The 144,179-nt window shown below is 43.4% G+C and overlaps 1 protein-coding gene and 1 long non-coding RNA gene across 8 annotated transcripts; one reads left to right on the plus strand and one right to left on the minus strand.

Moving 5' to 3' along the window:
* Positions 1-2,221: 2,221 nt before the first annotated feature.
* On the minus strand, positions 2,222-115,407 carry MAP7D1 (MAP7 domain containing 1). Of its 7 annotated transcripts, none has more exons than XM_073562746.1 (19): positions 115,304-115,407; positions 114,656-114,776; positions 48,462-48,872; positions 43,123-43,191; positions 34,003-34,166; positions 32,680-32,794; positions 32,144-32,254; positions 30,465-30,587; positions 30,231-30,370; positions 29,050-29,183; positions 28,665-28,972; positions 28,353-28,575; positions 11,538-11,730; positions 8,408-8,512; positions 5,749-5,793; positions 5,557-5,620; positions 5,377-5,476; positions 4,557-4,774; positions 2,222-2,750 (listed from the first exon to the last, which is right to left on the minus strand). In XM_073562746.1, the coding sequence occupies exons 2-19, from the start codon at positions 114,684-114,686 to the stop codon at positions 2,740-2,742; spliced, it is 2,565 nt and encodes an 854-aa protein (XP_073418847.1). In that variant the 5' UTR covers positions 114,687-114,776; positions 115,304-115,407; the 3' UTR covers positions 2,222-2,739. The 7 variants fall into 7 exon arrangements, with proteins under 7 accessions (XP_073418847.1, XP_073418852.1, XP_073418832.1 ...); XM_073562751.1 differs by adding an exon at positions 103,960-104,050 and having other exon boundaries at positions 30,483-30,587; positions 114,656-115,328; XM_073562731.1 differs by adding an exon at positions 103,960-104,050 and having other exon boundaries at positions 114,656-115,328.
* LOC141075663 (uncharacterized) lies at positions 115,384-117,515 on the plus strand. The gene is made up of 2 exons (XR_012227316.1): positions 115,384-116,428; positions 116,595-117,515. It is a non-coding gene; the product is annotated as an uncharacterized lncRNA (long non-coding RNA).
* The last annotated feature ends 26,664 nt before the right edge of the window (positions 117,516-144,179 follow it).

Consider the following 144,179-nt stretch of genomic DNA (forward strand, 5'->3'; position numbering starts at 1 on the left):
ATGAAATACTAAAAAGGGAATGTATAACAGGTTCTAAAATGCTGCTGAAATAAATGAAGCCCTCAGAAACTACAGGCTATCCCTAGCCTCCTAACGGATGCACTATGATAAGACGTACAGATGGAAAGAGGACCAGTAAAGGTCTATATCTGCAGAGGTCAGTCTTTGGGGCCAGTGTGCAGCACACAGTATGCAAGAAACAAGTTGCAAAAGGGAAGTAATGGTTTGTAAGATAACATGGAATAGTCACAAGCACACCTTACACACCACCACGGACCCCAGTATCAGAAGAAATACCGTACAAAATAAGGTAGACATGATAAGCAAATGATATCCTAGATGTTTAAACATTAGCGTTGTACATTCCTAAGGAATTGAAACAGCTCAAACTTGATATTAAACTATACTGGAACACTATAGAAACAGATAATGGGTAATATAACCTAATAACCTATAATCAACATTTGAACAGAGGCACTAACATTTCCTGGCCATGTATCCAAAATGTCAATGTTTTGTTCATTGAACCACTTGTCACTTTTGCCTTGTGACATGATGCTCCATTATGCTGGAAAAGGCATTGTTAATCAGCACATTCCCAGATCGTTGGAAATAATTGCTCTTGAATGATGTTGTGATACTATTCTTTATTTGTGGCATTTTTTTCTTTGGCAAAATTGTGAGCAAGCCGACTCCTTGGCATGAGAAGCAACCCCACACATGAATGGTTTCAGGATGCTTTACAGTTGGCATGACACAAACTCATGATGGTGCCCATCTTTTCTTCTCCGGACAATCATTCTCCTTGATGTCATAAACCATCTGAAGGGTGCTTCCATAGACAAAATAACTTTGCTGGAAGTATGAGGATTGGACTGCAGAGTTTACTGGGGTCATTATTGTTGATGAAGCCCCTTCAAACTGTATGGAACATCTGGAAGAATGATGGCCCGGAGAAGAAAAGGTGAGCACTTCAATGAGTACTGTGTCATTTGTAATGGTCAGTACTGGTTTAAAATAATAAATGTTTTGGGTCACTATCATGCTGGAAGACTCAGCCAGGGACCCATTTTCAATGCTCATACTGAGGGAAGGAGCTTACTGGCTAAAATCTCACAATACATAACTACATCCATCCTTCCTTCAATACGGTGAAGTCATCCTGTCTCCTTTGCAGAAAAGCACTCCAAAGTTGGATGCTTCCCCCACCATGCTTCACGGTTGGGATGGTGTTCTTGGGGTTGTACTCATCCTACTTCTTCCTCCAAACACGGTGAGTGGAGTAGATGCCAAAAAGTTCTATTTTGGTCTCATCTGACCACATGAACTTCTCCCATGCCTCATCTGGATCATCCAGATGGTCATTAGTGAACTTCAAACAGGACTGGACATGTGCTGACATGAGCAGGTGTGTGCCCTGCAGGATTTTAATCCATAACAACGTAGTGTGTTACTAATGGTAATATTTCAAACTGTGTTCCCAGCTCTCTTCAGGCCAATTGTAATTCTGGGCCAATTCCTGACCTTTCTCAGAGTCATCCTTAGCTTCACGAGGCAAGACCTTGCATGGAGCCCAGAACGAGGAAGATTGACAGTCATCTTGCGTTTCTTACATTTTCTAATAATTGTGCCTTCTCACAGTTATCTTCTCACCACACTGCTTGCCTATTGCCCCGTAGCCCATACCAGCCTTGTGCGGGTCTACAATTTTGTCCCTAGTGTCCTTAGACAGCTCATATTGACATTGATTGCAGCATTTAGGGGGTTAAAGCGCAGGGAGCAGTGAGGGCACTGCTCCTGGCAGTGAGAGCAGGATGTCAGCTATCAGATTTGCTCAACTCCTGGCGGCGATAGCACGTTCACAGGGCCTGTGCAAGCAAATTCCCCAGGATGTATCCTTACATCCAAGGTCAGGCAGTTCTTCTCAGCCTGGATGTATGAATACATTGAAAGTCATGAATGGGTTAAAGCTGGTTAGCAGAGGAGAAGGATTATTTCCGTGTGAACAATCCATGTAAAATATTAGGTTCTGTCCATACATTGACTTCCCAAGTCCATTCCAAAAATATAGGGGAGGTAACAGAGGTACATTCATAATCAGAGACAAGCATATAAAATAATAGATAAACAATACCCTAACTTACCACTTCAGTATAAAAAGCTAAGTTCTAACAAAAATTAACTTCAAGTTCCTACAAAGAGGCAAGCAATAATTCACAACTGTGGATGTAACACTGTGAGGTTTTATTTACAGAATTCACATACATCATTGTACCCAGCAGTCTCTTCTTATTAAATAGCTAAATAATTAGGAACACCAACAAGCTCATTCCGACATTTTCAACCATGGCCGGGAGATATTCCACTTTAATCATTTTATTCTTTTTATGTTTCTTCTTGTCTTGTGAGTTAAACCTTGTCAGTCTTGTTTTAATATAAGGTGCATGTTAAAAGGAAAAAAAAAAAAAAAAAAAAAAAAAACACAAAAATTGTAATACCACTAAGTGTCCAGTATTTGTCAAAAGTAGATAGATTGTGGCACTGGTAATGTCTCCTAGTTGTAACTATCATCATTGTAGTTAACATATTCCTTTTGGCTCCTTCAGATCATAGAGCCACCAGCAGTAGAAATGCAAACAGCAGAAAGACTAAAACATAATGACTTTTTGTCCCAACGTTTCTGCTAGTTTCCCAAGGTCCTTTCAGCCAATAGGAACTCCGTCATAATGTTGAAAACGGTTACAGGACTTCTGCAAAATAAAAAAAGACACAGAAAATTGAAGGGGTTTTCTAAGATCTTGAAATATTTGGCCAATGGGGGAAAAATCCCCAGCTGATAGAGTCCCCAGCTGTTCCAGGGCCACCACTGATAGTTGGTGGCATCATTGCTGCAGCAGAGTAAATAAAAAAAGGCAGGAAACGCTGGTGCTGGATCTGCAGGGGGATTTATCTGGTGAGGTGGTCTTTTAATTTTACATGATTATTTTTCCCTCTGACCCAATTTCTCTAAACTAAGGAAATCTTTTTAAAGAAGGCCTGTCGCCTCTCCTTACATGTATAATTTAGTCATTGAGTAAATGCTTATGTTCTTCATAAAATACAAATACTAGAGCTTTTCTTGTTATCCTCAATTTTTCCTATTCATAATTAATGAATAAATTGACAATTGGATGCTACTAGTGATGAGAGAGTATACTCGTTGCTCGGGTGTCCTCCAAGTATTTTGGCGTACTCGGAGATTCAGTTTTTGTGGTCTCAGTTGCATGATTTATGGCTGCTGGACAGCCTGAATACATATGAGGAATGCCTGTTAGTTAGGGAATGCCCACGTGTATTCAGGCTGGTCAGCAGCCACAAATCATGCAGCTGAGACGACAGAAACTAAATCTCAGAGCACGCCAAAATACTCGGGAGATCACCTGAGCATGCTGGGGGAAACCCGAGCAACAAGTATACTCGCTCATCACTACATGCTACCATTCCCCCGTGTCAAAGGGATGCGTTCGTACACAGTCTACACTGATTGGACAGTATCAGGGCTTGCTCACACTAAGGTAGAACACGGCTGAGTGCTATCCGAAATTTTATGGAATAGCCCTTGGCCCAGTGTTATACTATGGGTCATGGCAAATTAGCGATTTTATCTCGTGCAGATTCCACATGCTAAGAGTGGCTCTGCAAATCGGACCATGTACAGCTATTCAAGTTTATGGGTGTGAGTAAAACATCAGACTGTCATCCCAGTGCAGTCCAATGCACGCACAGAGACAATGGAGAAAGTCAATTCTCCATCTTCTCCACACCTGTACTGTAATGTGCCCATGCAAGAGAATCAGATCACAGGAAGATGATACTAGGCTTAAACTGTGACAGAGTTTAAGTAGAGTGTCATTAGCATAATTGTCCCGATTGTCTCACAAGATAGAAGCTACACCAGTGTGGTCAAGTCCTCACAGTGTCAGGGAATAGAGACACACGTACCCAAGTGGTAACAACCAGTTGTCACTTTATTCCTAATTTTCAAAAAGGAAAAACAGAAGAATGGCACAATGCCAAGTTTTGGGAAAAGATAGTCTAAAATTATGAATATGTAGGGATTAGAATCCTACATCTTTATTGTAAATCATATGACATGAAAAGATAATCTTGGTTGCACAAAGTAAGGAGTTTCCACACTACGCCTATTGGCCAGAGTAAGGCATACGTTCATAAAACAGAAAATGAAAAGTTTCTACGAGCCATCTGTATTGCTAATGGTGCATAAAATGCACATGCAACTATATATTGTCATTTGCAAAAATATAGTTGAGTATAAATTTTTTCTTCAAGAAAATAAATACAAATTATGCTTTAACTAAAAGGCCATAAATAATGAACAAAAATAAACTGGAGCACAACTTACACAATCAAAGGAGTTGACAGCAGTGATTTGCTGGTGAATTGAACAGGGATTATGTTTCTATTCATTCCTATTACTAGCTGTAAGATGTGACTGGTGTATTACACTGCTACAATCGGACTGACCTGCACAAGAACACTAAATGCGAGAGCCTTACCAGTTATCTGAGGCGGCTGGACAGGTGACTTTTTTATGAAAGCATCTTTGCCTCCAAAAGCAATTATTGGCTCTGCCGGAGGAATCATTTTGTCTCCATTGGAACTGCTAATTTCGGACAACGTTATCACTTCCTCAAAGGCAGGGGATGATTCTTTAGAGGAGAATCCATTTTCCTGTCTGGATGTTTGCACCCCATTCACTATGTGTTCAGGTACCCTAAATAAAATACTGAAAGTATTAGCCTGCATGGTAAGGTCATGTGTATATGTATATACATCAGCAGTCACCTAAAGGTTGGGTACTGGTATTGGCTTGGATTCCTTCCGCACCTATATGAGATACATGTACAGCAAGACAGTTCCTGAAACAGAAGTTCCTCTCCAATCACACCCTCTATGGTATTTTTTTTTTTTTTTTTTTACTATTAGTAGCCAAGGACCAGGCACCTTTACTGACATGTTTTTTTTTTTCATCAGATCAAGTGGCCTAACATAACATGTGCATAAATAAATGTCAAATAAACAGTCAGCGGCACTGTGTTCCGTTCGGTAAGTTGTTGTAAATGCCACATTCCAGAGAAATCGATAACTGTTAAAACCTATGGGTGGGACATAGATCTCCAAGAGAATCTTCCTCCAGAACTTATTGTACTTGAAAGTGGGCATTACCAGAGTGAGACATATAGATCAGGAGAGCAGACTGTCAGTCATTACATGTCATGCCATTTAGGTGAGCTGATGAGCTGTTTGATGTAGCCAATGTAGATCATACATAATCAGAAGCGTGGAGGATATACAGGTGGCCAACTCTGCACTTACCCCTGAGTCAAATCAGCTCCTGCCATTTTGTCCTGTATCCTAACAACTTTCTTCTCTGGAAGTTCAATCTTCATGATTACTTCCGAGGATTCTGCTTCATCTGAAAACAACATTTTAGTTCCATTTGGTCATAAAAAACAAAGAATATATGTTAACCTTGATAGGCTCTTAATGACTTACCTTTGCTGTGAAGAGATTCTTGTTTGGTTTCCTTCCCATTCATTGCTTGTTTATCATCCTTTTTCTGCAAGTAGCCACAAGTTTACATTAAAAACCCTTAAGGCTACTAAATGGTTGCATTTTGTGTATTTTTCTTCTCTAACAGTACATAATCCAATAGCCTGTTAGATACCAAACATGAGAAGTACTTACTTGAGCATCTGATTTCCGTGTCCTTTTCATTATTTCTTCAAGACGCTGAAAGAGGCAAGGATCAGGAATGAATATTTGTAGTACGACTTACAAAAAGCAAAAACGCCCAGCATTACAATTGAGAAATTATTGGTGACAATTTGAGGTACCCCTTAAATTTGTATTGCTAGCAGAAGGCATTTTAAATATTCACACTCAACTATTCAATTAACATTTTGCTTCTAATGTTTTTCTATACATTATACCAATCTAAATATGTTTGGTATCCACGAACTTGTAATGACCTGGAGAATCATAATGGCAGGTCGGTTTTAGAATTTGGTGAACATGGTAAAAATAAATCCAAAGAACAGTTGTGGGACTGCACTTTTTTCCAAATTTTACCACACTTGGAATTTTCCCCGTTTTCGAGTACTCGTTATGGTAAAACCAATGGTGCCATTCAAAAAGTACAAGTCTCGCAAAAAACAAGCCCTCACATGGCCATATTGATAGAAAAATAAAAAGTTCTGGCTCTGAGAAGAAGGGGAGGGGAAAAAAAACAAAAACAAAAAGGGCTGCAGTGTGAAGTTAAAAAGGCATAAAAAAATGCATGCAACAATGTGTCATAAAAGTGCATGTTTTATGCAGCGCATTTCCTGACAACAATGATTTTTCTGCTGCAAATACTCAGTGTGCACGTAGCCTAAGGATACCAGACTAGACCTTTTTCTCCTCTCTGCACCAAAGTTGAAATGTAATCCTAATTAAAGTAAGAATGATCAACATCAGAATATAAAACAGGTAATAAAAAAATTATTTAACGCCTTCATGACATATGAAGTAAACTTACGACATATGTCGTGTCCCTGCCTTTGATGTGGTGGTCGCCTGCCGAATGGGAGATGGTGCTTTCAGTTATACATAGCACTGCCAATGTACTGGTATGTATAGCACAAGTGATCCGATGATCTTAGCTTCAAGTCCCCTAAGGGGACTATTAAATACAGTAAATGGTGAAGAAAAGTGTAAAAATTTGCCGCGTTAAAAATGAAAAATTACAAAACAATTACAACTAACAAGAAAAGAAAAAAATAGATATATGGTATTGCTGCAGTCGTAAAAGTCCTATCAAAATATAAAATAAATTAAAATGATCGGTAAACCGTGTAACGAGAAGAAAAGTTAGACTACCGAAATTATGATTTTTCTTGGCTGCCACAACATTGCAATAAAATGCAATAAGAAGCAATCAAAACATTGTATCCACCTCAAAATGGTATCAGTAAAAACGTCAACTCAAGGCACAAACAAAAAGCCATCACACGGCCAAATATCTCGAATAATGAAAAGGTTATGGGTCTCAGAAAACGGTGACAAATGTATAGCTTTTTTTTTTTTTTTTTTTTAAACAAATGTACACATTATTTCAACCACTATATGTAACCACTGACTTTATTTTGCGGCTTATAAGTCACACCGGATTATAGGACTCAGCCCAAATTTTGGGGATGAAAATAGGAAAACTTTTTCTTTTTTTTTAATACAAAATGGTGGTGCGTCTTGCAATCCATTTTTACAGTAGCTTACCTGGGTGGGGGCTGAGGCGGTGAAACGGGGTCCCAGGTGGCAGCAGGAGATGCTGTGAGCCCCAGGCTGGTAGGAGGTGGTGTTCGGCAGAGATAGGAGTGGGGTAATACTGAGGGTCCAAGGCTGGCAGGAGGGGTTGTTCAGATGTGCGGGGGACTCTGCCAACATTTTGTGAAAGCCCGGAGCCCCAGCACTTTCACTGGGCAATTGAGATTGCGGTAACAGAGACCTCGGCAGATGAACAATCGTGATGAGAGGTCAATCTGCACATGCACCGCCTCCCACAGCCATTTTCCCTAGAGTCCACAACATTGGAAAGCATGGAAAGTGCGGGAGGCTCTGGCCTTTCACAAGATGTTAGCGGAGCCCCAGCACCGCCGAACACTGCCCCACTCCTGCTGCCTCCGGAAGTTTCCCGCAGCAGAGATCCCGCTCAACCGCAGCTGGATAGTTACATTCGGATCATGAGACGCACTTCAAATCACCCCCCAAATTTGTTGGGAAAAAAAAAAAAAAAAAAAAAAAAGTGCGTCTTTTAATCTGAAAAATATGGTGTGTTTATATCTACACACTATACATATTTGGTATTTGCGTACTTGTAATGACCTGGAAATTCATACTGCCAAGCCACTTTTACCATATAGTGAACATGGTAACTAAAAACCTCAAAACAATTGAGGAATTGAACTTTATTTGCAATTTCAACAAACTTTAAATTATTTTCTTGTTTTCCAGTACACTATGTGGTAGAATCAATGGTGCCATTCAAAGATGCAACTCGTCCGGAAAAAAACAAGCCCTCACACGCCCATATTGACAGAAAAATATACGAATTTATGGCCCTCGGGAAAAAAAGAACGGAAAAATACAAAAAAAAAAAAAAAAAAAAAAAGAAGAAACGGAAAATCACCATGTCATGAAAGGATTAATAAAGTGTTATGGCATTTTTATGAAACACAGATTTCAATAAATAGGTGCATAGGCGCAGAGGTTTCACATTCGCAAGTTTATTGGTTTTGGGTCTACCTGTCAAGCTTATAAAAAAAAATAAAAAATTATATATCTGTAAACCAAAAGCATTGGTTGGTACCTTCTTCCTCTCCAGACGCTCCTGCTCTTCCCTCTGAAAGTGCTGTTCTCTCTCCAGTCTCTGTTTCTCTGCTTCTTCACGAGCTTTGGCTTCTGCTTCTTCTTTCTGCAAAATGTTTCAAAAGGTAAATATACTGAAAGAGGATTCTGTAACACAACCTGCCCAGGAGAGGAGACAAAAAGCTTCTCTATACCATCAGTGCACCACCTTGATAAACACAGAAACTACACATGCTCAAACAATAGAAATGTAAAACCTGCCGAAGGTTAAATGAAACATGTGACAGGGTGTCACTATCCTAAGCGGAGTGCACTTTCATACTTTCATGGGCATATACATTATTTCTTATGCACTAGTTTGATACAGATTCATTTGGCTTTAGTGCGTTGTATCCTGCCAACATCTGAATCTGCTGTTATCAGACAATGTTAATGCATATATGATGGCATAGGTCCCGTTACACACAACGATGTCCCAGCGATCCCACCAACGATCCGACATGGATGGGATCGCTGGGACATAGTTATACAGACTCACCAGCGATCCGGACCAGCGAGCAAGCTGGTATCTAGGGTAAACAGCGGGTATCCAAGAGCCGCGCGGCTCTTAGTTTATCCTAGATACCAGCGTGCTGCGTCGCTGATCGTTGGTCTTCCGCTGTCACACGCAGCGGCGATGCATGCTGGCCAGCGGGAGACCAATGATCAAAAAATGGCCCAGGACGATCCTGCACGATCAGCAATACCCGGCGGGGGGGCGGGCGGATGCTGATGGATGCCACACACAGCGATCTCGCTGTATGTGACGGGGCCCTTAATAATGTTCTGATTGGGATTATCCAACATTTTCTTACACTGCAGGTTATAGCCCATTGATGCATATTATATGCAGGCTTTATTACCTGCAACTACTTTCTAAGACAACCAGAATAGCTGCCAATACCATACATCTATCAGTCCTATCGATAGAAAGCAAATAAACGCTAAAGGGAATCATTCAGAGAGACAATGTGGCATCCTAGTCACCAAGATAGAGGGACATACCTGCTTGGCATCTGCAATAAATTACTTAATAAGAGTATCTGTTAAATTTTCATTTCACAAATCAATAGTACACACATGAAAAGAAGCAACTTTGTAATATATCTTATCTAAGACATCCATTTTTTTCTCCTGGATTGGTGAATCATTCTTAAAATTCAAAAATCATGGTTAAAGTCTATATCCAGTGAAGACAGATTGTTACATTAGGAAATGGCAGTTGGAAACAGGAAGAGGGAGGGGGGAGAGGAGAGAGGAAGAGGGAGGGGGGGGAGGAGAGAGGAGAGAGGAGAGAGGAAGAGGGAGGGGGGGGAGGAGAGAGGAGAGAGGAGAGAGGAAGAGGGAGGGGGGGGAGGAGAGAGGAAGAGGGGGGAGAGAGGAGAGAGGAAGAGGGGGGAGAGAGGAGAGAGGAAGAGGGGGGAGAGAGGAGAGAGGAAGAGGGGGGGAGAGAGGAGAGAGGAAGAGGGGGGGAGGAGAGAGGAAGAGGGGGGGAGAGAGGAGAGAGGAAGAGGGGGGGAGGAGAGAGGAAGAGGGGGGGAGGAGAGAGGAAGAGGGGGGGAGGAGAGAGGAAGAGGGGGGGAGGAGAGAGGAAGAGGGGGGGAGGAGAGAGGAAGAGGGGGGGAGGAGAGAGGAAGAGGGGGGGAGGAGAGAGGAAGAGGGGGGGAGGAGAGAGGAAGAGGGGGGGAGGAGAGAGGAAGAGGGGGGGAGGAGAGAGGAAGAGGGGGGGAGGAGAGAGGAAGAGGGGGGGAGGAGAGAGGAAGAGGGGGGGAGGAGAGAGGAAGAGGGGGGGAGGAGAGAGGAAGAGGGGGGGAGGAGAGAGGAAGAGGGGGGAGGAGAGAGGAAGAGGGGGGAGGAGAGAGGAAGAGGGGGGAGGAGAGAGGAAGAGGGGGGAGGAGAGAGGAAGAGGGGGGGAGGAGAGAGGAAGAGGGGGGGAGGAGAGAGGAAGAGGGGGGGAGGAGAGAGGAAGAGGAGAGAGGAAGAGGAGAGAGGAAGAGGAGAGAGGAAGAGGAGAGAGAGAGGAAGAGGGAGGGGGGGAGAGAGGAAGAGGGAGGGGGGGGGAGAGGAAGAAAGAGGGGGGGAGAGAGGAAGAGGGGGGGAGAGAGGAAGAGGGGGGGAGAGAGGAAGAGGGAGGGGGGAGAGAGAGGAAGAGGGAGGGGGGAGAGAGAGGAAGAGGGAGGGGGGAGAGAGAGGAAGAGGGAGGGGGGAGAGAGAGGAAGAGGGAGGGGGGAGAGAGAGGAAGAGGGAGGGGGGAGAGAGAGGAAGAGGGAGGGGGGGAGAGAGAGGAAGAGGGAGGGGGGGAGAGAGAGGAAGAGGGAGGGGGGGAGAGAGAGGAAGAGGGAGGGGGGGAGAGAGAGGAAGAGGGAGGGGGGGAGAGAGAGGAAGAGGGAGGGGGGGAGAGAGAGGAAGAGGGAGGGGGGGAGAGAGAGGAAGAGGGAGGGGGGAAGAGAAGAAGAGGGAGAAAGGTCCTCTCGAAGAGATCTATAGAACAGAAGTCAGCAGCCCCATACATTCCTTAGTGGCCAGTGCAGAGTACAGCATTTTATATTCCAGTCACCCATACACCTCTCATATTGATGATATTCAAGTGAATGAGTGATAAAGTGCAGCACTCAGCCGTGGCTTATAAGGAATCTATGGGGTTGCTGAGTTCCAATGGCTACTGGAGCAGATTTCAGCTAAATAGTGGGGGTGCTGGGTGCGGTTCACCAAAAACGCATAATGATGACTCATTCTCGATAGGTCATAAATGCTTTGGTCCTGGACAACCCCTTTAACTGGTTAAAATCAAACATGTAATAGTTTGCATGGAAAATGCACATTCAAAATTAATCTGTAATCCTCTGAGCCATGTTGCGTACAAAATTGAGAAAAGCATAGCGACCGATAACTTAAAAGGGAATTTTCACCAGATTTTTGCATTGTGTGATATGTTATGGATGTTTATATCACCAGAGAACAGAATTTCTGTGTCAATAACTCCTCTGCCCCCAAAGGATTCAGCAAAATAGTTACCTACATTTAACCATTTAGCACAAGAATATTCTTTAACCTCCTTTTATACATTATTGTAAATGTTTCTTGTCTCTCACTTGTTTCTGTAGTCTCTCAGTCTCCTCTTGCTCAGCTCTGGCTTTTTCTTCTGCAGCCTTCCTCTGTTCTTCCTCTTCCTGTTGACGTCTCTTTTCCTCCTCTTGTCTCTTCTGCTCCTCCAGTCGCTGGGCCTCGGCCTCTCTCTGGAGTCTTTCCTCAGCCTCCCGAATTGCTCGCTCTTCTCTTTCTCGTCTATAGTTGACAAAATTTGAGGGCTTAAGAGCAACCATGCTACTACAGAAAATACGTAACAAATAACGGTAGACAGATCTAAAACATGAAATACAATCGTTTCTATACGTAAGAAGCAGTGAGCCTCAAGTTTCCAGATCATCTATGATTTAGAGTTGTCACAGAGGTCCTCAAACCTACATTATCCCCTTGATCACCGCTAATATGTCTTTTTACTGACCTGAGATATAAGAGAATATCATCCCCACACAGGTGACGATCCAGCAGCTGTCGACTGTACACTATAGCTGACAACTAGCCGCATCAGCCACGATCAGCGTTGTCACCGTCCATATCTGTTTAACTCCTTAGATGCTGCTCTCAAGTGACTACATCAAGTAAATGGTTAACAGAGTGTGGGGGCTTCCGCTATAAACCCCATTGACAACCTGATATCTTTCTCAGGTGGTCCTCATGCGTGACATGGCAATTCACGGCCAAATAATGGCACTAGAGAATGCCGGCTATAGCGACCTATTCAGTTAGCGACATTTACATGGTAAAAATACATTTTTTCATTCCTGTCATGTCAGTTTGCATTAATTCCTGAAAATCACCTGAATGGTAAATAAACTACCTGACAGCGGTTTTCAATACGTTGAAGGGTGCTCTTTATAAAATGATATAACTTTTGGGGCTTTTCCAATATATAGGACCTCTAAAGTCAATTCAAACCTGGATACGCCCCTAAAAAAATAAATTTTGTAAATTTCATTTTACAAATGGTGCTGATATAAAGCCAACATGAGGGAAATGTTATTTATTAATGTTTTTCTGTGGTATGACTATCTGGATTATAGGGATAATCATTCAAAGTTTCAAAACTGCAAATTTTTTTACATTTTTGTCAAATTTCTGATATTTTTTATCAATAAACACAAAACCTATCAACCAAAATTTATCATTATCATAAATTATAATGTGCCACGTAAAAACAGTCTCAAAATCACTGGGATGTGTTGAAGCGACTGAGTTATTACCACATAAAGTGATACTGATTAGATTTAGAAAGTTTGGCCAGGTTGTTAAGGGGTTATTACTTTCCAGTGACGCTGGAAGCCCATGGTGTACCAGGAAGATTCAGAAGTCATACACAGGTGGTCAAAATTGTTGGTACCCCTCGTTTAATGACAGAAAAACCCACAATGGTCACAGAAATAACATGAAGCTGACAAAAGCAATAATGAATCAAAAATCTGTGAAAATGAACAAATGAAAGTCAGACATTGCTTTTCAACCATGCTTCCACAGAATTTAAAAAAAATATAATCAATGAAATAGGCCTAGACAGAAATGATGGTACCCTTGAAAATAGTGTGACAAAAGGGACATGTTAAATCGCGGCGTCGCCACTAATTAGCATCACAGGTGCCTACAATCTTGGAATCAGTGAGTGGGCCTGTATAGAGGGCTACAGATACTGACTGTGCTGTTTGGTGACATGGTGTGTATCACACTCAACATGAACCAGAGGAAGCGACGGAAATAGTTGTCTCAGGAGATTAGAAAGAAAATTATAGACAAACATGTTAAACATAAAAGTTATAAGACCATCTCCAAACAGCTTGATGTTCCTGTGATTACAGTTACATATATTATTCAGAAATTTAAGCTACATGGGACTGTAGCCAACCTCCCTGGACGTGGCCATAGGAGGAAAATTGATGACAAATCAAAGACAGATAATACGAATGGTAACAAAAGAGCCCAGAAAAACTTCTAAACGGATTAAAGGTGAACTTCAAGCTCAAGGAACATCAGTGTCAGATCGCACCATCCGTCGTTGTATGAGCCAAAGTGGACTTCATGGGAGATGACCAAAGAGGACATCATTGCTGAAAAAAAAAAATCAAAGCCAGACTGAAATTTGTCAAACTACATGTTGGCAAGCCACAAAGCTTCTGGGAGAATGTCCTATGGACAGATGAGACAAAACTGGAACTTTTTGGCAAGGCACATCAGCTCTATGTTCACAGAAGGAAAAATAAAGCATATCAAGAAAAGAACACTGTCCCTACTGTGAAACATGGAGGAGGCTCTGTTATGCTCTGGGGCTACTTTGCTGCATCTGGCACAGGATGTCTAGAATCTGTGCAGGGTACCATGAAATCTCAAGACTATCAAGGAATTCTAGAGAGAAATGTGCTGCCCAGTGTCAGAAAGCTTGGTCTCAGTCGCAGGTCATGGGTCTTGCAACAGGATAATAACCCAAAACATAGAGCTAAAAACATCCAAGAATGGCTAAGAGGAAAACATTGGACTATTCTGAAGCCTTCTATGAGCCCTGACCTAAATCCTATTGAGCATCTTTGGAAAGAGCTGAAACATGCCGTCTGGAAAAGGCAGCCTTCAAACGACAACTGGAGCAATTTGTTCTTGAGGAGTGGGCCAAAATACCTGTTGAGAGGTGCAGAATCATAGAATCATAGAATCGTAGAGTTGGAAGGGACCTCCTGGGCCATCTGGTCCAACCCCTGCTCAAAGCAGGATTCGCTAAATCCTCCCAGTCAGATGTCTGTCCAGCCTCTGTTTGAAGACTTCCATTAAAGGAGAACTCACCACTTCTCGTGGCAGCCTGTTCCACTCATTGATCACTCTAACTGTCAAAAAGTTTTTTCTAATATCTAATCTGTGTCTCCTCCCATTCAGTTTCATCCCATTGCTTCTAGTCTTTCCTTGTGCAAATGAGAATAAAGTTGATCCTTCTACAATGTGACAGCCCTTTAGATATTTGTAGACAGCTATTAAGTCTCCTCTGTCTTCTCTTTTGCAAACTAAACATTCCCAAATCCTGCAACCTTTCCTCATAAGACAGGGTTTGCAGACCGGTCACCATTCTGGTCGCTCTTTTCTGAACTTGCTCCAGTTTGTTGATGTCTTTTTTAAAATGTGGTGCCCAAAACTGGACACAATATTCCAGATGAGGTCTGACCAAAGAGGAGTAGAGGGAAATAATGACTTCACGTGATCTAGACTGTATGCTTCTGTTAATACATCCAGCGTCGGACTGGAACACCTTGGGCCCACCAGAGAAAATCATTCTTGGGGCCCACTATGTAGCTGCATAGAGTTAAATACCAGACCACCAATTATGCGGTAAAACACGCTAATATCCGGGTATAAGGTTGTACATGTCTTAATTATGTAGCAGGAGTTGGGGTAGCCCCCTCATAGAATATAAAGCAGCCCCCTCACATAGTATAATGCAGCCATCTCATAGAATATAAGGCAGCCATCTCATAGAATATAATACTGCCCCCCTCATAGGGAATAATGCACCCCTCATAGGGTATAATGCACCCCCTCATAGGGTATAATACTGCCCCCCTCATAGGGTATAATACTGCCCCCCTCATAGGGAATAATGCACCCCCTCATAGGGAATAATGCACCCCCTCATAGGGAATAATGCACCCCCTCATAGGGAATAATGCACCCCCTCATAGGGTATAATGCTGCCCCCTCATAGGGTATAATACTGCCCCCCTCATAGGGTATAATACTGCCCCCCTCATAGGGAATAATGCACCCCCTCATAGGGTATAATGCTGCCTCCTCATAGGGTATAATACTGCCCCCTCATAGGGTATAATACTGCCCCCCTCATAGGGTATAATACTGCCCCCCTCATAGGGAATAATGCACCCCCTCATAGGGTATAATGCTGCCCCCCTCATAGGGTATAATGCTGCCCTCCTCATAGGGTATAATGCTGCCTCCTCATAGGGTATAATAATGCCCCCCTCATAGGGTATAATAATGCCCCCCTCATAGGGTATAATAATGCCCCCCTCATAGGGTATAATAATGCCCCCCTCATAGGGAATAATGCTGCCTCCTCATAGGGTATAATGCTATATAGATATATAGATATAGAGTTAGATAGATATAGATAGAAAGATAGATGTAGAAATAGATAGATATAGAGATAGAAAGTAGATAATGGATAGATATAGATAGAAAGATTCATAGAGATAGATAGAGATAGATAGAGATAGATAGAGATAGATAGAGATAGATAGAGATAGATAGAGATAGAAAGATAGATATAGAAAGAAATATAGATAGATCGATATAGAGATAGATAGAAAATAGATAATGGATAGATAGATATAGAGATAGATGGCTATAGATACAAAGATATAGGGATAGATAGATAATAGATAGAGATAGATAATAGATAGAGATATACAGATATAATAATAATAATAATAATAATAATAATAATAATAATAATAATAATAATAATAATATAGACATATATAGATAGATATAGAGATAAATATATATAGATAGATGGCTATAAATAAAAATAGATATAGAGATATATAGAGATAGATAGATATAGAGATAATAGATATAGAGATAGATATAGAGATAGATATAGAGATAGATATAGAGATAATAGCTATATATAGAGATATGTATAGAGATAGATAGATATAGAGTTAGAAAGATAGATATAGAGAGATATAGAGATAGATAGAGATAGATGGATAGATAGATATAGATAATAGAGATAATAGATAGATATAATAGATAGATATAGAGATAGATATAGAGATAGATGGATAGATCAATAGATAGATAGATAAAGAGCGAGAGATAGAGATTGATAGATAATGAGATATAGAGATATAGTGTTAGAAAGATAGATATGGATATAGAGAACAGATATAGAGATAGATAGATATAGAGATAATATATAGATAGATAGATATAGAGATAATATATAGATAGCTATAGAGAGAGATATAGAGAGAAACAGATATATATATATATATATAGAGATAGATATAGAAATAGATAGGTAGATAGATATAGAGATAATAGATATAGAGATAGAGAGAGCGGTAGATAGAGAGATAGATATAGAGAGATAGATACAGAGATCGATAAATAGAGAGATAGATATAGATAATAGATAGAGATAGATATATAAAGATAGATAATAAATATAGAGATAGGTAGATATAGATAATAGAGATAGCTAGATAGATAGACATAATAGATAGATATAGATAGATATAGATAGAAAGATAGATGTAGAGATAGAAAGATAGATATAGAGATAGAGCGATAGATAGAGATAGATATAGATAATAGATAGAGATAAATAGATAGATAGAGAAAGATAGATAGATATAGAGATAGATATAGAGATAGAAAGATAGATAGATATACAGAGAGATAGATAGAGATAGAGATAATAGATATAGAGATAGATATATATAGAGAGATAGATACAGAGAAAAGATATAGAGATAAATAGATAAAGATAGATAGATATATAGATATAGAGATATAGAGATAGAAAGACAGATAAAGAGAGAGAGCGATAGATAGATATACAGAGAGATAGATATAGAGATAGATAGAGATATATAGATAGATAGCTATAGAGATAGATATAGAGAGAAATAGAGATAGATTTATAGATATAGATAGATATAGAGATAGAGCGATAGATAGCGAGATATATAGATATAGAGATAGATAGATACAGAGAAAAGATATAGAGATAGATAACGGATAGATAAATAGATAGATAGGTATAGAGATAGATAGATATAGATATTAGATAGAGATATATATAGATAAAGATAGATAGATATAGATGGTAGCTAGATAGATAATAAATATAGAGATAATAGATATAGAGATAGATAGATATAGAGATAGAAAGATAGATATAAAGATAGATATAGATATAGATAGATATAGATAATAGATAGAGATAGATATAGAAATAGATAGAGATAGATATAGAAATAGATAGATATAGATAATAGATAGAGATAGATATAGATAATAGATAGAGATAGAAAGATAGATATAAGAGAGATAGAGAGAGAGATATATAGAGAAATAGAGATAGATAGATAGAGAGAGCGAGAGATATAAAAAAAAAAAACCAAAACACGATACTCACCTCTCCTCCTCGCTCCCACGCTGATCCCGGCCTCAGTGTCAGGAGCTGTCCCCTCTGCCAGACACACAGCGGGTGCGCGATGTAGTGACGTCATCGCGCACTGGCTGTGAGTCAGGAGCAGAGAGGACTGAGGGCGGCGCCGGCCCTGATTTACAGCTTACTGGGCTGGGGGCGGGGCCTCTGGGGGTGGAGACCTGAAATGAGATTCACTGCTTCGCAGTGAATATTCATTTCTCTTTAGCAGCGGGGACAGGGGCTCCTGCCTCCTGACACCCGCTGCTGCTCCGCTGGCAGGGGCCCCCATAGCAGCTGCATGGTGTGCGACACACCACTGGCTGGGGGCCCCTGGAGCAGCGGGGGCCCTAGGCAACTGCTGGCCCTGTATGCCAGCAGGTGCCAGGGCCCACCGGAGAATCCTCCGGTTCCCCGGTGGGCCAGTCCGACGCTGAATACATCCTAGAATTGCATTTGCCTTTTTTGCTGCTTCATCACACTGTTGACTCATATTCAGTCTGTGATCTATTAGTATACCCAAGTCTTTTTCACATGTGCTGTCACTTAGCCCTATTCCTCCCATTCTATATATGCTTTTTCATTTTTATTGCCCAGATGTAGTACTTTGCATTTCTCACTGTTAAAAACCATTCTGTTAGTTGCTGCCCACTTCTCCAGTTTATTTAAATCTTTTTGAATCCTCTCTCTCTTCTCTAGTATTAGCTATCCCTCCTAGCTTTGTGTCATCAGCAAATTTAATCAGTTTACCCTCAATTCCTTCATCTAAATCGTTGATAAAGATGTTGAACAATACAGGGCCGAGGACAGAGCCCTGTGGTACCCCACTTGAGACATTCTTCCTACTGGATGTGCAGCCATTTACGACCACTCTTTGTGTCCGATCACTAAGCCAGTTATGAATCCACCTAACAGTTGCCTTGTCCATTCCATACTTTGTCATTTTTTCAATAAGGATTGTATGAGAGACTTTGTCAAATGCTTTGCTGAAGTCAAGATATACTATATCTACAGCATTTCCTTGATCCACCCAATCAGTGATACCGTCATAGAAGGAAATTAGGTTAGTCTGACATGACTTATTAGTTACAAACCCATGCTGACTCTGTTTAATCACTTCATTCTTATCCAGGTATTGACATACATGTTGTTTAATAATTTGTTCAAAGATCTTTCCTGGTATAGAAGTCAGACTCACCGGCCTATAGTTGCCTGGGTCCACCTTCTTCCCCTTTTTGAAGATAGGAACAACATTTGCTCTTCTCCAGTCTTCTGGCACTTCTCCTGTTCTCCAAGAATTTTCAAAGATTATGGAGAGGGGTTCAAAAATTTCTTCTGCTATCTCCTTCAGTACTCTGGGGTGTAATTCATCTGGACCTGGAGACTTGAATTTATTTAGGTTAGCTAAGTGTTTCCTCACTATCTTTCTGTTTATAGATATCCTGGATTCTTCTATTCCCTTAATAGGACAGTGAAGAATAGTTGATGTTACATTTCTTTTCTGAGAGAAAACAGATGCAAAATAGGAATTTAAAAGTTCGGCCTTCTCAACATTCTGTCTTACCATTTCATCCTTTTCATCCTGTAAAAATCCTACAGCATCTTTGAATTTTCTTTTACTTTTGACATATCCCCAAAATCCTTTACTATTGCTTTTGACATCTCTTGCAAGCCTCAATTCATTGTCAGCTTTAGATAATCTGATTTGTGCCCTGCAGGTTCTGCAGACAGCATTATATTCTTCTTTAGATATGCCTCCCTCTTTCCATTTTATAAACATTTTTTTCTTCCTTTTTAGTCTCATTGACAGTTACAAGAATTGTTTGATTGCAGTGATTGCCTCAAAAGGTTGTGCAACAAAATATTAACTTAAGGGTACCATCATTTCTGTCCCGTCCTATTTCATGAGTTTTAATTTTTTTTTAAATTCTATGGAAGCATGGTTGAAAAGCAATATCTGACTTTCATTCGTTCATTTTCATAGATTTTTGATTAATTATTACTTTTGTCAGATTCGAGTTATTTCTGTGACCATTGTGGGTTTTTCTGTCAGTAAACGAGGGGTACCAACAATTTTGACGGTGTGTATCTATAGGAATGCTTTCCAAAAGAAATAGAGCACATCACGCCAAACGTTTTAAACAAGGACCTTTTTGAGTGTGACGGAAAGGAACTGACCATAGTCAGAACTATACTATGACTATATGTCATATGTATGGAGACTTTTGTACGATCTTGGAGAATATTGCACGTTTTGCTTATTTAAATGCATGGTCCACTATTTTGCTCCATTTTGTAATACAAACTGCCTGGTGGAAAGATAGCCATCCATGTGTGGAGAATGACTGAAAGCGCTGTAAATGTGTCCCGTTGGAGTTCCTCTTTAATAGGCTCTACTGATTACACAGGAAAGACGGACACTGCCAGGTTTTAAAACTTTAACAGAAATACAGACTAGTGAATAGATTCAACAATGAATGACAAGAACGTGTAAACATTTAGCAAAAGGCCTAATAACAATAAAGCTTCTGTGCAGAGATATTCTACAATACATTATTAGGTTTCCCCTTTCTACACAAAAAAATTAAAAATAACTTGCAGGGACATGAAAACAAACATAAACATAGACATAGGTCATCATGAATTGCTGAGGGGTTTTAAATCTCCATTCTGATTGCAGGTCCGGAAACAGGAGCTCAAAGAATTTGTAAAAGCAAAGGGCACAATGAAATCACGTCATATACCAAGACTGCATATGCAGTAAACATTTCCTGCTTTTAGAGAAAGGTTTCTTATCACGTCATACTAATAAATTGCTCTTTTCATACAGCTTTTTCCGATACTAAACATTTTATGATGCTTAGAGCTCTGTAATCCCTAGAATATTTCCATTTACTATACACAGTACATGCAGTAGTACCATTACTCAACATTAAACTTGAGTCCTGTTCTCCCTCATGCCGACAGCTATCTAGATCTTTCTCGAATATGTTTTCAAGTGGTAATGATAGATATGACGTCAGGATATAAAAAGAAACAAACTGCATTGTTAATTAATCAAGCAATTAAACTATATTAGATCATGTAACACTGCGGTTGATAGACTCGTTGCTTTTTTAACCTACGGTATACAAGTAAAACTTCACTAAATTTGGAGCTTCGCTGTAAGTGCATTGTTTCTGTCACCAGATCTAACAGTATCATTTCTATATGGCATGAAATAAGTTGCCTAGCCCTGTTGAGGATGGTGTACTTAGTTTGCAAATCCATCCCAGAATGACTATAATCCTTTCTGAACACTCAGCATTTTACGAGTACAGCCATTCACTGTAATCAGGCTGTAATCCATATCTCCAACCCAGGGACGACGTCACCACCTGGGCAAGCGCCAGAGCCCTGAGCAAACAAAGATGCCCAATCGCCGTCGGGGACACCAGCACCCTATGGGGCCCCTGCTTTAAACTGTTTGCAATCCTTACCGCTCCTCGTTCCCCGCAGGTCCTGTCTCTTCTGCGTCTTATGACTCAGTGACATCTCAGAGCAGAGGACACAATGACATCACTACAGCGTGCCCTCTTGTCCTGACATCTCAGTGCAGAGAGGCAGAAGAGACAGGGTCTGTGGCTAGTGAGAAATACTGAGTATTTGACTATTTATTTTTTTTAAATATATGGAGCATTATACGGGGCCCACACTGTGCAGCGCATCATTATACGGGGCCCACACTGTGCAGCGCATCATTATACGGGGCCCACACTGTGCAGAGCATCATTATACGGGGCCCACACTGTGCAGAGCATCATTATACGGGGCCCACACTGTGCAGAGCATCATTATACGGGGCCCACACTGTGCAGAGCATCATTATACGGGGCCCACACTGTGCAGAGCATCATTATACGGGGCCCACACTGTGCAGAGCATCATTATACGGGGCCCACACTGTGCAGAGCATCATTATACGGGGCCCACACTGTGCAGAGCATCATTATACGGGGCCCACACTGTGCAGCGCATCATTATACGGGGCCCACACTGTGCAGAGCATCATTATACGGGGCCCACACTGTGCAGAGCATCATTATACGGGGCCCACACTGTGCAGAGCATCATTATACGGGGCCCACACTGTGCAGAGCATCATTATACGGGGCCCACACTGTGCAGAGCATCATTATACGGGGCCCACACTGTGCAGAGCATCATTATACGGGGCCCACACTGTGCAGAGCATCATTATACGGGGCCCACACTGTGCAGAGCATCATTATACGGGGCCCACACTGTGCAGAGCATCATTATACGGGGCCCACACTGTGCAGAGCATCATTATACGGGGCCCACACTGTGCAGAGCATCATTATACGGGGCCCACACTGTACAGAGCATCATTATACGGGGTCCACACTGTGCAGAGCATCATTATACGGGGCCCACACTGTGCAGAGCATCATTATACGGGGCCCACACTGTGCAGAGCATCATTATACGGGGCCCACACTGTACAGAGCATCATTATACGGGGCCCACACTGTGCAGAGCATCATTATACGGGGCCCACACTGTGCAGAGCATCATTATACGGGGCCCACACTGTGCAGAGCATCATTATACGGGGCCCACACTGTGCAGAGCATCATTATACGGGGCCCACACTGTGCAGAGCATCATTATACGGGGCCCACACTGTGCAGAGCATCATTATACGGGGCCCACACTGTGCAGAGCATCATTATACGGGGCCCACACTGTGCAGAGCATCATTATACGGGGCCCACACTGTGCAGAGCATCATTATACGGGGCCCACACTGTGCAGAGCATCATTATACGGGGTCCACACTGTGCAGAGCATCATTATACGGGGCCCACACTGTGCAGAGCATCATTATACGGGGCCCACACTGTGCAGAGCATCATTATACGGGGCCCACACTGTGCAGAGCATCATTATACGGGGCCCACACTGTGCAGAGCATCATTATACGGGGCCCACACTGTGCAGAGCATCATTATACGGGGCCCACACTGTGCAGAGCATCATTATACGGGGCCCACACTGTGCAGAGCATCATTATACGGGGCCCACACTGTGCAGAGCATCATTATACGGGGCCCACACTGTGCAGAGCATCATTATACGGGGCCCACACTGTGCAGAGCATCATTATACGGGGCCCACACTGTGCTGAGCATCATTATACGGGGCCCACACTGTGCTGAGCATCATTATACGGGGCCCATACTGTGCTGAGCATCATTATACGGGGCCCATACTGTGCAGAGCATCATTATACGGGGCCCATACTGTGCTGAGCATCATTATACGGGGCCCATACTGTGCTGAGCATCATTATATGGGGCCCATACTGTGCTGACCATCATTACATGGGGCCCATACTGTGCAGAGCCTCATTACATGGGGCCCATACTGTACAGAGCCTCATTACATGGGGCCCATACTGTGCAGAGCATCATTATATGGGGTCATTATTGTGCTGAGCATCATTATATGGGGCCCATACTATACAGAGCCTCATTACATGGGCCCATACTGTACAGGGCATCATTATATGGGGCCCATACTGTACAGAGCATCATAATATTGGGGTCCACACTGTACAGAGCATCATTATATGGGGTCAACACTGTACAGGGCATCATAATATTGGGTTCCATACTGTATGGTGCTCATTCTGTATGGTGCATATGGGCATTCTGTATAGAGCATTATATGGGAGTAACAGCAAAGATAGATACAGCATGGAGTAATACATCCTAATTTTTATTAATAATTATTAAAACCAAGGTACAAACAATTCAATAAATACCTTTGGTATAAATAGCCTTATCCTACAAGCGGATGTTGATATGCTGCTCTTCTGTATAGAGCATTATATGGTGTCCATTATTCTGTACTTGCAGCGGCATGCTATTCCATCCGGTTTGTGTTTAGTTGGACCATCATTTATTTTTCAACAGGACAATGACCTCAAACCCACCTCCAGGCTGTGTAAGGGCTATTTGACCAAGAAGGAGAGTGATGGGGTGCTATGCCAGATGACCTGGCCTCCACAGTCACCAGACCTGAACCCAATCGAGATGGTTATGGGTTCCATTATTCTGTACAGCGCATTATACGGGGTCCATTATTCTGTACTGAACATTATTTTGGGGTCCATTATTCTGTATGGAGCATTATACAGGGTCCATTATTCTGTACGGAGCCTTATATGGGATCCATTATTCTGTACGGAACATTATTTTGGCATCCATTCTGTATGGAGCATTATATGGAATCCATTATTCTGATGGAGCATTATATGGGGTCCATTATTCTGTATGGAGCATTATACGGGGTCCACTATTCTGTAAGGAGCATTATACGGGGGGGGGGGGGGTGGCTGCGGTGACATGGGGTCCCAGGGTCGCTACTGGAGGAGGTAGTAGTGGGGTGATGCTGCAGGCTGGGATGAGTGGATGTTACGATGTGTGGCGCGTCGTAGGTGTCTGGTGCTGCTGCCCGGGGCTGCGGGTGCCCAGTGGGGTTCGGCGCTGCTGCCCGATGCTGCTTCGGGTGTGTCTCCGGTGCTGCCAGGGCTCTGCCGACATTTTGTGAAAGTCCAGAGCCCCAGCAGTTCCATGGTTTCCTGTGCGGTGGACTCCAGGTAAATGGCACCAAGATGAAGAGATGAGATTTCAGCGTTGAAACCTGGCAGCACCTGAGACACAACCGCAGCAGCACCAGGCACCCGCAACAGTACCGTATACCCCCGAAGCACCACCAGACACCCCCCCTCATCCCAGTCTGGGGCCTGCAGCAACAGTACCGGAAAAAGTGCGTCTTATAATCCGAAAAATAAGGTACTTATTTTCCACCATAATTTGCAAAATAAATCTTGCCAAACCAGACAAGGTGATTTTCTCAATGTGTTTTCTCATTTTGACTCTCATAGTTGTGGTCTAACTATGATGTTAATTACAGGCCTCTCATCTTTTTAAGTGGGAGAACTTGCACAATTGGTGGCTGTCTAAATACTTTTTTTCCCCAACTGTATATCAGGTCCATTATTCTGTATGGAACAATATATAGGGCTCAATCTGTATGGAGCACTATATGGGGCTCATTATGCTGTATGGAGCAATATATGGGGCTCATACTGTATAGAGCAATATATGGGGCTCAATTATAATGTATGGAGCAATATATGGGGCTCATTATACTGTATAGAGCAATATATGGGGCTCAATTATACTGTATAGAGCAATATGTGAGGCTCATTAAACTGTATAGAAGACTATGTGTTACCCGTAATACACTGTGGAGAAATATACTGTCCGGTCTAAAAAGAAAAAAACTTTTGAATTCCCCCAGGCAGGGCTGTGGAGTCGGAGCTTATTTTGGTGGAGTCGGAGTTGGAGTCGGCATAAAATGGACCGACTCCTAAAATATATAATAAATTGGGTACAGTAGTTCAGTGCAGAATGTGCTGAATATTTTTTCATAGGAATTTTGGAAAGTTATGAAATGTCCTATAAATGACTGTTCTATTCCTGATGTAAGGCTACATTCTCACACAGCGTTTTTCCTGCGTTTTTTGAGGATACGTTTTTCAGTTGCAAAAGCAGATCTGCTTTTTAAAAACCGCATCACCTGAAAGGTTTTTGAGCTCATAGCTAATGTTTTCAATAGCAAAAGCAGATTAGAAATCTGCTCTATATATCCATATCTGTCTATCCATATCATATCTGTACCAAAAAGAATGAAAGCCGGATAGCACACAGACTAACACTCCTTTTTTTTTTTTTAGCACCAGTCAGGTACACCTCACAGCTGCCCAAAAGGACGCCCAGGACAGGCATTGTTCGTCTTCAGTTACACATCAACATCAATTGATAGTTGGAATACATATACTGCATTCATCACCACATCTTCTTAAGGTGCAGGCTTTATTTTCAAGTGCAGGTGCGTGCAGTATGAGGTTCTGCAGCAGCTGAGGTGTGCAGCATGAAATTCTGCTGAACAGTATGAGGTTCTGACACCCCCCCCCCAAGGTTTGATCCTGGCTACGCCCATAGTGTGAATGTAGCTTGAGGATCCAGGCTTTATCTTAGCCGAGATAAGTCATAGTGTGTGTGTTATATATATATATATATATATATATATATATATATATATATATACACACACACACACACACACATACATACACACACATACAGTATATATATGTCTGAGGAGTCCAAATTTGAGATCTTTGGTTCCAACCACCATGTCTTTGTGCGACGCAGAAAAGGTGAACGGATGGACTCCACATGCCTGGTTCCCACCGTGAAGCATGGAGGAGGTGGTGTGATGGTGTGGGGGTGCTTTGCTGGTAACACTGTTGGGGATTTATTCAAAACTGAAGGCATACTGAACCAGCATGGCTACCACAGCAACTTGCAGCGGCATGCTATTCCATCCGGTTTGTGTTTAGTTGGACCATCATTTATTTTTCAACAGGACAATGACCTCAAACCCACCTCCAGGCTGTGTAAGGGCTATTTGACCAAGAAGGAGAGTGATGGGGTGCTATGCCAGATGACCTGGCCTCCACAGTCACCAGACCTGAACCCAATCGAGATGGTTTGGGGTGAGCTGGACCGCAAAGTAAAGGCAAAAGGGCCAACAAGTGCTAAGCATCTCTGGGAACTTCTTCAAGACTGTGGGAAGACCATTTCCAGTGACTACCTCTTGAAGCTCATCAAGAGAATGCCAAGAGTGTGCAAAGCAGTAATCAAAGCAAAAGGTGGCTACTTTGAAGAACCTAGAATATAAGACATATTTTCAGTTGTCTCACACTTTTTTGTTAATTATATAATTCCACATGTGTTAATTCATAGTTTTGATGCCTTCAGAGTGAATCTACAATTTTCATAGTCATGAAAATAAAGAAAACTCTTTGAATGAGGTGTGTCCAAACTTTTGATCTGTACTATATATATATGTAATCGATATTACATAGTGTATGACATTTACAATTTATTACAGTTTTTTGTGTTCTAAAGTTGTATTCCAATAAATAGATAATGTTCTATCTAAATATCTTGATTATTGGATCATAGAAATGACTAAATGTCTGATGTTCACATTGTACTACAATAAATTTTTCACTTAAATATAAGCAATATATGTTGGAGTCGTGGAGTCGGTGTAAGGGAAATTGAGGAGTCGGAGTCGCAGGTTTGGCTTACCAACTCCACAGCCCTGCCCCCAGGGCGCACACAGTGCACTGCGAGGATTTGCCAGTTTCTGAGCTATTGTAAAATTTACACTAAATATCATTCATGTAATGTAAGATGTTAAATCTTTCGTATTCCACTATACCTATATTTCTCTGCCGTATCTGTGCATCATATATCATGGTATCTGGAGCCTGTCCTGCTCCAAGCACCTAGTTTGATTGCAAAGTTCTTTTCACAGTCGTCCTCCCTGACCCCGAAATCTTGCTCATGCTCAGTAGAAGCTGCACTCTCCAAAGAACTGCAGTGAGATGGAGCCAGTCTTACCCTGCTGCAGTCTCAGTTGGTATTAAGTTTCTAACACCATCTGCTGCAAGAACTAAGTTCACCAAGGGTAATACCACATATGTGAATATCTATGATACAACATGGTAGATTTTCCCAGACTTTAGGAAGGTCTTGGTTGTCATTCACAGCGCTGGGAGGTGATGAGGGATGGTGGGGAAACTTGTGGGAATGGCAGAGAAGGGAGATGAAATGCAATATTGATGAAGTAAAAGCCTGCTGCAACAACAGTAAAAGCCTGCTGCAACAACCCCTTAACTTGATTTAGATATTTGCCGGGAAACAGAAATAAACTTAAAAAAAACAAAACAAAAAAAAACAATGAAGTTTAGAAACATTGCGCAGTGAGTAGTGTTTAAGAAGCTTGACATTGTGGTGACATTAGATGGGCATGGTTATTCTACTGACAGATCCAATTTTAGAACAAAACAACCTTAAATTACCCATACATTAGTGGATATAAGCTGTCTAATATAATCAAGATAAATTGCTGTTTCTGGAACAGCGATACATATGCAACAATAATTCTGTAAAGGGGTGTGAATGTTACTTGCTAATTTAGAGAGTGTAGCAGAAATGTTGTGAATCAATTCACAGGTCCAGCCATCTGTGGCCATCGAACAGGAGCCTTACAAAGCTCCTCTTATCTGCCCGCAACTAACGTCCTACTTTTGATTAGTAAGACTAGCACCACAGTGGATGTGCGTCACACGCTGCAACAATGACGTCGTGCCAGGATAGCTAATATAAAGAGGAGCCAGGGATGCCCTTAGTAAAAACGTGGCTTGCAGAGCTCCCATCCGGTGTCAACAGATTGCAACGTGGACTCTGAACCAGCCCTGCAAATCGATATGCACCATCTCTAGTATGTAGTAATGTAATGCCATGTTCCTACTTGCAGGATCCAACATATTCATGTATAAATTTAAAGATTGCCTTGAAGTGCCTATTTGACGCTTTTTTATCATAAAAATGCCAATTGTTGCTCTGTACATCGCATACCACACTTGTCACAAAGTAGTCACTGGCTGTTCCCCAACCCCCAAAAGCCATATGTTTAAAGTTTTCACCTTTCTTGTTCTTCTCTCTCCCTCCTCTCCTGCTCCTCCTTCTCTCTTTGCTCCCTTGCCTGCCGTCTCTTCTCTGCAAGTAGACGGGCAGCCTCCTCTTTATCAGTTGTGCCCGCCATTGGCTTGCTTGGAGAGGGAGCTGGGGAAGACACATTCACTGTAGCAGAAATAGGCATGACGGCTTGTGCAGGAGTAGCAGCACTTGAAACTGTAGCTGAATTGTCTGGAATATAAAAAGGTACTGTTTTAATAAAATATTTACAGAGAGACACAATTAAGATGATGGTAGACATCCAGCTGCCAGATACAAACCTATATTTGGTGTGAAGCTAGAAGAGGCACTTTCTGGTGGTTCCTGGGGTTTTGTTGATTCCTCCAGTTGAGGTGCAGGGGATGGCTGTCTCTCTTTGTCAACATAGTGTTCTGCTTTCTTCTCTTTGACCTTTCCTGGCGTCTTCTCTTCCTTTAGTTTATCTGTCTTCGCTTTAGACTTGGGTGTCACCTGAGCACCCTTTGGGGAAGGTGGTTTTGGGGTTAGTGGTGCAGATGGACTTGGAAAAGGTGAAGCTGGCCGCCTGGTAGGGGTAGATGGCGAGGACGGGCGATTTTTAGACTTCAAACTGCAGAAATGGAAAGAAACCATTACAAACTGATTCCAAAGTAGACAAAAAAATGTGCCTTCTTTAGTAAGACTGACCTTTTGTCAGGTGTGGAGGATACGCGGCTTTTAGTTGCAGGAAGCGACTGGCGTTTTTTCAGGATACGTTCCCTACCTAAAGCACTTCTTTCACGTTCATTTTCTCTATCTTTCTCCTTCTTTTCTTTCTTTTTCTAAGGATTACAAGAGATTATTAATTAATCTGGCATATTTATAGCAAAGATGTTTTAAATCACTCCCATTTCTACAGCATGTAACATATTAAAGGCAAATAACTTCCTAGAAACTCAATGTGTTGATTTATGGTCTGATAACATATTTAATAGCTACTAGGCTTGTACTTTTAACTTAAAGGGAACCTGTCAGCAGGATTGTGCACAGTAACCTACACACAGTGTTATACTGATTGCAATGATGCCTTGGTTGATGAAATCAGTCTTGTGGTGGTGGTGTAATCTCTATTCTCAGTTTTGAGTTAATGAAATGCTCACGATTCCTGTGTGTGTGGGGGTCTTTATGTGGTGCTCTGCTTAGGTATTCATTTGTATGGCTTCTGACAGGTCACTGATCTCTCACTGACCTGCACCCTAGTTTACATAATGAATATTATATATACATACTGAGAAAAAAAAAAAAAAAAAAAAAAAAAAACACAGACAAAAAAAAACCCCCTCTTCTCCAGGCAGGTGCAGGCCGAGGCACCAGCGCTGCAGCATAATCCCATGTGTACTGTGCTTATAAATATTGTGGTTGAGGTTACCCTGATATATATATAAAAAAAAAATCCATTTGAAAATGGCGCCCAACACGACGATGCAGTAGCAGCTACCAATGCATATTGAAGTGATATGCTGCAGCGCAGGTGCCACCGCCGGCACTTGCCTGAAGAAGGTTTTTTGTTTTTTTTCCCTCAGTATGTACATGTAAACTAGGGGGCAAGTCAGTGAGGGATCAGTGACCTGTCAGAAGCCATGCACATGAATACCTAACCAGAGCTCCACATGAAGACCCCCCACAGCCATTCCCCGAAGCACAAGCATATCATTAACGCAAAACTGAACATAAAGATTACACTACAACCACAAGACGGATTTCATCAACAAAAGTATCATTTTAATCAGTATAACTACACCAACCTGAGACAGACTGTAGGTTACTGTGCACAATCCAGCTGACAGGTTCTCTTTAAATGAAGCCTCCAACATGTAAAGGCTACTTACTGGGGATGAATCATTCCTTTTCCTTGGCGTTACATCAGGACTGCCGGCTGTGGTCCTACGACGCTCTGAGCAGCGATGCTTTTGATTACTACATGGTGTAAGTGGACTTGCAGAGGCAGAACGGGGACATACATGGGCACCTGGTAAAGATATAAAAGTTATGAAAGTAAGAACACCAGAGAAAGAGGACTGAAGCGCAGTTTACCTACAGAAACACACTACTCAAACTCTTACTCAATTCTCTGCTGTTACCAGGGAGTGTTGCAGCACTGCGGCTTCGTGCTAGGAAGGACAAGGTGGGTGTCATCAGGCGGTCAACAATACTGCTCTCCCATGGGCTCAGCTGCAAGCTCCTGTCTGCCAAGAGATAAGCAGGTCAACACACCAAATAAATGACAGAAAGCAATTGTGAATAGGTAACAGGCACTAATGAATAGGTAGTGAAAATAAAAATACTAAATGTTATGAATATATTAAAAAATATTTCCATTATACAAAAAACGCTCACAGTTGAGAAAATGTGGATCAAATATGATTTAGTTCCCTATGTTTACCTATATCTGGCATTAGAAGCCATTCTGGAGCACAGGTAGAGATTTAAAATAGTAACTGTGCTGAAATTCTGGCTCAATTTGTGCCAAGAAACTGGGGTACATATCTTTTATTATGTGTTTAGTTATTTTTTTTAGGTCCTTTTAGACAGTTAAAAAAAGGAGTAAAATTGCATCACGTTTGTACAAAATATTATTCTAAACGTTATTCAATCAAGAGGTTATGTAAAGAAAAGTGTCCAACATTGCTATCAAGATGCGCCAAATCAACAATGTACATGCATAGATAGTACAGGAGGACAAGTGCTTTATGGCAGCCTAATAGATTGGCCGTTAACTGACAGTGAAATGTCAGATTATTACGGTCTCCAGAAAGTGATGGGAATATGACCCCTTCCCTCAGCAAATAACAGATAAGCTACATACAGTGTATTACCTGTGTGTATAGCGTGTGTAGTATGCATTATCTAGCCCTCCAGCAGGACAATAGCTCCTACCTTCTAATGTTAATATGTTACTGCTAATCCTGTCACAGTCTATACGGCAAAGCTAACAAATGATAAGTAGAAAACAGGAAACATTAGCTTTGTTCTCACTCTAGTGGCCAATTTGAAAACAAATATTTAAAGATGTTGGCTATATTCAATTCCCTTTAACATAGGCTACATGATATAGAAAATGTATACCTACTGCGAATGACAAAACGTATTCCTTTGTAACCAATATTTTTGGAGAACTGTAGTGACAAAGCTTAATGTTTCCTAGCACTTGACCACTCAGGTTTTATGGCATGACACGCTATAGTCACAGTGAAAAGATGATGTAGTCATGAATTGTGTCTTTCACTTGTATGAACATATCAATAGTTGGATAACATTGCTGCAGTTTTTCCACTTCAAGAGTTCAGATCCGCGGTAAGTCTAGTCGGATATTTACAAAAGAAAGGACAGGCCAGCAACTTCACTGTTCCACAATGACCAAGCTTCCTCCTCTGCTATCCGCCCTGGAAATAGTTGGGAGGCCAAATCTGGTAACTACATTCCAGAGAAACAGAAAGCAATCCACAGTCTTAAGAGTCTTTCAGCCGCAAGTTTTTATATATTGCCTTTTTCATTTGAATACACGGACTTGGCCATTAATAAAACTTCTTGAAAAAAGGGTCTGCACATCCTAAAGCAGATGTCGTCCTGCAGCAACACCCCAACTTGGTTGTGATCTTCAAGCAAGAAACCTCTAATTCAAAGCACACTGTAACATCCAGGGCATGCTGAAGTATAGGATGTCAGACCTAGGCAAGGTCTGCTGTTACACAAAGGAGGATGAGCCAACCCTGGAGAATTAGAAAACTTCCACAACACTTACTTCTGTTTGGTGAGTTCCATAAGGTGGCTGAGGATTTAGATAATCGCTTGTTGATTATTGAGTCTACATGCCTGGGAAGGTTTACGGCAGACACTGAGCATCTATTTACAGCTAAAGTTTAGGAGAAACAAGAAAAGCACAGCACAATACAATAAGTATCTGATTATTAGATCAGCCTTCTAGCCTACATGCAACGGCAACAACTACATTTATAGAGGTTTAGCCCCAGGCCCGACATACACATCACCACAGGAGTGTAGTTGGCTGGAAACATTACATAGCCATTCGCCTAAAAGCTCAAAGTCCAGCCTCCCTTATTAACATGCAACTATGACTAAACCCTAAGCAAATGTTAAGCGGCATCCAAAGAACTCCATGACAAACCATCAAAATCCAGCCTGTCCAATCCTTTTGTATTTTTTTCCCAGGATCAGATTTTAGGAGAATCGGAACGCTAATGTCAACGCCGAAAGATAATTACAAAGATTTCTTAAAAAGTACCTGTAATATATGCAGCACTTCCTTTATTTACTTACCACCTTTATGTCCTGAAGAGTTCGGATTTAACGCACCAGCCCATGACCATCGTTGCTGACGAATCTCTGCCCAAGTCTTCTTTGTGGTACGGCTGACGGCGGCTTCATATTTCTCCTAACAAGTGACAATACAATACAGTTACAAACTCATGCAAAAGATGGAGTTGGTTTAGATAAATGTGAGAAATACTAAATTTATAATTTACACTGAAAACTTCTGAATCATATGGAGAAAAAAAAACAAAAAACACCTAACTTATCAACTAAGTTTCATCCTAAAAAGAACATCATCATAAACACTAGCAGTGTCGGACTGGGGTGCTAAGATCCCACCAATTATATTGACACTGGGGACCCACTGTTTAGCTTCATGCAAATATTTCCCTCATTCATAAATTTACTTACACTCTTCTATAATGATAAACTGGGTAGTTTACTTATATATGATGATATGCTGCCATTGTCTGCACAGAGTGGGATCAAGTGTATTGTGCATTAGTCAGAGACATCCACTGCGAGGCTACAGAACATGATAGTCCGCACGTGGCCTTCCTACAGGTACATTGTTGCGTTGTCATTGATTCTTCAGGAGAATAACAATGTTTTGTTATGTGTAATTACAGGTTTATGACAGGCAAGCTGGATGCTAGGAGTATGAAGACAAAACGCCAATAAAAGTGAACACTGCCCCCTTCCTATAATCATTAAACTGTTGATTGCAGGCAGGTATCCACTAGATAAAAGGCAAGACTTACCCAAGATAACATGGTCTGTTGTGTAAAATTATAAAGTAGTAATCAGAGGCGTAACTATAATAGGTGCAGAGGTTGCCATTGCACCAGGGACCTTTAAAATAGGGAGGTCCAAAGGGCCCTTTTGCCCCATATGAAAAGACTAGTACTATTAAATACCTGCGTTACTTGAGGCCCCCATTGGAGATTTTGCATCGGCACCCACAAGCTTCAAGTACTGGAAGTAACGCAGTTCTATTTTATATCGGTCTGTAGCCCAGATCAGTTTATAGACTACTGTACACTGACACACATAGTTTGCTGATGGATTTTCTGAATTTTAAACTTCCTAAGCCATAATCTGCTAAATTTGCATCTCTCCCACAGCTAATGAGAGTTTCCAGTGAAACAGATAGATTTCAGGAGTAATAATAAATTAGATATTCTAATGAAAATGAGAAAAATCATATACTGAACAACTAGAATTGTTCTGCATTTCTATAGGTGATTTTTACTGCTACTGAAGCCCAGTATATTTATTTTGACAGTAGGAGAAGCCACCACTTATCACTGACTATTCACACTGACGTACCTTATTCTTCTCGTACTTTAACCTTTGCCGTTCCTCCAGCATGACCCTTCTCCTCTCGGCCTTCAGCCTCTGTTCTTCTAGCCTCTTCTTCCTGTCTTGTATTTGTTTCTCTCTAAGTTGTTTTGCCTTTTCCTCTTTCTCAAGCCACACATTCTTCTTGGCAGCTGCAGGTAATTATAAAGTTTGGTTAGGTTAGAGACCATGCTTGAGCTGCATGAGGAGGAAGATCTGTACTCTCTCTTTGTATATATCGCATTGCATAAGTATAGAAGATTGGTCTCAGGGAATTAGAGTCTTCAGTCCTACTGAAAATCCATCAGCAAAATATGCTGCCATTAATAACAGCCTGCATTTTGCTGACGGGCATAGTAGCTACTGAACTGTAATTTCAAGAATAGTACACATGAAGGAACTACTGTTCATACAATTCCTAGTATATGTGTGTGATTTCCTTAACTGTACTGGGATTCTCTAGAGCAGAGATAAAAGGTGTCCCCAAATGTGTCTAAATTAGTCAGTACTTCAACTTGTTAATATTCTTCATGTTCTAAAAAAGCCCTGATCTTGAGCTTAAAAGGGTTTTTAACAAGGCATAAGACACACTTTTCTACAGTCAAATTGGTTAAGAGGTGAAAAAAGTTGAAGTTAACCAATTTTGTGCTGCTGAAAATGAATATTGCTGATTGGCTCTAATTTTCAAGATCCAGAAGAGGTTATAATTACTTACAGTACAGACCAAAAGTTTGGACACACCTTCTCATTCAAAGAGTTTTCTTTATTTTCATGACTATGAAAATTGTAGATTCACTCTGAAGGCATCAAAACTATGAATTCACACATGTGGAATTATATATTTAACAAAAATGTGCAAAACAACTGAAAATGTGTCTTATATTCTAGGTTCTTCAAAGTAGCCACCTTTTGCTTTGATTACTGCTTTGTACACTCTTGGCATTCTCTTGATGAGCTTCAAGTGGTAGTCACCGAAAATGGTCTTCCAACCGTCTTGAAGGAGTTCCCAGACAGACTTAGCACTTGTTGGCCCTTTTGCCTTCACTCTGCGGTCCAGCTCACCCCAAACCATCTCGATTGGGTTCAGGTCTGGTGACTGTGGAGGCCAGGTCATCTGGCATAGCACCCCATCACTCTCCTTCTTGGTAAAATAGCCCTTACACAGCCTGGAGGTGTGTTTGGGGTCATTGTCCAGTTGAAAAATAAATGATGGTCCAAATAAACGCAAACTGGATGGAATAGCATGCCGCTGCAAGATGCTGTGGTAGCCATGCTGGTTCAGTATGCCTTCAATTTTGAATAAATCCCCAACAGTGTCACCAGCAAAGCACCCCACACCATCACACCTCCTCCTCCATGCGTCACGGTGGGAACCAGGCATGTAGAGTCCATCCGTTCACCTTTTCTGCGTCGCACAAAGACATGGTGGTTGGAACCAAAGATCTCAAATTTGGACTCATCAGACCAAAGCACAGATTTCCACTGGTCTAATGTCCATTCCTTGTGTTCTTTAGCCCAAACAAGTCTCTTCTGCTTGTTGCCTGTCCTTAGCAGTGGTTTCCTAGCAGCTATTTTACCATGAAGGCCTGCTTCACAGTCTCCTCTTAACAGTTGTTGTAGAGATGTGTCTGCTGCTAGAACTCTGTGTGGCATTGACCTGGTCTCTAATCTGAGCTGCTGTTAACCTGCGATTTCTTAATACTGGTGACTAGGATGAACTTATCCTCCGCAGCAGAGGTGACTCTTGGTCTTCCTTTCCTGGGGCGGTTCTCATGTGAGCCAGTTTCTTTGTAGTGCTTGATGGTTTTTGCCACTGCACTTGGGGACAATTTCAAAGTTTTTCCAATTTTTTGGACTGACTGACCTTCATTTCTTAAAGTAATGATGGCCACTCGTTTTTCTTTACTTAGCTGCTTTTTTCTTGCCATAATAATACAAATTCTAACAGTCTATTCAGTAGGACTATCAGCTGTGTATCCACCAGACTTCTGCACAACACAACTGATGGTCCTAACCCCATTTATAAGGCAAGAAATCCCACTTATTAAACCTGACAGGGCACACCTGTGAAGTGAAAACCATCTCCAGTGACTACCTCTTGAAGCACATCAAGAGAATGCCAAGAGTGTGCAAAGCAGTAATCAAAGCAAAAGGTGGCTACTTTGAAGAACCTAGAATATAAGACATATTTTCAGTTGTTTCACACTTTTTTGTTAATTATATAATTCCACATGTGATAATTCATAGTTTTGATGCCTTCAGAGTGAATCTACAATTTTATCATGAAAATAAAGAAAACGCTTTGAATGAGGTGGTGTGTCCAAACTTTTGGTCTGTACTGTATGTCACCTTTCAAGCAGGCTTATAGAAAAACTGTATCTTTATTATTTCATCATCATCATTGCATTGTTAGTAGCTAGTTTATTACATTATTTATACTATTAAGCCATCAGTATTATATCTTAGGGTGGCCAATTAAAAAATGCCAACACCGCTCTGATGGCATAATCCTAATTACAGCTGCATCACCTACTTTTATAAATGCTCTCTGTGTAAGGTATACAGTTTTAGAATTTCTTCAGTTTCTTAGCATAGACATATTTCTATATGTTTTTTCAGATATGCCTTGTTCTTGCAGTAACACAGCGAATAATTTTTGCTACATACAGTGCCTACAAGTAGTATTCAACCCCCTGCAGATTTAGCAGGTTTACACATTCGGAATTAACTTGGCATTGTGACATTTGGACTGTAGATCAGCCTGGAAGTGTGAAATGCACTGCAGCAAAAAAGAATGTTATTTCTTTGTTTAATTTTTTTTTAAATTGTGAAAAGTTTATTCAGAGGGTCATTTATTATTCAACCCCTCAAACCACCAGAATTCTGTTTGGTTCCCCTAAAGTATTAAGAAGTATTTCAGGCACAAAGAACAATGAGCTTCACATGTTTGGATTAATTATCTCTTTTTCCAGCCTTTTCTGACTATTTAAGACCCTCCCCAAACTTGTGAACAGCACTCATACATGGTCAACATGGGAAAGACAAAGGAGCATTCCAAGGCCATCAGAGACAAGATCGTGGAGGGTCACAAGGCTGGCAAGGGGTACAAAACCCTTTCCAAGGAGTTGGGCCTACCTGTCTCCACTGTTGGGAGCATCATCCGGAAGTGGAAGGCTTATGGAACTACTGTTAGCCTTCCACGGCCTGGACCGCCTTTGAAAGTTTCCTCCCGTGCCGAGGCCAGGCTTGTCCGAAGAGTCAAGGCTAACCCAAGGACAACAAGGAAGGAGCTCCGGGAAGATCTCATGGCAGTGGGGACATTGGTTTCAGTCAATACCATAAGTAACGTACTCCACCGCAATGGTCTCCGTTCCAGACGAGCCCGTAAGGTACCTTTACTTTCAAAGCGTCATGTCAAGGCTCGTCTACAGTTTGCTCATGATCACTTGGAGGACTCTGAGACAGACTGGTTCAAGGTTCTCTGGTCTGATGAGACCAAGATCGAGATCTTTGGTGCCAACCACACACGTGACGTTTGGAGACTGGATGGCACTGCATACGACCCCAAGAATACCATCCCTACAGTCAAGCATGGTGGTGGCAGCATCATGCTGTGGGGCTGTTTCTCAGCCAAGGGGCCTGGCCATCTGGTCCGCATCCATGGGAAGATGGATAGCACGGCCTACCTGGAGATTTTGGCCAATAACCTCCGCTCCTCCATCAAGGATCTTAAGATGGGTCGTCATTTCATCTTCCAACAAGACAACGACCCAAAGCACACAGCCAAGAAAACCAAGGCCTGGTTCAAGAGGCAAAAAATCAAGGTGTTGGAGTGGCCTAGTCAGTCTCCTGACCTTAACCCAATTGAAAACTTGTGGAAGGAGCTCAAGATTAAAGTCCACATGAGACACCCAAAGAACCTAGATAACTTGGAGAAGATCTGCATGGAGGAGTGGGCCAAGATAACTCCAGAGACCTGTGCCGGCCTGATCAGGTCTTATAAAAGACGATTATTAGCTGTAATTGCAAACAAGGGTTATTCCACAAAATATTAAACCTAGGGGTTGAATAATAATTGACCCACACTTTTATGTTTAAAATTTATTAAAATTTAACTGAGCAACATAATTTTTTGGTTTGTAAGATTTATGCATCTGTTAATAAATCCTGCTGTTGTGTGAAGTTTGAAGGCTCTAACTTATTTGCATCTTATCAAACCTGCTAAATCTGCAGGGGGTTGAATACTACTTGTAGGCACTGTATGCAGAGATGTCACTTTTATTTCACAAAGGTAAAACTTGACTACTATGATGAAGAAACCTGTAGGCAATCTATGCCTTTTGCAGTCACTATGATCTGGAGAGAGCCAACTGATCACACTAACAAGTTTCAAGGAAGAAGTGAACTTTACACAGTATCCAAACATTCCATCTGCAATACACCCAGTACCACATACAGAAGAACTGCCGATTCCAAAAGTACCAGAAACATTTCTGTTGGGTCAGTTGAGGAAGAAGTTGATGCTTGGCGTCATGAAGCATCTTCCTCTTAACGACCCAGACTTTGTCAGCAACCTCAACTGAAACATGACTTATAACACAAAGTGAACGGAACGATCTTGGTAGAGATTTGGATCTGCCTAAAAGTAAGGCTAAGCTCTTAGGTTCCAGGCAATAGCAGTGGAATCTCCTACCGGGCGCAGTTTGGATTTCTTTGTTCCGCAACCATGATAAAGATCTTGTCCAATACTTCTTCACAGAGGGCTATTTTGCGGCATGTAACATCATCAACAGTTTAATGGAAGCTCTGAAGATAAGACATAATCCAGAGGAATGGAGGCTCTTCTATGATTCATCCAAAACAAGCCTAAAATCAGTCCTTAACAGCTATTGAGGTGCCTGAAGTAGGACCAACGTTTGTGGCCCCTATGTGGTGACTTCAAAGTAGTTGCCCTCTTATTTCGTTTTCATGGTGGATACACAAAGTACTGCTGCTTTCTGTATGAGTGGCATGTTTGTGCAAGAGAATATCGCTACAATAAAAAAGGCTGGCCTCGGTGACATTCATTTGAGCCACAGAGTAAAAATGCCCTGCGTCCAGCACTTCTTGACCCACATTGTTGGCCTAATGAAGAACTTTGAAAAAGCTAAAGCTAAACATACAAAAGCATTCAAGTATCTCATTGATATATTTCCAAGGTTGAGTGAAGCAAAGATATAGGAAGGGGTCTCTATTGGACCTGAGATTTGTAAGCTTCTTCAAGATGAGGAGATTCTCTGTTTATTGCAGGGCAAGGAAAAGTCTGCATGGGTAACGTTCACATTAGTGGTAACTTATATTTTGGGAAACTCAAGTGCAGATAACTATGAAGAGTTGGTGGAAAATCTCCTCAAAACATATAAAGATCTTGCTGGAATATGTCCTTAAACATTCATTTCTTACATTCCCATCTAGACTCTTCTACACCAAACTGCGGAGCAGTTAGGGACGAGCACAGTGAGAGATTTCATAAAGATATTGCGGCTATGGAGAAAAGATAGCAAAGTAAATGAAATCCATCAATGCTTGCAGATTACTGTTGGGACAATTGTAAGATGATCTGTTGAAAGAGTACGAGACAAGCAAAAAAAAAAAAAAAAGACGACCACTGAATCAGGACCAAATTTTGTAGCACAAGTCTGTAACTGCTTATAATTCACAACAGAGTTTAGACATGTTTTAGTTACTTGAATTGCTTCCAAGTTTCCGCTAAATAAATATCAGAAAATTGGCATAGCAAAATATTCTGCATCTTTATATTTGCAAACATAATGTTTCAATGTACTGAAACTCATGCATTAATTATATGTAGCAGTATAAGAAAAACTCTGATATTATAGAAAGAACTAAAGATTTTCATTGTCAGATATCAATACAAATCAATAGGAGGTGGATGTGCAGTACCTAGCGCGCCCACTTATCAGAAGACTGAGCAGCTCTGCAATTGAACATTTCCATCCGGCCGCCACAGAGAACTGATCGGCGGGAGTGCCGGGTATCCTGAGGATAGGTCATCAAAGATAAAGTAGTGGACGACCTATTTACTTCGTCTTTTTTCTCTGCTCTATGAAGAAACAGGAAGTCTCTATTCCCTGCATTTATCATCCCCTCTTCAACTCCTGGCCCAGCTACTCCACACCTGCCCCTGCCACGCTTTTCACGTGACTCGTGCAGAGAAAATGGACCTCCTGTTATTACACAGAACACAGAAGGATTTGGCTAGTCAGCTTTTAATTGTGTGATGTCCTAAACCTAATGCAAAAAAACAGAAAAATTAACAGGGTAGAAAGGCAAAATGAGCAGTTTTAAGTGCACAGTGCTATATGACAACTGCAATATATTAAGAGGATAATAACGGATAGGAGGAGTGCTTCTTTATCTACTGAGGCGTGTAGTCAGCCAGCACCCTTCATGCAAAGCTCTAATCACATGCCAACAGTATACGGTGTTAGGTACATAGGACCTACCCGGCCCAGGACAGAGCACGTCTGTAACATGAAGTACACATGTACTTTGTATAATTTACTCATTTAAGCATACTTGAGGACATTTACTGTACAGTACAATGTACAATAAGGGATAGTTACTTTTTCCATAAAATGTGCTGAGTTTTTTCTTCACATTTATTTTTGCCCAATAAAAAGGTTTAATTGGTGCACACATGTACCGTAATTAATGCGTGTAATAACAGCAGGCCATTCACAATGTCCCATATCAAGCAAAATGCAGAATCCATTCATTTGGCACAGTCTGTATAAAGAGCCTCCTCTATTCCATCATCCACTGGTGTCTGTAGGGTGACATTGGGGACTGCAGAGATGCCGGGGCACCGCCTTAAAGTGCCGCAGTAGGTTTAGATCAATGATTATGGACTGAAATAAAAACATTCTGAAGAATCTGATCAATAGCTCTAATCCGGCAATCTCACAAGGTTTGGAGAAACGCCAGAGAGCTGGACTTTTTACTCTTCACTTAAATACTGCCTTGTCTTGCTTGGAACTAAAAGCAGCCAGACCAACATGTCAGATTTTGCTGAGTAACAGCCACATGGTGTGCCATGTTAAAGCGGAGAGAACATATTTAATGGCAGAAAATGCATGGCACCACAACTGCAGTTAAGGGGAATCTGTCACAAGGTTTGTGTCACCTAAATCTGAGAGCAGTATGATGGAGACCCGGAGACCCTGATTCTTGTGATGTACAGCTTACAGTAGAGTATAGATAATCTCCTACTAATAAAAGCGATGTCATCACTGCAGGACTACTAAACCTACCACCATGTCTTCCTCCATATTTAGGAGACCTATATAGCCCTGCCTCCACTATGTATTTGTTGCTTCCTGCCTAAGCACATTGCGCTTAGAAAGATGCCAATGATTGTTGGGGCTGGTTTATACAGAGCTGATAAATATGGAGGACTACACTGCAGCAAGTTTTCTAGCCTTTCAGCGATAAAAATCACTTTTATAAGCAGGAGATCATCAATTTATACAGTAAACAGTCCTGTAAGTGATTCATTGTTGGAATCAGGGTCTGCTTCTACATCATTCTGCTCTCAGACGGGTAGCAAAAATCTGTCCATGGATTCCCTTTCAAAAAGACCTTTAACCAGCAGATCTAAATAAAAATGTAGGTTTTTTATTTTAACTTCTTCTCATCAATCCTTGAGATATTCACTTGGAAAGTTTAGATTCTGGTTTATGCTCTGACCAAAAGGCACCAAGATATTTATTGAGTGTACCTTTACCTCCTGCATGACAGAAAAAAGAATGATCAAACCCCCAGAGAAAATCAGACTTGGATTTCTCCTGTGAGACACGTAATCACATCAAGCTCTGCTCCCCTCACTCATCACTTGAGATGAAAGCTGTAAAGATCGTTTGTAGTGACACACAGCTCTGCTCCTCACTGCCAATGCCAGCAGTGAGATCATTTAGAAGAGCACGGCTGTGTGTCATCTCAGATGAAAACCAGTTCTAAGCTTCTCTAGGGGCTTGTGTGTGTTGGCGTCTCCTGCTTGTGATTGGTTAACGTCATGCAGGGGAAAAGGACACTCCCCTTTGGTATTCGCATGAATTAGAATCTAAACATTACTAGTTAACGTCTCCACATTGGAGATGAGACATTTTTTTTTTAAATTACATTTTATTCAGCTCTGCAGCCACTATTACATGAGGAGGCCAGCTTAACATGCCAAAACTGGTGAAATAGCCTCTTTAAGCAAAATAAAAAAAACTGTTTAGGAGATTTTAGTAGTGACTACAAAAATAAAAATATGAAAAATGAACTAAATTCACTAGAAGTCGCAATTCTCAAAAAAACCCCACCACTTTTCACGCATCATTGTCCTGTCTTCGGCATGAGCATGCAAGTTCATTAAGCTTGAGGTAAAGTCAAGCTGCTCTGTCACGCCACACCAGCTCAACGCCTTGATATGCAGAACATGAGTTACTAGTCATCTATCCAGTCATGTAGAAGAACTGACGTAGAGCCACAGTGACATCCTCACACTAGAAAGGAATGCTGTATTCTAGGAACTGTTATTCCACCTCCTTTATATGGAGCAGACAACGTACAGACCACATGAGAAAGTAAACGGTGGGTGAGCTTTGGGAACTACATGTAGATATTCACCTGTATTTACAAGTGTCACAAAGGTGAGATTTACAAAAAAGTGTTTTATACTTCAGCCCAAGTGTACTGGTGCTGAAAACAATTAACTAGGAGTTGCACAAGTTATTCCTTTACTCAATCTAATTGAATTATTGTCACTTTGTGAGATATAACATGCATTTAGTGCAGTGGAATACGTTGGCACTATACCAAGAATAGTTGGGTGAAGAGGGCACATCAAAGAAAACAACAGCGAAGACAGGAGTTGCTTCCTATGTGTCTGGAAGAAGTGAAATATTAATGTTGTTTAGCCTCCACAGCAAATCAAATATTCATGTGCTTGACTTGCGAGTTTTCCTGGCAAGGGCAAATTTCAAGAGTTCTGATGGAGGAGACAGAGCCCCTCTATAGCATGACGCTAGGTTACCGGCATGCAACGTTTTGTTATCTACTCACCCAGATATTTGGCCCTTTCTTCTCTCCTTTCTTTTGCTTGCTTCTGCCGTTGTTCTGCTTTCTGGGTGTCTGCAAAAAAATTCAAACACAGGTTCTAGTACATTTAGATTATTTGTGCCCCATTACACTACATTTGACAGTACGTTCCTGACTTCACGGAGGATTATCGGAATCCCTAAAAAATGGATTCAGACGTACCCTTTGAACTGTTTGCCTTACTAAACTTATTGATTGTTTAAAGTATGACACTATGGATTCCACTTGTGCTCCTCGCTTTGTCGGTGGTTTAGCTTTTCAGATGGCAACAATATTCTTACAGACTTTACTGCTGCAAAAGAGCGCAAACAATGAACAAAATCTCACATTTTGGACTCAGTTTCCTTCATTTAATGCAAATAATCCGTAAGGGGCATATCTGAGTCTTGCTTTCATGGATTCTACTGGAAGTCCCAGAAGGAAGGACAATGACTCTTAAAAACATCAAAAGGAAAAATATCTAATGATTAAATCAATATAAAAATATATAATCAAAAAACTGTCAACTTGTAGGAAAGTCATCCATCAGCCACAGAAGTGTATATGAAGGTTGACTACACACTTCAGAATCTATTTGGAATATGCACCTAGAAAGCTACGCTACATTCGTCAAATGTATCCATAGCCCCCATTCACCTAAATGAGGACAAAAAAAAAAAATAATAAAAAAAAAGTCATGTTGGCATGTGCCAAGCTGGTGTCAGTAGTCATTTTTTTCAATTACATGGAATAGTGTAAAAAAACTGCAAAATGGTAATGGTTATCATTGTAAGGATACAATGACATACACAGAAGGTATATACGGTACATCAGAAAATTATCTTTATGTATGCTTTTAACTGTTAAAAACTACACTTGAGCGAGCCAGCTAATATGTGCGTAATACTGTAAAACTACAGCAGGTATGTAAGCAGAAACAAAACGAGGTCAAGGAAAACCGGCGTTCTTCATCTCATGCATTATTTAAAAGTTCTAAGATAAGACTACATGAATATATTAATGAACTGCCTAAAAAGATGATCCCTAACATATACTTGTAATACACTACAATTGCCTTCATTATCAGGGGTAATTGTTAGTAAACATGCAAAATGGCAGCGAAGTTAACATTGTCATGCAAACTTGGGTTAGACTAAAAGGGAGCTTCATTGAGACTATGAAGAAGCCATGTTGCATTTGAAATATATTCAATATATCTGATGACAATAAAAGGTCACGATTTAACACAATTTTACAATTGATTTAGAGATAGACAAGCTGAATATCGTAAACACACTATCTACTATTGATCCAGAATTACTGCTTGTACTAGAGTCAGGGGCTGTGGTCACAATTCTGCTGAGGCTATATTCATTGCACTTTTGTTTAACATGTGCTGAGAACGTTTCTGACCATTAACATGTCCATGGGGTTCTTTTGCTAGGTCGAGGCCAAAAAAAATGTATCTTGTTGACTGGTATACACAACGGTATCACAAACAATTTGTTAAAGGGAATCTATCAGCATGATTTTATACCTCAAGTTATTTATAGGTGTATGTACATCTTACTGAGACAAGTCAAGCAGATACATTTACTTGGCCAGTTTGGTCCTCCGTTCTTGAAAAATCAGAGTTTTAATTGATATACTAATTAGGCTGTAGATCTGAAGCCTCCGTCACTTCAGCTCTATTTCCCACCCAGTGCTACCATCTCCTGCTTGATTGACAGCCTATATGCTGTGTGTCTTCAGGGAAATGACTCAGTCAAAGAAGAGGAAGCGGCACAGGGCAGGTAATAAAGCTGGAGTGACAGAGGCTTCAGATATACAAATATCAGATATACAAAAATCAAATGGAGATTTCTCAGTAACAGGGTAAGAGACTGACCATGTTCAGAAAAGCTACATGCGCATATAAATAGTTTGTGGAGGGAAGTTAAAGGGACTCCGTTTTAACAATCATCCTGTGCTGACAAAATGCCGCCACTCGAATCTACACGGTTGGGCCAATCTCCACCATACACCCTCTTCTTTAATTAACAGCTCTGGCTTCATAAGGATAGAGAAGGGAGGAGATAGATGAAGACCAAGCAGATGGGAAGGTGTATTTAAATGATTGGCTCCACTGTGAAGCACCGACCGTCTGCATTTGGTTTTAAGGCCGGGATCACACATGCGAGAAACACGGCAGAGTCTCGCATGTTAATACCCGGCACTGCCACCGGCACTCGGATCGGACGTGCGGCTGCATATCAATACATGCAGCCACAGGCTCCGCTCCAGCGTGCCGGTGGCAGTGCCCGGTAATAACATGTGAGACTCGGCCGTGTTTCTCGCATGTGTGATCCCGGACTTGCAGTCATTCTGTGCTGACAGAGTCCCTTTAAATCCTGCTGATAGATTCCCTTTTTTGTCCATGGATGATGGACACCAATGTAGAGCAGTCTTCATGCCTGCATTTAACATACATCTTGGGTACTTTCACCAGCATATACGTGAAACGGAGGCCTTAAAAAATGTGAATATAGACTGTTACTGGAAACAGTCAACAAACCTGTTGACAGACACACATTCACTGGCCTCTCGGCTGACCAATGTTAAAAGCTTCTCAGACTGAAAGTCACTAGAGTAAACTCTCTGCAGACAATGAGCCTGGAAAAAAACATTTCAGTTCTAAAGTCTACAGAAATTAAAATGCATTTCTGAACTATATTGCAGGTTGGAACATGTAAAATTGTGCTCAAAGGTTGACACATTTTATTTCAAAGCTATGCATTAATGGTGTACATAAAGCAGATCATATCAAAGCTTTATATAAATCAAATGCTCAATTAGCAGAAAAAAAAACACACATTAGACCATGTTCATACTTGGCAAATAAAACATTGCCTTCAAAACACCTGTATTTCAGCATTTTCCGCAGTGTTTTCTTTTCTTTGCAGTTTTTGGGGGCATATTACATGTGTGCTTTGTCTAAAAACAATTAAACCCAGCAAAAAATTCTGTCTTTTTGCTGCATTCTTTACTTTCTCATTTTTTGTGGGTGAAAAAACACAAAAAAAGAAAATCAGCAAAAAGACTGAAAAAATGACATGCTGCAGATTTAAAAAACGCTGCTGATTTCCAATTCAATCACAAAAAAAGCGTGGGCAAAGCGTGTATGTGTATGAGACATCAGAAATCTCATTCAGTCACTTTGCTGGCACTAGGAAATTCTTTAGTTTTTGTAACAAAACTAAGCAGAAACAAATGTGACAAAAACGCGGCAGATGCTAAGCATATGCATATACCCTACAATGTTAAATAAAGAGAAGCCACCCAGAAAAGGCTTAAAAAAACAACATGATGGCTTTTTTAAGCCAAAATGCCATAAACAGTGTTAAGTGTAAAAGAGCTCTAAAGAGGTCTTATATGCCATAAAATCACTCGTATCATTTTAATTTTTGTTGTGAATATTCTTAAAGGGAACCTGTCATGTTGAAATTTATTTCTGATCTGCAGGCAGGATGTCAGAGCAGGAGGAACTGATCAGATTGATATCAATTTTTGTGGCTAAAGTTTCAGTGAAACTTGTACTTTATTCATTGAAATCCCTGGTGTTTGTAGGCATCAAGTCTCGTAGGCGGTGCAGTGAACGATAGTCTTCTGTATGAAGGTGCTTTGAAAGATAGCGGTCAGTCACTGAGTAAGACCACCCACTGGACTCTGGCATATATATAAATTAGGGACTAGTGATGAGAGAGTATACTCATTACTCAAGTTTTCCGAGCATGCTCAGGTGTTCTCCGAGTATTTTGGGTGTGCTCATAGATTATGTTTGTGTCTCCGCAGCTGCATGATTTGCGGCTGTTAGACAACCTGAACACATGCAGGGATTTGCCTGTTTGTTGAGTAATCCCCACATGTATTCAGGCTGTCTAGCAGCCGCAAATCATGCAGCTGCGGGGACTCAACCTAAATCTCTGAGCACGCCCAATATACTCGGAGACCACCTGAGCATGCTCGCTCATCACTATTAGAGACATCAATGAATAAAATATAATTTATACACTGAACCTTTCGAGCAAACCTATATGTCATTGTGCTTATTTTCTTTGTCTCTATATTGTGATATCCACAGATCAGACAGCTTATACAACGTGACAGGTTCACTTTTAAAGCACCAAACGATTAACACATCCAAGTCAGTAATCGGTCATTTAAGGAAACTATAAAACAAAGGGAAAAAAACTCCTAAAATATAAATATAGTTAAAATTACCATATAAATCACAAAACACTCTGTAGGGTCACTTGTAATTATCTTATTGAAATATAATAGTCTTCCATTTCTTTTCCCCATCTTAAAAGGTTGTGGGAAGTGTACTCACCCTCATTCACCCTACCTTGTCGTAGAGGTTGGCACCCCAAGTGTGACACGTCGGCTATCCCTAAGTGAACCCAATAGGGACTAACTATCAGAAAATCCAACATCATCACCAAATAGTAAAGTGCTACAGTGCAATATAATAGATTAGATCTGATGCATGACCATAGCATCAAAAAGGCCATAAGCTTAGAGTTCTCCTCGGGCAGAGAGTGGCAATGGGCGTCTACTTTCATTTGCTTTAGAGCGCAATGTGAGTTCCAGGCGAATTATACCGCAACAATGCCACTTCCGGTGACGTGCGCCGCCGTGGAGCCCACTGTGCCCCCTACATGCTGGACCGCCCCACAATGACGCCACTTCCGGTTATATTATAAAAATTACATATTAGGAGTTTTTTTCCCCATTGGCTATAATCTGTATTATACTCAGATTGTATAGATTCTCTTGGCTTTTAATTTAAGGATCGCTCAGTATTCATTTTATATGATTAAGGTGGCAGTGGAAAGAAAACCCCAGAAAGACATGGTTTTAGTTCTATAAAGGCTCCTTGCCCCTTTTTCTGCCCTTAGGTCACGGACAAGTCTGGCTTTAAATGAAAACTTGACAAACCAATCAAAAAGACTGTTTTTAGGCAACATGGGCCAGGTAACCAGCCTGTCTAACATGATACAGCTGATCTACAGCAAATATTGTAATAACAGTGATCAATATGATAAAATGTTGAGTTCAACAATATTTCAAGCAGCAGCAGGAACGGTTAGAGCTGAGAAACAAAGCCAGTTATATGCCACATCGGAAGATGGATGACATAAAACGGATGTCTCAGATGTAGAGCCTGAAAACCAGACCCCGATTCCACAGTGGTCTTGTTATTCTAAACAGGGACGTTAGGATTACCGTATGTTAATTACTCAAGCGTCAGCCAATGGCCAGTAAAGTAGGTTTATGAGGCGCACCTATTTTTAGTTTGGGTGTAACAGCTGGAGTAGGAGATTGGGCAGCAGAGGGAGAAGTCCCATCGCATTTTACTGTTTGCTTTTCTTTCGGAGAGTTAGGACTGTCGGCCACTTGTGATGTGCCTGGTCTTTCAGTCTGTGGTAAAGAACTGCGATTATCAATGGGTAATCTTGGTCCCTCCTCAGTTGAAACACAAGGACCTTCTGTTTGTGAAGAGAAAATGGGCCCATCAGCCGACTTTTCTGTATCAAGTCCACAAGTCTGTTGCAAGAGTTTGCTCTTCGTCAAAGATGAAGAACTGGCAGTGTCTGCTTCTGTCGGTGTGTTTTGTTGTCCTGTTGCTAACCGAGAGTCGGAGTTGTGTGAGGGCTCTGCTGGTAACTGCACATTTTCTTCTGTTGCTTCTACACCTAAAAGAACATACAAACATGAATAGTAACGTATTAGGGCATCACATGGCTCAACATCGTCAAGGCCTAGCTGCAACTCAATACATAGACATACAGTTACATTCATCCCAAAAGAGAACTGACTATGTAAGGCCCTAACCTGCCTTCACTGATAAAAGGATACAAATGGTGGAGCGGGGATATTGGAACCTTCAGGAAATGAGATGGAAAATATATCATGTATTTAAGAACCTTTATTTGCTTAAATTATAACTTATTTAAATTCAGGGAAAACAATACAGTAGACTTAATGTGTTATCACAGAAATTACATGCAAGAAAAGATTAGAGATAGCACTCTGTGGTCTTAATTTTAATCTCTTTCTGCATTTAATATTTAAGCAGAAAATGCAAACACTAATGTAATGTATAGGATATGCATGTTTATTATTATATTTGCCTTTTCCAGAGTATAAACAATGACATATACAGTGGTTGGACAGAATTATTTCTTCCTGCCTGAACCATTGCCATCAAATTATGTTATGTTGGCAAACTTTCAAGCATTCACTTTCTTCTCTTTACCAAGGCTGCAGCCAATTCAAGATCCAAATTGCATCGTTAAATTAATAACCTTCATGCTATTTATTGCACTTTATATTTTATTAAAATTACAAAAATATAAGCAGAGAGATGCATATTTTATAGGCCAGTTCTTAGCTAGGTACTTTGGAAATTATATTTTATCATGAAATCCCACAGTAAATGGTATTTGAACCCATTACTTGACCACAAGGCTTATAAGCCACCTAATTAATTCTCAAGGGCCCGCACTACCTTTTTCAGGTAAAATGTACATGGTTTGATGATCATATTTGTAGGCCCTATAACAGAATATTCTTTAAAGAGCTTGTCCCACACTATTCGGGAATTTCATATTACATGTCTACCTACTTTTATTACTATTCTAACCACGGTTGTAATATACTTCATTAGCAAATTCACTACCCCACCCTTTTTATTCTAACTTCCAGTCTGGATTTTTGTTTCCTTAATTCTAATGATTTGTTTGAGTCCCCAACATGCACTGGGGATTCTCAGACAGATTATTAGGTGCAGAGGTGCTGTCTCTAAGGCTGTGTGCACACGCTGCGGATTAGGTGCGGATTCATCCGTGCGGATTTTGTAAAATCCGCAGGTGAAACCGCAGGTTAAAAGACCTGCGGTTTTACCTGCGGATTGCTCTGTGGTTTTGCCCTGCGGTTTTTCATCTCAATGGAGGAGATGGCAAACCGCAGGGGAATTCGCAGAAAGAATTGACATGTCAATTCTTTCTGCGGATTGAAAACCGCAGATAATCCGCGCGGAAAATTCCGCACCGTCTGCATTGCGGTTTTTGATTCCCATAGGGAATCATTGTACTGTACACCGCAGCAGAAACTGCTGCGGGTCCGCAGCGGTCAAAACCGCTGCGGAACCGCAGCAAAATCCGCAGCGTGTGCACACAGCCTTAAGGTACTGTCACACTTAGCGAGGTACCAGCGATCCCAACCAGCGATATGACGCGGTCAGGATCGCTGGTACATCGCTAAGTGGTCACTAGTGAGCTGCCACATAGGCAGATCTCACCAGCGACATCGCTGGGGACGGGGGTCGCTACTTACCTGTCAGACGAGGCGATCCTGACGTCCTCCCGCCCGGCTCCACAGGAAGCTGACGACGAGAAACAGTCTTGGATGTTCTCGCGTGATCAGCGATAAGCAGCGGGGGAGCGGGTCGTTGGTAAGTGTCAGACACAGCGATATCGCTAGCAATAAATATCGCTATAACGTCACAAGTTATAGCGATATTGCTAGCCATATCGCTTAGTGTGACAGTACCTTTACTTGCCATCCTTTTCCCCAGAGCATGCAGAGCAAGTAACAGAAGGATGATGTACTGCCGGTTCTTACTGTTAGGCGTCGGATTCATGTAGCTACACAACAGGAATCCAGAGCCTCACATACTACTTCGCAGCAAGTCATTCCTGAGGCTAAGTCCCGCTGCCGCTCCACTGAGCATGCTCATGAGACGATCTCCCATTGGAGCTCGGGAGTGACGTGCTCAGGTCCTTCCCCTGATCTGATTGGTCCATCTCAGAGATCTGGAAGGTCCCGGCAGCGCACGGCTATAAAAGGACCGCATGGCCGTTCGGCCATGCGCTAGTATAGACATTACTTGCTAGATGTGTGAATGGTGACGGATGTATGATTCTGGTGACTGACTCATTTGAAACCCCTTCCCTCTGATATTACGCATGTGGATAGGGAATTAGTTCAGCAGTCAGCGCCAGTCAGTAGCAAGCCATAGGCCACTGTGCACACGGTGCCTCTACACTAGCGTCCGATTGTGCTACTGCTCACAGCACTATCGTCTCGCAGCAGTGTCCTACGCTGCGCTGCAGTTGCAGCTCTCTTTGGCGCCCGCAGTAGCGACGCCGCACACACGGTAGGTCTAGACGGACGCAGTTCCTTCTGCCTTTGGTCCTGCACCTGTGACCTGATACCGAGTGTGCATATATCGGAGACCTGTGACGCTAACAGGCTCAGCCTTTGTGTTTACCCCTACTGGCATCTGTGATTAAACAGTGATTGCTCTGCGCACCTGGGTGACGTTTAGCCCCGTGCGCATTATACCGCAATATGGCATGTCTGCCATTACTCAGCAGCAGTTATAACACCTTCTGCACGGTGGACCCCGAGCGGCGAACGCACTTTATTATTTATTTTATTTAGTGCACTCCGCCGTTCCTAACACTTACTGAGGGATTACAAAATAACAGCAATACTGATAACGACTAGTTACAAAAGGCACAGAAACAATAAAAAGTTACAAGGGCTAGAATAAGAGGCAACTACACAAAGTAACATTTAGTGCCATGTAGCAATCCATTTTAAACTATACCTTTTCAGTCAATGGGACAGTAGTTTTGTAAGATTGTGCTCTATTTTTATCAATGCTCAGATCTGTTCTATATTTTCTTGATAGTACGTCATTGAAACTTGGAGAGAAAAAAAAAAAAACTACTGTGGCTAGGTTTTCAGCCGGTGAAATAGGGGGAAATTTTATGTGAATACAGATGTACCATTTATTCCACCTTTAGGCTGTGTGCCCACGATGTGTTTTGCAAGCGTTTCTGCAGCGTTTGTGCCGGATCAGACGCTGCAGAAACGCTTAAAAGATCCATAAAATTAATTAGCATGCGTTTTTTGCTTTTTGTGCCAATGCATGCGTTTTTAACCGCTCAGGAATCGCTTAGCGGCTAAAAACTCAACATGATCATTAATTCCCGCATTGCTGAGCGTTTTTAGCCATCCCCAATGTTCCTAGAAATCGAGTGTCAAAAAACGCGTCAAAAACGCGCGTGCGTCTTTTTGACAAAAACCGCGCAAGAAACGCGCGGAAAAAGATGCGTGGTTTCTGGGAAAGGGGATCCTTTTCCTGAGCGTTTAAAAACGCTAGCATGGGCACATAGCCTCAGGCTGACTTTCAGTCACTTCTTGTGTACAGTCATTGTCCATCCACAGATGAGAGGATTGGGGTGACATTTTCTCTACAAGGATTCAGAGTCAGCTGTATATATTGATTCAGATGAGTTTGGGAATGTTTGCCACCAGCTATATGACCTACCTGGGTGCTGCAGAATAGCTCCTATACACTTGAATCCTCCTAGTCTCTTGAATCAATCACTGTGGTGCACAGCAAGACAAAAGCCAATACACATTAAGCAGAGCTTCAATTGCAGCTCCATTCAATGTGTATACATTAGTGCACCTCTGAACCCAATAGCAGACCAGTGGGGTGCCAGTTGTCTGAGCCTCCCCTTTATGAGAGCTCATGAATATCTCGTTACCAGACAACCCCTTTAAGCAATGATACATCTAGTTCACCAATTTATGGCAGAAACTCCACTGCTACTACTGAAATTACAATTAGAGGAGATCTCAAGTTCTTTTATCATGTCTCAATCTCCTTTCACTGAAAATAAAAATTACAAGACTATCTTGCAAAAGCCAGGAAAAACTAGAAGTTATTAACCAGTTGAGCTGATAGCAACCCTCAGTACTCTAATATCCGGTCATTAGCCAGAACTCCATGTGACCCACCCCATCAAGAATCATCAAACTGTAGCATATGTAAAGTTCTTGAGGAGCAGGAACAGAAAAAAGGTGCTCTAATAACCCCAGAGTCCGAACCTCAGTGCAAGAAGTCATACTGTGCTAGTTCTTATCACAAGTCACACAAGGTATACCTTAAGACGGTCGGGCAGGCGTGACTCACGTTTCCATATGTATGATTAAAGGGAACCTGTCACCTCGTTTTGCTGCTATAAGATGCGGCCACCACCTTTCATGGCTTATCTAACATCATTCTATATTGCTGTAAATAAGCCCCTGGTCCGACCTGAAAGATAAGAAAAATAAGTTTTATTATACTCACCCGGGGACGGTCCGATGGGTGTTGCAGGTCCCGGGTCCGGCGTCTCCCATCTTCATGTGCAGATAAGTACGCCTGCGCAGGAGCGTGGCACAAAGCAAGCAGGATGATGACATCGCATGAAAATGGGAGGTACCGAACCTGCGACACCCATCGGACCAGACTGCCCCCCCGGGTGAGTATAATTAAACTTATTTTTCTTATCTTTCAGGTCGGACCAGGGGCTTATCTACAGCATTATAGAAAGCATCTTATAGCAGCAAAAAGAGGTGACAGGTTCCCTTTAAGTATAACTGGACGCAGTGCAAGTAACTGGCATTTATTATTTCTGTAATATTCTTCCACATTTTACATAATTTGGCAAATAAGCCTGAAGTGGCTTTAAAAGGGAACCCGTCAGATACATTATGGACTTTAAACCACCCCACAAGTTATACAGGTACATAATAACTTTCCTAGCACACTTATTAAGGCTGTTAAGGTTTAGTGTAAAAACAACTTCATCATTGAGATGATGTAATAGAATGTCCCTGTAGTAGTCATCTAGGCCTAGCCACTAGTCTGCACAGTTTCAGCTGTAATTACATCCAATGACGTGTGATTGAAGGGCTAAACCAGTCAGACATCAGAAGATTGCTGATGAAGAATTCTCGGTCATGCTCTGCAGATTCCCTTTTGGCATGTCAATCACACCTCAATGGAAGGCAGTGGCTGCAAATGTTTTGTGAAAGGCACACCTGTCAATAGAACATACAGGACTGCAAGTCTCCTAGGGAAAATACTTTACTGGTAGCTCAGTTAGCACTGCAGCCTTGCAACGCTGGGGTCATAAGTTCAAATCCCACCAAGGACAACATCTGCAAGGAGTTTCTCTCTGTGTTTGCATGGACTCTCTCTGGGTTCTCTGGTTTCCTCCCACACCCATACTGATAAGGAATTTACAACCCCTGGCAAAAATTATGGAGTCACCAGCTGCACTCTGTGAAGGTGGCTCTTCTGTTTCTTATCCCCAGTAACGCCGAAATACTGACTTTTATAAATAGGTCCCCATACCTGTATTGAGTCCCATAGGTATGGTGAGTCCCCCTGTATCAGCCGCCTCCCAGCCGTCCATCATCCCCTTGTTGCGTCCCTGCACCGCCTCCCAGCCATCCATCATGCCCCTGTGTTGCTGTTGGCGTTACATGCCGGTGGGTGCCTGCGCTGTGCCAATAGTTCTTGGGCATGCGCAGTGCACGCTGCCAGGGAACTGACATCAGGCAATCGCGCCTGCGTGTTTTGCAGGCGCCAGATTCCCAGCCCCACAGTGTGACTGCATCATAACACACTGCGGGGCTGGGAATCTGAGGCCTGCGAAAAAAAAAAAAAAAAGATGGTAGAGTACTAGGGCAAGTGGAAACATTCGATTATTATCAGAATATAAAGAACTTTACTGAATACATGGTTGGTATAATGGTTGCACTGCTGCAGACAGGTGCACATACACAACACAATGGTACATACAATTGATAAAAACAGAGCACAGGTATAAAAAGTAATTGTAACTGGACACAATAACAGGATGGTATAAGCATAAAAGGTAAGTATGAGGTAAGTATGAGGCAAGTCTCAGCACGGAGTATTATGACCGGTTAACCATGCTTGTAAAGATTTACAGACAAAGAACCCCCCACAATGATGAGGAGGTAGCAGTCTAAGGCTAGTTTCACACTAGCGCTTTTGAACGCAGCGACGGCCTGCGCACTGCCGCCACTAAGCCCCGCCCCCTGCCGCACCTCCGCCGGTAGCACCGCATGACGCTGCATGCGTCCTGCGTCCCCTATCTTTATCACTGGGGGCGCAGGCCGTGCGCAGTATGCGTTTGGCGGCGCATGCGTCCTTTTGACGGTGCGCCGACCTGCGCCAAACGCAACCTGCTGCAGTTTGGTTGCGCTCAGCACACCGTCAAAAAGGCGCATGCGCCGCCAAACGCATACTGCGCACGGCCTGCGCCCCCAGTGATAAAGATAGGGGACGCAGGGAGCTACCGGCGGAGGCGCGGCAGGGGGCAGGGCTTAGCGGCGGCCGTGCGCAGGCCGTCGCTGCGTTCAAAAGCGCTAGTGTGAAACTAGCCTAAAGGTGCTGTCACACTTAGCGATGTACCAGCGATCCTGACCAGCGATATGACGCTGTCAGGATCGCTGGTACATCGCTAAGTGGTCGCTAGTGAGCTGCCACACAGGCAGATCTCACTAGCGACATCGCTGGGGACGGGGATCGCTGCTTACAAGGCACACTAGGCGATCCTGCGTCCTCCCGCCCGCGTCCACGTTCGTCTCTCCACAGGAAGCGCCGCAGGAAGCTGAAGACGAGAAACAGTCCAGGACGTTCTCGCGCGATCAGCGATAACCAGCAGGGGAGCCGGTCGTAGGTAAGTATCAGACACAGCGATATCGCTAGCAATATCGCTATAACGTCACTAGTTATAGCGATATCTCTTAGTGTGACAGGCCCTTAATGTATGTAGTAAAGCGGAGACCAAGTAGATAAGAATGTACCCAGAAAGGTCTATGAATGTGTCCTATACAAACAGTCCACAAATTGATTCCTTTGTTAGCTATTGAGAGCTGCGAGGATGCAGCAGGCACAAATAGTAAGGTATCAAAAAAGTAGGGTAACGGAAACACAACATGCCAAGTGACTGTAATTACAATACCTGTGAGGTCCAGTAAGCGAGTGTGGTGCCCACCCTAAAGCACGTTTTGGTATGAATCTTCATCGTTTTACCATTTAGGGGCAAAAATATCCTGAAAGTTGGGGGTCGCAAAATTCTAAAAGACATGGCACATCCCACAACCAGTCCCATATGAGATCACCAAGGGGAGGTATGTGGGCAAAACATTGATTTAATTAAAAATAATAATAGTAATAAAAAAAAAAAAAAAAAGAGTTTGGGGTTCTGTCATTGTTCATTATTGGAAGACATAACGTAATTTGCTGTGAGGTACCAAATTCCTAATCGGAGTGTTTCCCTCCAACAAGATAATGACCCTAAGCACACAGCTAAAATAACAAAGAAGTGGCTTCAGAACAACTTTGTGACCGGTCTTGACTAGCCCAGCCAGAGCCCTGACCTAAACCCAATTGGGCATCTCTGGAGAGACCTGAAAATGGCTGCCCACCAATGTTCACCATCCAACCTGACAGAACTGGAGAGGATCTGCAAGGAAGAATGGCAGAGGATTCCCAAATCCAGGTGAGAAAAACATCATTCCCAAGAAGACTCATGGCTGTACTAGCTCATAAGGGTGCTTCTACTCAATACTGAACAAAGGTTCTGAATACTTATGACCATGTGATATTTCAGTTTTTATTTAATTAATTTGCAAAAATTTCTACATTTCTGTTTTTTTTTTTTTTTTTCTTTTTAGTCAAGATGGGGAGCCCAGAGACTGTACATTAATAAGAAAAAATGAACTTTTTTGAATTTACCAAATGGCTGCAATGAAACAGAGTGAAAAATTTAAAGGGGTCTGAGCACTTTCCGTACCCATAGAAAAATGTAATAGCTCTGTTCCTCTTGCTCTGAAAACAGCACCTCTGAAGCCATACGCTATCTGTAATGGTCGTCCAATTGGCCTGTATAAGCGATTGGTGGCAGAAGCTAGTAGTTCCTTTTGTCATTATGTAGTTTGTATTACCATACCAGGATGTGTGATGGATAGATAGATGATGGATAGATATTCCATGCATTGGAATCGGAGGTGTATTTAACATATACAATCACTGAGCTCCCCAATATGTGGCCTAGTAGTGGAAGCAGCTGTGGCCTTGTCAATCACTCGTCAGTCAACTGTGCAATTGCCATGGCGATTAGAGGCAGCGAAGTTGCGTCCCCTGGCGTTACCTGTGACAAACTGGTGGAAGTAATGGAATCCGTGTGACTCCCCCCAAAGTTATATGTAACAAGTACTATTAGAAGAGTAAGGGTTGTGAGTATAATAAAAGGTGATTTGCCCAATCTCTGCATCCCTAACCCCCCACAGCATTGCTAGGCAGCCTCTTCTACTGTGGGAAATGCCCAGATCACCATGGCAGCCCTCTGTGCATTCTCCTCTACAGCTGTTCTCTCCAGGACTGCCAGTAATGCTGCACCTGTCAGCTGAAGACTGTCTGGGGCTCAGGCCTGGCCACTGAGATATTGCCAGCTGTCAACCTACAGGGGACTCGCCCTTACAACTAGCCATAGTTGCAGTTTTAATAAGTAGCCATTTAATATAAAATACTTACCCTACACAGAATCATTCTGGAGTGACACAAAGTATACCTGGCGTACCAGTACATACCTTGTATTTCGAAAACTATTTTCCCCTGCAGATCACAGCTGAGGCCTTTGTTCATGTGTTTTCACTGGAAAGAGTTGACAATCAAACAAGCCAAACACTCATGTCAATGGGACTCGGGGGAAAAATAGTAGGCAACTGGACAAGCGCTCCTGTGTATGGGGGAGTCAGGAATGACAGCGGTCTGCTGACCTATACTTATCTAAGGCTTTGGGGACGGTGGCTCGTTTACATGGTCATACACTCTGTGCTTTATGAACTATAGCTCCGTGACTTAATTTTCAATAATACAACTGCAATACTTCAACAACATGGCTGAAAGGGGCACCCCCATCTCAAAGATCCTATCCCAAAATGCAGGTGGTGTAATAATAATAATATTAGCAAATATAGCATGTGCAGGCATTGCAGGACCTTAGGTATCCATGGTTACGACCACTGACATAGTGACAGTTAGCTAGTTGCTAATGGTGATAACCATAGTTACCAAAGGTCCTGCACATGAGAGACATAGCGAATTAGAAAAACTATACTACATTTCTAATTGGAGGAATTTGCTATTATTAATATTATTACATATTGGGACAGGATCTGGGAGATGGGAATGCCCCTTTAAGCTACCAACATTGATTTCCTAATCTCCTTGTGCTCCGTGCTAGTTTACAAGTTACGTTTACCAACTATAAGAGGCTACCGACTATGGCACGTATTACAAATAATCCAGAAATATATTTTGCAAAAAGAAAAAAGTTACATTATCATATTTGATTCATCAGAGGGTTTTTGATAGGAAAGATATTACACACATGCTGTGCCTTCTACATTTTGCCCACTATGTAGCCTACTTGGTACTCAGAGTCAGATGACATAAGAACCCAGGCGTCTGACCTTGCAGGGATCCCAGCTGCCAGCAAACATCAAAGACAGGAAAGGTTCCACACAGCCAGCCCTTTCCATTCACCACATAACTATCATTACCATGTGGCTGCCAGCTCAGCCTAAAGACGACAGTTGCTGCACAAATGGTCAGCATGAAGAGGAGGCACAAGAAAAACCCACAGAAACAAAGTAAAAGGAGTCACCGTATGTCAGCAATTGAGCTAGGAAAGAGTTAGTGCCAACCCCATTTATTATATTTAGTTGGAGAAAACTTAACTTCCAAACTGCTTTAAATCAATAGGGCTTAATTGTGATCAGAAATGGAAAAAGTACAGCACTAAACGCCCATCACCATCTACTAGAACTACGGTACATTGATCTTCCATTACATGAAGACAAGAATTCCATTTACGGGGGTGTGGACAAGAAGTCTATGAAACTCACGCCAACCAGCCAAGTGCATGGGGGGGCTTAAAGAGAATCAGCTAGCAGGTTTTTGCAATATAATCTGAGAGCAGTATGATGTAGTGCCCGAGAGCCAGATTCCAGCATTGTGTCACTTACTGGGCTGTATGTTGCTGTTTCAATAAAATTACTGTTTTAAACACCTGACTAAGAGTACAGGACTAGGTACCTTGTGCTTCCTAGTCAACTTTTCTTAGTAATAACTCCCCCCCACCTCGGATTAGCAACTTTCTGTCATTGTATCGTGTACATAGAAAGTTGCTAACCAATGGTGGGTGTGTGTGTGTGTGTGTGTGTGTGTGTGTGTGTGTGTGTGTGTGTGTGTGTGTGTGTGTGTGTGTGTGTGTGTGTTTGGAGGGTGGAGTTATACAGGGCTCTGTATTCTGAGCACTGATAGATCTGCAGCAGAGAAAACAGGCATTGCACCAAAATGACAGACTCCAGAACAGCAAGTGACACATTACTGCAATCAGCGTCCCAGCCCCTACATCATGCTGTGCTCAGATTACATAGCACAAACCTAGTGGCAGATTCCTTTTTAGGGCTGATTATACTTACTTTAAAAATCCATGTCAGAATAACTGCATAAATCACAATAACAACAAGTAATAACGGCTCTCATATAATGCTAATTTTGATACCAGGCAAGAAAATGATACACCAGCCATTATCAATTGAATAAATCTATATAAAGGAGGTCCACATTAGAATAGCTCCTCAATATGGGCTAGGAGCAGCTGCTATTCACGCCAGCAGCTGGATGTACACACTGCACAAAGCTGCAGCACTCCTCGGGACAGGCCATCAATATCAGAGCAGCGGGCAGCCCCTTACAAAGTGGCCGGAGTCTGTACTGTGAGAGCGCTCCCCTAAACCTAATACCGGGATCAGCTTCTGCTCTACTGTCTACCACTGAATATGGAAATACAAAACAAGCGGAATAATTTATCCTATTAGGGAGAAAAGTATTTTTACTGAAATTATAGTGAAGAAAAAAAAAAAAGATTTTTGGCATTGCATAATTGACTATAATTTAGGGAAACGAATTGTCTTGATCCCTTTGGGGCTGTCACTCATGTTGGAATAGCTAGTGGACTCTGTGTAATAGAATGATAAACAGCGGCAGGATGACTGATACAAAAAGAGACCAGCCCTGGAATCCTCATTCACATGCAGCCCACCATGTCACGTCTCCGTGCCCGCACTCGCTGCTTTATATACGGACCCTTAGCTAATGCCGGAAGAATGCAGCCACTAATCACTCCTTCATTGAAAGCACTTCCCCGACTAGCAGCCATTTTACTGGGAGAATTGTCACAACACATTTCTTACAGTCCTCGTGTAAATACTTCACAACGGACTCGAAACGGAAGCATTTTATTTTTACATTTCTTCAAATCATTTCTCAAGGTGATAAATATTTAATTTCAAGCAGTTTTTGCAGAATCGACCTACTCAACACAATAAAAGGGCTGCTTTAGTTGGCCAGGCCCCGGGGGGCAATCATGCCGCCTGACCCCTAATAAACATTATTCTGCCGCCCACCATCAGTAGTCATTTCATTACTTTCACCAAGTACCGTAAATCAGGCAGCACATAAGAAACGGTAAAATAACACATAATGGCCACATCGTCGATTCATGGACTCCGAGACATCAGTGCGTTATGGCAGTGCTATTCATTACACGCACAATGATCTCTTTGGGCATTACTATGCTTCATTGCCCTGCAGAATACTTCATCCAGTAAACGGACATCGAAAATAAAATAGAGATGTCTAAAACCACAACTGCGGCCTTGCTCCTATATCTAGGCACAAGTTGCCCTCTACCTTCCTAGTACACAATGGTACAGATTACAATGGTCGCTGCCTTACAATTTTGGAGCACAACATTTTAAACAAATGGATCAATTAAATGCAAAAAAAAAAAAACAAATACATTGACCCATTGGCGCCATGGTCAGTTTTGTTGCAGACTTTATGACAGATGTTTTTTTTTTTTTATTGTTGCATTTTAGTAGCCATAACTATTTTTTGTGTCAGTCATAAGGGGGCTTTTTTTTTGTTTTGTTTTTTAGGATGAGTTGTATTTGTCAGTGGAATTATTTTGGTGTACATATAAAGTATTAACATTTGCATTTTACATTTTTACACACTACTCTGTGCTGCACTAAAAGTATTGCCTTTATTTTGAGTGTCAGTAGGAATATGGCAATACCAAATTTCTATAGTTTTGTATTTGTGGCTTATTTTTGACAAATACACACTTGCAAAAAATATCTTTTGCTTTTATGTTGGCGTATTTTGAGCGCCACAAGTTATACAATTTTCCAATAATCGAGCTGTATGGGGGCTTACTTTTTGGTACCATTTGATTCTGATTTGGCAGATATTGAGAAAAACATGCATGTGTGTCTTTATATAGTGTATGTAAAATTCTGGTTTCAACTGTACATAAGAAAAATCTGTATTTCTCTGGAATAAGATATCATATTGCAGATATTAAGATATCACCGTACATACTCGTGTATAAATTGACCCGAGTATAAGCCAAGGCACCTAATTTTGCCATGAAAAACTGGGAAAACTATTGACTCGAGTATAAGCCGGGTATGCATTGTCCCAGCATCATCATCCTGGTATGCATGGCTCCTCATCCCCATCCTTGTCTGCATGGCCCTCCATAAGAAAAGCATAAAAAAACCAAACCTCCTACTTACCTTCTCTGCGAGCCCTTGCAGCATCTTGTTCTGATGCCAGCAGCTCGTGTATCCGGCCGATCATGTGTCCCCACTCATTAAGGTAATGAATATTCACCTCTCTCCACTCAGCGGGACAAGTGATCGGCCGGCAGCAGGAGCTGCTGGCATCAGAACAAGATGCTGCGAGGGCGCGCAGGGAAGGCAAGTAGGAGGGGGTTTTGTAGTGAATATTCATTTCTCTTTAGCAGCAGGCACAGTTACAGCCTCAGCAGCGGGCTCCTGCCTCCTGTGAGCCCCACTGCTCCACCTCCAGCTTCTGGGACAATGACTCATGTATAAGCCAAGGGAGGAATTTTCAGCAAAAAAAAAAAAAAAAAACTCTGCTTATACACGGGTATATACAGTATGTTATTTAGCTCCCTATGACCTGAATGCCCATATAGACGGCTTAGGAGGGCTGATCCCATTGATCCTGGCTGCCATCAGATAGAAGTAATATCAATATGAGGAGACTCCAGCATCAAGCGAAAGGCATTGGGGAAACCATATAAGATGGAAAAAAGGAATCAATATGTCAAACAACAAAGCTACAGCGCATCAACTAAACTGGATATGTCATGCACTAAGACATATGCTAGGGTGTCTACATTTTTCTAGAATAACAACTTATGTAACACTATAAAAGCAAATTTAAAAAAAAAAAAAAGATGGCGTCTTTAATGCATCATGCTCAACATATCTGCTTTTCAGACTTAAAGCACCACTCCAGCGGGTTTTTTTTTTTCCAGTGCTGGAGTTGCGCTTTAAATGTAAGTCCCCTGCTCCCAATCACATACTCCGGCAAGTCACTTTTCGACTGAGACAGACTAGAGCAGCGGAGAAAACAAATAGAAACGCCGGAAGGAGAGTACGATGACAGGGGTCTTAAGGGGGCTTTACACACCGATTTTGTGATGCAGCAGCGATATCTCTACATGTGATACTTAGCTCCGACCGGCTCCCCTGCTGGCTATCGCTGATCGCGAGAGATCGCCCACGTCCATTTCTCGTCGTCGGCTTCCTGCTGGCGCCAACGAGCGAGCTATGGACGCGGGCGGAAGACGGCGGTCATCACTTTGTCTGAAAGGTAAGTACGACCGCCGAGCATCGCTACATCGCTGGTGAGATCTGCCTGTTTGGCAGCTCATTAGCGACCATTTAGCGATGCACCAGCGATCCTGACCGGGTCGTATTGTGGTCGGGATCGCTGGTGCATCGCTAAATGTAAAGGGGCCTTTACATTTGAAGCACCACTCAATCGGTGTATAATAAAAAAAAAAAAAAAATAAAAAAAAAAAAAATCGCTGGAGTGGTGCTTTAAATAGACAACTTTGTTTTTGGCACAAATAAAAAGCAAAAATTGTGTGACATTTATATGAAGAAAAAAAAATACAAAAAACAAAAAACAAAAACTAAATTCTAAATTGTAGCAGCCTTCCACATTTAACAGTGCACCAAATGTAAAGAGTTTTGTGCACCACAATTATAATTCTATCAAAAATAAGAAAATAGTTTTAAAACTTGACTGCACAGACTGGCCCAGCAATATATTATTATTATTATTATTATTATTATGCATTTATATAGCGCCATTTATTCCATGGCGCTTTACATGTGAAAAGGGGAAATATAGACAAGTGTAATAAACACGTGTAAGACAAGGGACACAAAAGTACATAAGGAGAGGGGACCCTGCCCGCGAGGGCTCACAGTCTACAGGGATTGGTGAGGATACAGTAGGAGAGGGTAGAGCAGGTCAATATATCTGACTTATTGTGCTGTGGCTGCAAGATACAGCTATAGATAGTATCATATGACTGCCCATTCATCTGGGCTCCAGCTGCAGCTCAGTGAGTGATTGGTTCCATGGCCTTTACGTGACCCGAGACCCGGTTCACACATTGGTGACAGTATTGTGGTTGAGAACAGCACCACTATATCTCAAAATCATTGCAGAACAGCAGCTGAAAATGAAATATGTCAATGGGAATGTAAATACAGCTTGAAAACAAACCCCACGTTTAAAGGCTAACCCTAAACATCATATGAATAAAATCTGTCTGGTTAATGTAAAACTACTCCCAAAACATACATAAAGAAATCGCTTCAACGGAATATGTCATCAAGTTTCTGCTGTCCCATGTGAGAGCAGCACGATGTAGGGACAGAGAACCTGAGCCTAAGGGCTCACACTCATCAGCGTAAATTAAATCTGCTTGATGCTGTTCCCGAAAAGTGGGGCGAGTGTCATGCGACTACAATGGGATTTTTCTCACCTACTATCGGTATGACATCCATATGACATGCGTTATTAACATCAGCTTCTACATACAGTAATACTGTCATTTCAAAATAAGACAATCTTAAATACAGACAGATGGCATTGAGATAGATAGATAGATAGATATATATATATATATATATATATATATATATACACACACACATACATATACACACACACACACACACACACACACACACACTGTACAAATATGATTGGTTTATAATTGTATCATCCAGATGTTATCAGACGGAGACACCCTGATTGGAGACTCCAAAATTTCCTCCCACTCCTCTCTCTGTACACCAGGGATGAGCCTTTCCCATTTCCCTTTAGCCGAATCTATGGTGGATTCTGTTCCTACTGACAGCATGTATGTATACAGAGAGGAGACCCTGTGATTTCAGAATTCCTATCAAGGCTAAAGACGAGATAGCATTGTTTACGCCTACACATCTCATGTGTGACTGAAAGGCCAACCTTAATTGTAAATAACGAAAGAATTGGGCTCTCGGGACATTGCATTTAACCTGCAATTGTTCAAAGGATATCAGAGTTCCATGATCATGTAGATCACCCATTGTAAAAACATTGTATTGAGTCCAGAATTTGGCAGATGGGTGTTCAAGTAATGCCGGAAGGTAACCATTATTCCAAAGGGGCATTTCAGCTATAATATTCCCAAATCCAATCACTCTTTTAATCTGTTTCCATAGTGATCGTGCCAGGCGAAGTAGGGGTATCAAACGTGGGACATTTATTTTCCCCAATTCCATAAAACCCAGCGGGCAATCAGCTCGTGCGGCATGAAGCAGATGATCTTCAGAATTAGGGAGGGGATTACCGGGCATCCACTTACAGCTCTGGCCTGTCCAGCCAGATAATACAGAAAAAAATCCGGTAACGCTGCCCCCCCTCCTAGGTCTTTGCAGAGTGGATAGTTTGAGTTTAGGCCTGGTTTTCCCCCATATAAAAGACGTAATCTGGGAGTTCAGGTTCGCAAAAAAGAATCTGGGCACCACCACAGCACTGTGTTGAAGAGAATAGCTGAGCTTAGGGCGTAATATCATTTTAATTAAATTAATACGTCCGGCTACACACAGCGGGAGTTATCCTGCCCCCTAGTTTACATGTACATACTGGAAAAAAAAAAAACCTTCAGGCTGGTGCCGGCACCTGTGCTGCAGCATATCACTTCTATATACGGTACAGACCAAAAGTTTGGACACACCTTCTCAAAGAGTTTTCTTTATTTTCATGACTATGAAAATTGTAAATTCACTCTGAAGGCATCAAAACTATGAATTTACACATGTGGAATTATATAATTAACAAAAAAGTGTGAAACAACTGAAAATATGTCTTATATTCTAGGTTCTTCAAAGTAGCCACCTTTTGCTTTGATTACTGCTTTGCACACTCTTGGCATTCTCTTGATGAGCTTCAAGAGGTAGTCACCGGAAATGGTTTTAACTTCACAGGTGTGCCCTGTCAGGTTTAAGACAGGTTCAGACAGGGAGTGCGTAGCTTACTGTACATGTGTTTACCTAATAAATGAATGGGCTGATTTTTATAGTCTGGGAAGGGGGTAATAAACATGGATCTTCCCAGGCTATTAATATCAGCTCACAGCTGTCTGCTTAGTCTTTACTGGTTATTAACAAGGGGTGACACCCCGAAAAATGATGTGGGGTCCGTCTTATAATAACAAGCAAAGGCTAGGCAGACAGTTGCGGGATGATATTATCATATCCCATGATTTAGGAATCATGATTTTTGCCTTCCTCTCTCCCTGTCTCTGATGTAGCTCTGACGTCAGTAACCCCCCTCCCTTCTTTCTCATTCACCATCTATCAGATATCTTAGAAGCTCATGTGTATGCAGTCCTGTTTCTGAAAAGTCTTTTCTGCTGTATCATTCATATCTTCAAGAATTCAGTTGGAAAATAAACCTTCTTCTGGAATCTTCATACGTGCCTCCTACAGTCAAGTTAAAACTGAGGACATCATTATGTGTCAGCACAGTGAAAGAGACAGCCTAGAAACGGTTTCTCACAGCACCCTACGCTTGCAGCTTAGTCATGGAGTCAGAATAGATATTAATAACGTAGGAAGGGACCATGGATACAGGACTGCTCCCAAACTAAGAACGTCAGCTCTCAGCCGCCCCATCCATTAGATACGCCAATTCTGGGGCTTGGCCTCCACTGTTCCCACTTGCCCTGGTAGAGTCACGAGTGGGGTGTTAGTATTATTGTAGTTGATGTCAGCTTTGCAATGTAAGATGACATCAAGCCCAGAGGTTAGTGATGGTGCGGCATCTATACAAGACACCCCCATTACTAACCCCATAGCTAAATGTAATAAAGACAAAGACCAAGTAAAGTCCTTTAATTGAAATAAAAACTCCCTGACCCTCTTTTACGCATTTATTACTGTAAAAATAATAAAATGCCATATTCCTCACCTGTCTGCAGATAATCCCTCTGCGGAATCCAGATGGTTTGTTGAGCAGTGTATGGTGCAACCGATCAGAAAGCGAGCCGGAACACACAGTCAAGAGTGTGATTACGCTCCTGCAGTGTCTAGTGCTGACATGAGTAAGGTCATCAGAGTTCATTGCCGATGAACCCCGGTCACCTTACGGACGTCACCACTCCCACCGTGAGAAAAGATGATCATAGATAGATTATTATTGCTCCCAGCAAGCACATACCATATTTATATAAGACAATTTGCTTGTTCGTCGGCAGCTTGTTATTGTCAAGTATTAGCTAAATGCACATGCACGCCAAGATTAGCCGTATTTATCTGTAAAGACCAATAGTGGCCAAATTTTACTATGAATCCATAATTATGAAATACTAGCTGAAGAGCCCGGCGCTGCCCAGGCATAGTAACTAACTGCGGTTAGTTATAACAAATTATAATATATATATAATGCTGAGTGTAGAGCCTCGCCGACTCCGCATAGCCACATTCACTATAATATCCCACACAATCCAGTCAGACAGAGCTACCGGACTACTACTCCTAATATCCCACATCGTCCCGTCAGCCAGAGCCTCCGGACTACTACCCCTAATATCCCATATCATCCCGTCAGCCAGAGCCACCGGATTACTACCCCTAATATCCCACATCATCCCGTCAGCCAGTGCCACCGGACTACTCCCCCTAAAATCCTACATCATCTCATCCCGTCAGCCAGAGCCACTGGACTACTATCCCTAATATCCCACATCATTCCGTCACAGCCGCCGGACTACTACCCCTAATATCCCACATCATCCCGTCAGCCAGAGCCACCGGATAACTACCACTAATATCCCACATCATCCCGTCACAGTGGCTGGACTACTACCCCTAATATCCCACATCATCCCGTCAGCCAGAGCCACTGGACTACTACCTCTAATATCCCACATCATCCCCTCAGCCAGGGCCACCGGACTACACCCCCTAATATCCTACATCATCTCATCCCGTCAGCCAGAGCCACTGGACTACTACCCCTAATATCCCACATAATTCCGTCAGCCTAGGGTCAGAACCAGAGCGCTGAGTGGATTTGCCCTGACTTCCATACCAATGATCCCTTTAATAGAAGCCTGGGGTGAGAATCCGAGTGCTGAGGGATTTACCCTAACTTCCATACTGGAAATCCCTTTAAGAGAGGCCTGGGGTCAGTATCAAAGCGCAGCGTGGATTTGCCCTCACTTCCATACCGGGGATCCCTTTAAGAGAGGCCTGGGGTCAGTGCCAAAGCGCAGAGTGGATTTGCCCTCACTTCCATACCGAGGATCCCTTTAAGAGGAGCCTGGGGTCAAAACCAGAGTGCAGAGTGGATTTGCCCTGACTTGCATACCAATGATCCCTTTAATAGAACCCTGGGGTCAAAATCAGAGCGCTGAGGGATTTGCCCTAACTTCCATACAGGAGATCCCTTTAAGAGAGCCTGGGGTCAGTACCAGAGCATTTGAAGGCAATTGCCCTGACTTCCATACCAGAGATCCCTTTAAGAAAGGCCTGGGGTCAGTACCACAAAGCACAGCATGGATTTGCCCTAACTTCCATAGCAATGATCCCTTTAAGAGACCCTGGGGTCAGAACCACAGAGCTGAGTGGAACGGTCCTAACTTCCATATCGGTGATCCCTTTAAGAGAGGCTTGGGGTCAAAACCAAAGCGCTGGATAGATTTGCTCGGACTTCCATACCAATGATCCCTTTAAGAGGGAAGATGTGCCAATGGAATGAAGGATGTGTGATGGGGATATGGGCACCGAAGGGGGGGGGGGATTCATTTCAGTCATGTGCTCTCTGCTCCTTTCTGGGGACAATGGCTGGGAGCTTATGTTTCCGGGGATGCTAGATTCCTCCCTCCATGTCAGTGTCTGCTGAGGTGTTTTCATGGAGTGGGAAAACTGTTCCTCATAGCAACCAATCACAGCTCAGCTTCTTTTGAACAACTTTGAAATTTTGAAATGAAAGATGCTTCGTGATTGGTTGGTGATACACACACATTCAGTTTTATATATAGAGGTTACCTACAACATATACAATGTTATATACATGATATCTAACGGAGAGCACCATTTAGCCCGTAGGGTGACATTTTCATTACGTACATGTTATTTAGGCACAGACATTAATTATGGTGTTGTAACCTCACTCATATCCGTCTCCAAAATCTTTATTCTGCTGTCTGACTTGATTATGGTGATTACCAGCAGGGCTGTGGAGTCGGTAAGCCAAACCTGCGACTCCGACTCCTCAATTTCCCTTACACCGACTCAGACTCCAACTCCGACTCCACGACTCAGACTCCCACACATATTGCTTATATTTAAATGAAAAATTTATTGTAGTACAATGTGAACCTCAGACATTTAATCATTTTTATGATCCAATAATCAAGATATTTAGATATATATATTGGTGTACTACCCGGTTTTCATTCTTTTTGGTACAGATACGATATGGATAGACAGATATGGATAAATGGATATATAGATAGAGCAGATTTCTAATCTGCTTTTGCTATTGAAAACATTATCTATGAGCTCAAAAACCTTTCAGGTGATGCAGTTTTTTAAAAAGATGATCAGCTTTTGCAGCTGAAAAACGTATCCTCAAAAAACACAGGAAAAACGCTGTGTGTGAATGTAGCCTTAGATCAGGAATAGAACAGCCATTTATAGGACATTTCATAACTTTCCCAAACTCCTATGAAAAAATATTCAGCACATCCTGCATTGAATTACTGTACCCAATTTATTATATATTTTAGGAGTCGGAGTCGGTCCATTTTATACCGACTCCAACTCCGACTCCACCAAAATGAGCACCGACTCCGACTCCACAGCCCTGATTACCAGTTTCTATATCTCTACAACTTTGTGAGAGAGGGAGAGGTCATATTCTGAGAGCTATAATCTCTTCATTTGTTTTTACAAAGCAGTATAAGGGCTTGTCTTTTGATCGAGTACTTTTTATTGGCACTATTTTTGGGTGTATGAAGTTTTTGGATCACTTTATATTTCTTTTTTTTTTGTAAAGTGAGGTAAACAAAAAATGCAATTCTGCCATGGTTTTTTCAATTCATTTTTCCTTTGCTTAGTTCACAGAGATAATTGGCAATACTAAATGTTTTTTTGTTTTTTTTTTTTAAAAAGAAAAACATTTTTATATTTAAACTTGGATATGTTCTTACATTCAGGGTTTTTTTTTTTCTTACACTAAACTTTACACTTTTTTTTTATACAATAAAATACTGGTCTCACAAGGGAGCATGAACAAGTGATCCTTTGATAACACACTGTACAACTTATGTTGTCTAGTACGTTACTAAGCCTGAAGTGTTTGACTGACAAGTGGCCTATCAGACCCCACTCTCTGGCAATAACTGATGGGCTGCTGTACATGGCAGGAATGGAGGCCATTGTTAAGATTTTGGCTGCAATGGTAACTGATCAGCACCCCACAATTGCTTTGTGGGGATGTTGATGGGCATGATCTCTCTTAAAACACCACTCCAGCATTTTTTTTCCAGCGCTGGAGGGGTGCTTCTACCCAAGGTCCCTGCCCTACTCTTAAAAGTCACCCATCGGCGTCTTCAGCTTTTTCCACCCCCGCACGGCTCTGGTCGAGTGGTGCCATTTTGTTACAGCAACTTCTGACTGGCCGGAAGTCAGAAGTAACCGTCACAAGTGCTTAATACAAGTTATGAGAGCCAGAACAAAGCCCTCATACACTTGCTTTGAAAAGTGACTTCCATCTTACTCTGGCAAACACTGGAGGGATCCGGCAGGATACAAACGGCCGGTGACGGACTGGAGCGGTGGTGGTAGAAGGTGAGGACACCGGCAGGTGAGCATAATACGGATGTAGGGGAGCTTAGATTAGAAGGACCACTCTAGTAATGCAATTAAAAAAAAACCCCACACTTGAGTGGTGCTTTAATTAAGGTCTTCACAGTGCGACTGGGACATGCGAAGAGTTAAACAGCCATGATCACACATAGTAGTAACAGCCAGCTCTTGCTGCGGATGGTATAAACATAGCCCCGGTGCCCACTTCACCCGTGCGTCATTCATGTGCAGTGTTTAGCATAAAATAACACTTCTACATGACATATATGTATTATGAGGTGCGTGAAGGGGTTAATAAAGCTGATCCCACTTCAGATGCAGAATGACCTGTAATACCTTGTTCAGTGCATATAGGCTGCCATTGTTCTCGGCAGCACAGGACCTGTTTACACAGAATGATGTGCTGCCGAGAACGAGTATTTTCCATGAGCCACAAGTTACACTGTACGATAATCGGGAAACAATCATTCATCCTTAGGAACACTTATTCATGATCATTTTGCAGTGTTAACGGATTGCTACAGTAGAGAAATGAGAAACTGCCTCATTCAGGACAACAGCCGCATCAGCCAGTTCAAAGAAACTTTTTTGGTGGGCAGGGGCTTTTTTAAAGTACAGTAGTGACGTCAAAGATAATTCTTTCAGCCAAATAAGCAACATATGACATACTCATCTCGGTAATTCAATAAAACATATTGCACCATGCAGTTTGTAGGCTAAGTTTCCATAGCAGCTCACATTTCAGGCAATTATATGTAATTTCTCAGACAGGTTTAGTGTCTAGGAATGACCTAAAGGTGTAATAGAGCGTGAACTGGAAGTGACACACTGCCTTTACGGGAATTGTACTGTACCTTGCATCCTCTCCACATTTTATGCCCATCTTCCTTACCTGAGCATGACTCATTTCCTGCCCCTCCCCAAAATACCAGAGGAATGTATAAGATTCCTGCAGATTGTTCCTGATGGTTTAGGATACAGCAAAAGAAACGGAAACATAATACAAGCCTCTGTCACTGCGCTGGATAGCATACATGTGATCTGGTATAGTAACCCGTGTAGCACAGAAACTGCCTACCATCAATATTTCCACACATCAGACATTGGGGGCCAGGGACCAGAGTATACAAGTGTTGCTGCATTCAATAAGCTGATTTTCTAGACACCTATTACACAGTGTAAATGGTACAGATTTGGCTTCATATTCCTAAATTAGGCTTTATCATGTACATATGTGCTAATCATTGGGTTGTTTTGGAGTTCCATACTAATGGCCTAAGCAGCATAGATCATCAGTATGGGATTGGTAGGTTTTCCCCACCGATCTGCTTCGGCAGGGAGAACTGTATAGCAGACGCTGTCAAGTACTGCAGTTTATCTACCATTCAAGCGATCATCCAATGGCAACTTTCCCAGCAAAGTCGGCATTCCAGGACTCCAAAATGAAAGGGGCCTGCAAGACCATGGAATATAGTGTACACTGCGATAGATTTGTAGAACTATACAATCATCTGAATAGGGCATACTAATATCCAAACACATGATGTAGAAACAACCCCAGGGAAAGTAGACTGGGCTCTGAAAAGAAAAACAACTTGCAGGCAGGGCTAGGTTCACACTTGTGTTGGGGCCACTGTCAAGCTACTCTGTAAGTTCTGTCATTATTTCCTTGGCACAGCCCATCTAGCATCTTTGTATCAGTCAGGATATGTTCACACAATGAGATTTTGATGCATTTTTGATGCTGTAGAATTTCCGTACCTATTTAAATTAGGTTACGTGCATTTTACAACATGCATTTTTTGTCTGTTTGGTATGTCAAGCTTTAAATATTGTGTTTTTTATTCTTCCTGTTTTTGTTTTTTTTACCTTGACAAAACTTTGCATACTTCAGTGCGATTATTTGCGTTGTTGATGTGGAATTTCCGCAACTATGGGAAAATTCTGCACAGAAAACGGATATGAAAAACTGATATGCTGCAGATTTAAAAAACGCACCGCAAATCACTTTACACAGCATTAAAAAGAAGCACAGAGAGCATGAGATTCCTAGAAAAATGTCATCCACTTGCTGGATCTCTAAGACACTGCATTTTTGATGCCGCAAAAACACACCAAAAGCTCACCGCTCGAACATAGCCTCATAGTACAGGATGTGCTTTTTTTGCAGGAGTTATATCTTTCTGTGCCCATGATGGAAAATAGAGCACTAAACAAATGCTAGTGTGAACGCAGCCTTAAGGACAAATTACGTTAACAGAATCAGTAGCAAAAATCACTAAAACAATTTTTAAATCATTCCCTTAGAGTAAAATATTAGGCTTTGTTGTATTTCTACCAATACATTAAAAATCCAGCCTTTCTAAAGGCACAGTAGCCCTTCTCTTGACACAGACTGTCTTGTCCAACTAAGAATTTCTCATGGCTGAGATCATACCCTGCCTTTTCCTCTTGTGTCATGACAACCAGTTTAAAGAACAGATTATTCCCACAGCCCTTTATATACTCCCCTATTCCAACATCTATCCTACACTGGCTACAATACCAATATGTAGATGTTCTCAGGGTTTAGGAAGAGGTTAAGTTAACCATGTTCTGCATATCAATGCTACGCCGTCATGTTTTCCAAAGGAAAATAAGAACAAACTCCGTTAGAATGTTGTTTTTTCCACCCATGGGAAACATAAAAATCCAACACCTTGTCGAAATAGGTCTTCACTACCTTAAAAGATTTAAGGGCTCACTCCTCAACTGCACCATCACCTCAAAAGCTTGTGACGAGCATCAACGGAATCAACGTAAACACTGGAAAGGAATTCTATTACAATACTTAGTGATCTTTAGGTGATCATTAAAAGCACAAATGAAATAATTAGTGTACACATACTTTTCAGAATGAACAATTTAATAAGGGCACTGGCAGAAGATTTTTCTGCATGGATTTATGGGTGGAAAACTTAAAGTAGCCGAGATTTTAGCAAACCTTATGCCATGTGCACACGTTGCATTTTTGCATCTTTTTTTTTCCATGTGGATTTATCATCAAAGCCTTGCAAATCCTGATGCCAGCAAAGTGAATGAGAATCCTCAAGGGTCATGCCACACATTGCTAATTTGTGACTTGCAGATTTGGTGCCGATAATAATCTGGGGCATGTCAGTTCTTTCAGCGTTTTTTCACTTGACGTCAATTAAGTCAGTAAATAACTCTATAAAAAAGCAGGTCTAAAAATGATTTGCTGCTTTTTTCCAGGCATTATTAGGCTATGTGCCCATGTACCGTTTTTCATGCAGAATATTTTCTGAGCAGAAACGCGCACCCTCTTCCCGGGAAAACGCATGATGCGCTTTTGTAAGTGTTTTTGACGCTTTTGCTAAGCGTTATCGCATGCGTTTTTGCAATACAATTGAATGTAGGCGGAAACGCACACGTTTCCGCAAAATTAATGCACATGCTGCGTTTTTTCCGCTTAGCGTTTCCGCAGCGGAAAAAAAAAAAAAACACCATTAGCACAACATGTGCGGATTCCATTATGATTACATTAGATGCTTTTCTTAAGCGTTTCCGCAGCAGAAACGCGCGTCTAAAAACGCTGCGGAAACGCTTAGAAAACGCAATGTGGGCACACAGCCTTACTTGCAAGCTTTTTTAGACAGCAGTGAATACTATAGAGTCACATACCTCCAGGGTGTCCTCGGGGTACAATCATATGGCAGCTATTCTCCTGCATTGTTCTCCGGCATACAGTACAGACCAAAAGTTTGGACACACCTTCTCATTCAAAGAGTTTTCTTTATTTTCATGACTATGAAAATTGTAGATTCACTCTGAAGGCATCAAAACAATGAATTAACACATGTGGAATTATATAATTAACAAAAAAGGTGAAACAACTGAATATATGTTTTATATTCTAGGTTCTTCAAAGTAGCCACCTTTTGCTTTGATTACTGCTTTGCACACTCTAGGCATGCCCTTGATGAGCTTCAAGAGGTAGTCACCGGAAATGGTTTTCACTTCACAGGTGTGCCCTGTCAGGTTTAATAAGTGGGATTTCTTGCCTTATAAATGGGGTTGGGACCATCAGTTGTGTTGTGCAGAAGTCACTTAGAATTTGTATTATGGCAAGAAAAAAGCAGCTAAGTAAAGAAAAACGAGTGACCATCATTACTTTAAGAAATGAAGGTCAGTCAGTGCAAAAATTGGGAAAACTTTGAAAGTGTCCCCAAGTGCAGTGGCAAAAACCATCAAGCGCTACAAAGAAACTGGCTCACATGAGGACCGCCCCAAGAAAGGAAGACCAAGAGTCACCTCTGCTGCGGAGGATAAGTTCATCCGAGTCACCAGCCTCAGAAATCGCAGGTTAACAGCAGCTCAGATTAGAGACCAGGTCAATGCCACACAGAGTTCTAGCAGCAGACACATCTCTACAACAACTGTTAAGAGGAGACTGTGAAGCAGGCCTTCATGGTAAAATAGCTGCTAGGAAACTACTGCTAAGGACAGGAAACAAGCAGAAGAGACTTGTTTGGGATAAAGAACACAAGGAATGGACATTAGACCAGTGGAAATCTGTGCTTTGGTCTGATGAGTCCAAATTTGAGATCTTTGGTTCCAGCCACCGTGTCTTTGTGCGACGCAGAAAAGGTGATTGGGTGGACTCTACATGCCTGGTACCCACCATGAAGCATGGAGGAGGAGGTGTGATGGTGTGGGGGTGCTTTGCTGGTGACTCTGTTGGGGATTTATTCAAAATTGAAGGCATACAGAACCAGCATGGCTACCACAGCATCTTGCAGCGGCATGCTATTCCATCCGGTTTGCGTTTATTTGGACCATCATTTAGTTTTCAACAGGACAATGACCCCAAACACACCTCCAGGCTGTGTAAGGGCTATTTGAACAAGAAGGAGAGTGATGGGGTGCTACGCCAGATGACCTGGCCTCCACAGTCACCAAACCTGAACCCAATCGAGATGGTTTGGGGTGAGCTGGACCACAGAGTGAAGGCAAAAGGGCCAACAAGTGCTAAGCATCTCTGGGAACTCCTTCAAGACTGTTGGAAGACTATTTCCGGGGACTACCTCTTGAAGCTCATTAAGAGAATGCCAAGAGTGTACAAAGCAGTAATCAAAGCAAAAGGTGGCTACTTTGAAGAACCTAGAATAAAAGACATATTTTCAGTTGTTTCACACTTTTTTGTTAAATGTATAATTCCACATGTGTTAATTCATAGTTTTGATGCCTTCAGAGTGAATCTACATTTTTCATAGTCATGAAAATAAAGAGAACTCTTTGAATGAGGTGTGTCCAAACTTTTGGTCTGTACTGTAGTAAACATATTATAATGTTTTAATGGTTATGTGTGGTTATCTGATTTTGCACCTTGGTCTGTTCTTTTTTTGGTCTTAAGCCCCCTTCTCACATAGCGAGATCGCTGAAGCGTCACTAATTGTGACGCGCCAGTGATCTCGCTACATGTGACACGCAGTGGCGACCGGCCCCCCACTGGATATCGCTGATCATGCTCGAATGTCCTGGCCATTTTTTCGTCATCGGCGTCCCGCTGGCCAGCGCGCATCGCTGTTTGACGCCGATGAGCGACCTCGTTGGCGATGCAGAACTCGGGGACGCAGCAGGGAATCATTTGAAAAGCTGCTATGTGACAAGGTACCAACGACCGGCGAGGTCGTTACACGGATCGCCGTTTCGTTGCTGCGTCGGTGAAGAGATCCGCCTGTTTGGCAGCTTACTAGCGACCATTTAGCGATGCACCAGCGATCCTTACCGGGTCGTATCATTGTCAGGATCGCTGGTGCGTCGCTAAGTGAAACGGGACCCTTAGTTCTCCCTTTGTGAGACTCTTATACTGTCACACCTTGGAGCATTATTTGTACACACAGTTTATTTTCTTCTGCTTTTTATATATATTCATGTTTATCTATTTACGCTATGAATCACACTAACATCCTTTATTTAAATGTTAGTTATATTCTGTGTACCTATCCATCTTATATTTACAACCAATGTGGTGGTTTTATATTGTGCCCAGAGTCTGTTTTTTGCATCCTACACATTGCCCTATTTTCTCTTTTTAAATGGTTTTAATATGTATATCCCTTTGAATTGATGTACAGATAAAGGATTTTTACATTCATCATTTGAAAAGAGTCATTTTTCTCTCGGACACAGAGATAGATGATATAAACAGACATATAGATAGAGCGACATATAGACACAATTGCACAAAACACCCCAGCATATTATAAAATTACACCATGTGGAGCTTATTTTATTGGACAGCTTTTTATGATTACAATAAAAAAAAAACCGCGGGCCCCCCATTTTTAACCGACAAAGTTTAAGCAGACAGCTGAGACCTGATATTATTAGGCTGGGAAGTCCCTGGTTATTGGGCTCTTCCCAGCCTAAAAATGCCAGTCATTAGCCGCCCTAGAAGTGGCACATCACATGAGATGAGCCAATTCTGGCACTTTGCCTTGGCTTTTCCTAATTGTCAACACACCAGGGCAATCGGGGTAATGGTAAATTGGGGTTGATGTCAGCTGTGAATTGTCCAAAAACATATCTGACGTCAAGCCCTGGTGTTAGTTACAGACATGTGTCTATGTCCTTGTTTTGAGTCACCATAGGGTATAGCAGCAGCCACTCCTGGTGACATCAGTAATGTTACTGCTCATCAGAGTGGCCGGGTCACAAAGCCCTCTGCGTGACCCAGCGACTCTGATGAGCAGTAACGTTACTGATGTCACAGGTGTTCAGAGGCGCCTGGTCTCACAGCACAGCGTGAGCTGGGAGTAGCTGCTGCTAAAGCCTATGGAGACTCAAAACAAGGCTGCATAGGATTTGCACAGAGGATTCGATGGATATCGCTCGATTCACTTGGACTACATTGGACCCGAGTGGGAACTTTTTTTTAATAAAGTGGTGAATGAGGGAAAGCATCTGGTTTATGCTCTATGCTTTGTGTCCATGTTCTTTTCAGGACTTCATTCCCTTTCCATTTATTTTGGTTTCCATCTCCATTTCATCCGACTACATCTGACATTTTTTTTTTATTATAAAAGTGGTGAACCAGGGAGTGGGAAGTGTTTATTTAATAAAAAAAAAAAAAGCACAATTACTGGTTTATTACTGGGTTAACAGTGGAGGTGTCCGATAGACTCCTCTCCATTATTAACACCAAGGCTTGATGTCAGCTGTTTTTGGACAATTCACAACCCCAACTACCATTACCCCGATTGCCAACGCACCAGGGTAAATCGTGATGAGCAAAGGTGAAGTGATGTGCCACTTCTGGGGTGGCAGATGGCTGGTGTTTTTAGACTGGGAATGGGGAGGACCCAACATCACTTTTTAAAGCCTGCGTCTATCTACAAACTCTCTATTGGATTTATTGCTAGAAAAACTTGCTCGAAAATTTCTGCATCCAAATACTTAGCATGTGCAAGTACTCTTAGGCTACGTGCACACGGTCAGTAACCGGCAGCGCTTTGAACACAGCACATGTCCGCTCCATCCAAAGTGCTGCCGGCTCTTGTACGCGCGGTGATTCCACATGTGTTCACTGAACCATGTGGAATCACCGTGTCCCTATTCATTGTATGGGTGACTTTATCTTGCGGAGATGGAGCGTCTCCGCAAGATAAATAGACATGCTGCGGTCTGGAAAGACGCGCTGCATGACAGTCTATGCGGGTGAGCCACAGGTGTCGGAGCACAGATGGTGGGCATGGCATTTCTTGAAATCCCATCCACTATGCTGTAACATCTGTCCGCTGCAGGTTGGATGCAGCGTTTACTGATCGTGGGAACATACCCTTAGGTTATATGCACATAAAGCATTTCTTGCAGAAATTTCTACATCTCATGGCAGGAAAAACATAGCAGCAGAAGTGCACATTTCTGCTGGGTTTTTGGTGCAGGTGTTTCCCCACTCATTAAACCTGTAGCAAAAAGCTCACAAAAATTGACATGTGGCAGATTTAAATTTGCAAGTCACAACTAAGCAATGTGTGCATGAGACTTTAGGATTCTCATTCACTTTGCTGACATCAGGAAACCCTTCAGTTTTTTGTGAGAAATCTGCACTGATTAAAAACGAGGCAAAAACACAATGTGCGTACACAGCCTAATCAGTGTTTTTTAGTAAAAATACCTGCACAAAAACTCCCAAGCACTTCTGATAGTAAAGGGAAACAGTCAACACATTTTGGTACACCAACTTAGAGCAGAATTAAGTAGGGGCAGGGACCCTGATCCAACAAAGTATTACTAACTGAGCAGCTAGTTGTATTTTTTATAAAATCCCTCTTTAATCAGCTGCAGATCTAACGGTTCTCTGGATGCTGAGCGCTATATAACCCTGCCCACAACATTGAGTAGTGGCTTTCTGTGGACACTGTGCTCATGAATATAGAAGACTACATGGCAGCAGTTTTACGAGTCCTCTAATGATAATTTCCTCCTGATAAAACTGTGATTGTAACTAAACGATAGCAAGCAGCCCAGTAAGTCACATCGCTCGCATCAGGGCTCTGGGATTAGGTGGCAAAAATCGGGTGATGGATTCCCTTTAATCCTACAGCATGTCAATTTATATTGTGTATTTATTGGTTGCAATTTTGAGGCAGAGATATCCCATTGAGTTTAACAGGGAAGTCAAAATCTTTCTGAATGTACCGTAGATCTGCAGCATAATCCTCAAGTCCTTAAAAAACACACAACTACAGGCTGCAGTGGTCGCGTGGGTTAAGACGTAGTCACAGGAGACTGCGTTGTTCGGAGCCATCCGGTTCCCCTTTTTATTTTCCACTTTACGGACATTGCAAAGTCTCTGTCACTATGTACCGGTATTGTGTATGCTATCATATTTAATAACTGGGTTAGTGGCTACTCAAGACTTCACTGTGCCGTAGTCTGCATGCAAGTATATTCATCAAGTGATGACATGTTGTGCTGAATGTCACAAGCATCTGGCCATCAAGACTGTAGAGGGTTGTGTAGATGCTCCTGGCAATCAAAATCATTTAATAGTGTCTGAAAATTGCTTATTGACCTTCCAACAACAACATCATTGTCTGCACTAGCACTGGTGTCAGGGGGATTACAGAAGAGGCAGGATCTCAGGCACTGAGGCGGAAAAGTGACACATTGTGGGAAGTGAACCAGGCAACAGAGTAAACGGAACGAAGGCTGGGACACTGAAGGACAAAGCGCAAAACAGGAGCTTTCCCAAAATCTCCTCCAACATCTATGCAGAATTCCAAAACACAGAATAACTGGACATACACTGACACTCAGTACAATGTGTGCAAGTCGTAACGTGTCCTGGCACTGGGAATGGAATCTGCTGCTCACCAGCTTACACATATGTAACATACAGACACAACAGCAAGAATAATGGTAGCTGCTCTCATCTGAATGCTTTATATTAGTCTCTTTCCATAAAAATAATCGCATATTGCTTTCTGCAAGCATCTACTAAAATACAAATTAAAGTACATTTTAAAATCCAGATTATCTGCAGTGTAATACAGTGTCCATAAAGCAAATATCATTTATACGCTGGAGAACAAAAAAAAAAAGATCTACTGGTATATAGAAGTTGACATGTGGTGTGGATTGAGAATCTGCATGACTGCAGTTTGAGGGTTTTCATTGCGAATTTGACACGCAAACTTGCAGCAAAAGTCACACATTAATCTATGGACAAAGCTCAGGAGGTGTAAGCCGGACAGTGGCCACTGTCAGTATGGACGACTAGACATTCATCCACCATAGGGAACCATTATTTGAAAATAAAAAAAAGCATTCTGCATGTCATGTTGCACGATTCTCTTGCATCGGATCTCTGTATAGCACAGTCTGCTGGGGAACAGAAAATGAGCCACTGATTTAGCAACAAAGCTGCTGCAAAATTTCAACAGATCTGCCAAGCAATCCACCGTGTTTATCTGTCTTTGGCTGTGGAATTCATCCACTGCTAGTGTGATCATCAAGTCTGAACGCTACGAAGACTTTTTCATACATAACACATGCTATTCACAAACATCTTAGCCGCCTTAAGGCTATGTGCCCACGTATGCAGAAAATTTCTGCATGAAAACCGGACTCCTTGCGCAAAAAACGTGCGTTTATGCATTTTTTTTTTCCACGCGTCCCCAGTCTCATAGAAAATAGCTAGAAACGCAATTTTTCCGCAAAATTAATGAGCATGCTGCGTTTTTTACCGCAATGTGTTTTCTCGCGGAAAAAAAATGCATCAATATGCACAAAAAGTGCAGAATGCATTAAAATGAATGGGAAGCTTCTTAAGCGATTTTTAAGCGTTTTTGCCAGTAAAAACGCTTAAAAAACGTGAAAAAAATGCTTACATATGCACACAGCCTCATAGTACTGTAACATCGCAGATTGTTTCTCCAGAGAATCTGGGAGGAAAATATTCAGGCTAGCATCCGTTCCCTTTACATAATAAAGCTCCGCATTGTCTAAGCACACTGATGTTCACGTTTTTAAGTGTCGCTAGTAACTCTAGGGACCGTAGACTTGTCAATCTACAGTTAGGTCCATATATATTTGGACAGAGACAACATTTTTCTAATTTTGGTTCTAGACATTACCACAATGAATTTTAAACAAAACAATTCAGATGCAGTTGAAGTTCAGACTTTCAGCTTTCATTTGAGGGTATCCACATTAAAATTGGATGAAGGGTTTAGGAGTTTCAGCTCCTTAACATGTGCCACCCTGTTTTTAAAGGGACCAAAAGTAATTGGACAGATTAAATAATTGAAAATTAAATGTTCATTTTTAGTACTTGGTTGAAAACCCTTTGTTGGCAATGACTGCCTGAAGTCTTGAACTCATGGACATCACCAGACGCTGTGTTTCCTCCTTTTGATGCTCTTCCAGGCCTTCACTGCGGTGGTTTTCAGATGCTGCTTGTTTGTGGGCCTTTCTGTCTGAAGTTTAGTCTTTAACAAGTGAAATGCATGCTCAATTGGGTTGAGATCAGGCGACTGACTTGGCCATTCAAGAATATTCCACTTCTTTGCTTTAATAAACTCCTGGGTTGCTTTGGCTTTATGCTTTGGGTCATTGTCCATCTATAGTATGAAACGACGACCAATCAGTTTGGCTGCATTTGGCTGGATCTGAGCACACAGTATGGCTCTGAATACCTCAGAATTCATTCGGCTGCTTCTGTCCTGTGTCACATCATCAAGAAACACTAGTGACCCAGTGCCACTGGCAGCCATGCATGCCCAAGCCATCACACTGCCTCCACCGTGTTTTACAGATGATGTGGTATGCTTTGGATCATGTGCTGCACCACGCCTTCGCCATACTTTTCATCATTCTGGTAGAGGTTGATCCAAAGAATGTTCTTCCAGAACTGTGCTGGCTTTTTAAATGTTTTTTTTTAGCAAAGTCCAGTCTAGCCTTTTGATTCTTGATGCTTATGAGTGGCTTGCACTGTGCAGTGAACCCTCTGTATTTACTTTCATGCAGTCTTCTATTTATGGTAGATTTGGATATTGATACGCCTACCTCCTGGAGAGTTTTTCACTTGGTTGGCTGTTGTGAAGGGGTTTCTCTTCACCATGGAGATTATTCTGCGATCATCCACCACTGTTGTCTTCCATGGGCACCCAGGTCTTTTTGCATTGATGAGTTCACCAGTGCTTTCTTTCTTTCTCAGGATGTACCAAACTGTAGATTTTGCCTCTCCTAATGTTGTAGCAATTTCTCGGATGGGTTTTTTTTCTGTTTTTGCAGCTAAGTATGGCTTGTTTCACCTGCATGGAGAGATCCTTTGACCGCATGTTTCCTTCACAGCAAAACCTTCCAAATGCAAGCACCACACCTCAAATCAACTCCAGGCCTTTGATCTGCTTAATTGAGAATGACATAACGAAGGGATTGCCCACACCTGTCCATGAAATAGCCTTGGAGTCAATTGTCCAATTACTTTTGGTCCCTTTAAAAACAGGGTGGCACATGTTAAGGAGCTGAAACTCCTAAACCCTTCATCCAATGTTAATGTGGATACCCTCAAATGAAAGCTGAAAGTCTGAACTTCAACTGCATCTGAATTGTTTTGTTTAAAATTCATTGTGGTAATGTCTAGAACCAAAATTAGAAAAATGTTGTCTCTGTCCAAATATATATGGACCTAACTGTACATAATGCATTCATACAGCCTTCTGCACAAACAAGAGAAATATAAACGCATCATTTACCCCAGCAGAAAGATTTATGGGGTCCAATTTTAACATTATGTGAAGAACTTAAAGGCCAAGTTCTCAAATTGCGTAAAAATGACACCAGCAAAAACCACAAAGAAATCTGCACGTTTTATGTGCAAATTTCATTGGCGATCATTGTTTGGGATTTCACTAGTTAAATCGCACATTTGAAAATCTTCAGCATACCTACGCTGTGAGTGTTCACCAACGTTATACTGCACAGGATTGTGGGAATTTCATTGTGGATTTAGTAACAAGTTCCGATGTGTGAATCTGCCCAATGAGAATTTGCCCCTTTTCCAGATCCTCTAGTCAGGAATGGAATAGCTTTCCAGAAGATCACAGCATTAAGTATTAGAATTCCTATGGCAGCTCCAAAGTTCTTCAGTCGGACACCGGCCTTATTTTTGCATATTTGGTCACATAATGGTTTCCGATCATGACACATGACAAAGAAGCATCAGTCATGCGATACTTAGTCAGCATAGGAAATAACTGCAGCAGTTAGAAAAAGGCACAAATAACTAAACAAGGAACACAGTGCTTTATGTGCTTCAGTGGTCTACAGAAAATTGGTAGGGGTGCCACAATCACTAGGAAGGGGAACGCAAGTGCCCCATTTCTCCAATGCACACCCACAGCGAGGAGGATTTTGCAAGGAGCATCAGTTGAGTATAACACTATGTAAAGTAACCCAAGTTTTGTTTTAGGGATCACCCCAACCACAAATGCTGGACATGGCACAGTGCGGTCCAATGTGCTCCTCACCCTCGACTCATCCAACGAGAGAACATTCTCAAGATTGACCATGTGGCTGGCAATTTCTGCTATGCTACTACCCCTCATTAATCCTTTATTTTGTCTAGTCTCTCTTCTTCAAAAGGAGATTTCTGGTTTTGAAAAACCCCTTTTGAGGACTTTTGTTATTAAAAACCAAAACAAAAGAAAAAAAAAAAAAAACTTTGCCCTTCTCACCCTTCTCGGGTACAGTGCAGAGTTTCTGTAGCAGCTCACAGTGGTCACATCAGCTTAGCAGCTCTGCCCTTGTTGACGGCATGAGCTCATTGATTGTTACTGTAGACAGCGCTGCAGCCAGACACTGGCAGCAGGCGCTGAGACTCAGCCCTGGACCACAGGAAGGTGAGTAAAGCACAGTTTGATTTTCATTTATACCAAACTGCAGCTGTTTGACCAGAAAACTCCTTTAACATTAGGGCATATTTAACACATGCTCGTTTGCAAGATTGGGCTGTCAATCCTTTCCAGACTAATATTCTAACATACGGTTTCTTTGCAGGATTCACCCTAGAATCTGTAGTCAGTGGTTACAAAGCAAATAGAATAAGTTAAGATTTGGGAGGGGGCGAGTTCCTGTTTCCTGCTATCTAATGTCACTGTGTATTCAGGGATAGCTCACAGAGCCAAAGTCTCATTTCTCTCCTATCACCACTTCTCAGATATTGCTTCTGTGCAAAGAACAAAAGCGCCATCAGTCACAGGCCCCAAGAAGTCAATTTGCATCAAAATGAGCAAGTCGTTTCTTGGCCGTTAACATGATTGCATTGATTTAGGAAGCTAATTACCACTTTTATGGATTACAATACGCTATTTTTGGGATAGCGACTGTCAGATTCCTAAGCAGGGCGATGGGAATTTTCTTCCGGCGGCCTGCTAAATACAGCACAGGAAGAACACAAGCCCTATCTTTACTTGTTTTCAGAAAATGAAAAATATAAAACAATTCACTTTTGCACAATGTTTTAGGGCAGATTAATTTTGTATTTTATGTGAGAATCATTGAACTCTTATAGAATAGAAAGTTATAGTGAAAACAATGTTACGCTAAGGCCTCTTTCACATTTCAGTCTTTTGACGTCAGTCAAAATACGCCCTTTTTTAAAAAAAAAAAAAAACTGATCCATTTTTTTGGTGGAATCTGTTTTTTTCCCCCATAGACTAACATTAGTGGCGGATTGTGATGGATGGTCGTCCGTTGCATCCGTTTTTTTGACGGATCCGTTGAAATGTAAGTGTCTGCCGTCTGGAGTAGACAGACAAAGTAACGCTTTTTCCGGCGGCGGACCCGCTTTTTTAAACTGAGCATACCCAGAAGATGCAGGGAGAGGTCCGGCACCTACGCACTATTCTGCAGTGTGCCTGCGCCACGACAGGAAGGAAAGAAGAGGACTGCATTGTATGAAGATGGGAGGCGCCGGACCGGACAGCGACACCCAGTGGACCTTTTTTCTTATCTTTCAGGTTAAATCGGGGGGGGGGGGGGGGGCTCATCTACAGCATTACAGAACGCTGTAGATAAGCCCCTGATGTCAGATTCCCTTCTGGATGGATTTGCCATTAGGCTATGTGCACACGCTGCAGTTTTTGCTGCGGTTCCGCTGCGGTTTTGGCCCTGCGGAACCGCAGCAGTTCCGCAGACATGGTACAGTACCACGTAACACTATGGGTTTTCAAAACCGCAGTGCTCACGCTGCGGTTTTTTCCACGCGGTTTTGCTGCGGTTTTTTTCCCGCAGCATGTCAATTGTTTCTGCGGATTCCGCTGCGGTTTCACACCTTTAACATAGCAGATGTGTGAAACCACAGGGCAAAACCGCAGGCCAAAACGCAGCAAAACCGCAGGTCACTTTACCTGCGGTTTTACCTGCAGTTCCGCGGGAAAAAACCCGCAGGTTAATCTGCAGCGTGTGCACATAGCCTTATAATTCTCCGCCACCCCCAGGATTTTCTATCTTTTGTTGCCACTGGATCTATCTCCCAGTAGTTCTTGTGCTATGGTTTGAGCATCTACTGAACCTGTATAATAAAAATGTTCATTGACCTGGCAATCAGGTTGCAGCCAAGCTCAGCTATGCCATCTTCAGGCTTAAAGACCCCACTGATTCCTGCATCTAAAGACCCTGTCTAATTGCTTGGAAAAAAATACTAATGGAAAAAAAAATAAATAATATATATATATATATATATATATATATATATATATATATATATATATATATATATATATATATATATATATATATATATATATATACACACACAGACAGACAGACACACAGACAGAGAGAGAGAGAGAGAGAGAGAAAAAAAAAAAAGAAATATATAAAATTCTTTAGGCTAAGTGCACACGTACCGGAACTCTCGCGGAAATTACCGCGAGAATTCCGGAATTCCATTCTGCGGGAAAAATCGCATTTTAAATTTCCGCGATTTTCCCACGGAAAAACTAGCATTTTGCAAGCGTAATTAGCTTGCAAAATGCTAGCGTTTTCCAAGCGATCTGTAGCATCGCTTGGAGAACTGATTGACAGGTTGGTCACACTCGTCATACATAGTGTTTGACGAGTGTGACCAACTTTTTACTATTGAGGCTGCCTATGCGGCATCAGTAGTAAAGATAGAATGTAAAAAAAAATTAAAAATGGTGTTATTCTTACCTTCCGAAGTCCCGCGCATCCGTTCCCAGTAATCCTTTGCGAAAATGCCCGCGATGACGTCCATTCTCGCGGGATCGCGATGTCTCGCGGTAATTCGCGATGATGTTGTGCGAATGACCGCGAGACTTCGCGAACCCGCGAGAACGGACGCCATCGCGGGCATTTTCGCAAAGGCTTACTGGGACCGAGAGCGTGGAGAGAGGCGGGAATGCTGCACGGGACGCCGGAAGGTGAGAATATTTTTTAATTTTAAATTCTATTTTTTACAGGGATATGGTACCCAGAGCCCTGAGGACAGTCTCCTCTCCTCCGGACCGTGGGTACCATCCGCAATTGTTCTGCTTACTTTTCGCATGGTGTGCACAGCCACATGCGGGAAGTAAGCGGAACAATGCATTCCTATGGGTGCGGGATCGCCGCGATTCCGCCGCGATTCCGCAAATTAATGAGCATGCTGCGTTTTTTACCGCAAAGCGATTCCGCCGCGGTAAAAACCGCAGCATTAGCACAGCATTGCGGAATCCCATAGGAATGCATGGGATGCTTATTTTTCGCGTTTTCGCGGCAAAATCGCGCGGTTAAAACCGCCGCGGAAACGTGAAAAAAACGCCACGTGTGAACTCAGCCTTATTGATATATATTAAACAAAATCATTACTCTCCCCAAATACACAATACTTGATGTCCAGTAAAGGACAACCCCTTTCAATCACTGTTTCCCGTTCTAAGATTACACCTCGGCAGGCGCCATTCCAACGGTGTTGGCACTGGCTCTCCTGGGGCTTGCATGACATTGTTATGTCACGTGATCCCTGCAGCCAATAAACGCTGGCTTCACTCTGTCCTCCTTCAGACAAATCAGACGTCTGGAGGAAGTGAGAGAAAAGCCACATCTCTGACATGCTCAGGATACCAGTTACTTTGGAAGTGGTTGGAAGTATAGGACACTGAAGGGCCACAGACTGACCAGAGGAGAGCCGATGCCAACACTGCTGGAACGGTGCCCCCACCAAAGAGGAGTACAGGGGTAATTATTTTACAAGCGAGGAAGGATGATGATTGAGAAGGAGGTTGTCTGGGTAGTGGACAATCCATCAATCTATAGAACCCTATAAAAAATTATATAGGCGAGAGTCAGAGTACATAAGAGAAAAGCCAAATGTAAATGCATGCAACTGCAGTCCCTGAATAAAAACCTAGTCATGTAATTACCTAGCCGCGGAGACTGGCACCATATATGGCGCCCATACTCCTTGACAGCACATCTTAATTTAGCTATATTACAAACAAATAGACCAGCAAAATCAACAAAGTAGTGAGATTTAATCTAAACCTCTTATCAGTGGTATTCAGTCCCATTGGGGTGATTCACAAAAATTTTATAAATTTTAATATGACCTAGGTGCAGATCAAATGAACAAGATCCATAGATCTATAATCATGAGCCATCATAACCCTCCGCATAACATATATAAACTCTTTGAATGAAATATGAATACCTATTGGACATATTTTATATATTTCTAAATCACCTACTTATAGAACCTTAATATAGCTGAGCGATAATGGGTCTGTAGTTCATGTATCTGGGGAATAGGGCAACAATCTTTAGGTCATGTAAAAAAAAAAAAAAAATCATTTTAAAGGGTATTTTTTCAGCAGTAATTTTTTTTTTTTAGGATACCCAATTTGATTATCCATCATCTATACTCAATTGTAAATCTACTTACCGTATATACTCGCGTATAAGCCGAGATTTTCAGCCCATTTTTTGGGGAGCAGGGGTGTCAGAGACCATACTCACCCCTCCTGGCACGTCTCTGCAGCCCCTGCTTCTCCCTCGGTCGTCTTCTTCCTGCGTTCAGCGGTCACGTGATACCGCTCATTAAACTCATGAGTATGCGCATATTCATGAGTTTAATGAGCGGTATCACGTGACCGATGAATGCAGGAAGAAGACGACCAAGGGAGAAGCAGGGCCTACAGAGAAGACTGCGCCAGAGCAATATTCACCTGTCCCCGTTCCATTGCCGTGCACCGCTGTGTCTCCGGGTCCTCCTGCTGTGACTTTCAGCAGAGGGCGCGATGACGAAGTCAGTGCGCGCCCTCTGCTAACGTCACTGCAGGGACCCGGGAGACAAGAGCGGTGGACGGCGATGGAACGGGGACTGGTAAATATCACCAGTGCTGGGGGCTCAGGACACCGGCACCTGGCCCCCAGCGACGGAGAGGTGAGTATGTCATTTTTTTTTTTTTTTTAATAGCAGCAGCAAATAAGGGGTATTTATGGAGCATCTTATGGGGCAGCATATTATGGGGGGTATTTATGGAGCATCTTATGGGGCAGCATTAATCCTTGTGCAGCAGCATATTATGGGGGTATTTATGGAGCATCTTATGGGGCAGCATTAATCCTTGTGCAGCAGCATATTATGGGGGGGTATTTATGGAGCATCTTATGGGGCAGCATTAATCCTTGTGCAGCAGCATATTATGGGGGAGTATTTATGGAGCATCTTATGGGGCAGAATTAATCCTTATGCAGCAGCATATTATGGGGGGTGTTATGAATGGGTCACCGAGGAGGATGGCAGGAACAGGCTAAGCAACAAGAAGACCAGAGAGGTTGGTAACTAAGCGGATTGCAGACCCCTGATCCTATCCACACAACTAGCAGTAGCCGTGGAGCGTTCCTACGATGCCCTAGACGCTTTGTCACAGCCGGAGGACTAACTAAGCCTAAAGACAGAAAGATGAAATCTAAACTGCCCCGGAGCAGATCCCCAAAGGAATAGACAGCCCCCAAACATATATTGTCGGTGAGACAAGAGGAGACAAACACAGGCAGAGAACAGACTGAGCAAACGGTGGGGCCCAAGCTGCCAAGACAGGACAGGACAGAAAAAATACTGTCTGCAATCACGCACAAAACCCTGAAAAAGTTCAACACTTCCGATATACAAAAAACCTGAGGTCACACGACCTCACTCCCGCTGGATCAGCACTCTGGTATAAACTAAACTGGCAGCAAAGCAAAAAGATATGTTAACAGGGGACTGAACAAGCTGCAACATATGAAGCAGGGACCAGCGCTGCCCCCAGCAGGGAGCACGCTGAACCCTAGCAGCAAAACAGAAAGCAAAAAAAAAAAAAAAAAAAAAAGACACAACCAGATTAAATGCAAAGGATTAGCAAAAGAATCACTTAGCTGAACCATGCAGATCAGGCAGGGGACAAAAGAGCTCCAAATGCACAGAGGAAATCATCAGCAACCTCCAAGAGCAGCCAGCTCAATTATATGGTCCCAGCCAGTAATCTAAGGTTCCCAATTATTGTCCTCAGGTGGGGAATTTCCATCCACCTGGCCAGCTCCACTACTCTCAGTAACAACCAGAGAGCTTCGGTTCAGAAATTCAAGCAAGGGAATTCACAACAGGGGGGTATTTATGGAGCATCTTATGGGGCAGCATTAATCCTTGTGCAGCAGCACATTATGGGGGGTATTTATGGAGCATCTTATGGGGCAGCATTAACACTTGTGCAGCAGCATATGGGGGGTATTTATGGAGCATCTTCTTGGGCCAGCATTAACCCTTGTGCAGCAGCATATGGGTTTGTTTGTTTTTTTTAATCTATGAAGCATCTTCTTGGACCACCATTAACGCTCGGCTTATGCATAAGTCAATAAGTTTTCCCAGTTTTTTGTGGCAAAATTAGGGGGGGGGGGCTTAAACACGAGTACGGTAATTCACGAGTAGCAGATGTACCTAAGGACCCTGCCTAACACTCACTACATCCTCATTGCTCGGACAACCAGGTTGTAACAGAACAGCTGTGCTATGCATGCACAAGAAGAGATGAAAATCAAAAGCACGAAGTAAAAAAATAAATGGATAAGCACTGTTTGTACACCAACCCAAAAAGTAAATTTTATGGATCTTTTATAAAATAAAGTTTGTAATAGTAGCAAAAAAACTACTAAAATAACTTATCTACTACACTAATTTTCTGTTTCACTTTTTTCCGCCAATTTCTCCTCTCTATCTTTGCTGAATTTCTTTGTTCTTTTGCTTGCTGTTTCACTCCCTCCTCACTAATTTTTTTTTCCACTCTCTAAAAATTGAGATCTCTCTCCATCACAAAGCAGACAGGAAAACAGAAAGAGGGGCCTGAAGAACTGAGGAGGAGCCATGTGCCAATGGGAAATGTAATGAAGCTGGATGTATGTGTAGTGGGGTAGGAGACAAAAAAAAAAAAAAAAAAAGTAAAAAGGAAGAAGCTTTATGATGGGGGTGCACTGTATTTAAGAATAATTAGGCCATGTTCACACTAGCTGCTTTTTCAGCGTTTTATTTACCCTTTTTTTAATGCAAATTTTCAGCTGCGTTTTACAGTACCAGCAGAGTCATGCACATAGCTTTTCCTTGTCCTCAGTATTTTGTGCAATACCTTGGTTTTTCAGAAGCATGTCACTTCTTTCACCTATTGAAAGCAATGGGTGATGCAAAAACAGGTATCAGTTTTGCTCCATTATTTTGGGCCAAAAACCTTATGAAGTAGAATCGATTTTTATTTTCATGCACTAATGTCAGCATGCACAAGAGACAAATCTAACATGACAAAAACGCACTGAAAATACAGCAAAAAATGCAACAAAAACTAAGCAAAACCTGATTTCTGAAGTAAGTTGTTTACTGCCAAGAGAGCAGGTTTTGCCTGCGAAAAAGAGGATCAAAAACACAACGTGTGAACATAGCCTTGTACAGATACTGTGCATTGTAAACAAAACAAAAAATGGGGAATATCCCTTCATTGATTACACATTAGTTCTAGTACAGTATTCTACAGGTTCTTGTTTCCACACCACATCCATAAGAACACCATATTTTAAATGGTAGAGCCAACAAAGTTATAAACAGTTGAGTTATTATAATGCTAGTGGATATCAGGCTTTTCCAGGAATATAATGGTTAATCCATGACACACACAGCAATCATTATGTCACTGTGCGGAGGCTGGAATATGCCTTGGAGGCTACAGCACCTGTGTGAGCTCTGAGTCAGGGCAGCATCCACACTGGCCGACGATGGATCACGTCCCGCAGTGACGGAGTGAAGGCTGGGGCGTGTACGCCACTTTCATGTACAGATCACCAGCATATTGGGCAATGCTAATACATTAGTATGACTACATCCCTTGCCATCATTAAACAGCTGGAAGCACTTTCCACAATGCAGCAACACTAAACCTTGCAGTATCAACTACAATTAAGCATACAAACAAATCCAGTGTCCAGGGCACATAGAAAAACAAGAAAAACAATGTTTTATGGCTATAATTCATGACATGATGAGTTTCTTTAGAATAAAAGGAGGTATCCAACTTTTAAAAACAAATAAATCTACTTGCCTCTTTCCCCAGTGACCCATTACAGACCCCAAGTCTAGGGACCATCATGGCACATGAATGAGTAACGTGCTGTGTTGCTGGCATAAATCACACAAGGCTGAGGAGTGAAGCTGGTAAAGCACAGAACATAACCGCTGTAGTTAATTTGCTGCTGTTATCACATGCTGGCCCCTGAAAATCAATGATCAATAAAACATTCTCTTCTTGCAAAAATAAAAGGATATTATTGAACGCCTCTGCTAGGCCTGTAGGTATTTTCCTGCAGTCAACCTCGCAATAAGCGATAATCAAAGAAATGTCTAAACATTGGGGCGCAATGAGAACCGATATTACAAGTCTCCTGTAATACACACACTTACCGAGAGCCAGAAAACATTGCCGAGAAATACATGAACAGGGCATTCAGCTCCACACATGATTTTCACCTATTTAGAGCAGAGACGCAAACAGAAATCTTTGGAAGAGGTAGCGGTTATCCAGCCTTAGTAAAAATTACAAAAGGCTGTGAAAATCTAGAAATCTACAGTTAGGTCCATATATATTTGGACAGACACATTTTTCTAATTTTGGTTCTAGACATTACCACAATGAATTTTAAACAAAACAATTCAGATGCAGCTGAAGTTCAGACTTTCAGCTTTCATTTGAGGGGTATCCACTTTAAAGGGCATGTCACACTAAGAGATATCGCTAATATCGCTATAAGTGACGTTATAGCGATATTGCTAGCGATATCGCTGTGTCTGATACTTACCTATGACCGGCTCCCCCGCTGGTTATCGCTGATCGCGCGAGAACGTCCTGGACAGTTTCTCGTCGTCAGCTTCCTGCTGTGACGACGAGCGACGCGTGGACGCGGGCGGGAGGACGCAGGATCGCCTGGTGTGACAGGTAAGTAGCGACCCCCGTCCCCAGCCATGTCGCTAGTGAGATCTGCCTGTGTGGCAGCTCACTAGCGACCACTTAGCGATGTACCAGCGATCCTGACCGCGTCATATCGCTGGTCGGAATCGCTGGTACATCGCTAAGTGTGACAGTACCTTAAGATTGAATGAAGGGTTTAGGAGTTTCAGCTCCTTAACATGTGCCACCCTGTTTTTAAAGGGACCAAAAGTAATTGGACAGATTGGACAGATTAAATAATTGAAAATAAAATGTTCATTTCTAGTACTTGGTTGAAAACCCATTGTTGGCAATAACTGCCTGAAGTCTTGAACTCATGGACATCACCAGACGCTGTGTTTCCTCCTTTTTGATGCTCTGCCAGGCGTTCACTGCGGTGGCTTTCAGTTGCTGTTTGTTTGTGTGGGCCTTTCTGTCTGAAGTTTAGTCTTTAACAAATGAAATGCATGCTCAAGTGGGTTGAGATCAGGTGACTGACTTGGCCACTCAAGAATATTCCACTTCTTTGCTTTAATAAACTCCTGGGTTGCTTTGGCTTTATGTTTTGGGTCATAGTCCATCTGTAGTATGAAAGGACGACCAGTCAGTTTGGCTGCATTTGGCTGGATCTGAGCACACAGTATGGCTCTGAATACCTCAGAATTCATTCGGCTGCTTCTGTCCTGTGTCACATCATCAATAAACACTAGTGACCCAGTGCCACTGGCAGCCATGCATGCCCAAGCCATCACTCTGCCTCCACCGTGTTTTACAGATGATGTGGTATGCTTTGGATCATGAGCTGTACCACAACTTCGCCATACTTCTCTTTCCATCATTCTGGTAGAGGTTGATCTTGGTTTCATCCGTCCAAAGAATGTTCTTCCAGAACTGTGCTGGCTTTTTTAGATGTTTTTTAGCAAAGTCCAGTCTAGCCTTTTGATTCTTGATGCTTATGAGTGGCTTGCACCGTGCAGTGAACCCTCTGTATTTACTTTCATGCAGTCTTCTCTTAATGGTAGATTTTGATATTGATACGCCTACCTCCTGGAGAGTGTTGTTCACTTGGTTGGCTGTTGTGAAGGGGTTTCTCTTCACCATGGAGATTATTCTGCGATCATCCACCACTGTTGTCTTCCGTGGGCGCCCAGGTCTTTTCGCATTGATGAGTTCACCAGTGCTTTCTTTCTCAGGATGTACCAAACTATAGACTTTGCCACTCCTAATGTTGTAGCAATTTCTCGGATGGGTTTTTTCTGTTTTTGCAGCTTAAGGATGGCTTGCTACACCTGCATGGAGAGCTCCTTTGACCGCTTGTTTCCTTCACAGCAAAACCTTCCAAATGCAAGCACCACACCTCAAATCAACTCCAGGCCTTTGATCTGCTTGAGAATGACATAACAAAGGGATTGCCCACACCTGTCCACGAAATAGCCTTGGAGTCAAATTGTACAATTACTTTTGGTTCCTTTAAAAACAGGGTGGCACATGTTAAGGAGCTGAAACTCCTAAACCCTTCATCCAATTTTAATGTGGATACCCTCAGATGAAAGAGTGACCTTCAACTGCATCTGAATTGTTTTGTTTAAAATTCATTGTGGTAATGTCTAGAACCAAAGTTAGAAAAATGTTGTCTCTGTCCAAATATATATGGACCCAACTGTAGTTCCCCAAGCGATCAGAGGTTTCAGTGGTGCCACCATTTTTTATCCACTAGTGGCTGGCACATGATTATTGTTCTGCAGTGTGGTATGGCATCTTAGCTGGATAATTTATTAGGACAACTACTTCAACAACTCTAGCTCTGAAGGTGCTTGGTGAGACTTTGTAATTTTTATGTCAGTCTTAATAAAGGAAGCAGTGGAAGATGTGCGAAATTCAGCAAGAAGCATGCACCTAATAAATTTGGCTCATCTCTCAACTACAGCACATCATCGCCAAAAATGTACACCAGTCAGAGCGCCACATTAGTAGTGTAAATTCTGATGAATTTGGCGAGTTTGACCACGCCTTCATCCCACCCAAACTAGACCCACTTTTCAAAATAAAGGTCGGTAACTTTAGGCACTCAAATGATCACAGTCCGCTGTTGATGAAACAGAATCAAGTTCTATTTTGGGAATTAACAGCCAAAATATGAACAAAACAGAAAAAAGCACCCCGCTTCGGCCTTTCTCAAGGATCTCTGTAGGTAGGGATGTTGGTGTGTGCGGCGTGCACCATGCTTTCCTTGTGCACGCCACACACGCCAACATCCCTACCTACAGAAATCCTTGAAAAAGGCCATAAAGGCTGGAACGTTGGGATACTTTATGTTTTGTTCATATTTCAGCTGTGAATTCCCAAAATAAAACTTGATTTCTGTTTCATCAACAACGGACTGTGATAATTTGAGTGCCAAAAGTTACCGACCTTTATTGACTTGTATATTTCCTTTGGAGCACCAACAGCAACTACTAGGAGTGCATTATAAGTCTCTGACTGAATTACTCTCAATATCGATATTTTATTCACAATAGAACATAGAACACAGAAAATTGAAATCAGTTTTCCATTTAAAGAAGTTAACTCATTTACAAATTCATGTCAGCAGCATAGGTCAAAAAAAGTTGGGATAGGGCCATGTCTACCAAAGTGTAGCATCCCTTTTACAACAGTCTGATAATGTCTGGGAAGTGATGTAGATTTGGAGAGGAATCTTGCCCCATCCTTATCTCATGTCAGATTCTTTGATGTCCAACAGTCCTGGGGCTTCTTTACCAAATTAGTTGTTGCATAATGAACCAAATGTTTTGTATTGGTGAAAGGTCTGGACTGCAAGCGGCCAGTTCATCACCCAAACTTTTCTCCTATGAAGCCAAACTATTGTGATGAATGTAGCATTTAGTTTAGCATTGTCTTGCTGAAATATGCAAGGTCTTCCCTGAAATAGCCATTATCTGCATAGGAGAATATTTACGTGATTATAAAATTTCTATATAATGCTCAGTGTGGATAGTGACTCATAATTGTAAGCTGCCCACGCCATAGGAACTAATACAACCCCATACCATCAGAGATACAGGATTCTGAAATGTGTGCTGATACCAAGCTGGATAGTTCCTCTCCTCTTGAGCCTGCAAGACACAGCATCTGTGGTTTCCATAAAGAATTAAAAAATCTGATTCATATGACCACAGAACAGGTTGACATTTTGCTTCTTTCCATTTTAAATGAGCTTTGGCCCAGAGAAAACTGCAGCATTTCTGTATTGTATGAATACATGGCTTCTCTGCGCGATGAAGCTTTAACTTGCCCCTGTGACTTCCACGGTAAATGAAGTTCATAGACAATGATTTCTGGAAATATTTCTGAGAGCATGCAGTGATTTTCACAACTGAATCATGTCCATTTTTAATGCAGTATCATCTTGAAGGCCCATAAGCATTCAATATGGACCACTGGACATGTTGCTTGTAAACACGGATTTCTTCAGAATCTCTGAATCTTTTGATATTAAGTATTGTAGATGGTGGGATATTGTAAGCCTTTGCGGTTTCACATTGAGGAACATTTTTATAAAACTGGTGAACCTCTGACCATCTTTGTTTCTAGGGACTCTGCCTCTCTTGCATGCTCTGTTTAGACACAGTCATTTGATTTATTTAAAAAATTGACCTTCCATTTGTTTATTATTATGCATTTATATAGCGCCATTTATTCCATGGCGCTTTACATGTGAAAAGGGGAAATATAGACAAGTGTAATATATGCAAGAGTAATATACAGGTGTAAGACAAGGGACACACAAGTACATAAGGAGAGGGGACCCTGCCCGCGAGGGCTCACAGTGTACAGGGATGGGTGAGGATACAGTCGGAGAGGGTAGAGTAGGTCGTGCGGTGGTTCAGTAGACCGAGGATCATTGCAGGCTGTAGGCTTGTCGGAACAGGTGGGTCATCAGGTTCTTCTTGAAGGTTTCCGTTGATGGCGAGAGTCTGATGTGTTGCGGTAGGGATTTCCAGAGTATGGGGGAAGCAGGGAGAAGTCTTGTATGCGGTTGTGGGAAGAAGAGATAAGGGGGAGTAGAGAAGGAGATTTTGGGACGATCGAAGGTAGGTACCTAGAGACCATGTCACAGATGTATGGAGGAGACAGGTTGTGGATGGCTTTGTATGTCATGGTTAGGGTTTTGAATTGGATCCTCTGGGCAATAGGAAGCCAGTGAAGGGCCTGGCATGGGGGGATGCCGGGGAACAGCGGGGAGACAGGTGGATTAGTTTATTATAATTTTTATTTTCTTTTGTTAACCATGTCCCAATGTGTTTTTTTTATATGTGTTGCGGCCATCAATCTCTAAATTAGTCTTTTTTTTTTTTTTTTTTTTGTTTAAAACTAAAATGGAAAAATGTCCAACCTTCAACTTGCAATATGTTCTATGTTATGTTGTGAATAGGATTTGGCTACAAAATATTTCCAAATCATTGCTTTCTGTACATTTTACACAGCGTGCCAACTTTTTGAGAATTGGGGTTATACTATGGATTTATCTTTTCCAAACTTGTCCCCAATGCACACAGTAAGCTTGTAAGTGATCTATTTCAAAGTGGTTGGTGCCAGCAGATAGTGACTACAACACATTGTGTGCAGGGCTGTGGAGTCGGAGTCGGAGTTAGTTTTGGTTGGAGTCGGAGTCGGTAGAAATGTACCGACTCCAGCTTTAAAAAAAATGTATTAATATTTCATAATTGAACTTTCATATGAATTTTATAAATGTTACTCAAATATATATGTTCTATTAAACTATGAACAACAGTGATAAGCAGTTCTGCTGGAGATAGAGACATTTCTTACTTCTTGTGTGTCACTGTTCTCCACTGCCCTTATCTAATCTTATACTTGGTTAACCTCATGCTGCCCCAACCCCCCTACTTACAATGTATGAAACTGAAAGTGAAAATGTGTTGCAAATTCTTAGTAGTAAAGCTCCTCCTCTAGACTAGATCATACTAGGTGTGCATCTTCCAAGCATCTCACAGCTGCCTGCTACTCAGAAGAGGAAGACTGTAAGAAGTATTATCCTTTCAACAAACTTTGCATCAGTTAACTGTGAGTACATGAGGAATAATAACAGTATTACCGACCACTATATCAGTTGTACGACCTGGAAATAATTTTGTACAATTGTTTTTAGGAAAAACAATTGTCATTTGGATTGTGAATGCAGAATTAAAAACCTGAGAATGTCAAAGAAGCATCACATTAAATCAGCTGTATTTGAACATTTCACCATCACTCAAGATAGAAAACATTATGTCTGTCAGTGTATGACAAATGATCCAGACGAAAACAAATGCTGTGAAGCCAAGATGAGTGCATATTCAGGCAAAGATAAAAATGCTCCTACCAGAGCTTCTAATCTAAAGAGACATTTACAGCGCTTTCATCCAGAAGTACTGAAAGCAGTGGATGAGAAAGACTGCATCCAAACCAATGAACCAGTGCCCAGCTCTTCCAGCCAAACAAAGGAGCAGAGAACTTTGCAGCCATCAGTTGCAAGATATTTTGTCAGTGACAAAGTTACTGTGACAATGACAGTAGACACATTTAAAAAACAGATCATAGAGCTTGTTGTAAAGGATAGTGTGCCTATTTCATTATTTTCACGACCAGCTTTTATGTGTCTGAATGGGGAAATGGCCCGCAAGCTTGGTGTTTCTCTGGAGAGAGAGAGAGTATTAGAAAATTAGTAATCGAAGAAGCTTTTAAACAAAAGAAAGAACTTAAAAAAACTCTCAAGGGACACTTTCTGTTTCTTAAAATGGATGCCTGCACACGTCTCAGAGTGAACTATTTTGCCATCAATGTCCGATTTGTTTGTGACAAAAATGAAATAGTTACCAAGACATTGGCAGTAAAAGACACCAAAGCTCATCACATCAGTGAGTTTCTCCAGGTCTTGGTGGAAAAGGTTCTGCAAGACTGTGAACTTAAAAAAGAGCAAGTTCTTTCTGTCGTAACTGACAATGCTTCAAATATGATAAGTACTATTAAGCTAATGAATGAGAGTAATGATGGTGACCAGCAGCTAGAAGAACATTCTGGGTCCACAGACACAGAAATGTTTAAAATAGAGGAACACAGTATTGTAACTGAGGAGCAAACTGAAGTTGCTTCAGATGAACAGCAACATGATAGTTTAGATGATCTTGTTGAAACTGTGTCAATATGTTCTTTCGTTCATCACATGCGCTGTGTTGTGCATACGCTACAGCTGGCTATAAGAGACAGTCTGCAAGAAGGACATGCTGCTGCACTGATTGGCAAGGTGAGAAAATTGGCTACTGTTGCCAGAACCCCTAAAGTTGACTCAATTTTGAAGAGACGTGCTGGAAAAGGGGCAATTATTGATCAAGCCACACGATGGGGCAGTACTTACTTAATGATTCAGCGCTTGGTTGAACTGAAAACCTTTCTTGTAGACATGGCTAACCCTCAACTGACGCTAAATGAAAGTCAGTGGAATCAGGTGACTGAGCTGGAAAAATTGCTAGAGCACCCATTTACAGTGACTAAAAAATTACAAGCAGAGGACTTAACTCCAGGTATTTTCTTAAAGGAGTGGAAGAACCTGATGTTTCGCCTGTCCCAAAGAGGAGTGTTAATTGCAAGTGGCATTGCTACATCAATGAAACGGAGAGAGGAGCTACTATTACAAAATAACATTCTTTTGGCAGCTGTTTATGTAGACCCAATGCATCGGATTCTTCTAGATGATCAACAGCTAAGTAAAGGAAAAGAAGCTCTGTTTGAAATAGCAGTAAGGATGAAAGGGTTGCAGAACAGTCAGGAGGAACAAGAAGAATTTGGTCGTCCTGCCACATCTTCACCCTCATCATCAACTGATGAAGAATTTAATTTCGAAAAATATTTGGATCACAAGGACCGTGCAAAGCGTTCCGGCATAGAAGAGTCATCTCCATCAAGGAACACAGCCAGTACATTTCAGCAGAATTTTTCATGTGCACTAAAAGAAATTGAGAAATTTGACCGTTCATCAAAAATAACAGTGCAACAAGCGATTCCTCTGTATCCTGACATCGTCAGAGATGTTGCCCGAGTGGTTACTGCTTTGCCACCAACACAAGTTAGTGTAGAGAGGTTGTTCTCTGCTCTCAAAATAATTAGATCAGATTTGAGGACATCCATGAAGGAGGATCTGACAGAGGCAATACTATTTCTGAGGACAAATTTATAGATTTCTTCTTATTAACTGCATAAAAGTGTTTATTGCATATTTACTTACAGTTTAGAAAAGTTTATAAAAGTTATTTTCTATATTCTAATTGTATTCTAATAAATGTAGTTTTTGCTCTAAGTGGTCTGATTACTTATATGATGGTGAGAAACTGAATAAGCACGATGTTTAATATTTTACAACAGCAAATTTGTTGTTATGAATTGGCCATTTATGAAGGAGTCGGAGCCGGAGTCGGAGCCGGAGCCTGATAAAATCCAGGAGTCGGAGTCGCAACTGTGGCTTACCGACTCCACAGCCCTGATTGTGTGTCCTGGCACAGCAAACCTAGCTGAAGATAATAAAACATTCAGTGCTGGAATAAGGGAGCAGCAGAGCGTTCATCCTTGGGACAGCTCTTCAGAAGGAGCAAGATAAAGAATTGTTGATTGCACAGTTATAACAGTGCATCAAGGAGTTGTCAATAAAATGGATAAAATAGAACCCTTATGATAGTAGCCCATCTTCTGTTGTGTCAAAGCAAAGACAGAACAGTTTAAAGGGGCTGGCCACGTACAAAAAGGTTTGTGTGTATAAAAATATATATAAAACTAAAAGTTAAATTCACACATCAGTTTTTCTTCACGTACACAAAAAAACAATTAGGTTGATTTTCATTTGTGTGCAAGATCAGACTTTCATGCCATTTTGGCCATACAGTTGTGGCCAAAAGTATTGACACCCCTGCAATTCTGTCAGATAATACTCAGTTTCTTCCTGAAAATGATTGCAAACACAAATTCTTTAGTATTATCTTCATTTAATTTGTCTTAAATGAAAAAACACAAAAGAGAATGAAGCAAAAAGCAAAACATTGATCGTTTCACAGAAAACTCCAAAAATGGGCCAGACAAAAGTATTGGCACCCTCAGCCTAATACTTGGTTGCACTACCTTTAGCCAAAATAACTGCGACCAACCGCTTCCGGTAACCATCAATGAGTTTCTTACAATGCTCTGCTGGAATTTTAGACCATTCTTCTTTGGAGAAGGCACCCTTCAAATATCAGGGACCTGAAGCAGTTTGCCAAACTGCCATTTTTAGATCTCTCCACAGGTGTTCTATGGGATTCAGGTCTGGACTCATTGCTGGCCACCTTAGAAGTCTCCAGTGCTTTCACTCAAACCATTTTCGAGTGCTTTTTGAAGTGTGTTTTGGGTCATTGTCCTGCTGGAAGACCCATGACCTCTGAGGGAGACCCAGCTTTCTCACACTGGGCCCTACATTATGCTGCAAAATTTGTTGGTAGTCTTCTACTTCATAATGCCATGCACACGGTCAAGCAGTCCAGTGCCAGAGGCAGCAAAGCAACCCCAAAACATCATGGAACGTCCGCCATGTTTGACTGTAGGGACCGTGTTCTTTTCTTTGAATGCCTCTTTTTTTCTCCTGTAAACTCTATGTTGATGCCTTTGCCCAAAAAGCTCTACTTTTGTCTCATCTGACCAGAGAACATTCTTCCAAAACGTTTTAGGCTTTTTCAGGTAAGTTTTGGCAAACTCCAGCCTGGCTTTTTTATGTCTCGGGGTAAGAAGTGGGGTCTTCCTGGATCTCCTACCATACAGTCCCTTTTCATTCAGACGCCGACAGATAGTACGGGTTGACACTGTTGTACCCTCGGACTGCAGGGAAGCTTGAACTTGTTTGGATGTTTGTCGAGGTTCTTTATCCAACATCCGCACAATCTTGCGTTGAAATCTCTTGTCAATTTTTCTTTTCCGTCCACATCTAGGGAGGTTAGCCACAGTGCCATGGGCTTTAAACTTCTTGATGACACTGCGCACGGTAAACACAGGAACATTCAGGTCTTTGGAGATGGACTTGTAGCCTTGAGATTGCTCATGTTTCCTCACAATTTGGTTTCTCAAGTCCACAGACAGTTCTTTGGTCTTCTTTCTTTTCTCCATGCTCAGTGTGGTACACACAAGGACACAGGACAGAGGTTGAGTCAACTTTAATCCTTTACAACTGGCTGCAAGTGTGATTTAGTTATTGCCAACACCTGTTAGGTGCCACAGGTAAGTTACAGGTGCTGTTAATTACACAAATTAGAGAAGCATCACATGATTTTTCGAACAGTGCCAATACTTTTGTCCACCCTCTTTTTTATGTTTGGTGTGGAATTATATCCAATTTGGCTTTAGGACAATACTTATGTTTTTTCATTTAAGACAAATTAAATGAAGATAATAATACCAAAGAATTTTTGTTTGCAATTTCTTTTCAGGAAGAAACTGAGTATTATCTGACAGAATTGCAGGGGTGTCAATACTTTTGGCCACAACTGTATGTCTGTTTTTACCTTCTGTTTGCCATCCCTGTTTTCGCAAGCTTCACAACCAGTTAGTGAAAAATGAGCAATGGGATGCATATTGGGTACCTGTGTTTTGTCCATTTTTCACTGACCTACTCAATTGAACAGACAAGTATGGACTGCAAAATGGACAAGTGTCAGTGTGAAAAACACTAACAACAGATAATTGTGAAACGGTAAAGCCTCATGTATGCACGAGTCTGGTATTAATTTGTCAGGAAACATCCGGTATCTATCGGCTATACAACACAATGCCTCTCCATGCTCAACAGTGTTTATGTACCTCTCATTAAGGCAACAAGAAGCAAAGCAATAAACCTGCTATTTGAGAATAAAACTAGTAGTGCCTACATCAGGGATTCTGTCACTTACGAAAGCAAAAGTAGAAAAACATGCAGCATTATTCTTACTGTCTTGTTGTTCTAAGGATTGCAGCCCGCCACACACTTACTGAATATGTTGAATGATGGAAATGGAACACCACCATGGTTTCTATTACAAGTGAAAAATATGATGCCAGTGTAAACTGGGCCTACTGCATGCGTTCCAGACGATGGTCATTTAAAGCAGTTGCTTGGGACTTTTACATTGCTGGAAATCAATATCTGATTGGTGGTGGTGTAGCACCCAACGCCTCCGCTGATCAGCTGCTCCCAATGCTGCCGGCTGTTCTTAGTTGCAGAGCTGCACATCACAGCTCCGTCATCGGCTTAGTTACTGCAGCCTGGTACTGCACATCTGCCCCCCAGTGATTCAACTTGGGGGCAGATATGCGGTACTAGGCCATAGGTACTAAATTATTAATCAGATATTGAGGACCTAGCCTAAGGATAGACAATGGATGTAAAAGTCCAGGCCAACCCCTTTAACACTATAATAAACTATAAGAAACACACTTTTGGGTATATGATTATTTCAAAACATCCCCATTTATTCAGATTCTTCCTCAAGCAAGAATTTGTGCTCCAACATGAGTAACAAAACAGTTCCTTGAGCCTACTTACCTCAGCTACCAATTATGGTTCCTCTCAATACAATATGTTATGAATACTTATAAAATGTAGCTAATGGGAAAGCCTTATATTCTATCCACACCGCCACTCCACTTTGAGCATGCTCACCATCACATTCACACAGGGGGCTTCAGAACCCCCATTCTCAGGATTGGTGGGGGACCTGGAGATCAGATGTACAATAATCATACATTAACTACTTATGTGGAGGTTAAACATGTTAAAAGGGAAGCGTACTTTCATCAAACTCTGCATAAATCAATAGTACATGGGATTATAACAAACTGTCATATATGCAATTAAGAGAATTCTGCTTCTTTCTCCACTTATGAGCCACTTATTTCCCTCTCCCTTGCCTTTTGTCATCCAATCAACAGTATCCTGCTCAGGACAAGATGAAATGCCAGCAAAATGAATTGTCAGACTACACAGCCTATCATACTCTATGGAGAAACTAAATGGAATGTGAGTGAAAAGCAAAAGGGAGAAAACAGGAATTGGGAGATTCAGATACAGCTCTGGCAAAAATTAAGAGACCACTGCATAGTTTTATAAAAATCAGCATCTCTACATGTCTGACAGCCATTCTATTCCAGTGTCAGTTGAATTCCAACCAGAGTACACCTCATTCTACTTAATGTGCTTCTGATTAGGTGATCACCTGAACCAAATCTTATTTAACGAAGGAAAATAAAAAAAACCCTGCTGTGGTGTCCACAATCCTTGGAAAAGCTGGATGGCAAAACAAGTGCTAGTAATATCCCAAAAGTAATAGGAATGAAAAAAACTCAACTCAAAAGTCTTGAGTGAGGAAAAGAAGGGCTCAATTCTGACTTAACTAGCAGAGGAATACAGTGAGCATCATGTTCCCTCCATCCTTAAAATTTCTAAGACGGCAATCGATTACAACAGAGTAAAGCAGCAGACATTTGGGACAACAAAGTTACACACCGGCAGATGGCGAAAACGACTCTCCACTGACCGGGATGACCGTCATCTTATTCGAATGTCACTCAGCAACCGCAGGATGACATCAAGTGACCTACAAAGGAATGGCAAATGGCAGCTGGGGTGAAGTGCACAGCAACAACAGTTCGTAACAGGCTCCTAGAGGCAGGGCTCAAGTCATGTAAAGCTATAAAAAAGCCTCTCATCAATGAAATCTTCTCTGATGAGACTAATTTTCAGCTTTGCCCAACACCTGGTCGTCTAATGGTTAGACAGAGACCTGGAGAGGCGTAAAAGCCACAGTGTCTTGCACAGAAATTTGGTGGAGGATCAGTGATGATCTGGGGATACTTCAGCAAGGCTGGAATTGGGCAGGTTAATCTTTGGAAATGGACTTATGAATCAAGCCGCATACAAGGTTATCCTGGAAAAACAGTTGATTCCTTCTGCTCAGGCAATGTTCCCCAACTCTGAGGACTGTTTTTTCCAGCAGGACAATGCACCATGCCACAAAGCTAGGTCAATGTGTGGATTAAGGACCACCACATCAAATGCCTGTCATGGACAGCCCAATCTCCAGACCTGAACCCCATTGAAAATCTCTGGAATGTAATCAAGAGGATGATGGATAGTCACAAGCCATCACACAAAGAACTGCTTAAACTTTTGTACCATGAGTGGCATAAGGTCACCCAAAAGCAGTGTGAAAGACTGGTGTAAAGCATGCCAAGACGCATGTAAGCTGTGATTAAAAATCATGGTTATTCCACAAAATATTGATTTCTGAACTCTTCCCGAGTTAAAACATTAGCATTGTTGTTTCTAAATGATTATGAACTTGTTTTCTTAGCATTATTTGAGGTCTGCAAGCACTGCATTTTTTGTTATTTTTGACCATTTCTCATTTTCTGAAACTAACTACGTAATTTAGTGCTTGGAAATTCGAAGACATGTTGTCAGTAGTTTATAGAATAAAAGAGCAATTTACATTTTACTCAAAAATATAAGAAGAAAAATCAGGCAAAATGAAAATTTTGCAGTGGTCTCAATTTTTGCCAGAGCGGTAGATGCTGCTGAGCTTTCTAACATTTTTTTTTTCTCCTCGCCCCAGTGTTGGATTCACATCTACACAGTTCAGGACTGCGTAGGAATCCATCCTCATGTACTGTGTTGTGTATAGATAAAATCAGAGCAAGCAGTCTTGTCTCACCTGATCAGAGTTAATTGCAAATTACAGAGGGTAGGGTATAAATCCCAAGGTTAGACGCCCCATTACACGCATCAATGTCCCAGCGATCCCACCAACGATCTGACTTGGATGGGATCGCTGGGACATACTTAGCTGATCGCTGGTGAGCTGTCACAGACAGACCCAGCAGCGATCAGGACCAGCGAGCAAGCTGATTTCCAAGGTAAACAGCGGGTATCTAAGAGCCGCACGTCTCTTAGATACCCGCTGTTTACATTGGAAACCAGCACCCAGCATCGCTGATCGTTGGTCTCTCGCTGTCACACGCAGCGATGCACGCTGGCCAGCGGGAGACTAACGATCAAAAAATGGCCCAGGACGTTCGAGCGCGATCAGCGATACCTCTCAGGAGGCCTGGCCGCTGATACATGTAACACAGAGCGAGATCGCTGTGGCGTCACAAAATCAGCGATCTCGCTGTGTGCCGGGGCCTTAACTTTTGACAAGCAAAAATGGCTGCACATATACCATTTGCATACTTGCAGTCATGTGCCTGACCCCTTATCTGTTTTTCTCAATAGAACATTCAGAGAAGAGGATGAGAATCTAGTCAGCACGTTAACATAAGTATGCAAATCTCGTATTTGCAATCACGTGACAACTGCTCGACCTGGCTAGAGCTGAATTCTAAGGGTGTGTGCACACGCTGTGGATTTTGCTGCGGTTCCGCAGCGGTTTTGGCCGCTGCGGACCCGCAGCAGTTTCTGATGCGGTGTACAGTACCATGATTCCCTATGGGAATCAAAAACCGCAGTGTAGACGGTGCAGAATTTTCTGCGCGGATTATCTGCGGTTTTCAATCCGCAGAAAGAATTGACATGTCAATTCTTTCTGCGGATTCCGCTGCGGTTTGCCATCTCCTCCATTGAGATGAAAAACCGCAGGACAAAACCGCAGAGCAATCCGCAGGTAAAACCGCAGGTTCTTTTGACCTGCGGTTTCACCTGCGGATTTTACAAAATCCGCGCAGATGAATCCGCACCTAATCCGCAGCTTGTGCACACAGCCTAACAGTAGCTACATTACACACCATTGGTATTTGGCAAACTGCACTGCTAAAGGTTTGACCTGGGGTGGAAAGCACCTTCAAGAGAATGAGCCTATAGGGGGGAAAACTGGTGAATATGGACACACATATGTCAGCTTATTCTGAAAAGTTACTAGAAAGTAGTATTACCCATTAGGGATAGCTGTAATCAATGTTTACTTATGCTACACTTTTTTGAACAACTGGATTTGACCATTATTTTAGCTCCAATACCAAATTCTCATAGTATCTTTAGCTCCAGAAAGTAACTATTTTGCCATTCTGCACATTTTTCCTAGATTCAGAATTTAAAAAGCATTTTGCAACTAATTATATTTTTTTTCATGAAACATTTGCAAACTGTAGCCGAAAATCATAACAGGTCATTACAATCTCTGGGCTAATTTCCTAATGCTACCACCAACTTTTTCCTGCTTTGTTACTTCCTTTATGCACACACAGCAGATATCTTGCAAAGTGGTGTGGGAGTTAAAGGCAAGACTGGTCTACATGAAACTGAGAAGGTGGAAGTTAAAGTGGTCTGTAAATGTTCCTCTGTGGTAGATTACAGATTCAGGGCTCAATACAAATAAACTGATCAAAATTAACAGACCACTAAAATATGGCTCATCAGTGCTAATCTAGGGCTGACTGTTTACTGACCTACAGAAAAGCTGGACAAGCCATTTCACTTCTGGTAGCACTAATTTGCAAATACAATGTTTCTTCTAAACTTTAGGACTGAGCAAACCCAGGAGTCATGTCCCAAGAGTGCCATGAAATTTGCTACTTTCTCCTCACCATTCGGTTGTATTGTAATGGTTCTATTGTAATCTATCATCAGGTTTTTGCCACCTAATATGAGCACAGCATAATGTAGAGACTGAAACCTTTATTCCAGGATTACAGGGCTGCTTTCTGTAGCTTTGATAAAATCACCATTTTAATCAGCAGATTATCACTAGAGGACTACTTGGCTAACTCCAAGGTAGTCCTGTATATTCACAAGCAATGTACAACCCCCACCACCACCAGTGATTGACAGCTTTCTGCACCATGTACACAGAAAGCTGCCAATCAGTGGTGTGGGCAGGGTTATACAGTGCTCAGCATTCAGAGAACTGCTACATCTGCAGCAGAAAGAAACAGGGATTTTATCAAAATGACAGTATGCAAGCCCGTAAAGAGATTTATAGAATATATTCTAACTTAAAGAATATATAAATGTGATATGGACTTTTACAATTAACCTTTTTAATGGACTCCACAATAATCTTTCATTAAAGGGAATCTGTTACTAGTTTTTTTTTTTTTTTTTTTTTTACACCTGCTAAAAGCAGCTTGATTTAGGGACAGAGACCTTGATTCCGGTTATAAATCTCTTTACGGGCTTGCATACTGTCATTTTGATAAAATCTCAGTTTTTTTCTGCTGCAGAAAAAGGTGTCCCAATTACTAAAGGGCCTGTCACACAAGAGATATCGCTAGCAATATCGCTATAACTAGTGATGTTATAGCGATATTGCTAGCGATATCGCTGTGTCTGATACTTACCTACAACCCGCTCCCCCGCTGCTTATCGCTGATGGCGCGAGAACGTCCTGGACCGTTTCTCGTCGTCAGCTTCCTGCTGTGCCTCCTGTGGAGAGACGAGCGTGGAGCTGGGCGGGAGTGTGACAGTACCTTTATCCCAATGGATGTAGCACACATCCATGAATGATATTCCCTGGTCAGTCTCCCTCATGCCAACTAAACAATTCTCATTACAAAATGGAATCTACAAGACCTCTGAAGAAGTCTAAGGCTGTGTGCACACGCTGCGGATTCCGCTGCGTTTCCGCAGCGGTTTTGGCCGCTGCGGACACGCAGCAGTTTTAGCTGCGGTGTACAGTACCATTCATTTGAATGGGAAAAAAAAAACGCTGTGCCGACGCTGCGGAAAAAAACGCGCGGATTTGCTGCGGTTTTGAATCCGCAGAAAGAATTGCATGTCAATTCTTTCTGCGGAAACCGCTGCGGGTTCCTATCTCCACCATTGTGGAGATAGTGAATCCGCAGGACCAAACCGCAGGCAAAACCGCAGATAATCCGCAGGTCTTTGGACCTGCGGATTATCTGCGGTTTTTGCAAAATCCGTGCGGATTAATCCGCAGCGGATTCCGCAGCGTGTGCACGTACCCTTAGGGTATGTTCCCACGTAGTTTTTAGTCTCTGCGGATTTTGTAGAGAAAACCGCAGGAAATCCGCAGGACAAAGTGCTGCGGTTTTTCTGCGGATTATCTGCGGTATTGCCCTGCGGTTTTACACCTCATAATGGATGAGGTGTAAAACCGCAGCGTTTCTGCACCAAACAATTGACATGCTGCGGATTGTAAACCGCAGCAAAACCGCGCGGAAAAAAAACGCAGCATGTGCACAGCTTTTTTTTATTTCCATAGGAAATAAAGGTACTGTACAACGCAGCAAAATCTGCTGCGTTTCTGCAGAGCCGGAAACGCAGCAGAAACCGCAAAGTGTGCACATACCCTTACAATATCTGGCTCCAAGTTGTTAGCAACTGATAGTTTAGATCCTCTGTGAATCGTACAAATTGTTAATCGTACGGATATTTGGAGGCCAAATATTCGGAGGATAGTAAGCTTCAAATGTCGGTCATACCACTTAGTGAGGTGGTCACTAGCCATAGCATAGACATTGGAAATTATGGCTGTACATCAGGGTGGCTCTCTCCACTCACTACTATGGAAGTAGAATGTGTGTTCAGTTTTTTCTGCAACGCAAACAAACAAAAAAAAAAAAAATGTATAGAAGCATGTGGCACCCCTGAGGGTTCAGTCGCCACAGAGATACTGCATCTCACCCAGAGGTGTGGTACCCCACTCTCCAGGTAAGATATAGCGCTAACATATTCAGCAGCACTTTACAGTTTGCACACATTATAATCATTGTCCCCGATGGGACTCACAATCTAAATTCCCTATTATTATGTTTTTTTTGGTATGTGGGAGGAAACCAGAGTACCCGGAGGAAACCCACGCAAACACGGTGAGAACATACAAACTCCTTGCAGATGTTGTCATGGGTGGGATTCAAACCCAGGACTCCAGCGCTGTAAGGTTGCAGTGCTATCCACTGAGCCACCATGCTGCACCTGACAGGACACTAACACCTGCACTCAACACACACCCTATAGCAACAGGGCACCCTGGATGGACCCTACAGGAGGAGGATCTCAACCCTGCCTGGGTAGTAAAAGGTGTTGGGAGGTGGGTGGATCTAGTAGGATGAGAGCGGGAAAAGAGAATTTAGTAGGGAGTCCGCCCTGAGGGGAGAAGTAGAAGGATGTGTCAGAAGCAGCTCCTGGTCAGGAGGAGCTGCTGGGAAGGAAGAGACAGAAGGAAGCTCCCTGAAGAGGGAAGGGATCCTACAGGCACGGTACAGCGACCATACTGTCCGTGAGGCTCGTTCCACGCCGACTGACGTCGGGTGGAGGGATAAGGTCGTAGTATTGGAACTGGCCCCAAGACTAGTGGAGAGGACAATGGACTCGGCTAGATAAAGCAGAGGCTCTGAGCATTGCAGGTGCAGCAGCCAAATCCACAATTATTCACTGAAAAGGCAGACACATAGGTCCCTGGATCCTAGAGGTTATTCCCGACAAGGTCCGAGTCTGCTGGCTTGGGACACTGCTTGTGAAGGTGCTGGACAGGAGGGAGGAAATCAGCACAGGTGCACACTGAAGGGAGTTCTGGAAAGGTGTTCTCCATCTGCCTGGGAGTTTGCTGGACCCCTCACCGGGAGGACGCAGCGCCAAGCGGGTATTTGTGTACACAAGAACTGTGAGTAAAGCTTTGGAACTGCACCCAGCTATATCCTCTGAATTCTTTCTGCAACACCTACTCAGCACTGCTACATCTACCACTACCAAATATAACATCTTTTCTATCACCACTGCCCTGGGACAACAGCTCTGCCTGTGGAGAGCTAGTCCAACTCTGCTGCATCACACCATCAGTCCCAAAGGATCTGCACTGCAGCGCTGGTCACCTCTGACCAGAAACCACAGGTGGCGTTATGAACTTATCTACACATAGACTTTATTCCTCATCAATTCTTAGTTTTCATGGACACTCAGGGCCACGGACCGGGTCACTGCTGCCGTGACACATCCCTTTAAGACACTGGCCCAGTAACGATTAAACCCACGGCCCTTGGGGTGCTCCAAACACACACACACACAGAACTTCAAATGAAAATGTGTTGTACCTGTGGTGGTTACCACACAAGGAAGATCAAAGGACCCTCTTATTTTATGAACGTGCATGTCCCAAGGTGGGACCTTATCTATCAAACATGAATGTGTCAAAAATATCTGAAGGCCCCATACACATTAGATTAAAATAGGCTGAACTGGCCAAAATCTGAACCCTCAGTGTTCAGATAGGGAAGGATTTGGCGTGTCAGATTTATAATGGATGATCCTTTTGTAGTCTGGGAAATAAGTTAATGCCAGAGGAGTGCAGCAGCAGAGCTTGGGTACATTTGGCCAAGCCATGTGTTCCTGCATATGTTAGACAATTATCTCTTGACAGACAGCTATCTATTGTGTATGGGAGACTTACATTGCGAATATCCCTTTAGCTCTTGTTAAAACAAACAAAACAGCATAGGCCTATTATATTACAGTTATCCATTGCACAACCTCAGTAGACATCTGATCCTACAGATCATCCATTCCCTGCTAGGAGCAATGAAAAGGTGTGATATCATTGTTTTCCTTAACAAGTCACTAAGGCTGTGTGCACACGCTGCGGAAAAGGTGCGGATTCATCCGCGCGGATTTTGCACAATCCGCAGGTGAAACCGCAGGTCAAAAGACCTGCGGTTTTACCTGCGGATTGCTCTGCGGTTTTGCCCTGCGGTTTTTCATCTCCTCAATGGAGATGGCAAACCGCAGGAGAATCCGCAGAAAGAATTGACATGTCAACTGCTGCGGGTCCGCAGCGGCCAAAACCGCTGCGGAACCACAGCAAAATCCGCAGCGTGTGCACACAGCCTTAGGTGGTGTTCATACTAATGCACTGGAGGGAAGGAAACTCACCTTTCATAAGCACACACAAGCCTGCCATGCATATATTCCTTGGTTGCCAACATTTCATAATTATATGTCACAGTAAAGCGACCACAAAAAATGCCATCTACAAAAAATAAAGTCAACATTATGTGCCACAAGCAGAAATCTTTCATTTTTCCCTGCATATGGCAAAATTTCAATGATTATGTAATGTGAAGAAAGTTCCCCCTTCCCTTACCCAGCGACGGAGTAACGGGGTTTTCATTGCCAGCAGTCCATGCGCGAGACTTAGCACTTTATTACTATTTCTCAATTTCTTCCTGACAGGAGTAGAAACGAAAGTCAACTTTCTGACTTACTGGAGTCGAGCTGTTTGCAAGGACAGTGTCATTTACTAGTACAGATCTTCCTATCTAATTCTACCCTCAGTGTATATATAGCTATCTCTCTTCCACGTAGTCAGACATGTGCCCGTATTATTAGTCACAGACAGTGATGTCTTTTCTAGCTGTAGATAACAGCTTTGCAGCGCTCTTTCACTCTTGGAAGCAGTTGCATACCACACGTCGTATCCAAGGGTAATAGACATAAACAAGTTTCCAGGAAGACATACAAGGGCACAGCAGAGAAAACCACAAGGAAGCCAGAAGCTAAATACAGTAAATATTGAATTAATGCCATTCTATCAGTATAAGAACTTGATTTATGGCTGACTTTTGTACAGGCCAGTGTTGCAATCTACAGTACCAAAACATGGGCTACTGTCCACGATCCCTGCATGATCACTGGTCACATATACGATGCCCACAAGTTTAGTTTAGGCCTATCTGGTATTTAGTACAACTTTATCTCCTGCATTGCTCATTAGGGCAGTTTTCTTTCCTTCACAGCTATGAAACACAAAACATGGGTGGAGATAAAAATGCAGACACCGGTGACGAGATCTCTGACCAGTTCACTTTTGTGTAATCTTCTCAATCTGCTGTAAGACTTGCCCACACAGGATACAAGTATAGCAGCAAGTTATTGGCATGACAGAATGAAATGACAAAGACTGAGACGCTTCTACTACCCCAAGAGCCAATCTGGAGCAGATTTGTATTGGTTTTCTTGGCTATCAGTGATGACAATCAGATCTAACTGTAATCTCACTCATTATTGTACTGTTCATGCAGTTATCACCCAACCAAAACACAGAACAATGTCAGAAGATGTCAGTCACCACATTTGTCAAAGAGGACCCTTGTGCTTAAGAGTTGCTCAAAGCCATGTCATGGTCAGTACCATTTTCCATACAAGTTAAAGGGTTATCTGGGATTTTAACATTGATGGTCTATCCATAAGATAGGTACTAATGTGATCAGCTGTTCCCATTGTTGGCTGGAACTGCTCAGTTGAAGAGCTACACAAAACAACTGTGTAGTGGTCGCGGCCAGGTACTGCACATCCGCCACCTATTCAAAAATATAGTACCCGGCCATGGTCACTATACAGTCGATGGCGTTTTGCTCTGCAGCTCCGTAACTGAGCAGTTTCGCCAGCAGCCGACACTGGAACAGCTGACTGGCAGGGATACTGGGTGCCGCCCCCTCCGATCAGACATTGATGAGCTATCCTAAGAATAGGCCATCAATGCTAAAGTTCTGGACAGTCTGTCTCAAAAGGTGTACCTCCTTATAAAAATGATGAGGCAGGTCACCACACCACCATGAGAAAGCAAACAACAGAGCCTCCGAGATTCAGATTCCTGTAAAAAGCTTAAAGGGGTTTCCCCCCCTTTCAGTACGCCTGTTAAAAATTATGGAAAGACAATTTAGACAGCATGAGCTGATGAGTGTTTGGCTGCAGCACTTGTGAAGTGAAGTCACAGCAGCAAACAGGTAAACAATCTTTGTAGAAGTGGCAGAGATGCATACTGGACCTGGGAGGGCGAGTACCTGCTGGAGGATGCATGCTGGACCTGGGAGGGCGAGTACCTGCTGGAGGATGCATGCTGGACCTGGGAGGGCGAGTACCTGCTGGAGGATGCATGCTGGACCTGGGAGGGCGAGTACCTGCTGGAGGATGCATGCTGGACCTGGGAGGGCGAGTACCGGCTGTTTCTATTGATATGACACATGCACAAGGATGGCAGACAGAATGCTGAAATGGGAAAACTTCTTTAAAAAGATTTTTGTTCTAGGGAAGGAGCTGTTTGGGTAGGAGTCTGTTCAGACTCCTTATTACAAAGTGAAGTTAAATGCTACAAAGAATGGCTTTCACTCCGTAAGATTAATATTACATGGTCACCCATTGTTTTCAATGCAAAAATGCAGAAGTACTAGCAGGCGATATGGACAGGGGTTTCAGGAGCCAATCTGGGAGAGGAAAGGGAAATTAAGAGTTGAATAAAGATTCACAGGACCCCGGCCCTGCAGCCATGTTGGAACAGTGCCCTGTGAACCTCCCACAAGCTGTGACATCCCCAGAGCCATTTCTTTCTAGCAGGCCCCTATGACAAGTATGGGTCACGTCACAACGTAATGATATCGCAGGGTCTACTAATCAGAAGAAGTGCAGCGGATGTCACGAATAGTAGAGGTTCAAAGTGATCTAGCCTGGCAGCCATGGAATATGGACGTGGCCCCTGGACAGGCTCCTACTAATCTTTTTGCTCAACTCGGAAAGGTGATAGTTCTCCGATATGGAAAACAAACAAAAAAAAATACACTAAATGTTAAGCTTTCCTCTGTTTGATTGTCTGGGAGAGGCACCAGCAGAAATCACTGCAAACACTGGTGCTGGCCTGTAACGTCACAGCAGGCGCACACCTAGAGGGCCAGGACAACTTTACACACTCGTCTCTTTAAACTTGTAGCCAGACACATCCTGATGGAGAGGATACATAACAGTAACATTGTCACATCTGGACCTGCAACATTAACTAATCATGCCTGGACAATGGCACAATATTTACTATAACACCTCAGCAAGAAGAAAACCTAGAAAGTTTATGGGCGGCTGTGAAATAGAAGCTGAGGACCTGTAAGCCATAGATCTTTCAAAGAAACAGCCTGTTGGCCTGAAGGAGGGGGAGAGGACCTGAAGGAGGGGGGAGAGGACCTGAAGGAGGGGGGAGAGGACCTGAAGGAGGGGGGAGAGGACCTGAAGGAGGGGGGAGAGGACCTGAAGGAGGGGGGAGAGGACCTGAAGGAGGGGGGAGAGGACCTGAAGGAGGGGGGAGAGGGTCTGGGCCCCCTCCTGCTGAATCCGGCTATTGTGCTCCTCCATGAGGACTATCTGCAGCGCCATAGGGCATGAGTCCTGGACTCAGTCCTCAGAGCAGTGCCCTCACCCACCGTGCCCATACCTGGTGTGGTATCCTCGCGTGTGGTGGCCATGTCCTCACAGTGCTTGCTCTTGTGCTCGCTGGGCCAGGCTCTGCAGCTATGGGCGCGATCAGGAGCTGCCTCTCTGCTGCAGTCTCATTCCTGAGGGCAACAGGATCCGATTAACAGTTGGAAAAAAAAGCCTTCATCACCAGGGAGGGAAGAAGAGTATTGTCCAGCCCCCTCCCTGCCCAAACAGCACGCCAGGATCTGCTGCCTTGTGAATGGGGAGATCCAGTACTGCTCCTCCTCCCCCAGCTGGATCCGGCGGCTCCCAGAAACTTGACAAGATCCCCAGCTCCGAATGTAGAGGAACAGCTGATGGCAGAGCTATTGTACAGGCAGTGTGCAGCCTCCACCGGAGCGTACCATGTGCGGCACGGGGGTGGCCTCACTGCCTCTCCCTTCACACGCCCAGTTATCACGCGTACTAGGGCTTGTGCTGAGATCTACCCTCTCACATCCGAGTCCAAGCAGGGTCTAAGCCGGATATTTTAGCGGAAAAAGCGAACTCTGAAGCGGCGGCGGCGGCCCCCTTCTGGGTGGTATGGTCGAGCCTTGCAGCGTGCTGAGACTATCTAAGGAAAGTTGCATTCTTTTAGGATTGGGAAGCACAGATGGTGACTCACTGAGGCGGCCCAGACACCCAGCTCGGGGCTGGGGATGCAGAATGTGCTCACAGAGCGGCCGTGACGTCATGGGCCGGGTGTCATCACCTCAAATTAGGCGGGAACTGCAGGTGTTTTCTGTCAGGCAGCGGTAGGGGACGCGTGAGTCCTTGCCGTAGATAAATGTAGGACCTGCACTATAAAACACGATGGCAGAAAGCGCACCAATTTATCATAGCCGTGGCCGCTCTGAGTACACTCAAATGAATGCTCTGGCTTCTGAGGGGGTTCTGAGTCTATGTGCCCACGTATGCAGACAATTCCTGACTAAAAACCGGACTCCTTCCCAGGAAATAGCATTTTTTTCCGTGCGTTTTTTGTGCATTTTTTTTTCCCAGAGCATCCATATTCTCATAGAATATAGTTGGAAATGCATTTTTTCCGCAAAATTAATGAACATGCTGCACTTTTTAGGCTAGTTTCACATTTGCGCTGTTTTGCGCAGCATTTCGAGCGCACATAAAACGCTTGTAAACGCTGCAATACTTTGTTGCATCAGCTTGCGCATTATGACAAAAAATGCAGCGTTTTTATACGTTTTCAAGCGTTTTTCCATGCATTTGCGTTTTTTATGCGCATGGGTTGTCTAGGTGTCACATTTCACAGGAGGAAAATCCTTGAAAAATTCTTGCAACAGACTCCACCAATGGGACATCAGTGGGCGTGTGTTATGGGAAATCTTTATATAGACCCAGTTTACAGCCGAATTCTTCACATTTTCTTGCTTTTTCCTTTGTCAACATGGATCTGCGTTGGAAGAGTTTTCACTTCAACTTGGATCTGGACATCAGGACGGCTCAGGCTTATGCAGTTGCTTGCCATCAACAAAGGGAGAGAGAGACAACGAAGACGGCAGCAGCGGCGTGTGTGGATACATCCCATTATTGAACTCTGGGAGAGCCGTGGAGCGTACCACACCCTATACAGCGAGCTCCAGGAAAACCCAGAGAAATTTACAGACTATACCCGGATGTCCCAAGAAAGCTTCAGGGATTTGCTTGGTTTTGTCCAAGAATCCATCCGGAGACAGGACACACAGCTCCGTCGTGCGATTCCTCCTGAGGAACAACTCCTGGTCACATTACGGTTTGTAATATTGAAAAACCAATGCCTGCATAATTGTTTTTTTTCTGCAATTTACTATTCCAAAGCCTGCAGAATTATTGTTCTGCCATATACTAACTTTTTTTTTTCTTTTATTAAAAAACCATATACATAAATATTTAAGTTTTGTTCTTTCTCTGTTTCACAGATTCCTGGCTACTGGAGAGAGCCTCTCTTCACTCCACTTCCAGTACCGGATTGGAATCTCCACCTTGTCGGGAATAGTTGTGGACACCTGCCGGGCTTTGTGGAACGTTCTCTGTCCTGAATTTATGCCCCTGCCCACCGCCGAAAAGTGTACTGAAATAGCAGAAAAATTCTGGACAGTCTGCAATTTCCCCAACTGTTTGGTAGCGGTTCATGGGAAACACATCTGGATAATCAAACCCAAAGGAACAGGCTCTGAGTACTATAGCTACAAAAAGTACTTTTCTACAGTGGCCATTGTGGATGCAGACTGTATGTTTGTTGCATTGGACATTGGGGCATTTGGCAGTGGGAATGCTTTTAAGAACTCGGACATGGGCCGGAGGTTGTATGGCAACCATTTCAATTTCCCCATGCCACAGCCTCTTCCCCACACCGAAGGTCTGCCACAGCCATTTGTATTGGTTGGGGATAAGGCCTTTCAAATGTACACAATCCTGCTGAAACCCTACTCCAGCCAGGAATTGGACCACATAAAAAATATCTTTAATTACAGGCTGACCAGGGCCAGAAGAACTGTATAGTGTGCCTTTGGTATACTTGTCTCCAGATGGTGCATTCTCGGCACAGCCATTAATCTTAAACTGGAAACAGTGGATGAGGTGGTAAAGGCGTGTGTGGTTCTACATAATTTTGTGATGGCTAAAGAGCACCCGACCTTTGAACTCGATGATGCAGCTCCTAACCCATTGCCTGAATTCAATCAGCACCCTCTCAGGTCATCCGTTAAAGTTGGCCAAATGAGGGATAAACTTGCAGCCTACTTCATCTCAGATGTAGGACGGGTGGAATGGCAAGATCAAATGGTATAAAAATGTTTTCTTGTGTGTTTGTTAATAAAAAACCTGTTTTGATACCTGTACTGAGAGCACTCTGTCTTTTTACACTCCAATACAATCAACTGGCCAGGTGTACTAGTGAATTCATGATGCTATGTTTTGTGCATCATGAATTTACTAGCTCTCCTGACCAGGTGACTATACACACACACATAAGTTGTATGACCTTTATCATCTCTACAGCTTGTGTTCAATTTGCAGCGGCGGTGGAGGTAATACAACTACTATGTGTCACCTGGCCTGATGTTACAAATAGTGATTTGGGGATGCACTAGCATCCGTCACTATGACACCTGAACATGTGACTATACATATTATTTGTAGGATCACCACTGTGGCTTGAGTTTGAATGCAGACTGGAGAAATAATAAAGTTTATACAACTTCTACAGTCCCCAGGCCTGGTGTCATGTTGAAGTGAGGACGCCCAAAATAACGCATCCTGACTTCAGAATGTTATCACACATGGGCTGGTGAATACACATATGAGTTAAACTGCAGCATCGCTACAGTCTGTGTGAAATAATTATGCAGACTGAAGCGACGCTGCAGGTTAACTCGTGTATTCACCTGCCCAGGTGTGATAAATAGTTATGATACAACTCTCATATGGTGGATTCCACCTTTCCCACACCCCCCTGCCCCAGCAGCAAGCATGGTGGAGGAGTTGGTTTTCTCCTGTTAGATAACTGCTCCTTCACGCCAATCCCACTGCCACCCTCTGTTACCCTCCCTTCCTTTGAGGTGCACTCTGTGCGCATCTACTCCCCCTCCTACTAGCTGTCATATACCGCCCTCCAGGGACAGCCATCACCACTTTTGACCACTTCACCACCTGGCTACTTCATTTCCTTTCCACTGATATCCCCACTAACATCTTGGGCGACTTCAACATCCCCATCATTGACACTTCCCTCTCAGCTGCCACTAAACTTCTATCTCTCACTTTCTCCTTCGGCCTCACTCAATGGTCTTCTGCAGCCACTCAGAAAGTTGGCCACACACTAGACTTCATCTTCTTCCGCCTCTGCTCTCTATCTAGCTTCTCTAACTCGCCTCTTCCTCTCTCTGACCACAACCTACTTACATTCTCTTCCCTCTCCTCCTCAGGTCCACAATCCCCACCTCAAAAACTTGCACACCCTCGCAGAAATCTTCAACACCTCGATCTACACTCATTGTCTGAATCCCTCCTCCCTCTTACAGACATAAGTTTCCTACACAATGCAGATGCCGCTCTATATAACACCACAATAGCTGTAGCTTTGGAATCGGTTGCTCCTCTCAAACATACCAAAGCTCGCAAAATCAACAGACAACCCTGGCACGTCAGTCTGTCCAAAGAACTGAGGCGGGTTTCCAGGGCTGCTGAGCGGAGATGGAAAAGATCCCACTCCAATGCGGACTTCATCGTATTCAAACAGTCCCTCACTACTTTCAAGGACACACTCGCAGCAAAACAAACCTACTTCTCATCTCTCATATCCTCCCTGTCTCACAGCCCTAAACAGTTATTCAACACCTTCAATTCTCTCCTCCGCCCCCCGGCACCTCCTCCCCACTTATCTCAGCTGAAGACTTTGCCTCATTTTTCAAGGAGAAGATTGACAACATCAGAGACAGTTTTGGTCAACAACCCCCAGTGCCCTTCCTCCTAACTGCTCTGCCCTCCTCCAAAACCAACTTCTCCACCATTACAGAAGATCGACTCTCCACTCTACTCTCAAGATCACATCTCACTACCTGTGCACTTAACCCGATCCCATCCCACTTCATTCCAAACCTCACCACAGTCTTCATCCCAACCCTAACCCACCTCTTCAACCTATCACTAACAACTGGTGTTTTCCCCTCAAGCTTTAAACATGCCTCAATCACACCTATCCTCACAAAGCCCTCTCTTGACCCATCCTCAGTATCTAGCTATCGCCCTATATCACTTCTCCCTTATGACTCAAAACTACTGGAACAACACGTCCATCTTGAACTGTCCTCCCACCTCTTTTCTTGCTCCCTCATTGACAGATTACAATCAGGCTTCCAGCCACACCACTCCACTGAAACTGCCCTAACTAAAGTCACCAATGACCTACTAGCCACCAAGGCCAAGCGACACTACTCTGTCCTCCTCCTCCTGGACCTGTCCTCTGCCTTTGACACAGTGGACCATTCCCTTTTACTACAGACCCTCTCCTCTCTTGGTATCACAGACTTGGCCCTATCTTGGATTGCATCATACCTAACAGACCGGACATTCAGCATCTCCCACTCGCACACCACCTCACCGTGCCCCCTATCCGTCGGAGTCCCACAAGGTTCAGGTCTAGGGCCCATGCTCTTCTCCATTTACACCTTCGGCCTCGGACAGCTCATAGAATCTCATGGCTTTCAGTATCACCTCTATGCTGATGACACACAGCTCTACATCTCTGGACCAGATATCACCTCCCTACTAAACAGAATCCCTCAATGTCTATTTCATCCTTCCGCTAGATTTCTAAAACTTAATATGGACAAAACAGAATTCATCATCTTTCCCCCATCTCACATGACCCCCTCCAACGGACCTATCCATTAAAGTAAATGGCTGCCCTCTCTCTTCAGTCCCACAAGCTCGCTGATTCGGGGTTATCCTTGACACTGATCTCAATTTCAAACCACATATCCAAGCCCTTTCCACTTCCTGACGACTTCAACTCAAAAATATTTCATGGATCCGTACATTCCTCAACTAAGAATCTGCAAAAACCCTAATCCATGCCCTCATCATCTCCCGCCTTGACTACTGTAACCTCCTGCTCTGTGGCCTCCCCTCTATCACTCTCGCACCCCTCTAATCTATTCTAAACTTTGCTGCTCGACCAATCCACCTGTCCCCCCGCTATTCCCTGGCCTCTCCCCTCTGTCAATCCCTGCACTGACTCCCCATTACCCAAAGACTCCAGTTCAAAACCCTAACCATGACATGCAAAGCCATCCACAACCTGAGTCCTCCATACATCTGTGACCTCGTCTCCCGGTACTTACCTGCACAAAACCTCCAATCCTCACAAGATCTCCTCCTGTACTCCCCTCTTATCTCCTCTTCCCTCAATCGCATACAAGATTTCTCCTGCGCATCCCCCCTACTCTGGAACTCTCTATCACAACATATCAGACTCTCGCCTACCATGGAAACCTTCAAAAAGAACCTGAAGACCTACCTCTTCCGACAAGCCTACAACCTGCAGTAACCACCGATCCACCAAACCGCTGCATGACCAGCTCTACCCTTGCCTACTGTATCCTCACCCATCCCTTGTAGATTGTGAGCCCTTGCGGGCAGGGTCCTCTTGTTAGGAGTGGCGGAAGACACTAAATAAAAAATACAAATAAAGTGCCTTCGCCACTCGGGGTCCACCGTGCGGTGGATGGAAAAACCGCTGCTAGATGAGGCAGAGCACTATGGCGGTAATGTGCACAGGTTTAAACTGCACCAACTGTGCACAGAAGCAGACTCTGTTATATTCACAGAGCTGCAGGCAAAAGCATACAGAAAACGCTGTGTCTTTTCAAGGTCACAGACCCAGCGATGCAGACACAGTATTCCTGGTCACAGGAGTAGCCTTAGACGACAGGACTACTCCGTCTAGACCTACCGTGAAAATAAGGTCCGTGGCGTTGCAACTGCGGACGCCGACGTAAGCTGCAACTGCAGTGTGGCAAGAACTGAGCCGCTGGCAATGCGCTGCAAACATGCTGGCGCAATGCAGACGCTAAGCTGCTGTCTAAGATGGAGCAGGCGTGCTGGCGCTGCTACTGGTAGAACACAATCACTCACACAGATGTAATAACCAAGGTAGGGGGTATTTAATGAGTCATTCACCAGTCCAAGCATCCATCAGCAAACATACAGCAGCAAGTATGAAATACTAGCGCATGGCGGAACAGCCATGCGCGCTTTTTATACCAAACGGGACCTTCCGGAAATCTCCAAGGCTCCAGGAGGAGCCAATAGGATTAGACACAGGACCTGAGCATGTGACTCCCGAACTCCAATGGGAGCTCGTCCCATGAGCATGCTCAGTGGAGGGGACAGAGGACTTAGCCTCTGGAGAGAGTTGCCGCAAGGCACTCTCCTCTGCAATCTCTACCGCAGATGAAACACAGGAGACTGCAGAATGGAAGGGTCTAGATTTCATCATAGGGAAGGAAGAAATCAGGCTCCTAACATTACCCCCCCTCCTAGGGCCCCCTCCTCCCTGAGCCTTCCGGACCATCATCCTGGGCTCAAACTCACCCGAAGGCGAGTTTGATGTCCTGGTAGGTGTTACAGTAAACCGGGACACCTGGAAGGCATCAGTGGAAGCAAGGTCACCAGGTTTCAAAAGAGACACCTGGGAGATGGCAGGAGCTGGCGATGTAAGTGAAGGCCGCTGCGAGTCAGCGACCGTCACCACTCTCCGTTTAGGAAGGTTGACCTGGGCACATGAAGTGCAAGCCTGGATACATTTTTTAACCCCTTCACCCCAAGGGTGGTTTGCACGTTCATGACCGAGCCAATTTTTACAATTCTGACCACTGTCCCTTTATGAAGTTATAACTCTGGAACGCTTCAACGGATCTAGGCGATTCTGAGACTGTTTTCTCGTGACATATTGTACTTCACTTTAGTGGTAAAAAATTTTCGCTATAACTTGCGTTTATTTATGAAAAAAACAGAAATATGGCGAAATTTTTGAAAATTTTGCAATTTTCAAACTTTGAATTTGTATGCCCTTAAAACAGAGAAATATGTGACACAAAATAGTTACTAAATAACAGTTCCCACATGTCTACTTTACATCAGCACAATTTGGGAAACAACATTTTTTTTTGTTAGGAAGTTATAAGGGTTAAAATTTGACCAGCGATTTCTAATTTTTACAACAAAACTTACAAAACCATTTTTTTTTAGGGACCACCTCACATTTGAAGTCACTTTGAGGGGTCTATATGGCAGAAAATACCCAAAAGTGACACCATTCTAAAAACTGCACCCCTGAAGCTACTCAAAACCACATTCAAGAAGATTATTAACCCTTCAGGTGCTTCACAGGAGCAGAAGCAACGTGGAAGGAAAAAATGAACATTTAACTTTTTAGTCACAAAAATAATATTTTAGCAACAATTTTTTTATTTTCCCAAGGGTAACAGGAGAAATTGGACCCCAAAAGTTGTTGTCAAATTTGTCCTGAGTACGCTGATACCCAATATGTGGGGATGAACCACTGTTTGGGCACATGGCAGGGCTCAGAAGGGAAGGAGCCTCGTTTGACTTTTTCAACCTAAAATTGGCTGGAATTGAGATCGGACGCCATGTCGCGTTTGACGAGTGTCTGATGTGCCTAAACAGTGGAAACCCCCCACAAGTGACCCCATTTTGGAAACTAGACCCCCTAAGGAACTAATCTAGATGTGTGGTGACCACTTTGAACCCCCAAGGGCTTCATAGAAGTTTATAACACCCGGGCGTGAAAATAAAAAATCATATTTTTTCCACAAACATGATCATTTAGTCCCCAATATTTTGTTTTCCCAAGGGTAACAGGAGAAATTGGACTCCAAAGGTTGTTGTCAAATTTGTTCTGAGTACGCTGATACCCAATATGTGGGGGGGAACCACTGTTTGGGCACATGGCAGGGCTCAGAAGGGAAGGAGCCATGTTTGACTTTTTCAACCTAAAATTGGCTGGAATTGAGATCGGACACCATGTCGCGTTTGACGAGCGTCTGATGTGCCTAAACAGTGGAAACCCCCCACAAGTGACCCCATTTTGGAAACTAGACCCCCTAAGGAACTTATCTAGATGTGTGGTGACCACTTTGAACCCCCAAGGGCTTCACAGAAGTTTATAACACCCGGGCGTGAAAATAAAAAATCATATTTTTTCCACAAACATGATCATTTAGTCCCCAATATTTTGTTTTCCCAAGGGTAACAGGAGAAATTGGACTCCAAAGGTTGTTGTCAAATTTGTCCTGAGTACGCTGATACCCAATATGTGGGGGGAACCACTGTTTGGGCACATGGCAGGGCTCAGAAGGGAAGGAGCCCTGTTTGACTTTTTCAACCTAAAATTGGCTGGAATTGAGATCGGACGCCATGTCGCGTTTGACGAGCGTCTGATGTGCCTAAACAGTGGAAACCCCCCACAAGTGACCCCATTTTGGAAACTAGACCCCCTAAGGAACTTATCTAGATGTGTGGTGACCACTTTGAACCCCCAAGGGCTTCACAGAAGTTTATAACACCCGGGCGTGAAAATAAAAAATCATATTTTTTCCACAAACATGATCATTTAGTCCCCAATATTTTGTTTTCCCAAGGGTAACAGGAGAAATTGGACTCCAAAGGTTGTTGTCAAATTTGTCCTGAGTACGCTGATACCCAATATGTGGGGGGGAACCACTGTTTGGGCACATGGCAGGGCTCAGAAGGGAAGGAGCCCTGTTTGACTTTTTCAACCTAAAATTGGCTGGAATTGAGATCGGACGCCATGTCGCGTTTGACGAGCGTATGATGTGCCTAAACAGTGGAAACCCCCCACAAGTGACCCCATTTTGGAAACTAGACGCCCTAAGGAACTTATCTAGATGTGTGGTGACCACTTTGAACCCCCAAGGGCTTCACAGAAGTTTATAACACCCTGGCGTGAAAATAAAAAATCATATTTTTTCCACAAACATGATCATTTAGTCCCCAATATTTTGTTTTCCCAAGGGTAACAGGAGAAATTGGACTCCAAAGGTTGTTGTCAAATTTGTCCTGAGTACGCTGATACCCAATATGTGGGGGGGAACCACTGTTTGGGCACATGGCAGGGCTCAGAAGGGAAGGAGCCCCGTTTAACTTTTTCAACCTAAAATTGGCTGGAATTGAGATCGGACGCCATGTCGCGTTTGACGAGCGTCTGATGTGCCTAAACAGTGGAAATCCCCAACAAGTGACCCCATTTTGGAAACTAGACCCCCTAAGGAACTTATCTAGATGTGTGGTGACCACTTTGAACCCCCAAGGGCTTCACAGAAGTTTATAACACCCGGGCGTGAAAATAAAAAATCATATTTTTTCCACAAACATGATCATTTAGTGCCCAATATTTTGTTTTCCCAAGGGTAACAGGAGAAATTGGACTCTAAAGGTTGTTGTCAAATTTGTCCTGAGTACGCTGATACCCAATATGTGGGGGGGAACCACTGTTTGGGCACATGGCAGGGCTCAGAAGGGAAGGAGCCCCGTTTAACTTTTTCAACCTAAAATTGGCTGGAATTGAGATCGGACGCCATGTCGCATTTGACGAGTGTCTGATGTGCCTAAACAGTGGAAACCCCCCACAAGTGACCCCATTTTGGAAACTAGACCCCCTAGGGAACTTATCTAGATGTGTGGTGACCACTTTGAACCCCCAAGGGCTTCACAGAAGTTTATAACACCCAGGCGTGAAAATAAATAATCATATTTTTTCCACAAACATGATCATTTAGTCCCCAATATTTTGTTTTCCCAAGGGTAACAGGAGAATTTGGACCCCAAAGGTTGTTGTCAAATTTGTCCTGAGTATGCTGATACCCAATATGTGGGGGGGAACCACTGTTTGGGCACATGGCAGGGCTCAGAAGGGAAGCAGCCCCGTTTGACTTTTTCAACCTAAAATTGGCTGGAATTGAGATCGGACGCCATGTCACGTTTGACGAGCGTCTGATGTGCCTAAACAGTGGAAACCCCCCACAAGTGACCCCATTTTGGAAACTAGACCCCCTAAGGAACTTATCTAGATGTGTGGTGAGCACTTTGAACCCCCAAGTGTTTCACTAAAGATTATAATGCCCAGGCGTGAAAATATAAAATCTTGTTTTGTTCCCACATAAATGATCATTTAGTCCCCAATTTTTAATTTTCCCAAGAGTAACAGGAGAAATTGGACCCCAAAAGTTGTTGTCCAATTTGTCCTGAGTACCCTGATACCCCACATGTGGGAGAAAACTACTGTTTGGGCACACGTCAGGGCTCGAAAGGGAAGTAATGACGTTTTGGAAAGCAGACTTTGATGGAATGGTCTGCGGGCGTCATGTTCCATTTGCAGAGCCCTTGATGTTCCTAAACAGTAGAAACCCCCCACAAGTGACCCCATTTTGGAAACTAGACCCCCTATGGAACTTATCTAGATGTGTGGTGAGCACTTTGAACCCCCAAGTGTTTCACTAAAGATTATAATGCCCAGGCGTGAAAATATAAAATCCTGTTTTGTTCCCACATAAATGATCATTTAGTCCCCAATTTTTAATTTTCCCAAGAGTAACAGGAGAAATTGGACCCCAAAAGTTGTTGTCCAATTTGTCCTGAGTACCCTGATACCCCACATGTGGGAGAAAACTACTGTTTGGGCACACGTCAGGGCTCGAAAGGGAAGTAATGACGTTTTGGAAAGCAGACTTTGATGGAATGGTCTGCGGGCGTCATGTTCCATTTGCAGAGCCCTTGATGTTCCTAAACAGTAGAAACCCCCCATAAGTGACCCCATTTTGGAAACTAGACCCCCTAAGGAACTTATCTAGATGTGTGGTGAGCACTTTGAACCCCCAAGTGTTTCACTAAAGATTATAATGCCCAGGCGTGAAAATATAAAATCCTGTTTTGTTCCCACATAAATGATCATTTAGTCCCCAATTTTTAATTTTCCCAAGAGTAACAGGAGAAATTGGACCCCAAAAGTCGTTGTCCAATTTGTCCTGGGTACTCTGGTACCCCACATGTGGGAAAAAACTGTTTAGGCACATGTCGGGGCTCGAAAGGGAAGTAGTGTTGTTTTGGAATGCAGACTTTGATGGTCTGCTGGCGTCATGTTCCATTTGCAGAGTCCCTGATGTGCCTAAACAGGAAAAAAACCCACATATTACATCATTTTGGATACTAGACCCCCAAAGAACAAATCTAGATGTGCCCCCAACTAATCTAATGTAAATTAGTAGTGCATGGAGGTGTGGTACAATTTGAAGCAATCCTTCATGCACAGGCCAGGTTTTTCGGGGCAGGTGTCGCATTGATAAGTGGTGTCCCTGCGTATTCCTTTTTTGTAACACACTCGACACCTTTTTTGCGGCTTACCTTTTCTTGGGGTTGGCGGGACCACCCCCGGAAAATGCTGACCTGGGACAATACGAGCACCTTCAGTACCAGAAGTACTGGGGCCCGCTCCTTCCTGAGCGCCAAACATCAGGGCCTTAACCACTACCTCCTGGAAATGAAGGTACGCCGTATCGCTGGGGCATGCACATTGTGACAGCAGGAATGCGTTGAGCATTGCCATTTGGACGATGTGCACGGCCAGCTTTTTGTACCACGCCTTGGCCTTCCTCAATGCATTGTACGGTTGGAGGAGTTGATCGGAGAGATCAACTCCCCCCATGTTTTTGTTGTACCCCACTACACATGTCGGTTTGAGGACCTATGTAGAGGTACCCCGTACAGTGCAGAGGGTACTGCCATCACCGTGTATGGTGGTCAAGAGATGGACATCTCTCTTGTCCTTGTACTTGACCACCAGCAGGTGGTCGCTACATTGGGCTCTGCTCTCACCTTTTCGGAGCATCTGCCCAAGTAGCGTCTTCGGGAGGCCTCTCTGATTTTTGTGGACAGTACCGCAGGCTGCGGTATGTCGCCCAGAGAGGGATTTGTAGAGTGGGATGCTGGTATAAAAGTTATCAGTGTAGAGGTAATAACCTTTATCCAGCAGTGGGTGCACCAAATCCCACACAATTTTCCCACTCACTCCCAGGAAAGGAGGACACTCAGGGGGTTCAATCCGGGTGTCCTTCCCTTCGTAAACTCTAAACTTGTGGGTGTACCCTGAGGTACTCTCACACAACTTATAGAGTTTGATTCCGTACCTGGCCCTCTTACTGGGCAGGTATTGACGGAATCGCAGCCTTCCCTTGAAGTGAACCAAGGACTCATCCACGCAGATGTCCCTTTGGGGCACGTACACTTCAGCAAACTTTTTGTTGAAGTGTTCGATGACCGGCCGAACTTTGAACAGACGGTCAAAGTTGGGGTCATCTTGTGCGGGACACTCTGCATTATCAGTATAATGCAGAAACTTGTGGATGGCCTCAAAACGCATCCGGGCCATGACCATTCGGAACACTGGAGTGTTGTATAAAATATCAACACTCCAATATTGCAGAATTTCCGGCTTCTTCAGTATCCCCATATGGAGGACCAGGCCCCAAAACTGCGTCATTTCAACTGCGTCTACAGGAGACCAGTTTGAAAATGTTGAACGCTGGTTTTGCTCCAAAAATTGACGAGCGTACAAATTAGTTTGCTCCACCATGAGGTTAACAAAATCCTCAGAGAAAAAGACTTTGAAAAAGTCAATTTCTGTGAGGCCGGTGGTGTCAAACTTGATTCCTGATTCTGCCACAAAATCAGGAATCAGTGGCTCGTAATTTTCGGGGGGCAAGGTCCATACGGGGAGCACTGGGTCAGCTGCGGGCATGGTGGGCGCTGCCTCATCTTCTGTCCTGGAGCGTCTGCGTGGCGGTTCCGCAGGACCCGAGGAGGAAGATGAGGAGGGGGAAGAGGAAGAAGAAGAGGATGAAGAATCCGAAAAATAAAGAAAAGTCGGATCGCCATCCAAATCGCTATCAGTGTCGGAGGCAAGTAAAGCATATGCCTCCTCCACTGAATAGCGCTGTTGGGATGAATTTGATGACATTTTTGTGTAAATATGGTGCTTGGGTGTACACTTTATTGAAAACTGTATGTGTACGTGAGGGGGGGAGTGATTGGTGTAAACTTTCTGTAAAGAAAAAGTTGTGGAAAAAAGTCTAAAACAGCAGGCCCTAGCTGATAAGTGTCACTTATCAAAACTAGGCTGCTGGATGTGCGCACTGGGTGGCGCAAGGGGGGGGTGGAAAAAAGAAAAGGAAAACGGCAGGCACAAACTCTGATAAGTGAACTGTGTCACTTATCCAAGTTTTGCAGCTGCGGGATGTGTGTACGGAGGGGCTAAGGAAAAAAAAGCGAGCTCGAGTGTTGATTGGTGAACTACGTCACCAATCAACGCTCGGCGGCTGCGCACGGAGGTGGCGCAAAAGTGGGGTGGAGGGGGGTAAAAATAGGGGGAAGGGGGATGAGGGGATTGGGGTGGATGAAGAGAGATTGGGCAGGGATCAACAGTTAGGGTTGTAGTTAGGTGGCACAAAGGGGGGTGAAAAAAATGAAAAACGGCAGGCACAAGCTTGGATAAGTGACGTGTGTCACTTATCCAACTTTTGCGGCTGCGGGATGGGTGTACGGAAGTGGCGCAAAGGGGGCTAAGGAAAAAAAGCGAGCTCGAGTGTTGATCAGTGAACTGCGTCACCAATCAACGCTCGGCGGCTGCGCACGGAGGTGGCGCAAAAGTGGGGTGGAGGGGGGTAAAAATAGGGGGAGGGGGGATTGGGGTGGATGAAAAGAGATTGGGCAGGGATCAACAGTTAGGGTTGTAGTTAGGTGGCACAAAGGGGGGTGAAAAAAATGAAAAACGGCAGGCACAAGCTTGGATAAGTGACGTGTGTCACTTATCCAACTTTTGCGGCTGCGGGATGGGTGTACGGAAGTGGCGCAAAGGGGGCTAAGGAAAAAAAAGCGAGCTCGAGTGTTGATCGGTGAACTGCGTCACCGATCAACGCTCGCCGGCTGCGCACGGAGGTGGCGCAAAAGTGGGGTGGAGGGGGGTAAAAGGGGGGTGAAGGGGGGTAAGAGGGGGGGTGTGGGGGGATGGGGGGATGAAGATAGATTGGGGGGTGAAGATAGATTGGGGGGGTGAAGATAGATTGGGGGGGTGAAGATAGATTGGGCAGGGGATCAGGGATCAATTAGCACTTACAGTTGTAGTTTTCTTTCTTCTGCAGGGATTGTGATGCTACAAGCTGTGACACCACAATACCCAGCACAGGAGCTCTTGCTGCGTCCGACCTCTCTGCAGACAGGTCAGACAGGTCAGAGGCAGGTCAGGGGGCAGGTCACAGAGCGGTCACATCGCTGCTGTGACCTGTCATTGGTGGGATCGAATGATTACATCGATCCCACCAATCCCTGATCTGCCTGGTGACCATGGCAACTGCCTAGAATCGGAGCTCACAGCTCCGATTACTAGGCAGGTCATGCCCAGGTCACTAGCAGAGCACAGAGCGGTCACATGGTGATCGCAGCTGTGCCCTGTGGTTGGCGCGATCGCCGATCTAATCGATCGCGCCAGCCAACTCCTGCAGGCCCTAATATAGCACCGATCCGGCCGGTACTGGCAGGGCACAGCGGCGATATAGCGCCGCTGTGCACTGCGATTGGCGCGATCGATCAGATCGGCGATCGCGCCAATCCGGGTGCTTTTTGCCGGTGCCTGGCGTTGCCAGGCACCGGCTCTAGGATCGAGTACATCAGTACTCGATCTCAGCCTAGGACATCATTATTTCAGCCAAGCTGATTGGCTGAAACAATGAGAAACGCTGCGATTGGCTGTTCAGAATTGAACAGCCAATCACAGCGCTCTGGATGCCGGGGGGGCGGGATCACAGCCCGGGATGCCGACGCCATCTTTTGTAAGGTGAGATGGCGTCGGAATTTTAATGCGATCACCGCGACTTTAGTCGCGGTATCGCATTAAAGGGCCCGACGTACTATCCCGTCCACGGTCATACGGGCCCGGGTACCGTGGATGGGATAGTACGTCGGATGTCAGGAAGGGGTTAATATCCCGAGCTCTATGGGGCCACCAATACACTCTGGCCAAGAGCTTCGAGATTTGCATGTAGCCTCGATGTTGAGGCGCATGGGAGGCATGCGCCCATGCAAGAACTTGAGCCCTAAGATGAGGAGGGACAAAAGTCTCGATGACCGGTTTAGACTCTGACCATTGCGGGGAGCTGGCTTCCGGAGAAACCGCACATACATGGGGACAACCGCAAATGGATTCCTGGTCAGAGTCTGTGTTGAGATCGGTATGAGACACCTCCATGGGCTCAGGGGGTATAACCTCTGGCTCAGACAGCTCAAGAGGTACAAAAAATTTAGGAGCTGAGACAGCTCTCCGAAAAATGGAGGTCGATACGTGAGGAGATGGAAATTAGCTCCTCCAAGCTGGTGGGGATCTCTCTAGTGGAGAGAGCATCCTTCACGTGCTGTGCTAGACCTCGCCAAAAAACAGGGATAAGCTCTCTGTCGGACCATTCCAACTTGGACGCCAGTGTTTGAAAACGGACGGCATACTGGCTAACCGAGAGCGACCCCTGAGTAAGGGCAAGCAGCTGCAGAGACGTATCGTGCGTGACCCGAGGACCGAGAAATGCTTGATGGCTGTTAGCAAGTTGGCCGCGGTCCGAATCTCGAGGTCACCACGTTCCGATAGAGGCGTAGCCCATTCCAAAGCCTTGCCCGACAGTAGGGAGATAATGAAGGCCACCTTAGCCCGCTCTGTAGGGAATTGCGCAGCCAGCAGCTCCAAGTGTATAGAGCCATGGCTGATGAAACCCCTGCAGGAGGTGCCATCCCCAGAGAATTTTTCGGGCAACGGGAGGCGGGTAACTGTGGGCACAAGGGAGGACACGGACATACGCCCTACGGCATCTGTGAGTGCCTGAACAGCAGCATCTGGGGCCTGCGCAGCTGCGAGAGACCTCTCAAGGGTGGCCAAGCGAGCCTCGAGCTGTCGCACACACTGCACCAGTTGCTGCTGATCTGCCATCTCTAGCCAGACCCTGGCGCTAGTATTATGTTAGGAGTGGCGGAAGACACTAAATAAAAAATACAAATAAAGTGCCTTCGCCACTCGGGGTCCACCGTGCGGTGGATGGAAAAACCACTGCTAGATGAGGCAGAGCACTATGGCGGTAATGTGCACAGGTTTAAACTGCACCAACTGTGCACAGAAGCAGACTCTGTTATATTCACAGAGCTGCAGGCAAAAGCATACAGAAAACGCTGTGTCTTTTCAAGGTCACAGACCCAGCGATGCAGACACAGTATTCCTGGTCACAGGAGTAGCCTTAGACGACAGGACTACTCCGTCTAGACCTACCGTGAAAATAAGGTCCGTGGCGTTGCAACTGCGGACGCCGACGTAAGCTGCAACTGCAGTGTGGCAAGAACTGAGCCGCTGGCAATGCGCTGCAAACATGCTGGCGCAATGCAGACGCTAAGCTGCTGCCTAAGATGGAGCAGGCGCACTGGCGCTGGCGCTGCTACTGGTAGAACACAATCACTCACACAGATGTAATAACCAAGGTAGGGGGTATTTAATGAGTCATTCACCAGTCCAAGCATCCATCAGCAAACATACAGCAGCAAGTATGAAATACTAGCGCATGGCGGAACAGCCATGCGCGCTTTTTATACCAAACGGGACCTTCCGGAAATCTCCAAGGCTCCAGGAGTAGCCAATAGGATTAGACACAGGACCTGAGCATGTGACTCCTGAACTCCAATGGGAGCTCGTCCCATGAGCATGCTCAGTGGAGGGGACAGAGAACTTAGCCTCTGGAGAGAGTTGCCGCAAGGCTCTCTCCTCTGCAATCTCCTCTACCGCAGATGAAACGCAGGAGACTGCAAAATGTAAGGGTCTAGATTTCATCATAGGGAAGGAAGAAATCAGACTCCTAACACCTCACTCATCCTATACCAGTCGTGACTTGTATTGTTTAATATTACTGTACTTGTATGTATTATGTATACCCCTCCTCACATGTAAAGCGGCATGGAATAAATGGTGCTATAATAATAAATAATAATAATAATAAAAGGGAGCTCTGGGATGGAACTGGAAGCAGGACGGGACACATTAGGAGGAGAGGGGGGAGGGACAGACAAAGTCTTTTGTTTGTTTTTTTCTTGGGTGCAGAAATCTCCTGCCTTGACCTTGTGCCACTGTGTGACTGCCTTACAGTGCTTGACCGCCTGGAGCTGGTGGACCATACACTTGATTCTCAAAAGAGGGAATGAGGGTCACCCCTCTGATACTGATGCTTGGTGGTGGCGGTGTTCCTAGGAGGAGAAGTGGTGGCGGTGCTCCTAGAAGGAGAAGCGGTGCTCCTAGGAGGATGAGGAGTGCTGGCGGTGCTCCTAGGAGGATGAGGAGTGGTGGCAGTGCTCCTAGAATGATGAGGAGTGGTGGCGGTACTCCTAGACGGAGAAGTTGTGGTGGTGCTCCTAGAATGATGAGGAGTGGTGGCGGTGCTCCTAGAATGATGAGGAGTGGTGGCGGTGCTCCTAGGAGGAGAATAGGTGGCGGTGGTCCAAGATGGTGATGCGGTGGCGATGCTCCAAGCTGGTGGACCGGTGGTGGTGCTCCAGGCAGGAGCAGCGCATGCCAGGGTGGTGGCAGGGGTGGAGTGTCCAGCAGCACTCGGCATTGGTGTGGTGTCCGGCTTGGCTTGGAATGCAGGTGGCCGTGCAGTGGTATGCAGCAGAAGTCGGTAGTGAGGTGTAGCGAGTCAGTGGTGGCACAGTTGGAAATGACACCACTGACTGCTGCCCATACTGATTCTGCTGCATAGCCTGCAAGTAAGCAGTGTTGCAGGCCTGCATCACATTCAGCTGTTGCTCAGGACTAAGGTGTTCCGCCATTGCCCGTTCAATTTTACTGAAAAAATGGTGCGCGGGTCTGTTGAGGTCAGCCTCCAGACGGTCAAGGCGACTGTCCACAGAGTGGAAGCGGTGTTCCATGTGGGTAAAACTGCGTTCCATGAGGGAAAAACAGCTTTCCACTCTGACAGCGACTTGAGGCTGCCATGCAAGGCCTCGCTCAAGTGCGTGAACTCGGGCAAGATATTCCTGTCCGAAGCCCTCTGCCACTGGCGGGAAGTGCCCGTATAATCAGTGGCAGAGACCTGGTACAGGGGAACACCTGATTGACCAGCTTCCTGGTCACCAGCTGTCCGTGTTGCTGACCTGCAAGATGCTTCCTGGCTGTCGGATGGCTGGGACGGGTTCGAGATCGTCCGTTGAAGGACTGCTCCAGGGACAGGTTGCAGGGTGCTGCTCCAGGTGCTGTGGAAAGAAAAGAAAAACATTAGTATCATGAATTTACAAGTGCCAACTGCTGTGGAATAGAAAAGCACAGATTAAAAAAAAAAAAATACGCTCTGGTGGCAAGGACCGGTCTTAGGAACGCCAACTTGCGATAACGGTATTTTGTTCTGGTCCTTGCCGCTGAACCACTGCGAACCTGTCCCTCAGCACGAACATCAGTGTTGAAGCGGTCCTTCATCGAGGGCCAACGTGTTCGGACTTTGTTCACTGTTGGAATAACAAAAAAAAAAAATACAATGCACTGATGGCAAAATCTGTATCATCACACACACCTGAGTGAACATGGCAAACAGTCAATGCGGCATCACAAAAGAATTCAATAGACAATGCAGTCACTGTAGATCATGATAATACTGTTGTGTTTCCTGCTAGATATATTCTAGCAGGAAACACCACAGTGTCATCAGGAACAATAGTCAATGCTGCATAATACAGCAATACAATAGACAATGCAGTCACTGTTAATCATGAAAACACTGTTGTGTTTCCTGCTAGAATATATCTAGCAGGAAACACAACAGTGTCATCAGAAACAATAGTCAAGCGGCACAATACAGCTGTTATGATTGGGTCACCAAGGAGGAGAGCAAGTCCAAGCTAAGCCACAGAAAACCAGAGAGGTTGGTAACTAAGCGGATTGCAGACCCCTGATCCTATCCACACAACTAGCAGTAGCCATGGAGCGTGCCTACGATGATCCTAAACGCCTCGGCACAGCTGGAGAGCTAACTAAGTCTAAAGCAAGAAAGGGGAAATCTAAACTGCCCCAGAGCAGACCCCAAAGAAATAGATAGCGCCCAAACATATTGTCGGTGAGACAAGATGAAAACACAAACGCAGGTAGGAAAATAGACTGAGCAAACGATGGGGCCCACACTGACTAGACAGGACAGGAAAGGAAAGACGCTGTCTGCAATCACGCAAAAAACCCTGCAAAAAAGTCCAACACATCTGATGCAAAAAATACTGAAGTCGCACGACTTCGCCCACTATATCAGCACTCTGGTATATTCTGAAAGCAAAGCAGAAAGAGGCCAATCTAATAAGGGACAAAAACAAACTGGCACAAGCAGTAGCATATGGATGGTGATTCAGCACAGCCCCAGCCGGAGCTGGCTGACCCACACAAAACTGAAATAGACAAAACCAGATCAAATGTAAACAGAATAGCAAATGAACACTTAGCTGAACATCCAGTGACTGAGCTGGAAACTAAGACCTCAGGAGGCAGGAAGAAAATCACCAGCAGGGATAGAGGGAGTTGGCTGTCTTAAATCCCAGTCAGAAACCCCAGATCTCCAATCGTCATCCTCATTATCAGGTGGCAAGCCTATGTTAATCAAATCAGCTCCATTGCCTCCAGTAACCACCAGAGGGAGCCCAGAAAGAGAACTCGCAACCCCTCTGTCAATTTGACCAGCTCCACTACCTTCAGTAGTAACCAGAGGTAGGCCAGAAAGTGAATTCACAACAACAGCAATACAATAGACAATGCAGTCACTGTTGATCATGAGAACACTGTTTTGTTTCCTGCTAGAATATACCTGGCAGGAAACACCACAGTGTCATCAGGAACAATAGTCAATGCGGCACAATACAGCCATACAATACACAATGCAGTCACTCACAAAAAAGGTAGTGGAAAAAGGTATATACGTCATGTGGGACAATATAGTAAATGTCATATCAGGCACAATTGTAATAAATATCCCACCACCACAATAAAATACCGTGGACTGTAAATGACCGGTTTTCAAAATTCACATGAAAAGAGGGGAGAGTGATGAATCCAAAAACAACAACCCATGGTCATATTATAAAATTGCTTTATTAAATGGCAGGGCAAGGAACAAATAAAACATGCTAAAGTGCTGGTTAATAATTGCCAAAAATAGGGGCACAATGGATCATGTTTGCCAATTATAAAGGAGTATAGTCATGTGAAGACATATGCCACATAAAAGGTATATGATCAGGACCTAATCAGCAGGCGTATATAACAATAAAGGTGCCCAAAGGCCATATCTTCACACAAGCCGATCGGTTAAAACGATCAAAAGCGACTAGCACATTTACATTACCTTAAGACCGCAAGTGCAGGCAAACAGAGAATCCACGTGTCCGCCCCAACGCGCGTTTCGGAACACCTTCATCAGGGGGTGCAGTATTTAGCACGAGAACACTGTTTAAAAAGGGAATAAACCGGAAGGACCGCAGACAGCGTGACCGGAAGTGGTCATCTGTTACCCGGGCGATGCACAGACCTCTCAGGCACAGCGAAAGAGGAGGTGTGACGCCCAGAACACGTTGAGCCCCACGTGACTAGATGCCCATAGCTCCCAGACGCCGGCACAGAGAATGATCAGAGCACTGCGCAGGCGCAGAAGAAAACATGAAGGCAGCCAGGACATATTAAAGATGGGCAGGAAGTTCACAAAATTAAAAATACATACACCGTATCTGTATTAACAGTGCATTATCGCAAGAATAGTAACGTATGTTATACATACATAAATAAACTGGAGTACAATTGATAAATACTGCCAGTAAAGTTGTATAATGGTACCTCTATAGCTAGAAGACCGTACAGGACCCTAGCAAATGAACGATAACAGTATCAAAAATACACACAGAAAGTGAAATACTTAGACCAATAAACCACTAAAGTATATATAGCAATATATCACCATATCAGATGGTATCAGGAACAAACTACAGCATATATAGTAACATAGTGACAGTATAGAATAAGTATTAGAATGAAAACATATTTATTATAAAATTACATAGAGCTGTCAGAATATTACTGCTGGACAGGGATGACCCTAATGAAACACAAGATACAGCCAAACATACAAAGAGATATAGTACAGCATAAATGGCATATGAAGACTGGCAGATAACAATCATGAAGCTCCAGTTGATCATATATGACAACATACAGTTACAGTGTCCTCTCCATTTATGTACTAAGCACTAAATCAGTCTTGCGGCGCCAATGGTGAAGATGAGTATATCATTCCACTTCATCTGTAAGCCAACAGTCCATCCAGAAGCCCACAGTTCAGACAGAATTCATAAAGTATCAAAAAAGATATTAAAAGGAATAATTAAAAACAAAAAATGAAACCAGCAAGCATGTGGAAATTCGCACATCAATGGTCAGAGAAAAGGGGCGAAGCTGAGGTTATCATTCAACCCGTGAGGATGCACAGTTCGAAGTGTCCAAATCCACCTAGATTCAAGACGTGCTAATCTGGTGGATAATTTGCCACCCCGTATGCTTATATCAATTGCATCAATCCCTCTAAACCGTATCAGGCTGCTATCACTGGAATGACAAAGCTTAAAGTGACTTGGAATTGTCTTCAGTGTGGATGCATCCACCAGGCCAACTGATGCCTCAATGTCCAAAACACGCTCGCACACACGTACCTTCAATTGACGTGATGTAAGACCTACATAAATGAGGTTGCAAGGACATGTGGCATAGTAAATCACATAGCATACTTTTCTTGCGATAATGCACTGTTAATACAGATACAGTGTATGTATTTTTAATTTTGTGAACTTCCTGCCCATCTTAAATATGTCCCGGATGCCTTCAATTTTTCTTCTGCGCCTGCGCGGTGCTCTGACCATTCTCTGTGCCGGCGTCTGGGAGCTATGGGCGTCTAGTCACGTGGGGCCCCACGTGTTCTGGGTGTCACACCTCCTCTTTGCTGTGCCTGAGAGCTCTGTGGATCGCCCGTGTAACAGATGACCACTTCTGGTTACGCTGTCTGGGGTCCTTCCGGTTTATGCCCTTTTTAAACAGTGTTCTCGTGCTAAATACTGCACCCCCTGACGAAGGTGTTCCGAAACGCGTGTTGGGGTGGACACGTGGATTCTCTGTTTGCCTGCACTTGCGGTTTTCAGGTAATGTAAATGTGCTTGTTGCTTTTGATCTTTTGATCTTTTGATCGATCGGCTTATGTGAAGATATAGCCTTTGGGCACCTTTATTGTTATATACACCTGCTGATTAGGACCTGATCATATACCTTTTATGTGGCATATGTCTTCACATGACTATAGTCCTTTATAACTGGCAAACATGATCAATTGTCTCCCTATTTTTGGCAATGATTAACCAGCACTTTAGCATGTTTTATTTGTTCCTTGCCCTGCCATTTAATAAAGCAATTTTATAATATGACCATGGGTTGTTGTTTTTGGATTCGTCCCTCTCCCCTCTTTACAATGCAGTCACTGTTGATCATGAGAACACTGTTGTGTTTCCTGCTAGAATATATCTAGCAGGAAACACAACAGTGTCATCAGGGACAATAGTCAATGCGGCACAATACAGCTGTCACGGTCCAATACTTGGATCCGTGTCAGAGTCTGGGTTCCCTCATGAAAACCTTTATTTTCAGGTTTCTGGGGGCTTGATATGGGTTTTTGCCCCCGGTGGCCACAAGTGTCATTGCATCTGATACTTTCTTTAGTTTACCTTTTTCCCCCAGTGGTCATTGGGGTTATAGCAGCTTTTGACCCCTGATCATTTGACCATTCCCTTTTCCTATATAGGGTCACATGGTCTATGAGCAGGTATTGGTAATAGCAGCATTTTCCATTTGGATGCGAACCACAGTGAAGTGAGCAGCGGGCTCTGAGGTGAAGAGCCACTGCTGAAACTGGTGTGAACTCTGACTGCCCGGTGTCCACAGCAGAGTTAGATGGCGAAGGTGGCAGCTGGCTCTTAGGTGTTGAGCCACTGCGAAAAGTTTATCCAGTGATTCACTCTGCTGCCTGATGACTGCAGCAGAGCAAGATAAGTGTTTTGGTGTTTTTCCCTCTTTCCTTTGGTTTTTTTGTGTAGTACACTTTTTCCCTCTCACCTCCTGGGGAGGGGGTTGGGGGTTTAGCTCAGGGCTAAACAGGAGACAGGGACAGGTCGGGGACTTGGGCCTCACTACCTTCAAGTGTACCCCCAAGTTAAGGAAAGTCAGGGTACCCCTGTAGTGTTAGGGGCAGTTCAGGGGCCCAGGTTCCATGTCTCCTGCTTTGTCCCAACTGCCCCGTGGCAACAGCAATACAATACACAATGCAGTCACTGTTGATCATGACAACACTGTTGTGTTGCCTGCTAGAATATATCTAGCAGGGAACACAACAGTGTCATCAGGAACAATAGTCACTGTGGAATCACAGAGCATGGAAATACTTACTAAACGCCTTTTTGGAACTTGGAGAGGCGCCGGCCCAGCCATCCATCATCGCTGCGGCCACCTCATTCCAGAGCTGCCGTGTCACCACAGTGTCCTTGTACTGCTGGTTATGGCTGTCCCACAACAGGACACGCTCCTGGACCAGGCGAATCAGGGCCTCGTTGTCCACATAGACGTCTTCGTCCCGTTGTAGAACCTAGAAAAAAATACATTATAATCTTGGAAATTTTTGTGAAGGAAAAAGATAGAAAAAGAGAAAGAAAAGAAAGCAAGATACAAGATGAAAAACAGGACAGAAAAAAGGAAGAGAAAACATAAATTTAAAAAAAGGGACATTCAAAGTAAGTCTATATTCTTACATTCCGTCTCCTCGCCGGGAATTGGCTTTGCTGCTCCCGCTGTTCGTCCTCACTTGCCGTGTCCGATGATGATGTCTGAAAAAGAACAAAAATTATTACACATTTGTAGATGCAGCAGCTATACTTACCCAAAGGCAGAAAGATACTCATCTCACGCCCTGCTTGGGCCAGTTCTTGCTGGGATAGTGAGTATTCCGATCCAGAAGACATGCTGCAATTAAAAAAATACAAAGCATTAGTACATAATACATTTGAAAGTACAGGCAGACATTAGGTTTAAGAATACTCACATTCTTGGTGATGCAGCTTGGATCCAAATATTGGTCTGTTGTCTTACAGGCTGTATCTTGCAGGCTCTCTGTAGAGTAGTGGTCTGACAGTGCAAGCACCTTTTATCTAGACTCCTCACAAACAATGTTGCTTGTGTAGGGGGTGGTTTAAACAAGTGTCTAGACATTGTTTACTCAAAATTCACATGCGTTCAAAAGTGCAGACGTGCGCACGACCATGCGCACACCAGCGACCCCATAGACTGTAATGTTATTTTTTGCGCATTCCGTGCGAACACGTGCGCATGTGTTTTTTTAACGAGGTTGGTCGGAACAAAAAATGTAATGTAGCATCTAGCGCGTCTGGACGCACACCTGGAAAAAACGCAGCCCATGAAAACGCTGATGAACGCGTGCAAGCGCTAGACCCTGCTCCCTCCATGTTAAAGATAGGGGAGCATTGCGCATGCGACCGATAACGCACAATGCGCTGCGCGATAAAACGCTAATGTGATACCAGCCTTACAGCGATGCCTTTTTTTACGGAAAAAACGCATCATGTGCACAAAAATTGCAGAATGCATTATAAGAATGGGATGCTTAATGTATGCGTTTTTTAAGCATTTTTGCATGGAAAAAACGCTATGAAAACCGCTTATGTGGGCACACAGCCTTAATGTTCGGTTCGGATTGCAATCGCCAAATTTGCAATCTTCACCAATTAAAAGTTGAATATTTGCTGAACATAACATGTCAATGGGAGGCAAAAACACAGGCACAACACCTTATAATGGCATGGCCATATTTAGAGTTTGTGCTGCCCTAGGCACTTTTAGTGCTGCCTCCCCCATTGGTGAGTATGACTAATGCAGACACTGTCGTCAGTGACTTAGGTTACTGTCAAATCAGCGATTTTTGCCATTCGCGGCAGATCCGGCAGTTTTTCCGCATCCTATGGGACTTGCGGACATGTGCGGCACTTGCGGTTTTGCCACCATCCGGCAAATGCTGTACTTGCAGCAATGGAAAAAAACGCTGATAGCAGTGTTTTTTTGTTTCACTGCAAGTGCAAAACCGCAAGTGCAGCAGATGTTCGCAAGTCCCATTGGGAATGAATGAGGCCGAACGCAGTGTTGCCGTAAGTGATTCATTATGTGGCAGATGTGGAAAAACTGCCGGATCGCTGCAACACCCATCGGACCGGACCTCCCTGGGTGAGTATAATAAAACTTGTTTTTCTCCAGTCACCTTGGAGGAGGATGTCTCCCCGCCCTAATGGGGGACAGGAAAGATTAAATAACCCTCCCCTTCCTGCTACCTCCAGTGTTTTTCCTGTCCCCCAGTGGGGCATGAAGAGGTTACAAGGTGCTGCCACGGCCGGCGAGTGGAGCTCCTACAAACTTACATGCCGGGCAGCAGAGGTCGGGGGGTTGGCATCTCCTCCTCCACAAGGCTGCACCCATCTCCACCTGAGGGTGTGACTCGGTACTTCTCCTGCCCCTCCCGCGCCTCTTGGGGTAAAGCTGGACGGTATGGTGCAGCCGGGGTCCTCGGGTAGCTCCCCGGCATCCTCCTTCCTCTCACACTGCCGACACCGGGCCCGCAAGCACTGGAGGTGACGTAGCATCTCACCGGAAGTGACGTTGCGGCGCACTTCCTGTTCACGTCCTCCGGCGTTACAGGGTGGAGTGCACGCGCTGGGCGCCCGGCAATGGCAGCCGGGGTCGTGCCAGAAGTTCTTCCCCATGGACCAGGAGGAAGGAGGGGCACAGAATCATCGAACGCTACAATGCCCATATAATCGGGCCACAAGCTCCAGGTAAGCGCAGTGTGTCTGTTGGTGACTGGTGCAGACAATGGACGGCGACAAATCCTCAACAGCTGCATCTGCGGAGCCCATCGTTCCCCCTCCTACCATGAGTAGCAGGGCCGGTCCCCTACTGTCCAAACTTTGGTGGCACGGGTCATTGAGTATACCTTCTCTCTCCTTTCACTAAGAAATGGCCTCTGTCCCAAGGAATAAACCCAGCCACAAGTGTGGTATCTGTGGTGCCAGGCTTCCCTCTGATTACAAAAAGAAGCTATGCCAACCTTGTACGCAGGACATCCTACGCACCGAACAGCCCTCTCTGTTTGACAGTATCAAAACACTCATTAAGCAGGAGGTACAGACCTCCATGCCAGCATTTACTCAGACCCCGTTGCCTCAGGACCCTCTCCAAAAAAAGAGGAAAATAGCACCTACGGAGACCGACTCAGATTCGGGAGAAGTCCGTACCTCAGGGTCTGAGGACATTTGGGAAAACGAGGGCTCCACATCCAACCTCAAACCCGACGCAAAAAAATACTACTTCTCTTCTGAGGATATGGAAGAGCTGGTCTCCATGGTGAGAAACATCATGGGGGTTGAGGAGGAGGTGAAGCTCTCAGTTCAGGATGAAATGTTTGGGGGGCTGAAACCCTGAGGTAGGAAAGGTTTTCCGGTACACGAAAATGTCCAAAATCTGATAGTTCAAGAGTGGTCCTCCCCTGAGAAAGGACTTGGTGTACCCTCTGAACTCAAGAATCGCTTTCCTCTCGAGAGTGACAACTCTAAGATAGTTGTCCAAGACTCAAAAGTAAATAAGAATACATCACCCCCTTTCAAGGACTCTTCCAAATTGATCGATCCCATGGATTGTAAAATAGAAAGTCAAAAAGTAAAAAATCCTGGGAAGCATCCACGAATTTGATCAAAGCAAACGGAGCCTCTACTTGCGTCGCCAGAGCTTTATTTCTCTGGCTTCATATGTTAGAGGAACACCTCTCTCGGGGTACTCCCAGAGAAGAAATCTTAGATACCCTTTCCCTTCTCCAAAAAGCTACGGGCTTTTTAGCCGATGCCTCGGGAGAGACGGTGTGGGTAGCAGCAAGGTCCTTAGTCCTCTCAAATTCGGCTAGAAGGGCCCTTTGGCTGAAGTCGTGGGGAGGTGACCACATCTAAGATGAAGCTCTGTGCCATTCCCTTCCAGGGGCACCACGTGTTCGGGCCAGTCTTGGACGACATCCTCGAGAAAGCCTCGGATAAAAAGAAATCGTTACTCGAACAGAAAATTACCAGGAGACGGTTTATTTGTCCCCCACGAGAGCAGTTCTCCCAGAAGGAGTTCAGAGGGAAGGGCAAGACGGGACGGTGGAGCTATCCGAAGGGGGATAGAGGAAAGAACATCCTCGTCCCTCAGCAACAGCAACCCCTGGACAAACAGTGCCTCTCCGGCGGGGGGGGGGGTCGACTCACTCAGTTCTTCGCCCGATGGCAGTCCACGACCTCGAACCAGTGAATCCTTCACACCATACAATTCAGGCTGAAATTGGAGTTCGAACAACTCCCCCCCACTGTCTGAGAATTACCACATCACAGTCCCCAAATCTCCAAAAAATCCTACTTCTTCAACCATAGGATCTGTTACGGGAAGAAGTAGTCTCATACGTACCTCAGCAGGAAATAGGCAGAGGACATTATTCCCGCCTATTCCTTGTGAGGAAACCCTCCAGAAAATACAGGTTTATCATAAATTTGAAACCCCTGAATCGTTTTATCAAATACCGAAGGTTCAAGATGGAGTTGGTGAAATCGGCAATCCCTCTTATTGGGCAAGGCTGACTGATGGCTACGATAGACCTGAGGGACGCTTATGTTCCAATCCATCCGGATCACAGAAAGTTCCTGAGGTTCGCGGTTTCCCACGACCGGGGGATCAGCCATCTCCAGTTCAATGCCCTCCTGTTTGGTGTATCTCCAGCACCAAGGGTGTTTACGAAAATTATGAGGGAAGCAGTCATTTTCATCCGTCTTCAAGGAATATGTTTTATTTCATATTTAGACGACCTGCTCATTATTGCTCCATCGATATCTCGACTAAACCAGGACGTGTCGAAAACTGTGCAAATCCTCGAATCCCTAGGGTGGATCCCGAATCTTCAGAAGTCGGACCTTCACCCTTCCCCAAGGAAAAAATTCCTGGGGATTCTCTAAGACTCGGAAAAAAGGATATCTTCTCTTCCCGAGGATCGTCAATTGGACCTCCGTCAGAAAATCATCCAATTCAGAGAACAAAGGCCACCGACTCTGAGGGACGCAAAGTTTATCCTGGGGTCCCTGACATCGTGTATTCAGGCTGTATCAAGGGCTCAGGCACATACGCGAATCCTCCAGTCATACGTTCTGGTAAATTCAAGGAAGTATCGAAACAATCTGTCAAGAAGAATTCCACTTCCAGGACACGTGAGATCAGCCTTCTTGTGGTGGCTGAGTTACCGAAACTTGAGACGGGGAGTAAGCTGGGACCAGCTTCCCCTGAAAATACTTTGTACCAATGCCAGCCTGAGAGGCTGGGGAGCCGTGGTAGAGGAATCTAATTTTCAGGGACGACTCTAAGGGAATTGAAGACAGTGGAAGAAGCACTAAAAGCCACTTCATCCCTTATCCAGAGCCATCAAGTTCGGATCTATTCCGACAACGTGACCACGGTAGCCTACCTCAGACACCAGGGGGGTACGAAATGTGTACACACGCAGCTCGGCTCCATACACCTCATACACACGTGGCTCGGCTCCACACACCTCGTACACACGCGACGCGGCTCCGTACACCTCGTACACACGCTGCTCGGCTCCACACACCATGTACACACGCGGCTCGGCTCCGCACACCTCACACACACGCGGCTCTGCTACATCCACCCTGTAGTGTAAACCCATCCTGACCCCACACTGAAA

This window comes from Dendrobates tinctorius, unplaced genomic scaffold (genome assembly GCF_039654945.1).
Source record: "Dendrobates tinctorius isolate UK_male_01 unplaced genomic scaffold, ASM3965494v1 ptg000015l, whole genome shotgun sequence".
In the NCBI taxonomy this organism is placed as follows: domain Eukaryota; kingdom Metazoa; phylum Chordata; class Amphibia; order Anura; family Dendrobatidae; genus Dendrobates; species Dendrobates tinctorius.

What these genes read in the sequence shown, in the direction of transcription:
- MAP7D1 (XM_073562731.1), bottom strand. Translation starts at nt 104,005, where the DNA reads ATGACGGTCATCCCGGTCAGTGGAGAGTCGTTTTCGCCATCTGCCG. An exon ending in CTCTTCAGGACATAAAGGTG is followed by an intron (nt 32,255 to 32,679) that starts GTAAGTAAATAA and finishes CCTAAACTTTAG; the next exon opens with CTGTAAATAGATGCTCAGTG. An exon ending in CACGGAAATCAGATGCTCAA is followed by an intron (nt 5,621 to 5,748) that starts GTAAGTACTTCT and finishes GGCTACTTGCAG; the next exon opens with AAAAAGGATGATAAACAAGC.